Genomic DNA, 144,179 nt, shown 5'->3' with positions numbered 1-144,179 from the left:
TATATTATAATTTAAAGGGACATAAATCCTATATGCAAGTGGAAGTGTATGTGGATAAGTACAGTATCCACCTGCGTTCCCCTACTGGTCCCCCTGCTTTTGCCTTAAAATAGTTCTATGGCTATTTAGCCGTTTTTTAGTTATTGATATCTATAATAAAATTTAATTGTAATCGTTCATAAAGGCAGTGATATCCTCTTCTTTATTTAGAACCAATACTGCTCTTTGTTTTGTTGCAGTCTTGTGTTCCTGGATCGATATTACCACGTTGCTGTAGTTTTTTTGTGTTCTTTCTTTCCATTCATTGACCTACAAGATAAATATATTGTGAAAACCAGCACTACACAAATGTTCAAAGACAGCAATAAAAAACAAAGGTTACTTACTGTCATATTTTGGACCACCCTAGGTCGTTGCATTTTTTTTTAAGATAATGAGGGACTCCAAATAATTGACAACTGTTAATTTTTCGCTATCAAGGAGTTCATCGCCATTTTCAGCCATCTTCAACACCCTTTGGAAAGTGGGTCCAGCAACTTTCAACACCGTTCTCAAGTCGTCAGGCTTTGAAACGGTCTCCGATAAGCGCTTATGGCTGTTGAAAGAAAATAAATGAAATTTAAGAAATGAAAAGGCAGAAGAAAAAATTAATACATATTAAATTATGTTCTTGTCAATCTATTCTAAGACCTCATAAAACTATTCTTAGACTTACTTCTTTGCAACATTCTCCTTGGAACTTCCTTTGCTCAGACTCTTTTGAAAAACTGCAAGCTTGCCGAGGTAGATTTTGGCTGCATTGTAGGTCTTCTTGTCTTTATCACCTAGACATCTGGCATTCATCAGGTAAAAGACGAAACGCTTCAAATTCTTCAGATGATTGAAGACGGTCTGATGAGTGTTTCCGATTGCCAGTAACTTGGCAAAGTACTCGTTTGTCTTCTCAATGTCGTAGACAAATTTCACAGATGGCTTCTTGCTGTCCATGAAATACAGGAAGCGAGCAACGTTCTCTACCTATAATGATGAAATGGGATAAATTAAAAGGAACAGAATCTTACATAGATGTATGTTATTTACATGATGATTTGGTGCTTATCTCCTGCTTGTTTCTGACAACGCTTAAGGTTGTTGCAAGATAGTTATCAAAACCAACGATCAACTCTGAGTTCAGAGAATGCCTCTTGTACAATCAGCTTCTGACATTTTCTTCCTCAGTGGGTTGTTCCAGGATATCTTGGGATCGTCAGTCAGTGCTTCTTGGTCCATCGCATCATCCTCTTCTTTTAACTCATTTTCTTGCCGTTCATACTTCTCTTCCACAGTGCCGTCATCATTTTCCTTGTCAGAGTCGCTTATCATGATGACTTCTTCTTCTTCCTCCTTTATGACATCCTCTGACTGTTGACAGCTATTAAACAAAACATTATATATTAATATCACATGCAAGGAAAATGTTTCCACAACATGTATAAAGCTTGGAGACAAAACATTTCTCACCTTTTGTGTGGATATTTTTAGTTTTTTTCTTCGACCGCTGGCTGACATTCTTTCGTTTCCGGGGCTTTTGCCATCTCAACTTCAGAATTATCATTTCTGACTGGATTACACCTTAAAAGTGTAAATACAAAATGAATGATATTAGAAACATACATACAAAAATATAAAACAAATACAAATTTTTATAAAAGACCAATACTCTAGTTGTTGTAATAGTGCATACCTTGGCACAGGGGGAGTGTTGATGATTGTGAACCCACGACCACTGAGGAACCCAAGGAGGTTTTCCATTCATTATATTATTACCCAATGGAGCTCCCTTCTCCTCTCTGCCTCTGTGCCCGGAATGCAAATGCCACTGTATTGTTTCAGCCCAACCCCTGGCCCAGCTATGTGTGAGATTTTCTAATGCACATACCACAGTATTGTTTTAGCCCAATCCTATGCCCAGCCAGTTGTGATTTTTTTTCAATACACATGCCTCTGTTTTTTTTTCAGCCTAATTTCTGGCTGCAGCCAGCTGTAATGTTTTTACATAGATTCTCCAATCTGTTGTTACAGACAAATATCCGATTTCACTCAGCTACCATTAACCTTAAGCAGCCCACAGACCATTATCGGCCTCCAGGGCTCCCCCACACTACTAACAAGTATCTAACTGCAGCCATAAGGCCTTCAGGGCTCCCACACTTCTCTAAGAAGCACCCCACAGCCTAACCATAACACGCAAGGAAAACAAAATTATGCAGAAAAAATAGAGGGAGAGAAAGTTACTTACAGTCATATGTCTGACTACCCCTGGCCGTTGCAGATGCTTTAAAACAAGCAGGGCCTCAAGATAAAAAATAATTTTGAGTTGGGGGTGTGGCTTCATGCGTCTGTCTTTTGCAGCTTTGAGGCATTTCAGGAAGGTTGGCTTTGCCACAACTAAAAGCCTCTGACATTTCTGGGGTGTCTTCATATAAGTTGTCAATGACAACTCCTGTGGCATGTCGCCCCCATTGCCACTCCTCTTTTATGTAAGGAGTATTGATCCTTGAAAAGGAATAGATTATGATGTAACACAAATTTGAATAGGAGAATCAGACGTTCAATCAGATCAGGTTCCGGGTTAGTTCTGTTCATATAGAATTGAGTTGCTTCAATTCCATTCTTATGTTCAATTATGGTGTAAAGTGACTCTACATCACGTGTCACAAAATAATCATCTGGTCCCATGAACACTCCCTCCAATCTATTGAGGACTTCCGTAAAGTCCTGAATATATGATGGAAGTTCGGCCACCAAAGGTTTTAATTAAAAATCTGTAGGTCTTCCTGGGGGGATCTGCTATGTTTTTGTGGATTTTGGGGAGCAAATAGAGGGTAGATATTACTGGTTTGTCTTCAATAAGCCACATTTTGTAGTTCATCAGGGGACAACTATCACGTTTCTGATAGCATGATTTGTCATTAAGTTGCCGAAATACTTTCTTCTCATGTTTATCAATGGGTCATACCACCATGTTCCCACCCTTGTCGGCTGGTTTGATACCCACCGTTTTTAGATTTTTTAATTCCTGCAAGGCTTCTCTTTATACCTTGTGCAGATTGTCATGGGTGCGATGTGGGGAGACAACTTCCTCAACTCACTTGTAACAAGTTTAACCCCTTAAGGACGCAGCCTTGTTTTGGCCTTAAGGCTCAGAGCCCATTTTTCAAATCTGACGTATTTCACTGTATGTGGTAATAACGTCGAAATGCTTAAACCTATCCAAGTGATTCTGAGATTGTTTTCTCAAGACACATTGGGCTTTATGTTATTGGTAAAATTTGGACGATATATTCAGTGTTTATTGGTGAAAAATTGCAAGATTTAGAGAAAATTTAAAAAAAATAGTATTTTTCAGAATTTAAATGCATCTGCTTGTAAAACAGACGGTTATACCACCCAAAATAGTTACTAGTTCACATTTCCCATATGTCTACTTTAGATTGCCATCGTTTTTTGAACATTCTTTTATTTTTCTTGGACGTTACAAGGCTTAACCCCTTCAGGACTGAGCCTGTTTTGGCCTTGTGGACACAGCCTATTTTTTCAAATCTGACATGTGTCACTTTATGTGGTAATAACTCCGGAATGCTTTTACCTATCCAAGCGATTCTGAGATTGTTTTCTCGTGTCATATTGTACTTTGTTAGTGAAAAAATTTGGTCGATAAATTCAATATTTATTTGTGAAAAACTTCAAATTTTAGCCAAAATTTGCAAAAATTAGCATTTTTCTAAATTTAAATGTATTTGCTTGTGAAACAGATAGTAATACCACACAAAATAGTTACTAGTTAACATCCCCTATATGTCTACTGTATGTTTGCATCATTTTTTTTCACGTACTTTTATTTTTCTAGGACTTTACGAGGCTTAGAACTTTAGCAGCAATTTCTCATATTTTCCATAAAATTTCAAAAGGCTATTTTTTCAGGGACCAGTTCAGTTCTGAAGTGGCTTTTAGGGCCTTATATATTAGAAAGTCCCCATAAATCACCCCATTTTGAAAACTGCACCCCTCAAGGTATTCAAAACCACAGTCAGAAAATATTTTAACCCTTTAGGCGTTTCACAGGAATTAAGGCAAAGTAGAGGTGAAATCTACAAATTTCATTTTTTTTGCCGAAATTCATTTGTAATAAAAAAAAATCTGTAACACAGAAGGTTTTACCAGGGAAACGCAACTCAATATTTATTGCCCAGATTCTGCAGATTTTAGAAATATCCAACATGTGGCCCTAGTGTCCTAATGGACTGAAACACAGGCCTCAGAAGCAAAGGAGCACCTAGTGGATTTTGGGGCCTCCTTTTTTTAGGAATATATTTTAGGCACCATGTCAGGTTTGAGGAGGTCTTGTGGTACCTTAACAGCCGAAACCCCTCCAAAGTGACCCCATTTTGGAAACTACACCCCTCAAGGCATTTTTCTAGGGGTATAGATAGCATATTGACCCCACAGTTTTTTTGCAGAATTTAGTGGAATTAGTCTGTGAAGATGAAAATCACCTATTTTTCTGTGGAAACATAGAATTTTTTCATTTTTACAAGGAATAAAGGAGAAAAAGCACCCCAAAATTTGTAAAGCAATTTCTCCCGATTACGCCAATACCCCATATGTGGTCGTAAACTGATGTTTGGACCCACAGCAGGGCTCAGAAGGAAGGGAGCGCCTTTTGGATTTTGGAGTGCAGATTTTGCTGGATTGGTTTTCAGTGCCATGTCGGGTTTGCAACGCCCCGGAGGGACCAAAACAGTGGAAACCCGCCAAAAGTGACCCCATTTTGGAATCTACACCCCTCAAGGAATTTTTCTAGTGGTATAGTGAGCATTTTGGCCCCTCAGGATCTTTTTTAGAGCTAGGGTGACCAAAAAACAGCGATTTTGGCGCTTTAAATTCTTTATTTATTACAGCGTTCACCGTGCGCAATAAATTACGTTTTAATTTATTCTGCCGGTCGGTACGATTACGCCGATACCATATGTGTATAGTTTTTTTTAAGTTTTGCAGCGTTTGCACAATAAAATTAAGTTTCTATAAAATAATTTATTTTCTGGGACACGCTATTCTGAGCCGTAACTTTTTTATTTTTTCGTCAAAAAAGCTGTGGGGGGTCTTGTTTTTTGCGGGACGGGTTGTAGTTTTTATTGGTACCATTTTGGGGTAAATGCGACTTTTTGATCACTTTTTATTCTATATCTTGGGAGGGGTGGTGACCAAAAAATAGCGATGCTGACAGTTTTCCGTTTATTTTGTTTGCGGCGTTCACCGTGCGGAAAAATTAACATTATAGTTTCATAGATTGGGTCGTTACGAACGCGGCGATACCAAATATGTGTACTTTTTTTTTAACGTTTTCATTTTTTCCCTATAATAAATGACTTATTATAGGAAAACAAAACCTTTTATTTTTACACTTTTATAAAACATTTTTATTAACTTTTTACACTTTATATTTTTGTTTATTAACTTTTCTTTTACTTTTTACACTTTCTTTTTTTGACCTGCAGCTCTGATCGCTGCTAGAATACATTACACTACCTAGGTAGTGTAATGTATTCCAACTGTCAGTGTGACGTCACAGTCACTCTGACAGTTGGTCTACGAGGATCAGCAGAGGCTGATCCTCATAGGCTGACATACATGGCAGACCTGGGGGCCGTTGTCTGGCCCCCGGGTGCCATCACAAGCATCAGAAGCCCCCACGATTGCATGGGGGCTGCTGATGCGCTACAAACCCGCTACATGCGGAGATCGCAATCGAGCCCCGCATGTAACGGGTTAATTGCCGAAATCAGCGGCGATGAGCCGCTGATCGGCAACACTGGAGAGTTTCAGCTGTCGGGGACAGCTGATCTCCAAGTTCCCGATGCACACTGTCGCCGACAGTGTGCATCGGGAACGGCACAGTGACTTTCTGTCACTCTGACAGGAAGCCTATCAGGACCAGCCGAAGGTTGGTCCTGATGGGCTTCTGTCCATGGCAGACCCGGAAGCCATTGTTTGGCTTCCGTTTGCCATACTAACTATCGTCAGACCCCGCGATTTCGGACGGGGGTCTGCCGATATGTTAGAAACCCCTAAAATTCGGCGATTGCACCCGATCGCCGAATTTAAGGGGTTAATGCGCCGAAATCAGCGGCAAAGGACCGCTGGCCGGCAAGAGGGGAGTGTCAGCTGTCGGCGACAGGTGACCTCCTGGTTCCCGGTGCACACTGTCGCCGACAGTGTGCACCGGGATTAACTCAGTAACTGTACGTCCTCGTGCGGGAAGTAACTTCCCGCAACGACGGACAGTTACGTCCTGGTGCGGGTAGGGGTTAAAACTTAAACTACAATTTCTCATATTTTTAAGAAAATTTCAAAAGCCTTTTTTTTAAGGTACCTGTTCAGTTCCGAAGTGGCTTTGAGGGGCCTATGTATTAGAAACCCCCATAAAACACCCCATTTTGAAAACTAGACCCCTCAAAGTATTCAAAACAGCATTTAGAAAGTTTATTTAACCCTTCAGGCATTTCACAGAAATTAAAGCAAAGTAGAGGTGAAATTTGCATATTTATTTTTTCTTGCTGAATTTCAATTGTATTCAATTTTTTTCTGTAACACAGAAGGTTTTACCAGAGAAACACTACTATATATGTATTGTCCAGATTCTGCAGTTTTTAGAAATGTCCCACATGTGGCTCTAGTGTGCTCGTGGACCAAAACACAAGCCCTAGAAGCAAAGAAGCACCTAGTGCATTTTGAGGCCTCTTTTTTATTAGAATATATTTTAGGCAGCATGCCAGGTTTGAAGAGGTGTTGAGGTGCCAAAACAGTAGGAATCCCACAAAAGTGACCCCATTTCGGAAACTACACCAGTCAAGGAATTAATTAATTTTGACCACACAGGTTTTACACAGCACGCATTTGAATTGGGCTGTGAAATTAAAAAAATGAAATTTTTTCCAATAAGATGTCATTTTTGATAAAAATTTCTTCTTTTCACAGGGAACAAAATACCCCATTTTGTTGCCCAATTTCTCCTGAGTACAGCAATACCCCATTTGTGGCGATAAACTGCCGTTTGAGCTCATGGGAGGCCTCAGAAGGGAAGGAGCGCTGTGTGTTCTTTGGAGTGCAGATTTTGCTGGATTGGTTTTCGGGTGCCATGCCAGAGGTATCAAAGAAATGGAAACCCACCAGAAGTGACCCCATTTTGGAAACTACACCCCTCAAGGAATTAATTTATTGGTGTTGTGACCATTTTGACCCCATAGTTTTTTCACATAACTTATTTGAATTGGGCTGGGAATTCAAACAAAATCACTCCCAGTAAGAGGGGGCATTCTGGGGGCTGAATACTGGTGTCCTTCCCTTCATATATCCTAAATTTGTAGGTATGCCCTGATGCACTCTCGCACAGCTTATACATCTTCACACCATACCTTGCCCTCTTACTCGGCAGGTAATGGCGTAATTGAAGCCTCCCTTTAAAATGTACCAAGGACTCATCAATAGAAATACACGTCTCGGTGGTGTATGCTTGGGAAAACCAGGCACTGAAACGGTCTAATAGGGGTCTCCGTTTATACAAACGGTCAAAACTGGGGTCGTCTTGGAGTAGGCAATGCTCATTAGGAGAAGCGAAGTATTGCCTCATTTTTATTTTTTTTTAGGTTCCAGTTCAGTTCTGAAGTTGCTTTGAGGGACCTATATATTAGACACCCCTATGAAACACCCCATTTTAGAAACTAGACCCCTCAAAGTATTCACAACAGCATTTAGAAAGTTTATGAACTCTTTAGGTGTTTCACAGGAATTTAGAGCAAAGTAGAGGTGAAATTTACATATTTATTTTTGTCAGAAAATCCTTTTTATACCATTTTTTTTCTATAACACAAAAGGTTTTACCAGAGAAACGCAACTTAAAACTTAATGCCCAGATTCTGCAGTTTTGAGAAATATCCCACATGTGGCCCTAGTGCACTAATGGACTGAAGCACCGGCCTCAGAAGCAAAGGAGCACCTAGTGGATTTTGAGTCCTCTTTTTTATTAGGCACCATGTCCGGTTTGAAGAGGTCTTGTGGTGCCAAAACAGTGGAAACCACCCCAAAAGTGACCCCATTTTGGAAACTAGACCCCTTGAGGAATTTATTGTATTTTTCATGGGGTGCATGCGGCTTTTTGATCAGTTTTTATTCTATTTTTAGGTGGCGTGGTGACTAAAAAAACAGCAATTCTACTATTGTTTTTTATTCTATTTTTTTTTTACAGCGTTCACCGAGCGCTATAAATGACATATTCACTTTATTCTGCGGGGTGATACGATTACGGCGATATCAGATGTTTATAATTTTTTTTATGTCTTATGGCGTTTGCACAATAAAATACGTTTTGTAAAAAATTATTCACTTTTTGTGTTACCTTATTCTAAGAGCCATAACTTTTTTATTTTTCCATCAATAAAGCCGTGCGAGGACTTATTTTTGCGTAACGAACTGTAGTTTCAATCATTACCATTTTTAGGTACATGCGACTTTTTTGATCTCTTTTTATTCCATTTTTTGGGAGGTGAAGTGACCAAACAATTGTGATTGTGGTTCGGTTTATTATTATTTTCTTTTACGGCATTCACCACGCGGGATAAATAACAAAATAATTTTGTAGTTCAGGCCGTTACGGACACGGCGATACCAATTATATATAGTTTATTTATCTATTTTTATTAATAATAAAGGACTTATAAGGGAAAAAGGGTGATTTTTACTTTTAAAACTTTTATTTTCTTATTTTTACACATCTTTTTTTTACTTTTTTTAAAATTTATTACTTTGTCCCACTAAGGGACTTGAGGGCAGGAGGCCCTGATCGCTATTCTAATACACTGCACTACATGCGTAGTGCAGTGTATTAGAATGTCAGCTACTCACTGACAGCAAGCATAGTGGGTCGACTTTGTTAGGACCCACTAGGCTTCTGTCGATGGCATAGCCGGACACCATTGTTTGGTGTCCGGTTGCCATAGTTACAATCGCCGGCCGCTATCGTGTAGCAGGCCGGCGATTGTAGCTTAACCCCTAAAAAGCCGCGATCCCTATTTAACGCGGCTTTTAAGGGGTTAATCAGCGGGGACACAGCGATCAGTCCCCGGTGTAGGAGCTGCGGCAGCTGCTGTACGAGACAGCAGCTGTCACAGCTCCTGTATGTGTCGGGAGGACGGCAGAAATGGCCGTTGCTCCCGTGACGTACTATTAGGTCATGGAGCACGAACGATACAGCTACCATGACCTAATAGTACGTCCAGGAGCGGGAAGGGGTTAAAGAAGGCCTTCACGTCAGCCTCAATTCTTTATCATCCTGATGTGTCCCTATAGTTTTCGTTGGAGGTGGACGTCTCCTCTGTTGGTGCTGGCGCACTTCTGTTCCAGAGAGGTTCCAAAGGCAAGAGAGCGGTATGTGGCTACTTCTCTAAGCTGTTTTCTCCCGCAGAGCGCAACTACTCAATTGGGGATCGGGAGTTACTGGCCATCAAGCTGGCTCTGCAGGAGTGGAGACACCTACTAGAAGGCGCAGCTCATCCAATCCTGGTCTTCATGGACCACAAGAAACTCACCTATTTTCAGACGGCTCAACGGCTGAATCCTCGTCAAGCTAGGTGGTCGCTGTTCTTCACTCAGTTCCAGTTTGAGCTCCACTACCGACAAGAATGTGAGGGCCGATGCCTTGGGTAAGGTCATTTGAAACAGAGGACACTGTGGAGTACTCACAGAATATCATTGACCCTTCCTGCATCATCTCTGTCAACCCTCTGCAAGTTAGAGACATTCCTCTGGGAAGGACCTTTGTACGTCTGGCAGACAGAGGAAGAATTCTTCGCTGGGGACACAGTTCCAAGCTGGCAGGTCACACGGGTGCCCGTAAGACCCGAGACCTAATTGCCCGTCAGTTCTGGTGGCCCATGCTGCCCAAAGACGTCACCGACTTTGTCTCCTCCTGTACGGTGTGCGCAGCAACTAAAGTTGCCCACTCCAGACCAGCTGGTCTGCTCCAACCACTGCCTGTGCCCGATGCCCCCTGGTGACATATTGCAATGGACTTTATCACAGATCTGCCTCTCTCTGCTGGATGCAGTGTGGTCTGGGTGGTGGTGGATTGATTTTCCCAGATGGCTCATTTTGTTCCACTGACTGGTCTGCCTTCTGCTTCCCGACTGGCCGGCCTCTACGTCCAACACATCTTCTGTCTGCACGGCTTGCCTCTGCATAAAGATCTGGAGAGCACTCTGCGGTCTCCTCGGTGTAAAGTTGGCTCCTCCTCGGCCTACCATCCCCAGTCCAATGGTCAAGTCGAGAGGGTTAATCAGATTATGAAGAACTATCTGTGGCACTTTACCTCCAGGCAGCATGATGACTGGGAGCAGCTGCTTGATAGAAAAGTTTTACATTTATGATTACATTATCTAATGAAGACTAAAACTGTGTATCTGTCAAACCTTGACTAACAAAATGTCTAGTATGTTTTATTGTTAAGATAACTGATATTATATATGAGGAGGGGGTAGCGGAATTCCTAAAAAGGGAGATTAGAATTTCCGGACAAAGGTTTAACTTTTAATTAGTTGTCAATTGTGATATATGAAGTAAAATGTAAAAAGAACTAGTCCAGACATGTTATTCTTAGAATATGTATAAAAACTCTGTTATTCAGGATGGAGGCAGACATTTTGCTATAATGTCTCCTTATCGATAAGAATAAAGACGTGAATAATCTCTATTCAGGTGACTTCTTGACTCTTCCTTGATAATATAAAATTCCTCTAACATTTGGTCCTTCGAAGCCGGGAATCCAACATCTCCTGACCCCTCGTCTTCCAGAGGACTGCTTACCGTGCACGGGGTGAGTTATTCTATGAGCTCACTAAAAGAAAGACCTCCAGCTAATTGCTGTCAAATAGAGGCCAGTCTTATGGGACTTATGGGGGCTGGAGTGAAGGATTCTAAAAGAACGTATAGAGAGGAATTGAGGATTCGAGTTTTCATCTGAATAAAAGGTAATATAATTTTGTTTTTATTATTTTTCATATTTAGATGTTATAAGGTTATGTGATAAAAAAAACAAAAAAGAAAAGGAAACAAAAAAAACCTAAGTGGTCCTTAGGTACTAAGACTGGGTCTTCGTTATATTAAGCACAGGTCTTAATATAAAAACCTGGGAATAACGGTTCACGAGGTTAGTAGTCCATAGCCTGTGTGAGAAGGCTACAGGTAATAAATAACTCCGTGCAGCACGTAAAAGATAAAGTACTTGGAGATTTGGAGGATCTCCTATAGATTAAGGATTATAGAGTATTACGATTATTTGTTGTGTTAAGTTCAATATTGTGGTTAACAGTATTGAATGATTGAGATATGAGGGGAACAGCTGTTTGTCTTTGTAAGTGTCTGAATTGTGCTGTGTAAGGTAATGATGTATATATGTTTATGCTTCTGTGAATGTATGATATGAAACATATATGAGACTCCTTGACTGTGGAGAATGAATGTAATAGGGTTAAATAAATAAAACCCTGTGTGTATAAGGGAGTCCAATTAGGTGTGGTCCTAGGTAAAATTCTTACCAGGACAAATTCATAGAAAAGATACTGTCGAAACACCCAGGAACATTAAGTATATGACTGATCAGCATAATACTTGTAAATATTGCTGTGAGTGTGATAGAAAACATTAAGAAATTAAACTTTTTTTACTAATGTATTAACATGGAGAATGATGACATGTCTTGTGGGAGAACAGAAGTTACTGATTCTATTGTGTGAGTTACCAGACAGGGAGTCACAGGAATTCCATCTGTTCTACTAACCATTGTATATATAATAAATTAACCTTTATCTTTACCGCATTATATTATATAGACATGTGCCAGTGGTATTGTACACTCAGTCTCTCTATCTCCTGGTGTGCATACGTCGCATACGTCATATTGGCTATATAAACTGCTGTAATTATTGATTTGATGTTCAATCTTCATAGGAAAATTTGGGTTTATATTATAGATTGCAGAATATGTGTAATATTGTAAAATATGTAATATTGTTATATTAATTGTATGTTTGCTGTTTGAATGGATGGAAGTATATGGTATAGTCTCTCTGTGTTTTACAGACTTACCCACCAGAACGTGGATCTAAGTTGAGACATTTTATTATAAACTCAGTATAAACTCCCGTCCGCGAATCTGGACAGCACTCTTGCACGTCCACGTTGTGACTATTGTTGTGCTCGTAGTCAGGAGTGAGTTAGCGAATTAACAATTAAGAAAAGTAAGATAGAAGTGTATGTATGACTTGTTTTGTATACATAAGTTCTGCATCGTTTCTGTTGGGGTTATAAGTGTTTTCTACTGTACTTCTATGTTGTGTTCTCTTGTGATGTGGATGTATGGACTGTTCTGTCACTAACAATACTGTGAGTGGGTAATAGAAGGACCTTTGAAATGTGTGTGAATGTATAAGGCAAGTGAAGGGTTACCCCTGAACTGTCTGTCTGCTATGAGGGACGGTAAAAGTCTCTGAATCCCATAAAAGGTCCGCAGTCTAGTCTAATGCTCCGTGTTACACTCAGTAGCAGGAGTTAGTAGGGAGTGAAGCAGGGAATGTTTGTGTACTGACTGATACTTTGATTCTTAGTATCTATAAGTTTCTCTATTGTATATTTCTACACCTCCTTACTATATATAGATATATATATCTATAGATATATATATATGAGTGTTTCTCTGTTGTATATTTCTGTGCCTGTGCTTGAGTTACTAATCTCTGACTGATATGCTATAGAAGCAAAATGTGACGTGTATTAGTAAGGCTTAGTACAATGATATTGCCAATTAAAGGTGGTCTGACAAGATCCATATTGTGTCCCTGTAGTTTGGGACTTCTGTAGATGAGAGTGAATTTTGGGGTTATGGTAAAACCCCACTGCAGGGGACACGGTGTGTGGCAGATCCAGAAGGAAGCCGTATGATCATAATGATCTAGGCACAGGGTAAGAAAGTATACAAAATGTGGAACGGGTGGAGGACTGTGCTTCCAGCTCCACATTTGGGAGTACTCTAGATATTAAAGTGCTGAAAACTGTTGCTCTGTATTGTAAAAATGATGTAGAAAAGAAAATGTATTATAAATGGTTGGATTTAGTTAACACAGATATTAGAGTGATGTTCTTACAGCAATTATAACCCTGAATGCTTCACCAATGTATTGTATGTCACCTAACATGATGATGATGATGAACTAACAATGAGAAGCAGAATGCTAAAGCCTAGAACAGGGGAATATATCCAGTTAGTGAGTTACAGCAAGTAAAAGAAGTTTTGATTGATGGTTACACTAATGAAGATATCGCCAATGTGATTGGGTTTAGGTGATTATAGAAAGCCTTGAACTTGTACTAAATTGTTGGAGTTGAAGAAACAAAGAGAAATGTAATAATAATAATAATAATAAAAAATAAAATGTTGCCATTATATTCATCTTGTAGGCAACCTACGTGTTAAAGCTAGTCTAACAAAAATAGCTGAGATCAGAGAAAAGTAGCTACAAGAACAAAAGGTTAAACAAAGACTCCTGGCGGAATAATACCTTTTCTTTCTTAAATCCAGCTAATTGATTTAAAGGGGTTGTCCCAAGTTGATAAATGGAGCTATAAAGCTCCCCCATGTAAAAATAAGAAGAATTCTAATTACCTGTCCGTCGTCCAGCGATGTCGTTTTCTTGATATCCTTGATTGAAGTTGCGGTCGGTCCCTCTTTGTATCCTGCTCGTTGCCTAGGTTCCCGGCCACCGCTATTTACCTTTAGCGGTGGCCGCACATGCGTAATGACATCCTCTGCGCCCTGAGCAGAGGATGTCATTTGCTCGTGAACGCGCATCTCGGCGCATGCGCAGAAGATGCAGTGGAAGGCACCCGTCGCAAGGAGAAGTCTGCGCTCCGCTAAAGGTAAGTGTCTATATGTTTGTGTGTGTGTGTGTCGGTGTATATATGGGTGTGTTTGTGTATATGTGTTTGTGTGTGTGTTTATGTGTGAGTGTATATATGGGTGTATTTGTGTGTATGTGTATATGTTTGTGTATATGTTTGTGTGTGTGTGTATGGGTGTGTTTGTGTGTATATGTTTGTGTGTGTGTTTTTGTATGTGTGTGTTTGTGTATATATGGGTGTGTTTGTGTACATATGTTTGTGTGTATGTGTATATGTTTGTGTGTATATGTGTGTTTGTGTATATATGGGTGTGTTTGTGCATATGTGTATAGGTTTGTGTGTATGTTTGTGTGTTTTTGTATACGTGTGTGTTTGTGTATATATGGGTGTGTTTGTGTATATATGGGCGTGTTTGTGTATATATGGGTGTGTGTGTGTGTATGTGTGTGTGTGTATATATGGGTGTGTTTGTGTATATGTTTGTGTGTGTGTTTTTGTATATGTGTGGGTTTGTGTTTGTGTATATATGGGTGTGTTTGTCTACATATGTTTGTGTGTATATTTGTATGTTTGTGTGTATATGTGTGTGTTTGTGTATATATGGGTGTGTTTGTGCATATGTGTATAGGTTTGTGTGTATGATTGTGTGTGTTTTTGTATACGTGTTTGTGTATATATGTGTGTGTGTTTGTGTATATGTTTGTGTGTGTTTTTGTATATGTGTGGGTTTGTGTATATATGGGTGTGTTTGTGTACATGTTTGTATGTATATGTTTGTGTGTATATGTGTGTGTTTGTGTATATATGGGTGTGTTTGTGCATATGTGTATAGGTTTGTGTGTATGTTTGTGTGTTTTTGTATATGTGTGTGTTTGTGTATATGTGTGTTTGTGTATATATGTGTGTTTGTGTATATATGGGCGTGTTTGTGTATATTTGGGTGTGTTTGTGTACGTATGTTTGTGTGTATATGTGTGTGTGTATATATGGGTGTGTTTGTGCATATGTGTATATGTTTGTGTGTATATGTTTGTGTATTTTTGTATATGTATATTTGTGTGTTTGTGTACATGTGTTTGTGTATAGGTTTGTGTGTATATGTGTGTTTTTTGGAGTTTATGTGTGTGTTTTTGTATATGTGTGTGTTTGTGTATATGTGTGTGTTTGTGTATATATGGGTGTTTGTGTATATGTGTGTGTTTGTGTATATGTGTTTGTGTATATGTTTGTGTGTATATGTTTGTGTGTTTGTGTATATATGGGTGTTTGTGTACATGTGTTTGTGTGTATATGTGTGTGTTTATGTGTGTTTGTGTATATGTAATATATGGTTGTGTGTTTATGTGTTTGTGTATATGTTTGTGTGTGGTTGTTTGTGTGTGTGTAGGTGAGTATAAGTATCGGTATTGTTCACATTGATAACTTTTTTTTATGTTGTTGCAGATTTTGATGTACCAATTGGACTACGTCTTCGATTCGTTGGACTACTGCGTAGATCTACATTTTTTGAAAATTTTAATAAAATGGTTAACGAGGGTTTTGTTGGGGATTTCTTATTTCAATAAAAAAAAATTGTCTTTGTGTTTTTTTTTCAAACTTTATTAGTGCCTAGATAATGGTAGTTGGCTGATTGACAGCGTCCATTATTAAGGCGGTACTTAGTGTTAGCCGGTGCAGAGGCTAGCACTAACCACCCATTATTACCCCGGTACCCACCACCACCAGGGGTGCCGGGAAGAGCTTGGTACGATCCAGTACCCGACCATCTGTTGTGATGGTCGGGTACTGGGGCGGCCGTAGGCTGGTATTATGAGGCTGGGAAGGGCCAAAAACAGTGGACCTTCCCACCCTTGTAATGCTAGGCTGCTGCTGCTGTGTTGTATCGGGCTGGTTATAAAAATGTGGGGGACCCCCACGTCGTTTTTTTTTTACATTTTACAATAGACGTTGGGTCCCCCACATTTTTAATAACCAGCCATATACAAGGCCGCAGCAGCCTGGCATTACACGGGTGGGAGGGGCCACTGGTTTAGTACATTCCCAGGCTAATAACACTGTGCTTGTGGCTGGTTATGATAAATTGGGTGGAACCCCATGTCTTTTTAATAAAAATAATAAATAAATAATAAAAAAAAATGACGTGGGGTCCCGCCCATTTTTATAACCAGCCAGATACAACACAGAAGCAGCAGCAGCAGCAGCCGCCTAGCATTACAAGGGTGGGAAGGTCCACTGTTTTTGGCCCTTCCCAGCCTCATAATACCAGCCTGCGGCCGCCCCAGGGCCCGACCATCACAACAGATGGTCGGGTACTGGATCGTACCCAGCTCTTCCCGGCACCCCTGGTGGTGGTGGGTACCGGGGTAATAATGGTGTTTAGTGTTAGCCTCTGTACCGGCTAACACTAAGCCTCCCCTTAGTAATGGACCTTGTCACTCAGACAGCGGCCATTACTAAAGTGATAGTAATAAAACTTGAAAATAAAACACAAAGACATAGATAAAATATTTTATTGAAATAAAGCACCCCCAACACAACCCTCATTAACCATTTTATTGATGAAAAAAAAAGCGTCATCTAAGTAGTCCTCGAAACCGACGTAGTCCAAACACCAAACCTGTAAAAAATCCAAAATATAAGAAAAAAAATGAAATAAAACATGTCGTAGGCTTAGTTTCACTTTCATGTGTGATACTGACTGTTATACCATGTAAAGAAGCCTGCAGCAAAGTTGGCTTAGATACAGGGCACCAGCAGACAGTATCATACATGGCCATACAGACATTTATACAAACAAACATACATAAACATGCAAACAAACATGCACATATACACATACAAACATGACAACATACAAGACATACATACAAGCAAACATACATACATGCAAACATACATACATACATACAAGCAAACATACATACAAGCAAACATACATACAAGCAAACATACATACATACATGCAAACATACACACATGCACATATACACATACAAACATGACAACATACATACAAGAAAACATACATACAAACATACATGCAAGCAAACATACATACATGAAAACATACATACATGCAAACATACACATACAAACATGACAACATACATACATGAAAACATACATACAAGCAAACATACATACATACAAACATACATACAAACATACATGCACATATACACATACAAACATGACAACATACATACAAGAAAACATACATACATACATGCAAACATACATACATGCAAACATACATACATGCACATATACACATACAAACATGACAACATACATACATACAAGAAAACATACATACATGCAAACATACATGCACATATACACATACATGCACATATACACATACAAACATGACAACATACATACAAGCAAACATACATACATACAAACATACATACATACACATACAAACATGACAACATACATACAAGAAAACATACATATACATACATACATACATACATACATGCAAATATACACATACATGACAACATACATACAAAAAGAAACTCACCTAAGACGTTCCCACGAAGAGCTGAAAGGTCCCGTCACTTTTCTTCTAATGCTCCCATTCACAATAACATAGCGGTGGGCGCAGATGACGTAATCACGTGTGCCTGATATGATTATGTCATCAGTGCCACAACGCATTGTTACTATGAATGCGAGCGGCGCCAAGAAGAAGGAAGATGGCAAGTGACGGGACCGTTCAGAGCGCCGTTAGAACGTCTTAGGTGAGTTTATTTTTTTAATATATTTTTAGTTGTTCGCCGGGTGCTGATGCAGCACCGGTACGGCGGCTACAAACATTACATGTAGTGACAGGGTGGGGGGGGAGAAGTTGTTTGCCGAAACGGGGTGAATGTAGTGTAGTGTAATGTAGTGTAGTGTATTGTAGGGTTGATGACATTCACGGTAAGTTCGTCTCAATCGGGCTTACCATGCCCGCTTGAGACGAACATTCTCCCGATGTTGCTAGAACTACAGTATCTAGCAACATCGGGAGCGCGCACACTGCAGAGCGGAGCGGCTTGATTGACATCAAGCCGCTCACACCCCTTTTTAGAAAAGATAACCAGCACTTGCTGAGTTATCAAGTGTAAAAAAAAGGCACTTAGGAAATGAATTTTTTTTAACAGCAAATGTTTTAAAATTCATTTCCTGCTTAGAATGTTTAAAAAAAAAAAATTTTGAGTCAACTTGGGACAACCCCTTTAAGGGAATAGCCGGATGGCTGATGATTATACTCCAAACTGTGTTCCAAATTATCTTGTTCTCCATACTTGGCTATATCGGCTTTTATTTGTTAATACGGCTAATGAACTGAAGTATAAGTTTGTGTAAAAAGACTGTTTTGTTGTTGTTTTTATGTACCATATCTATAGGTTTTAGAGTTATAAATATAGCAGAAATGGAGTTTCATTACAGTATTTTGGCTCGCTAAAGCTTATAGAGCTAAAAGAATAGGTGGGGGCTGAGGGCAGCAGCTGAATGCAGTATATGAGCATGCTAGAAGGAAGGTAGAGAGCTGCTGCTGCTGCTGCTCTCTGTTGAAATATTTAACAAGCATGGTCTGCATAAATGATAGATTGATGTTATCAGGTAATAAACTGATAACTTCCATTGTATCTCCCTATAATATTTGGTTTTTCTCCTTTAGACAAACAGTATGTGTGACGATCGCCGATCTCAGGTCACGTCACAGGGGTGAACTACACTACTGAGTTTATTAATTTACCTCATAAATCCACGCCCACCTACTCTAGATGACAGGATTATGCTAAATTACTCCTGTAGTTTCCAACACCCCAATAATTTATACCACAGTATGCTACCACCACCTATACTTATCTAGGCAATAGGGGCCTACGTCTCTATGTTCCCTTAACACCAGTTCCTATAACACAGGTTATCTAAATTGAACATAAAATACAGGTAACGTTCCTCACCTTCGGAAGATTAAGTTCTGTAAGACTACAAGGAAGAGACTTATAAATATTTCAGATTTAATACACAATAGTGCAGTGCAATACATACAATAGTTGTCAGAATAAAAGATAAAAAATATACATACAGTTACAATGCAATCAAACAGTTTATGAAAATAAAAGGGATAAAAGAAACAGAACAAAACCTTACTGACGTACAGCGGCGATATCCTGGCTGTGGGGACAGCTGAAAATATGGGCAGTCACTCCAACCGAGATATGGATCCCCAACGACTGACACTGACCCTCACTTCTCATGGCATTTTAAACCCAGTTTTTTCCCTCCAGTTCACTGGCTGGTGATGTCACTGAGAGGAGGCTGTTCATATGATAATGAAGGGTACTCCTCCCTTTACACAGTTGTATTTCTATAGAGAAACATAAAAGTGATCATGTGTCCTTGCAGGAATCCCCTAGAAATATAATATTACCTGCATTCACCTGTGCAGACATTTACCAACCAGGGCATATCAAACACCACTATAATAGGCCCATGTTTTTAGCCAATAGCCAATCCCAGATAGTTCCTCTGAGTGTAGGGATCTGAATTTGACATATATATGAGGGCTATTTTCCCTGATCATAACTAGCTATGTGGGTCATTACAAATATAAATTATGACGGGGTTTGCCTTGATGTATCATACTTTCTTTGAACACCATGCCATTCTCCCATGTTTCTCCTGGTCCACAGACAGACACACCACAGGCATCCATTTGCATAGCTTTAGATGTTTGGTCAGGATGTTTGGTCAGCCCTAGTGACAAATCCTTAATCAGCACATCTCGCACCTTGGTGAGGAAAGAGCCAATTAAACATTTGTCAGACAGTGGACATCCTTTGATGGCCAAAGATCTGCATTTCCTATGCAAATCAGATGTATCTTCTGTGTCAGAGGGAGTTATGAAATTACCTCCTAGTAACTTACTTTTGATTCTCTTACCTATAACACCACACCTCCCCCCTTAAGACATGGCATGGGATCATTGATATAGCCATCAATATCCCAAGCCGATCTCCGCAGCTTCCCCCTGGCGCGATAACCCATCTGCGTTGCCATGCTCACTGCCCTTTTTGTGCTGGATAGTGAAATCATATTGTTGCAAGGCTAAACTCCATCTCAGCAGCTTCCCGTTATCACCTGCTACCCTGTGCAACCAACTAAGTGGGTTGTGGTCGGTCACTACGGTAAATCTGCGCCCATAGAGGTATGCCTGTAATTTCTGCAAGGCCCATACAATGGCCAAACATTCCTTCTCTACAGTGGCATACGCAACCTCCCTCGGTAGAAGCTTTCTGCTCAAATACATTATTGGATGTTCATGCCCTTCTGGATTTACCTGGCTGAGCACTGCGCCTAGCCCATAGGCGCTGGCGTCAGTCTGCACCACAAACTTACGAGTGAAATCCGGGCTTTGCAAGACTGGGGAGCTAGCAAGGGCAGCTTTTAAAGCTAACAGAGAACTCTCGCAGTCGGCAGTCCAATTAACTATTTGAGGCTGTTTCTTCTTTGTGAGGTCTGTCAAAGGTTTTGCTAGGGAACTATAGTTAGGAACAAACTTTCTATAGTATCCTGCGGTCCCCAAAAAGGACATAACCTGTTTTTTGGTCTTAGGAGTGGGCCAGGCAGAATTTGCATCAACCTTTCCTGGCTCTGGCTTTAGTGTCCTTCCACCCACCTTGTGCCCGAGGTACTGCACTTCGGTCATGCCGATTTGACACTTTCCAGGCTTGATGGTCAGTCCTGCATCCTGGATACGCCTGAGCACCTGTGACAGGTGGGTCAGGTGATCCTCCCAGGTCTGACTGAATACAGCAATGTCATCCAGGTAAGCGACAGCAAACCCTTCAAACTTCTCTAACAGCTTGTTCACCAAGCGCTGGAATGTGGCAGGAGCATTTTTCATACCAAAGGGCATTACCTTGGACTCATAGAGTCCAAAGGGGGTGATGAAAGCGGACCTCTCCTGCGCTTCCACGGACATAGGGATTTGCCAATACCCCCGACTTAAATCCATAATTGTTAGGTACCGGGCACCGGCTAGCTGATCCAAAAGCTCATCTATGCGGGGCATTGGATACGCATCAAACACAGTGATGGTATTCAACTTCCTGTAGTCCACGCAAAATCGTGTTGTCTTGTCCTTTTTGGGGACAAGCACTACAGGTGATGCCCAGGCACTTTGAGACTCCTGGATCACGCCCAGCCCTAACATTTCCTCTATTTCTTTCTTCATGTCAGCCCTCACTTCTAGGGAAACTCTATAAGCTGCTTGCCTAACAGGTTGGTGATGCCCCGTGTCTACATGGTGAGTTGCTAGCGGAGTTCTCCCAGGTCTCCCTGTAAAAGTGGCAAGGAAGGGGTTAAGTACCTCCTGTGCAGCAACCACGAGGAAGAGCTTCCCAGGAGGATGGGAGCAGTAGTGAAGTGCACGGTATATGGCCTGAGGTATCTGTAGGAATCTCTACCTCTCCTCCCTCGCTCCTTCTCGGGCTGGCACAGTGACAGGGGGGCTGCACTATGGATGATGGTGGTGATAGTCTTTTCCCCCGTAGCAACTCCCGTGATGGTGGTAGTAGTATGTGTGCGCCTGGCAAGGTGGTATGTGGGGTGCCCTTGATGTTATGCAGTGCAGGGACCAGACGACACAGGGGATTTGAATAACTCACGTTTACTGAAGAACTTTATACAGTCTTCCAAAATGGAGGCACGTTATCTTCTGTCCACTTCAACAGTTGAGGGGAAGAAGGGACCAGTGGGTGACCAATGAGGGTTTCAATTGTCCAGCTATATCTAGAAATCATTCACTTTTCCAGCAGCGTGTGTAATAAATGAACTCACTTTTCTCAGTGATGAGGGTTGTAGTTGAGTGACTTGATAGACACTTCTTATATTAATTGTGGCGTGCGGCAGAACCGGTAACAGCGCCAGCAGGAGTTCTGAGGCCCAATATTATATAGACTTCTCCTCAGAAACAGACAGACAGCTTTTCAGCTAAATAATACTTGCTGTGGTGATGATAGAGATGATATGCTGGTTACAATCTCCTTACTGTTCCTCCTCTTGCATTGGGCTGCAGGTGCTGAGACCTGTTGCCAGTTGAAAGGATTGTATTAATCTGCTGTGTCAGAGCAGCTAGCGGACATGTCTGTCTCCTCACAGACACGACCCGACTCCTCTGTGTAGACTGTGAGACAGAGTCAGAGTGAGGCTCTCGGGCTGTAGCCAGGCTCCACCCCCTTTTCAAACAATGCTAGATGTACAATGCACCCTCTAGTGGCTCCCCACTGATACCTTCATCCTACTCTTCAGCTGGTGAACAGCACACTGTGTGAAAAATAATAAAGACATGTAAAACACATACAATGCATGACATACAAATAACAGGGAACCAGAAGGGTATCTTCTGGGATGCTGCATACTCCCGGACTTAAGACAAGACGTCCTCGTCGTTTTCTTGGATATGAACAGCCTAAAAGATGTAAAAAGGGTTAACATGAAATGCAAACATCTTAATAACATTGTATTTCTGTATTCTTGACTCTCGAAGGGGGAATAGGGGCGAAGATTTCTTCTGTAACAGTTGGAAGATGAGGGGCAGAAGTCTCAAGTCAAGATGAGCGGCAGTGTCCAACAGTTTATGGCACTTAGGATATGAGGGGCTCTGGTACGTCAGAGTCTATGGGGATATTCCCTCTTGAACGTAACAAGGGTTGGTAGGCTTCGGCCTAACTTGGATAGGAATAAATGAAGAAATGAAGAAGGGGCTCTAGAACATAAGAGTCTTTCTTGTTCCCTACTTGCAATTATATTCAATCCCTATAGCGAACTGGTTTCACTCCTTTAGTGGTTCTCTCTGATCTCCTGACAGGTTCAGGTACAACAACAGCAGGTACATGATGTGATCTGTCCTCTGTGTGAGTTGTAGACACTGTAGGTGTAGGATCAGGTGCAAGGAATGACAAAATTGGGGTAAACCACCAACTCAGTGGGTTCTTTATGTCCAAGTGTGGCTCTTGAGTTGAGGACTCAGTAGTTGTTGCTTCAATAGCTTCAGTTACTTCTGGTAGATCAATTGCAACTGGTTCTTCAATTGATATTTCCTGTTCAATGGTAGGCAACTGTTGATCTTGTAGGCACAGTTTAAGCCTGTTACGGTGGACAATTTGCGGTTGTTTACCATCTCTTTGGATCTCATAGATATCTGTTCCTTGGTATGGGACAGCCTTGATGGTATAAGGGATTCTTTCCCACTTAGTGTCCAATTTGCTGGTTCTTTGAAAGTTTTTCAACCAGACAAGGTCTCCAACTTGAAAGGGTTTAGCATTAGCATGTTGGTCATAATCATGTTGTTGCTTCTTTCTCGCTTCTTCCATCCTAGCTTCAACAATTTCATTTGCATCAGCCATGCGTCTTTGGTGTTCACTCACCCACTCTGTGGTTGGTAGAGGGTTCAAGTCATCTGGAACGGACACATTCAATGAAATGTCTGAAGGCAGCTTTCCTTGTCTTCCGAACAATAGGAAGTATGGGGTGTAACCTGTGGAGGCTTGCATAGTGTTGTTGTAGATGTACACCAACTCAGGCAAATGATTTGGCCAGACAGCTCTCTGATGAGGCGGTAAAGTTCTGAGCATCTCAATCAGAATCTGGTTCATCTTCTCACACAACCCATTTCCTTGGGGATGGTAAGCGGTTGTTCTTAGTTTCTTACAGTTGTACAGCTGACAAAGTTCCTGAAATAGTTGGGATTCAAATGCAGAACCTCTATCTGTCAAGATCTTCTCAGGACAGCCATAGGGTAGAAGGAAAGTTTTTAGGAAGACTGCAGCGGTGGTCTTTGCTGTCAAGTCCTTTACTGGTACTGCGACTGTGAATTTGGTGTAATGGTCGATGATGGTCATGGCATAGGTGTATCCTGTTCTACTTGGCTCCATTTTCACATGGTCGATGGCCACGATCTCCAGCGGTCGATGACTCACGATAGGATGCAGAGGGGCCTTTTGGTTTGGCTTCTCTCCTCTTGCTAAGGCACAAGCAGTACATTCTTGACACCATTTCTCGACATCACCTCTAATTCCGATCCAATAGAATCTTCTGCGAATTGTAGCTTCTGTCTTTTGAACTCCAAAGTGTCCAGACTTGTTGTGGTATGCCTCAAGGACAACTTTGGCATCTCTCCTTGGGATGACAATTTGGTGCAGCCGATTACTGGTGATGGGATCCAGCACTCTCCTCAGCAGCAGACCATTCTCTTCAAAGAGACGTTTCCTTTGTCTCCAAAGGCGAAGTAGTTCTGGGTTTGTGTTGCCTCGGCGGATTCTAATGGGTATTTTTTTGGTATCCAGGTAGTCTAGGATATCTCCAATCACTCTGCTCTCAGCTTGCAAAAGGGCCCATTGTTCTCGTTCTGGTGACTGCTTCTTGGCCTGTTGGGAAGAACAATGTACCTGGGTTTTGTTATTGATAGCATCAGGATCTGCAAAGCGGTTGTAGAATGCAGGCATCTCTACTTCCTCTTTGTGGTTGTCATCATCAGGATTCTCCGGGTCTTCTCCTGTAGGCAGGCGGGACAAGGCATCCGCATTGATGTTGGACTTGCCTGTTCTGTATTTGACCACGAAGTTGTAATTTGCTAATCGTGAAGCCCATCTCTGTTCTAAGGCTCCCAGCCTTGCGGTGTTCAGGTGTGCTAGCGGGTTGTTATCTGTGAAGACAGTGAAGGAAGAAGCGGCAAGGTAGTCCTTAAACTTCTCTGTGACGGCCCAGACCAATGCAAGGAACTCCAGCTTGAAGGAACTATAGTTCTGATCGTTTCTTTCAGCTCCTTTGAGTGCTCTACTTGCATAGGCGATCACTCTTTCTTTGTCTCCTTGTTGTTGGGCCAGCACTGCACCAAGTCCTTGGTTGCTTGCATCTGTGTAAAGATGGAAGGGCAGGCTGTAATCTGGGTAGCCCAGAATGGGTGGTTCAGTCAATAATCTTTTCAGTAACTGGAAGGCAATTTCTTGTTCTTCTTTCCAGTTAATGGGAATTCTCCTCTTCAAGTGTTCTTTAGGGTGCCCCCTCAAGAGTTCTTGTAGCGGTTCAGCGATGCGGGCAAAATGAGGAATGAATCTCCGGTAGTACCCGGCAAATCCGAGAAAGCTTCTTACTTCCTTCACAGTGGTAGGTGTAGGCCAACTGTGGACAGCAGCGATCTTCTCAGGATCTGGCTTTATGCCTTCTGCGCTCACTATATGTCCCAAGTACTGGACTTGAGGTTGGAGGAGGTGACACTTGGAGGGTTTGATTTTTAAGCCATTTTTGGTTAGGACCTGGAACACTTCAGCTAGATGCTTGAGATGATCTTCATAGGACTTGGAGTAGACTATGACGTCATCCAGGTATAGGAGCACAGTCTCAAAGTTCCTGTGACCTAGGCATCTTTCCATCAGCCTTTAGAATGTTCCAGGAGCATTGCACAGTCCGAAGGGCATGCAATTGAACTCGAATAAGCCCATTGAGGTGGTGAAGGCTGTCTTCTCCCTATCAGCTGGAGACATTGGTACTTGCCAGTAACCACTTGTGAGATCCAGTGTAGAGAAGTAGGCAGCTGATCCCAGGGCTGTCAGAGATTCTTCAATCCTTGGAAGAGGATAGGCATCCTTGTGGGTAATATTATTAATTTTTCTGTAATCCACACAGAAGCGAAGGTTGCCATCTTTCTTCCTGACAAGAACTAGTGGTGCAGCCCAGGGGCTGTGACTTTCTTGGATGACTTTGGCCTCTTTCATGTCGTGGATCATTTGTTTCACGTCTTGGTATAGGGCAGGTGGTATAGGCCTGTGTCTTTCCTTAATGGGAGGATGAGTACCAGTGGGAATAGTGTGCTCAATGTCTTTTGCTCTCCCATGGTCCAGAGGATGCTTACTGAAGGCTTCATGGTTATCCTGAGCCACTTCAAGTACTCCTTGGATCTGGTAGGCAGGTGTTGTTGCAGTTCCCACATGGATTTCTCCCCACCAGGGTGTTACTGGTGCTTCTTCTGACGTCTTTAGTTGCTGTGCAGCCTGTTTAGCGGTGACAGTTGGAATGTCCACCAGGTCTTGCACACTGAGTTGGGACAGCTGTGCTACAGGGTAGTACTTCCTCAGGGTTACTGAATGGTCTCCTAAGTTGAGAAGACGGATGGGTACTTTCCCTTCGACCACAGTCACTAAACTTCGGGCAGCCATAACCATTGGATGTTCATCTAGTGGTATTGGTTCCACTAGGGCTTGGTAGTCAAGTCCTTGTAGGCCTGAACGGGCCCGACACCATAGCAGTGTTTCTGTGCCAGGTTTTAGGGTTACTGGATGGTGGTCCTTGATGCGAGCTCTGCAGATCTCTCCTCTGGCGTTGGTGAATCGCTGTTGGGCAGCCAGTACACGGATGGTCTTGTGTATTACCTTCTGGGCAGCCTGGGAAGCCTTGGGGACGGATTGTCGTAGGGCCTCTAGCATTTCTTCATAGCAGTGCTTTAGGATGTTCATTCCCAGAATTACTGTGGGTTGTCCTTGATCTTTAACTTTGATCACGAGGACTCCTTGCTGAGGTAAGTGCACTCCTCCCACTTGGACAGTAGGCTCCCAGTACCCGTGCAGAGGTAGGGACTGGCCGTTGGTAGCGATGACGTCTAACCAGGCTTCTGGAGGTTGCATCAGGATCTCGCTACTCCAGTGTTGTTCAAAGGCGGCCTGCTGGATGGTTGTCACTTGGGATCCCGTATCCAGGAGGGCAGCAAATGGTACTCCATTGATGCGGATGGTAACTTCTGGACGAGGTCCGACAAACCGTGGCAGCCATTTTGGATCTTTGGGACCTATTATTTCTCCTCCCGAGGAATGGTCCTCTGCCTCGGGAGACGTCCGTTTAACGCCCAGCATTGACGTTCTTGGTGACCTATCTTATGGCAGTGTCTGCAGGCAGGTCTCCCATGTTCATCAAAGCGATCTGTCGACGTTTTGTTGGGACTATTGCGGTAGCCCTTGCTAGGACTATTTGGATAACTGTCTCTAGATGTTGGCAGCTCACATTTTACTGGAGAGCTGGCTTCTAGATTCTCCAGTCGTTGGCAGACTTGCTCCAGGCTTTTGGCAATGAGTTTCAGTTGATCTTGGTACTGATCTCCTCCAGCTGTGATTTGAGCCTGTGTAGCCTGGTAGGTGATGGGCTTGCAAGGTGTTGGATGTGGTGCTACTGGGGCAGGTTCCTCTTCTGCCTCTTTAAGAGGGGTGGTAGCCCTGACTGTTCTTCTTCTGGGCCTTCTTTCTAGTACCTCTATGGCCAGTTCTTTAAACTCATGGAAGGTGCTGTCAGGGTTCTGGACGGACATCATTTGTAGTTGATGACTCATGGAATCTGAGGCGACTCCTTCAATGAACTGCTCCCTCAGGATTCTGTCTGCTTTTTCAGCCTCATGGGGGTCGGCTTGTATCATGGCCCTCATGGTCTCCTGTAAGGAAAGAGCAAAATTTCGGAGTGTCTCACCTGGTTGCTGAACTCTGTCCATGAACTTCATCCTGAGCTCAGAGATGGATTTGGGCTCAAAGGTGGTACGTAGCTGGACCAGGATCTGATCCACAGCCTTCTTTTGGATACATGGCCAGGACTCCACTTCTTTTAGGGCCACATCTTGTAGTTGTCCCATTAAAATCTCTACCTTCTGTTCTTCTGGAATGGGGTAGAGGCGGAACATGGCAAGCATCTTTTTTCTAAAGTCTTTTAAGGTGTGTGGTTCACCTTTGTAGTGGGGCAGCCATGGGGCCCCTGCATAGTAGGGCATGGACAGCGGCATGATGCAGGGTGCTGCAGCAGGTGTTGTTCTTTCTGTCATGGCCAGTGTAGTGACCGTGCTGAGACCGGGCTCTTCCGTGTCACTTGAGTCCGACATTGTTACTGTCCCTTTAAATTTTTCCAATGTCTATTATTGGCGCTCCCGGACTTTTAACTGAGTCGGGGGTCTTGTTAAAGGTGCTCCCGGACTTTTTATTGGGTCCGGAGTGATGTCCAGGATGCTCCCGGGGTTTTTTATTGGGCACCGGTGGTGGTACAGCAGGGGTTAACTTGATGGCCAATTGAATCGGGACTCACCGATGGTATGCTGTTGCTTCCCTCTGGGCTGTACTTTGTTACCGGGCTGTTCCGTTGCTCTCCTGTGATGTTTTTGGGAGAGTTGCTGGTTGCAGGGCATCCGCGGTGGAGGTGCCGTGCAGAGGCTTCACTCATCCAAGATGGCGGCGCCTAGCAGTTTTCGGCCGTTCCCTCTTGCCTGTGCTGGATATTGTGAGGTAAAATGGCGGATTAACCCCTTTTGGGCTGGAACTGCCGGGAAACAGTGATTTTAACCACTTTTGGGGCTGAAATAGTCTCTTGCAGCTGCGGTTGCAGCTTTGTACGGTGGGGACCAGGGCTTTGGGACAAAGTCTCTCTGGTTTGGGGCCCACATGAGATTTAAACGTATCCTGTTCGTGACGCCAAAGTTTATATGCAGCAACCACGAGGAAGAGCTTCCCAGGAGGATGGGAGCAGTAGTGAAGTGCACGGTATATGGCCTGAGGTATCTGTAGGAATCTCTACCTCTCCTCCCTCGCTCCTTCTCGGGCTGGCACAGTGACAGGGGGGCTGCACTATGGATGATGGTGGTGATAGTCTTTTCCCCCGTAGCAACTCCCGTGATGGTGGTAGTAGTATGTGTGCGCCTGGCAAGGTGGTATGTGGGGTGCCCTTGATGTTATGCAGTGCAGGGACCAGACGACACAGGGGATTTGAATAACTCACGTTTACTGAAGAACTTTATACAGTCTTCCAAAATGGAGGCACGTTATCTTCTGTCCACTTCAACAGTTGAGGGGAAGAAGGGACCATTGGGTGACCAATGAGGGTTTCAATTTCCAGCTATATCTAGAAATCATTCACTTTTCCAGCAGCGTGTGTAATAAATGAACTCACTTTTCTCAGTGATGAGGGTTGTAGTTGAGTGACTTGATAGACACTTCTTATATTAATTGTGGCGTGCGGCAGAACCGGTAACAGCGCCAGCAGGAGTTCTGAGGCCCAATATTATATAGACTTCTCCTCAGAAACAGACAGACAGCTTTTCAGCTAAATAATACTTGCTGTGGTGATGATAGAGATGATATGCTGGTTACAATCTCCTTACTGTTCCTCCTCTTGCATTGGGCTGCAGGTGCTGAGACCTGTTGCCAGTTGAAAGGATTGTATTAATCTGCTGTGTCAGAGCAGCTAGCAGACATGTCTGTCTCCTCACAGACACGACCCGACTCCTCTGTGTAGACTGTGAGACAGAGTCAGAGTGAGGCTCTCGGGCTGTAGCCAGGCTCCACCCCCTTTTCAAACAATGCTAGATGTACAATGCACCCTCTAGTGGCTCCCCACTGATACCTTCATCCTACTCTTCAGCTGGTGAACAGCACACTGTGTGAAAAATAATAAAGACATGTAAAACACATACAATGCATGACATACAAATAACAGGGAACCAGAAGGGTATCTTCTGGGATGCTGCACCTGCAGCTGGAACTTCTGACCCTCAGACAGCTGTGAATTGACTACGGCATCCTCAATGGATCCTATCTCCTTTGCGGAAGCCACTAAATGCAGCAGTGTTTCACTTTCTCCCTCCTCTGGAAAACTGCAGACTGGCAGAGCGCACATATCCCGGTCATAATGCGCCTTGATCATATTCACATGAAAAACTTTGTGTTTCTTGCGAACATGATCGATCGTGACTACGTAGTCCACATCGTTGAGGCGTTGATGAATTGGATATGGGCCTTCCCATGCCGCCTGGAGTTTGTTTTGGGCCATAGGGACCAGTACCCATACCTTCTGACCCACCGCATACACTCTCTCTCGGGCATTCCTATCATACCACCTCTTCTGACTTGCCTGTGCCTGCACCATGTTCTCATGTACTAGGCCTGTCAGTTCCTGCATCCTCTCTCTGAATTTCAAGACATAATCTATCACAGAGACCTCTGGTGTAACCAATTCTCCCTCCCATGCTTCTTTCATGAGATCTAGGGGTCCCCGTACCCTCCTTCCATACAGGAGCTTAAAGGGTGAGAAACCGGTTGATGCCTGCGGTACCTCTCTGTAAGCAAATAGCAGGTGCGGGAGATAACGCTCCCAGTCTCGCCCTTGGGACACCACAAGCATTCGTAGCATCTGCTTGAGGGTCCCGTTAAACCTTTCACACAGACCATTAGTCTGAGGATGGTAAGGGCTGGCCACCAGGTGTTGCACCTGTATTTTCTTACAGAGGCACTGCATCAAATTTGACATAAACTGGGTCCCCTGATCTGTGAGCATCTCCCTGGGAAATCCTACACGGGAAAATATGGTCAGAAGGGCGTCTGCTACCTTATCAGCCCTGATGGAGGATAATGCTATGGCTTCTGGGTAACGTGTGGCATAATCCACTACCGTCAGGATAAAGCGCTTTCCAGAACTGCTGGGTATGGCCAAGGGCCCTACCAGATCCACAGCAATCCGTCGAAAAGGCTCATCAATTATGGGCAAAGGAATAAGGGGGGCCCGGTGCACAGGTCCCGACTTCCCCATCCTTTGGCACACATTACAGGAACGGCAGTAATCTGTCACATCATTCCCCAGGCCAGGCCAGTAAAAGTTGTGTTTTAGGCGACTCTTAGTCTTACTTATCCCTAGGTGACCAGCTAGTGGTATTTCATGAGCCACCCGCAGGAGTTGTTCCCTGAACTGACGTGGCACCACTAGTTGCCTGTCTTTTAATACATCCTGCTGGGGGTCAGTGGAAATACTTTGTCTATACAGTCTCCCCTGGTCCCAGGTTATTTTTTCAGTGTCCCCCTCCTCTGGGGTCCGATCAGCCAGCTGTCGCAGCTTCTGCAGACTATCGTCAGTGCGTAGGGCCGTCTGAAACAACTGACATTCTGCGTCTGTACTGGCTGATAGCAACACATTCTGACTAACTTCTGCCGCTGGCTGCGGGCTGTCAGCTGTCCCCACTTCCTCTGCAGCAGACACAGTAGGGGGCCCAGAACCCAGGTTTGTGTTACAGGCACCCTGACTGCGCGTCACAGGAGAAATGGACACAACCTTCTCCCCGTCTTGGTGAACTGGTGTGTGTGTGCATGTGACAGGGATTTCATGCATGTTTATGACGTTTCCCGCTACTAAATCTACACACAAATCATTATCTGACGCTTTACAATCACCTACATCATTGCTAGTTATACAGTCTATATCCAATGCATTGTTAGATGAGTCTAGGCTATCACTAAGCACAGTAACATTATGTAATTCTATAACATTGCTGGACACAGGGTCATCACATTCCTTAGTATTGACAGTTTCATTATTATCATATACTACCTGCGGTGACACACATGGGGCAGCAAGTACGCTAGAGTCCTCCTCATGGTCTGAAGAAATATATCTGGAGACTAAACGTCCCAGATCGGTTCCTAGTAACACATTAGTGGGGATTTTATCCGTCACTCCCACATCCATCATCCCTCTTCCCGCCCCCCAATCCAGGTAAACTCGTGCCATGGGTAAGGCCGGGATCACACCACCAACTCCAGAAACAGTTAGAGTTTTTCCTGGGATAATGTCTTCTGAAGAAACAAGCTCTGGGTGGACAAGAGTCATTTCGGCACCAGTGTCCCTCAGTCCCATGGTAACCGTCTTGCCCACAGTGACCGCTTGTAAATTGTCACAAGATGCCCTCTCCCTCCCACCCACAAACAAAACTGCTGGGGACAAAATAGATGGTTTGGGCAAAGGGGTAGTTTTCCTCTTCTCTGGGCAAGCAGTGCTGATATGCCCCACTTGGTTGCATCCAAAACACCTGCGATTATCAACAGCAGGCCTGGGAAGTGGGGCAGGGGCAACACCTCCTGGTGATCTGCGAGTAGGGGCAAAAGTGTTAATAGGGGGCTTTCCCCCTTTCCAGCCTGGAACAGCAGGCTTTCGCGCCTCTGGCGCTCTGTTGGCGGCATATACATCCGCTATCTGGGCAGCTTTATCCAGGGTCTTGGGCTCACGGTCCAAAATAAACTGTCGTACTTCCATAGGACAGGTGTGGAGAAACTGGTCCAGGATCATCAGATCCTCCAAATCTTCAAAGGTGTTGACAGCTAATCCCTGCGTCCACTGCCTGAAGTGGATCTTTAGTCCATCGGCCAGGTCTGAGTAACTGTCAGTACCCGTGCGCTGCAAAGCCCGAAATCGTTTCCTGTATACCTCTGGGGTGAGGTTAAATCATTGGATTAAGGCCTTTTTAATAGCCTCATAATCTTGATCGATAGTTGTGGGCAGGGCTGCAAACACCTCCAGAGCTTTGCCTTTCAGCCCTGGAGTCAGATACTTAGCCCAGTCTGCAGGTGGCAGTTGGAATTGTCTGCAGACCTTTTCAAAACCTTTCAAATAAACATCCAGATCGCCGTCTTTCTCCATGACAGGGAAACGCTCTAGACGGGGTTTAAGGTTGATTGTGCCTGTGGACTCACTCTGAGGCGAGGAGGAAGCACTTGGCAGCTGCATTTGGGTCAACTTGAGCTGGTACTCCCGCTCTGCCTGGCGTTCTTCTCGCTCCGCTTGACGTTCTGCAAACTCTGCTTGGCGTTGTGCAAACTCTGCTTGGCGTTGTGCAGCTTCTCGCTCTGCTTGGCGCTCTTGCATCACCAGTTGCATCCGCATATTCGGATCACAGTTGCCAATCTGCTGGAGGATTAGAGAAAGAGAAGACTCCATACCGTTTTGAGACCTGGTACTGCTGGTACTGCCATGCCCAGCCAGTTCCTGACTGGAGTCTCCTGTCCGTTCCTCTGAGGCTGAAGTTTCCTGCTCTGGTCCCTCGGAATGGTGGAGCTGTGTATCATCTGCCACCAACGCTTGGATCAGATCCGCTTTACTTTTGTTCGTTCCGTCCAGCCTTCTCTCCTCACAGAGGACTAGCAGTTCATCTTTCCTCTTATTTCTATACACCTCTGCCATCTTATCAGCGGTTTTTTCAAAATAAAAGAAAGAAAAGAAAAAACAAGAAGGGGAAGGGAAACTGTTTTGCACGTATGTATGTTAGCTGACAAATAGTATGCACTGAGTTCTTCCTTGTGGACTGTTGTATTATTTTCAAAGATACTCCAGCCCTTAAGTGTAAAGGTTAATTTCTTAAACAAAACACTTAACGTCTTTAACAGTGTAAATGACAATAACACTATCCCACCGCTGCCACCAATCTGTGACGATCGCCGATCTCAGGTCACGTCACAGGGGTGAACTACACTACTGAGTTTATTAATTTACCTCATAAATCCACGCCCACCTACACTAGATGACAGGATTATGCTAAATTACTCCTGTAGTTTCCAACACCCCAATAATTTATACCACAGTATGCTACCACCACCTATACTTATCTAGGCAATAGGGGCCTACGTCTCTATGTTCCCTTTACACCAGTTCCTATAACACAGGTTATCTAAATTGAACATAAAATACAGGTAACGTTCCTCACCTTCGGAAGATTAAGTTCTGTAAGACTACAAGGAAGAGACTTATAAATATTTCAGATTTAATACACAATAGTGCAGTGCAATACATAAAATAGTTGTCAGAATAAAAGATAAAAAATATACATACAGTTACAATGCAATCAAACAGTTTATGAAAATAAAAGGGATAAAAGAAACAGAACAAAACCTTACTGATGTACAGCGGCGATATCCTGGCTGTGGGGACAACTGAAAATATGGGCAGTCACTCCAACCGAGATATGGATCCCCAACGACTGACACTGACCCTCACTTCTCATGGCATTTTAAACCCAGTTTTTTCCCTCCAGTTCACTGGCTGGTGATGTCACTGAGAGGAGGCTGTTCATATGATAATGAAGGGTACTCCTCCCATTACACAGTTGTATTTCTATAGAGAAACATAAAAGTGATCATGTGTCCTTGCAGGAATCCCCTAGAAATATAATATTACCTGCATTCACCTGTGCAGACATTTACCAACCAGGGCATATCAAACACCACTATAAGAGGCCCATGTTTTTAGCCAATAGCCAATCCCAGGTAGTTCCTCTGAGTGTAGGGATCTGAATTTGACATATATATGAGGGCTATTTTCCCTGATCATAACTAGCTATGTGGGTCATTACAAATATAAATTATGACGGGGTTTGCCTTGATGTATCATACTTTCTTTGAACACCATGCCATTCTCCCATGTTTCTCCTGGTCCACAGACAGACACACCACAGGCATCCATTTGCATAGCTTTAGATGTTTGGTCAGGATGTTTGGTCAGCCCTAGTGACAAATCCTTAATCAGCACATCTCGCACCTTGGTGAGGAAAGAGCCAATTAAACATTTGTCAGACAGTGGACATCCTTTGATGGCCAAAGATCTGCATATCCTATGCAAATCAGATGTATCTTCTGTGTCAGAGGGAGTTATGAAATTACCTCCTAGTAACCTACTTTTGATTCTCTTACCTATAACACCACAGTATGCCTGGCTGGTGTTTCCTCAGGGTACAGCACATTCCCCTGATATTGTCATCTGTGCAATGAAAGAGCTGTTGGATAAGTGGTCCCCCGAACACCACTTGTCTATTGCAATATGTTGATAATTTGCTTTTGTGTTGTATCTCTGTTGACATATGTGCTCAGTAAACAGTCTCATTATTGTTGTATTTTTCCCATAGGTTTCCCATAGGTTTACTGTTATCCAAAACCGCCCAGTCCCATACAGCCATTACTATGCCTATGGTTGTAGAGAAAGGAGGGGAAAGGGGGGGGGGTGCCAGACCCTTAAAGGGGTTGTCCGAGATTTTTTTTTTAAGTACAGTTAGAAATACATTACACATATTAAAAATGGCATAATATACTTACCCGTGCAATCTTGCTTCTGTTCTCCGCTCTGGCTGCTTCTTCCTTCTGGTCACTTGAGCTCTGACGTCACCTTTTCAGCCGCCTCCACTGTTGTGTCGTATCCCGATCACATGGTCTCGCACCAGCGAGACCTCGGATGGTACACGACACGTCACTTGTCACGTGGTGTAGATCGGCTTCTTCTGCTTCACATGCAGTAACGCGCATGCGCTGTCACTGCTGTTCTCGCAGTCCCTGCTGTTCTCGAGATAACAGCAGGGACCGCGCATGCGCGTTACACCAGAACAAGCCGATACACACCACGTCACAAGTGACGTGTCGTGTACCCGGCAAGAATTCAAGATCAACAAAGCAGCAGAGCCGGAGCAGAGAGAGACGTCAACAATCAAGTTCCCGACGGCAGGATCTGGAAACGGGGCCACTTTGGAAAACGTAAGTATATTACAAATGTATTTATTTTTTTAACTTAAATGATTTAATGGTGTTATTAAAAATATTCTGTTATCTCGGACAACCCCTTTAACATACGAACTTGCAAATTACAATGTCTTGTTTGATATGGAACATGAGCCTGATTGTCACAGTTTAATGCAACTTGAATCCCAAGGGTTACCAGGTGTCACTGATGTATTTTGTAGACGGATCCAGATACTGGAATGAGCAGACGGGACATTTCACCACCGGGTATGCAGTAGTGCAGGAAGGTAAGACAGTGCTACAAAAGTCACTGCCCTCCAGCAGCTCTGCCAAAGAGGCAGAACTCATGGCACTCACAGAAGCATGTAAGATGGACACAGGTAAAAGGGTGAATGTCTATACAGACTCGAGGAACACCTTTGGAGTCGCACATGGTTATGGTGAGCAAGAGGCTTTCTGACTGCAGCAGACAAATCAATACAACACTGGTTTGCCCCTGGATTTCAGAACACAGCTGCTCGACATGTAGAGGGTTGCCTGACATGCGTCAGACACAACCCTGGTAAAATGACAAGAACACCCAGTAAGCACACGCCTCGCCCTGATTACCCCTTCCAGCGACTGCAGGTGGACTACATACAGCTACCCGAGGTAGGTGTATATAAATATGTCCTGTGTATATAATTATGTCCTCATATGTACTGACGTGTTTTCAAACTGGCCTGAGGCATGGCCAGTAACCAAAAACATAGCTAAAAACACTGCTAGGGAAATAGTATGCCGATATGGGGTCCCTGAAGTAATTGAGAGTTACAGAGGAACTCACTTCACAGGAGAAGTACTAGGGCATATACTTACTAGCCTCGGCAACACACAGGCATTCCATACACCATATTACCCAAGACGTTAAACATCTGTATGAAGGAAGAAAGTCAGCAATACTCCAAGCACCGAAACCTCTGACAAAAAGGCAAATGATGTCCTTTTTGGGTATGACTAACTTCTGCAGGAGTTGGATAGCCAATTATGCTGCTATTACAGGACCATTGATGTGTTTGATTTATGAGGAACCACTTGCAGCCCAGGATTCCATTAAATGGACTCCTGAAGCTGAGGAGGCAATTTTTTTCCAGATAAAACAGGTTCTTGTGGGATCTTCAGTGCTTGGACTACCTGATTATTCAAAACCCTTTATTCAAACTGCAGATTATAAAAATGGATACATGACTTCAGTGCTAACACAGGAGTATGGGGGAAAGCATAGACCTCTAGCTTACTACTCATCAAAACTCGACCCAGTAGCTGGAGCCTTATTTTCCAGTGTTCAATCAGTTGCAGCCACTGCAGAAGCTATACGAGCTTCCGCCACCTTAGTGTTATTTATGATAGAAAAATTTACCACTTTAAATCCTTGATGCCTTCTGCGGAGAATGGTGAACCACATGATTGCCTATCCTCCATAGCAGAGAAGTGTTACCAAGATCAGATCTTAAAGATACTCCACTACCAAATAGTGATCTTATACGTTTTGTAGATGGATCTTGTAAGAACAAATACATCCTACCCAGAAACTTATTCAGATATGCAGTTATATTGAGCCATCGGACAAGGCATGTCTCAACAGGTGGGATGGTAGAAATTATATCTAAAGTGTTCACGGAATATGGCTTTACTAACTCCTCTAAAAATTTTGTTTAAAATTCGCCAAACATAATTTTTAGCTTCCTAAGATATTAGGTATGTATATAGGGGGTGTTAATTTGAATCTCAAAGTAGGTAAGAAAAATTTGGTTAAGAAAAAAATTGTCAGATAAACATATAGTATCTGTCAATATTTCTGTGGGTAGGAGCTATAACAGGTAAATCAGCTCAGATCAAGGTACAAATCCTCCTGAAGAGAGTAACAAGTGTGACATAAAATGTACCCAGTCTAGGTGCCCTGTCCAGAGGGACAGAAAAGTTTTTCTTATACAAAAAGTGTTTGTTTGTTTGTTTGTTTGATTGATGTACAGGACTTGTCAATGAACTGATGGGGCCCAAACCTGAGGGGTGATAGTATAAGATTGTTGATAGTATTATTTTCTTAGTTGAGACCCTATTGTCTGAGGTTTAGAATTATAATGTATGTAATATGCCATAATATTGTGAATAACAACTTGAGGTGTTTTATGTGGAGGTATGAGGTGAAGGTCACTGGTTGTTGTTACATAGTTACATAGTATGTACGGTTGAAAAAAGACACATGTCCATCAAGTTCAACCAAGGGATGGGAAAGGGGAAGTGGGATGGGAAAGGGGAAGTAAAAAATTTCTACACATAGGAGCTAATATTTTTTTGTTCTAGGAAATTATCTAAGCCTTTTTTAAAGCCATCTACTGTCCCTGCTGTGACCAGCTCCTGCGGTGTCTCCTGTCCCTGCTGTGACGGCTCCTGTGGTAGGCTATTCCATAGATTCACAGTTCTCACAGTAAAGAAGGCTTGTCGCCTCTGCAGGTTGAACCTTTTTTTCTCCAGACGGAGGGAGTGCCCCCTTGTTTTTTGAGGGGGTTTTACATGGAACAGGTTTTCACCATATTTTTTGTATGCGCCATTCATATATTTATATAAGTTAATCATGTCCCCCTTAGTCGTCTTTTCTCAAGGCTAAATAGGTTTAGTTCATTTAATCTTTCCTCATAACTTAGATTCTCCATGCCCCTTATTAGCTTCGTTGCTCTTCTTTGTATTTTTTCCAACTCCAGGGCATCCTTTCTATGAACTGGAGCCCAGAACTGGACTGCATATTCTAGATGAGGCCTCACTAATGCTTTGTAAAGTGGTAATATTACATCCCTGTCCCGCGAGTCCATGCCTCTTTTGATACACGACAATATTTTGCTGGCCTTTGAAGCAGCTGATTGACACTGCATGCTGAAATTTAGTTTATGATTTACAAGTACACCCAGATCCTTCTCAACAATTGACTCTCCCAGTGTAGCTCCCCCTAGGACATATGATGCTTGCAGGTTTTTCGTACCCAGATGCATAACTTTACATTTATCTACATTAAACTTCATTTGCCAAGTGGACGCCCAAACACTTAGTTTGTTTAAATCTGCCTGCAATTCACAAACATCTTCCATAGTCTGAACTATATTGCATAGCTTGGTGTCATCTGCAAAAATAGAAATAGTGCTATTAATCCCATCCTCTATATCATTAATAAATAAGTTGAATAATAGTGGTCCCAGCACTGAACCCTGGGGTACACCACTTATAACTGGGGACCATTCAGAGTAGGAATCATTGACCACAACTCTCTGGATTCGGTCCTTGAGCCAATTCTCAATCCAATTACAAACTATACTTTCTAAACCTATAGTCCTTAATTTACCCATTAGATGTCTATGAGGGACAGTGTCAAATGCCTTTGCAAAGTCCAAAAACACTATATCCACAGCGGCCCCTCTTTCTAGGCTTCTGCTTACCTCTTCATAAAAACAAATCAGGTTTGTTTGACAGCTTCTGTCCTTTGTAAAACCATGCTGGCTGTCACTTATAATACTATTTATTGTCACATAATTCTGTATATAGTCCCTCAATAGCCCCTCAAACATTTTCCCCACAATTGATGTTAAGCTTACTGGTCTAAAATTACCCGGCGAAGACCTAGAGCCCTTTTTGAAAATAGGCACCACATTTGCCCTGCGCCAGTCCCTTGGCACTATACCACTCATGAGAGATTCTCTAAATATTATGAAGAGGGGGACAGAAATAACTGAACTAAGCTCTTTAAGAACTCTAGGGTGTAACCCATCTGGTCCCGGGGCCTTGTGTACATTTATTTTATTTAATTTAGCTTGGACCATATCTACATTCATCCAATTCAGTATATCAACTGATATATTAACAGCACCGGCAGCGGCTACATCAGCTGCTCCTTCTTCTGTTGTATATACAGAGCGGAAGAACCCATTTAGTAACTCTGCCTTCTCTTGATCCCCTGTGACCAACTCCCCATTACCACTATCTAAGGGTCCTACATGTTCAGACCTGGGCTTTTTTGCATTTATATGCTTGAAGAATTTTTTAGGATTTGTTTTACTATCCTTGGCCACCTGCCTTTCATTTTGTATTTTTGCTGATTTTATTACATTTTTACAGATTTTATTAAGCTCTTTATATTTTACAAAGGCTGCAGATGTACCCTCATATTTGTATTTTTTAAATGCCCTTTTTTTGTCATGTATTGCCCCTTTCACAGAAGGTGTAAGCCATGTGGGGTTTAATTTGAGTCGTTTATACTTGTTACCTATAGGAATACATTTTGCACTATTACCCAAAGTAGATTTGAAAATCTCCCATTTATCATTTGTCCCATTATTTGACATTAGTTCTTCCCAGTCTATATCCTGAATTGCCGCCCTCATCCTGGGGAAATTGGCTTTCCTAAAATTAAATGTTTTTGCCCTCCCAGCCTGCGTTTGTTTTTTACAGTATAGGTAAAATGTAACTATATTGTGATCACTGTTACCGAGGTTTTCACGAACATTGACATTCCCAACAAGCTCTGCATTATTAGAAATGACCAGATCCAACAGAGCTTCACCTCTAGTCGGGTCTTCCACAAACTGGCACATAAAATTTTCCTGCAACAGGTTAAGGAAATGTCTCCCCTTTGCAGTTGAAGCCGAACCATGACACCAATTAATATCCCGATAATGAAAATCTCCCATTATCACAACAGTACCCGCCTGTGCAGCCCGCTCCATTTGTTTATATATTTGACCTTCTATCTCTTCAGTTATATTGGGGGGTCTATAGATTACACCAAAAGTAATTTTTTCAGTGTTTACTTCGCTTTGTAATTCCACCCACAAGGTTTCAACCTCCTCACGGTCTTCACCCTCTAATGTCTCATTTACACTCACCTTCATATCGCTTCTCACATACAGACATACACCACCACCTTTCCTATTTGCCCTGTTTCAGCAACACCAACTATATCTATATTTTCTTCCAGTATTAAGGCCTCCAGCTCCCCCATTTTGCTTGCTAGACTTCTGGCATTTGTGAACATACACTTTAACTTGCCTTTAAATGTTTCACTTTCACTATCAGAAATGTGATTATTTGACATTTGGGCCTTTTTATTTTTCACTGCTGTTTTGTAACGAAAGGATCTCCTTATCTTGTTGTCTAGTCCTCTCCCCACCGTCTGTTTCTCCCCCCACCAATATAGTCTGACCCCTCTCTAACCTAACTACCCCTTTATTTCCTACATTGGCCTCCCTCCTCAGCCCTATGTCACACATAAGTAAGAAGTACAAGGCAGTAATGAGAGCCCGGAAGTTATGTGACCTGGGTGTCTTTAGGTTTAAAAAAGATGCTGCCCACAATTTATTATATCTGCAGGGGTAAAAGTCCCATTAGGACAGTAAGTGACAGTGCAACAATTATGACCAATATGTACCAGGGAGAAGTTTGGATTATTGCCAATATTAGTATGTTTAGCAGTAAAAAATGTTCATAATATAGAGAAAGTGGCCGACAGATTGGAAACTGTTACAGATTATGTGTTTGATGTTTTGAATGCTGCCCAAGGGGGCATTTGACAAGTAGTTGGCCCAGCCTGTTGCCACTGTATAGACCTTTTTGGCATTATGCAAGACAAGTTTGACCGTAGAGCAAGCTAAGAAAATAAAGTCTGTAAGGGGGATAAGCCCTCTTTTAAGTACCTGGCTTGGGGAAATGTGAGAGTGATTGAAATAATGTTTAAATGAGTTTATTTTGTGCAGCAGCCATCTTGTCTGGAGACCCCGTCTTGTTCTTATGTAGTGAATAAGAAAGACATTGTTCCTTTAAAGAGGCTCTGTCACCAGATTTTGCAACCCCTATCTGCTATTGCAGCAGATAGGCCCTGCAATGTAGATTACAGTAACGTTTTTATTTTTAAAACAACGAGCATTTTTGGCCAAGTTATGACCATTTTTGTATTTATGCAAATGAGGCTTGCAAAAGTCCAACTGGGCGTGTTTAAAGTAAAAGTCCAACTGGGCGTGTATTATGTGCGTACATCGGGGCGTTTTTACTTCTTTTACTAGCTGGGCGTTCTGACAAGAAGTATCATCCACTTCTCTTCAGAACGCCCAGCTTCTGGCAGTGCAGACACACAGCGTGTTCTCGAGAGATCACGCTGTGACGTCACTCACTTCCTGCCCCAGGTCCTGCATCGTGTCGGCCACATCGGCACCAGAGGCTACAGTTGATTCTGCAGCAGCATCAGCGTTTGCAGGTAAGTAGCTACATCGACTTACCTGCTAACGCCGATGCTGCTGCAGAATCAACTGTAGCCTCTGGTGACGATGTGTCCTCGCTCGTCCGACACGATGCAGGACCTGTGAGTGACGACACAGCGTGATCTCTCGAGAACACGCTGTGTGTCTGCACTGCCAAAACCTGGGCGTTCTGAAGAGAAGTGGATGATACTTCTCGTCAGAACGCCCAGCTAGTAAAAGAAGTAAAAACGCCCCGATGTACGCACATAATACACGCCCAGTTGGACTTTTACTTTAAACACGCCCAGTTGGACTTTTGCAAGCCTCATTTGCATAAATACAAAAATGGTCATAACTTGGCCAAAAATGCTTGTTTTTTAAAAATAAAAACGTTACTGTAATCTACATTGCAGCGCCGATCTGCTGCAATAGCAGATAGGGGTTGCAAAATCTGGTGACAGAGCCTCTTTAAGACAAGTATATTAATGCTGATTTTGTATGTTATTAAAGTTAGTTATCCTTGACCTTGGTTCTCATGCGAAACTCAAAGGGAAGAAATATTGTTTAGTGATTATTAATGTATTTACCAAATGAGTAAAAGTATTCCCCACAGCAAGCCCAGATGCTATCACAGTCGATAAGCATTGGTAAAGGAGATAATACCTAGGTTTGGGATACCTGAGAAAATATACAGTGACAATAGGATGCTAAAAAACAAACTCAAGAAAACAATGGAATAGACTGGGAAGAATTGGGTAGATTGTTTACCATCAGTAGTCCTAAATATGCATGTGACTCCGACAGCATCAGGTTTGTCACCTTTTAAAATGATGTATGGTAGACCATTTGTAATACCACATTTAAATCCATTCTCTAGGATGGATAAGAAATCAGATTTTACACTTGTTGAATATATGGCAAAAATGTTAACTAACAGGGAAGTTTCTATCTCTAATTGTATTCCAGGTGACCCTGTACCTGAACCTACGGCCGTAAAGATAATCGAACGTACCTCTTGGATACACTTATCACACTGTAAGGTAGTTAGGGAATTGCCACTATCCTCCTAGGCTATAAAAGACTGATTACAAAGGGTAGTCATTTATTAGAAGTGACTGGTCTCAAACTTCAGTGAAGAAAACATCCAGAGCCTGGGAGGAGACAGGGCAAAATGTTATTAGTTATTTTAGGTATCCTATGGGGGTCCAAGGTGTGTCAACCTAAAGTATGGGATTTCTTATAAACCAGCATATTCAGACAAATACATTTGGATTATCGATGTAAATACCCTAGGGAAAAGGTGATGGTCTTCTGCCCAATGGATCACAGCCCATAATGATTATGGATATTCCATGATGTCTGCCATTTTTTTTTTAAAAGAAAAGTTAATTATTATGAAGAAATTTACCTCTCCCTGTACAAGTTTCACCAACTGTAACTAGTTATTTTTGACCTTCTGAAATCCTAATGAAAGGATAAGGAACTATATGCTATAGGAGCTGATGTATCAGGTACTGATCCTATAGGGCATTTCTTTATTGAAGTTAAGAAAAAAGATTTAACTGAAAGTCCTTTAGCCCCGAGAGATAGACCTACCCTCTATATTTTATCTGGCCAACTTCATTTATGAAGATAAATTGGCATTAGAAACAGGTTACAGTGATAAAAACGACCGGTTAGCCTGGATGAGATACACTGTAATCCAAGATAATAGAACTAACTGTATCGCTAGCGTGAAAGCTAGACCACATCTGGGTACAATACCTTTCAGGCTATCAGATAACAAGAACCCACAAGGTCTGCAGTGCGTGTTATTTTTATATAATGCATCATATAATCCAGGTGATCAATTAGTAAGACATTCTCTTTATTGTACCCACCTGTGGGGAGAAATTAAATCCCTCCCTTAGTAGTGGCTTACCCAGGCAACTGCACTTGCTTTCTGAGGAATGGGCAAGGTAAGAAAGTCGGGAACCTCACTGAGGAGTTTTGTGAAACCACCATAGATATTGGTATCGATAATGGTAATTAGTTTACCAACCAGACAAGGGCAAGGACTGTTCTCTGGTGGCTATGTGGAGGCTACTGGCCAAGTGGCAGGGAAGCTGTACTCTGATTCAACTTCTGATGCCATTCCACTTGTTTTCAGCCCCTGAGTTTCAGAGTAGGAGAAAATGCCCTAGAGACTATCTGAATCGCTATAAACGGTCTATCCCTGGAGGTTCCTTTGACCATAGAATATACATAAATTAAATAGGAGTACCCCGAGGGGTGCCAAATGAGCTTAAGGCCCGAAATCAGATTGTATCAGACTCGAGTCTGTACTTTTCTGGTGGTCTACGATAAATAAGAATGTCGACTGGATTAATTATATTTATTACAATCAACAGAGATTTGTTAATTATGCCAGAGATGCAATAAAGGACATTGCAGATCAGTTGGGACCTATATCTTTAATGACATAGCAAAATAGAGTGGCCCTGGATATGTTAGTAGCAGTAAAAGGGGGTGTCTGCAAAATGTTTGGTATTTTCTGTTGTACTTTTATTCCCAAAAATACAGCTCCTGATGGCAGTATTACCAAGGCATTGGAAGGACTCAATTCCCTGTCCGAAGAACTTGTGGAAAACTCTGGAATAAATGACATCTTCACTATTTGGCTTGAAGGATGGTTTGGAAAATGGAGTAACCACATATCCAGTCTATGGACTTCCTTAGCAGCAGTGGCAGCCATACTTGTAACTCGTGGGTGTTGTTGCATTTCCTGCATAAGGGGACTAATTCAGAGACGTATTGACACTTTAATTACTAAGATAATGTACCAAGAGATTCCAAATGAGGACTTAATAGGATGGCTTGGAAATACCTCATGACAAAATTCTGATGTATGAAAAAATAGGTGGAAACTTAAAGAAGAAAATCTGTTTTGGATGTGTCACATGACATTCCTTCATAAATTTACAACAGGGAGGAATGATAGAAAAGTTTTACATTTATGATTACCTTATCTAATGAAGACTAAAACTGTGTATCTGTAAAACCTTGACTAACAAAATGTCTAGTATGTTTTATTGTTAAGATAACTGATATTATATATGAGGAGGGGGTAGCGGAATTCCTAAAAAGGGAGATTAGAATTTCCGGACAAAGGTTTAACTTTTAATTAGTTGCCAATTGTGATATATGAAGTAAAATGTAACAAGAACTAGTCCGGACATGTTATTCTCAGAATATGTATAAAAACTCTGTCATTCAGGATGGAGGCAGACATTCTGCCATAATGTCTCCTTATCGATAAGAATAAAGACGCGCATCATCTCTATTCAGGTGACTTCTTGACTCTTCCTTGATAAGAATATAAAATTCCTCTAACATATATTTCCGGTGATTGCGCGGTGTGAGGGGTTTTATATTTCCGGTGATTGCGCGGTGTGAGGGGTTTTATATTTCCGGTGATTGCGCGGTGTGAGGGGGTTTATATTTCCGGTGATTGCGCGGTGTGAGAGGTTTTATATTTCCGGTGATTGCGTGGTGTGAAGGGTTTTATATTTCCGGTGATTGCGCGGTGTGAGGGGTTTTATATTTCCGGTGATTGCGCGGTGTGAGGGGTTTATATTTCCGGTGATTGCGCGGTGTGAGGGGTTTTATATTTCAGGTGATTGCGCGGTGTGGGGGGGTTTTATATTTCCGGTGATTGCGCGGTGTGAGAGGTTTTATATTTCCGGTGATTGCGTGGTGTGAAGGGTTTTATATTTCCGGTGATTGCGCGGTGTGAGGGGTTTTATATTTCCGGTGATTGCGCGGTGTGAGGGGTTTATATTTCCGGTGATTGCGTGGTGTGAAGGGTTTTATATTTCCGGTGATTGCGCGGTGTGAGGGATTTTATATTTCCGGTGATTGCGCGGTGTGGGGGGTTTTATATTTCCGGTGATTGCGCGGTGTGGGGGGTTTATATCTCCGGTGATTGCGCGGTGTGGGGGGTTTTAGATTTCCGGTGATTGCGCAATGTGAGGGGTTTTATATTTACAGTGTGAGGGGTTTTATATTTCCGGTGATTGCGCGGTGTGAGGGGTTTTATATTTCCGGTGATTGCGCGGTGTGGGGGGTTTTATATTTCCGGTGATTGCGCGGTGTGGGGGGTTTTATATTTCCGGTGATTGCGCGGTGTGGGGGGTTTTATATTTCCGGTGATTGCGCGGTGTGAGGGGGTTTTATATTTCCGGTGATTGCGCAGTGTGAAGGGTTTATATTTCCGGTAATTGCGCAGTGTGAGGGGTTTTATATTTCCGGTAATTGGAGGTGTGAGGGGTTTTATATTTCCGGTAATTGCGCGGTGTGAGGGGTTTTATATTTCCGGTAATTGCGCGGTGTGAGGGGTTTTATATTTCCGGTAATTGCGCGGTGTGAGGGGTTTTATATTTCCGGTAATTGCGCGGTGTGAGGGGTTTATATTTCCGGTGATTGCGCGGTGTGAGAGGTTTTATATTTCCGGTGATTGCGCGGTGTAAGAGGTTTTATATTTCCGGTGATTGCGCAGTGTGAGGGGTTTTATATTTCTGGTGATTGCGCGGTGTGAGGGGGTTTTATATTTCCGGTGATTGCACGGTGTGAGGGGTTTTATATTTCCGGTGATTGCGCGGTGTGAGGGGTTTTATATTTCCGGTGATTGCGCGGTGTGAGGGGTTTTATATTTCCGGTTATTGCGCGATGTGAGGGGTTTTATATTTCCGGTGATTGCGTGGTGTGAGGGGTTTTATATTTCCGGTAATTGCGCGGTGTGAGGGGTTTTATATTTCCGGTGATTGCGCGGTGTAAGGAGTTTTATATATCCGTGATTGCGCAGTGTGAGGGGTTTATATTTCCGGTGATTGCGTGGTGTGAGAGGTTTTATATTTCCGGTGATTGCGCGGTGTGAGGGGGTTTTATATTTCCGGTGATTGCGCAGTGTGAGGGGTTTATATTTCCGGTGATTGCGCGGTGTGGGGGGTTTTATATTTCTGGTGATTGCGCGGTGTGAGGGGTTTTATATTTCCGGTAATTGCACGGTGTGGGGGGTTTTATATTTCTGGTGATTGCGTGGTGTGGGGGGTTTTAGATTTCCGGGGATTGCGCGGTGTGACGGGTTTTATATTTCCGGTGATTGCGCGGTGTGAGGGGTTTTCTATTTCCGGTGATTGCGCGGTGTGAGGGGTTTTATATTTCCGGTGATTGCGCGGTGTGAGGGGTTTTATATTTCCGGTGATTGCGCGGTGTGAGTGGTTTTACATTTCCGGTGATTGCGCGGTGTGAGGGGTTTTATATTTCCGGTGATTGCGCGGTGTGAGGGGTTTTACATTTTCGGTGATTGCGCGGTGTGAAGGGGTTTATATTTCCGGTGACTGCGCGGTGTGAGGGGTTTTATATTTCCGGTGACTGCGCGGTGTGAAGGGTTTTATATTTCCGGTGATTGCGCGGTGTGAGGGGTTTTATATTTCTGGTGATTGCGCGGTTTGAGGGGTTTTATCTTTCCGGTGATTGCGCGGTGTGGGGGGTTTTATATTTCCGGTGATTGCGCGGTGTGAGGGGTTTTATATTTCCGGAGATTGCGCGGTGTGGGGGGATTTATAATTCCGGTGATTGCGCGGTGAGAGGTTTTATATTTCCGGTGATTGCGCGGTGTGAGGGGGTTTTATATTTCCGGTGATTGCGCGGTGTGAGGGGTTTTATATTTCCGGTGATTGCGTGGTGTGAGAGGTTTTATATTTCCGGTGATTGCGCAGTGTGAGGGGGTTTTATATTTCCGGTGATTGCGCGGTGTGAGGGGTTTTATATTTCCGGTGATTGCGCAGTGTGAGGGGGTTTTATATTTCCGGTGATTGCGCGGTGTGAGGGGTTTTATATTTCCGGTGATTACGCGGTGTGGGGGGGGGGGGGTTATATTTCCGGTGATTGCGCGGTGTGAGGGGTTTATATTTCCGGTGATTGCGCGGTGTGGGTGGTTTATATTTCCGGTGATTGCGTGGTGTGAGGGGTTTATATTTCCGGTGATTGCGCGGTGTGGGGGGTTTTATATTTCTGGTGATTGCGCGGTGTGAGGGGTTTTATATCTCCGGTGATTGCGCGGTGTGGGGGGTTTTATATTTCCGGTGATTGCGCGGTGTGAAGGGTTTATATTTCCGGTGATTGCGTGGTGTGAGGGGTTTTATATTTCCGGTAATTGCACGGTGTGGGGGGTTTTATATTTCTGGTGATTGCGTGGTGTGGGGGGTTTTAGATTTCCGGGGATTGCGCGGTGTGACGGGTTTTATATTTCCGGTGATTGCGCGGTGTGAGGGGTTTTATATTTCCAGTGATTGCGCGGTGTGAGGAGTTTTCTATTTCCGGTGATTGCGCGGTGTGAGGGGTTTTATATTTCCGGTGATTGCGCGGTGTGAGGGGTTTTATATTTCCGGTGATTGCGCGGTGTGAGTGGTTTTACATTTCCGGTGATTGCGCGGTGTGAAGGGGTTTATATTTCCGGTGAATGCGCAGTGTGAGGGGTTTTATATTTCCGGTGATTGCGCGGTGTGAGGGGTTTATATTTCCGGTGATTGCGCGGTGTGGGGGGTTTTATATTTCCGGTGAATGCGTGGTGTGAGGGGTTTTATATTTCCGGTGATTGCGCGGTGTGAGGGGTTTTACATTTTCGGTGATTGCGCGGTGTGAAGGGGTTTATATTTCCGGTGACTGCGTGGTGTGAGGGGTTTTATATTTCCGGTGATTGCGTGGTGTGAAGGGTTTTATATTTCCGGTGATTGCGCGGTGTGAGGGGTTTTATATTTCTGGTGATTGCGCGGTTTGAGGGGTTTTATCTTTCCGGTGATTGCGCGGTGTGGGGGGTTTTATATTTCCGGTGATTGCGCGGTGTGAGGGGTTTTATATTTCCGGTGATTGCGCGGTGTGGGGGGATTTATAATTCCGGTGATTGCGCGGTGAGAGGTTTTATATTTCCGGTGATTGCGCGGTGTGAGGGGGTTTATATTTCCGGTGATTGCGCGGTGTGAGGGGGTTTATATTTCCGGCGATTGCGCAGTGTGAGGGGTTTTACATTTCCGGTGATTGCGCTGTGTGAGGGGTTTTATATTTCCAGTGATTGCGCGGTGTGGGGGGGGGTTTATATTTCCGGTGATTGCTCGGTGTGGGGGCTTTTATATTTCCGGTTATTGCGCGGTGTGAGGGGTTTTATATTTCCGGCGATTGCGCGGTGTGGGGGGGGGTTTATATTTCCGGTGATTGCGCGGTGTCGGGGGGGTTTATATTTCCGGTGATTGCGCGGTGTGAGGGCTTTTATATTTCCGGTGATTGTGCGGTGTTATATTTCCGGTGAATGCGCGGTGTGGGGGGTTTTATATTTCCGGCGATTGCGCGGTGTGGGGGGTTTTATATTTCCGGTGACTGCGCGGTGTGAGGGGGTTTTATATTTCCGGTGATTGCGCGGTGTGGGGGGTTTTATATTTCCGGTGATTGCGCGGTGTGAGGGGTTTATATTTCCGGTGATTGCGCGGTGTGAGGGGTTTTATATTTCCGGTGATTGCGCGGTGTGAGGGGTTTTATATTTCCGGTGATTGCTCGGTGTGAGAGGTTTTATATTTCCGGTGATTGCGCGGTGTGAGGGGTTTTATATTTCCGGTGATTGCGCGGTGTGAGGGGTTTTATATTTCCGGTGATTGCGCGGTGTGAGGGGTTTATATTTCCGGTGATTGCGCGGTGTGAGGGGTTTTATATTTCCGGTGATTGCGCGGTGTGAGGGGTTTTATATTTCCGGTGATTGCTCGGTGTGAGAGGTTTTATATTTCCGGTGATTGCGCGGTGTGAGGGGTTTTATATTTCCGGTGATTGCGCGGTGTGGGGGGATTTATATTTCCGGTGATTGCGCGGTGTGGGGGGGTTTATATTTCCGGTGATTGCGCGGTGTGAGGGGTTTTATATATCCGGTGATTGCGCGGTGTGAGGTGTTTTATATTTCCGGTGATTGCGCGGTGTGGGGGGGTTTATATTTCCGGTGATTGCGCGGTGTGGGGGGTTTATATTTCCGGTGATTGCGCGGTGTGAGGGGTTTTATATTTCCGGTGATTGTGCGGTGTGGGGGGTTTATATTTCCGGTGATTGCGCGGTGTGAGGGGTTTATATTTCCGGTGATTGCGCGGTGTGAGAGGTTTTATATTTCCGGTGATTGCGCAGTGTGGGGGGATTTATATTTCCGGTGATTGCGCGGTGTTATATTTCCGGTGAATGCGCTGTGTGGGGGGTTTTATATTTCCGGTGACTGCGCGGTGTGAGGGGGTTTTATATTTCCGGTGACTGCGCGGTGTGAGGGGGTTTTATATTTCCGGTGATTGCGCGGTGTGGGGGGTTTTATATTTCCGGTGATTGCGCGGTGTGAGAGGTTTTATATTTCCGGTGATTGCGCGGTGTGAAGGGTTTATATCTCCGGTGATTGCGCGGTGTGTGAGGGGTTTTATATTTCCGGTGATTGCGCGGTGTGAGGGGTTTTATATTTCCGGTGATTGCGCGGTGTGGGGGGTTTATATTTCAGGTGATTGCGCGGTGTGAGGTGTTTTATATTTCCGGTGATTGCGTGGTGTGGGGGGTTTTATATTTCCGGTGATTGCACGGTGTGGGGGGTTTTATATTTCCGGTGATTGCGCAGTGTGAGGGGTTTTATATTTCCAGTGATTGCGCGGTGTGAGGGGTTTATATTTCCGGTGATTGCGCGGTGTGAGGGGTTTATATTTCCGGTGATTGCGCGGTGTGAGGGGGTTTATATTTCCGGTGATTGCACGGTGTGGGGGGGTTTATATTTCCGGTGATTGCGCGGTGTGTGGGGGTTTATATTCCCGGTGATTGCGCGGTGTGAGGGGTTTATATTTCCGGTGATTGCGCGGTGTGGGGGGTTTTATATTTCCGGTGATTGCGCGGTGTGGGGGGTTTTATATTTCCGGTGATTGCGCGGTGTGGGGGGTTTTATATTTCCGGTGATTGCACGGTGTGAGGGGTTTTATATTTCCAGTGATTGCGCGGTGTGAGGGGGTTTATATTTCCGGTGATTGCGCGGTGTGGGGGGTTTTATATTTCCGGTGATTGCGCGGTGTGGGGGGTTTATATTTCCGGTGATTGCGCGGTGTGAGGGGTTTTATATTTCCGGTGATTGCGCGGTGTGAGAGGTTTTATATTTCCGGTGATTGCGCGGTGTGAGGGGTTTTATATTTCCGGTGATTGTGCGGTGTGAGGGCTTTATATTTCCGGTGATTGCGCGGTGTGAGGGTTTTATATTTCCGGTGATTGCGCGGTGTGGGGGGTTTTATATTTCCAGTGATTGCGCGGTGTGAGGGGGTTATATCTCCGGTGATTGCGCGGTGTGGGGGGGGGTTATATTTCCGGTGATTGCGCGGTGTGAGGGGTTTTATATTTCCGGTGATTGCGCGGTGTGGGGGGTTTTATATTTCCAGTGATTGCGCGGTGTGGGGGGTTTTATATTTCCGGTGATTGCGCGGTGTGAGGGGGTTTATATTTCCGGTGATTGCGCGGTGTGAGGGGGTTTATATTTCCGGTGATTGCGCGGTGTGAGGGGTTTTATATTTCCGGTGATTGCGCGGTGTGAGGGGTTTATATTTCCGGTGATTGCGCGGTGTGAGGGGGTTTATATTTCCGGTGATTGCGCGGTGTGAGGGGTTTTATATTTCCGGTGATTGCGCGGTGTGAGAGGTTTATATTTCCGGTGATTGCGCGGTGTGAGGGGTTTTATATTTCCGGTGATTGCGCGGTGTGAGGGGTTTATATTTCCGGTGATTGCGCGGTGTGAGGGGGTTTATATTTCCGGTGATTGCGCGGTGTGAGGGGTTTTATATTTCCGGTGATTGCGCGGTGTGAGGGGGTTTATATTTCCGGTGATTGCGCGGTGTGAGGGGTTTATATTTCCGGTGATTGCGCGGTGTGGGTTTTATATTTCCGGTGATTGCGCGGTGTGAGGGGGTTTATATTTCCGGTGATTGCGCGGTGTGGGGGGTTTTATATTTCCGGTGATTGCGCGGTGTGAGGGGTTTATATTTCCGGTGATTGCGCGGTGTGGGTTTTATATTTCCGGTGATTGCGCGGTGTGAGGGGGTTTATATTTCCGGTGATTGCGCGGTGTGAGGGGGTTTATATTTCCGGTGATTGCGCGGTGTGGGGGGTTTTATATTTCCGGTGATTGCGCGGTGTGAGGGGTTTATATTTCCGGTTATTGCGCGGTGTGGGGGGTTTTATATTTCCGGTGATTGCGCGGTGTGAGGGGTTTTATATTTCCGGTGATTGCGCGGTGTGAGGGGGTTTATATTTCCGGTGATTGCGCGGTGTGAGGGGTTTATATTTCCGGTGATTGCGCGGTGTGAGGTGTTTTATATTTCCGGTGATTGCGCGGTGTGAGGGGTTTTATATCTCCGGTGATTGCGCAGTGTGAGGGGTTTATATTTCCGGTGATTGCACGGTGTGAGGGGTTTATATTTCAGGTGATTGCGCGGTGTGAGGTGTTTTATATTTCCGGTGATTGCGCGGTGTGAGGGGTTTTATATTTCCGGTGATTGCGCGGTGTGGGGAGGTTTATATTTCCGGTGATTGCGCGGTGTGGGGGGTTTATATTTCCGGTGATTGCGCGGTGTGGGGGTTTTATATTTCCGGTGATTGCGCGGTGTGAGAGGGTTTATATTTCCGGTGATTGCGCGGTGTGGGGGGTTTTGTGAGTGACATTTTGGGGACTTTTTATTCCATATGTTGGAGAATCGCGGCGACCATAAACAGCGACGTTCACATGTGAATTATTTCTGCGGTTATAACTTGATCTATTAATAATTTGGACACAACGGATGCAGCGATTACGTTACTTATTTTTAATTCTTACATCATTTTTTTGTACAAAAAAAACGTCTTACAATGTATTACACTGGTAACCGGTCGGCATCGCGCTGTTTCTTCGGAGGACAGAGGAAGCCGCTATCTCTAACTGATCAGATGCCGCGGTCGCTATTCATCACGGCATCTGAGGGGTTAAACGGCCGGGATTGCGCTGTCTCTGATCTTGGCGGTTGCAGGCGGCTGTGAGAAGCCGTGTACGGTGCAGGCTCCGCTCCTTCTAGTGTGACGGCGCACGTCCAACATAATACTGAAGATCTGATGGTCATCAAGGGGTTAAACCCTCCTGTATTTCATATTTACAGCACTAATAATAAATAATAATAATCACCAGCACTGTGCCAGACAAAAACGCACCAAAACCGGACACAAATGACCTCATGTAACCTTGCCTTACTACTGCATTATGGGAAATTTCCTGACTGATAACAGAGAGAACACTAAGAAAACAGCGGTCATGTACACCCTACAAGTGCTGCTCCACCTCATACACGGCAACAGCTGGAGGACCTGTGATGACGTCACCACCAATGTGACCGGGGAGGGAGGGAATAGAACTCCGCCCCTCATGTCACGTGATCATCCGCTTTCCATTGCGCTTGAGTACCGCTCCCTCAGAGATCTGCGCCTGATGTCACGTGATCATCATCACATGTCATCCGTCCATCGCTCATTAGTCACATCATGCCGCGGTCACGTGATTTTAATATCACAGGTCCTTCATCCACCACGCCTCCTCTCCTCTGATAAGGTCCGCCCCTCCTTGGTCACGTGGTAGTGACGTCATCTCAGGTTCTTTCGCTATTTCGGTGTATGAGAAAGAGAGCAGCGCAGGTCGGGTGTTCTCTCTGTTATCAGTCACCCCTGTATGACTGTGTATACAGAGAGCTGTCAATCATTGAGTGACCCCGCCCACTGGACTCCTAGCCGGGATTTAACCCCTCCAGTGCCGGCCTCTTTGGGGTAAATTGTTATTTCGGATGTTTTGTGGGACGAGTCGTGTTTTGTAATGACATAATATTCGCTACATACAACTTATTCACTGACTTTTATACATTTCTTGTTAATGACGTTCACCGTGCGGTTTAAGGGAATGTTCACACGTAGCGAATACGACCCACAACACGCAAGGAAATCACCCCGAATATTCACCCCAAATGGTGGACGTATAATCCCCCCGAATATCTACTACAGAAATACAACAAGGCCGATCCTCACCTCTCCGAGCGTTACCATAGCAACACGTCCCTGCTCTTCCGGCTGTGTCCAGGTGACCCCTATAATGATATGTGACCTCTCCGGCCTGTGATTGGCTGCAGGGGTCACATGACGCCTTCTTTTTTTATATGTGTAACCTGCAGCGTTGCTGTGAACACGCGGTGGAGCCGCAGAGGATTCTGGGAACAATGGCGGTTGTTGCGGAACTTGACTTTCCCATTGAACTTAATGGGGAAATTCTGCAACAAATGCGCCGCGAATCCGCGGTATAAATCCGATATCCTGCGTGTTTATAATCCGCACCGCAGGTTAACCCCTTAACCACCAGGCCAGGTTCTGTTGTCGTTTTTCCCTCTTCGTCTTCTCGGATCTATAACTTCTGTGTATTTCTGTCGGTGCCGCGGTGCGAGGATTAGATTCTGCGGGACGAGTTGTAGATTTTCAGGGCGTCGTATAAAGTATCACATAATGTCACTGCAACTGCAAAACTTCTATGTGGGGGAAATGGGGAAAATCTGTGATTCCTCCAATGTTTTTCGGTCTTATTCTTACGGCGATCACTGTGTTGTAAAAGCGTCCACGTAACATTATTCTGCGGGACCGTGCGGTTACCGTGATAACAAATTTCTAGAGTTTTTCATGATGTGCGACATTTACAAAAAAACATTTTGGTTTCAATTTTTATTTTCTGTCGCCAGATTCTCATAGTTGCCAACAGTCCTGGATTTACAGAGACAGTCCCGGCAAATTACTGTACTGGACGTGTACCGGCCATATACAATTGTATCTGCATCCTCAGGACACCGATACAGTTAAATACTATGGTGGAGCAGGAAACTATCCGCTTCCTGCTCTGCCATTCACTCCTTCTGGGGTGGAATCCCCGGCCAGAATGTCGGCAACACGCTGGCTGGGCATTCTACTCTTATAGGGAGGGCTGTGTGTGTCACTATCTACAGGGGGTCTGTGTGTGTCACTATCTACAGGGGGCTGTGTGTGTCACTATCTACAGGGGGCAGTGTGTGTCACTATCTACAGGGGGCTGTGTGTGTGGTATTATCTACAGGGGGCTGTGTGTGTCACTATCTACAGGGGGCAGTGTGTGTCACTATCTACAGGGGGCAGTGTGTGTCACTATCTACAGGGGGCTGTGTGTGTCACTATCTACAGGGGGCAGTGTGTGTCACTATCTACAGGGGGCAGTGTGTGTCACTATCTACAGGGGGCAGTGTGTGTCACTATCTACAGGGGGCAGTGTGTGTCACTATCTACAGGGGGCTGTGTGTGTCACTATCTACAGGGGGCAGTGTGTGTGTGTGTCACTATCTACAGGGGGCAGTGTGTGTCACTATCTACAGGGGGTCTGTGTGTGTCACTATCTACAGGGGGCTGTGTGTGGCACTATCTACAAGGGGCAGTGTGTGTCACTATCTACAGGGGGCAGTGTGTGTCACTATCTACAGGGGGCTGTGTGTGGCACTATCTACAGGGGGCAGTGTGTGTCACTATCTACAGGGGGCAGTGTGTGTGTGTGTGTCACTATCTACAGGGGGCAGTGTGTGTCACTATCTACAGGGGGCAGTGTGTCACTATCTACAGGGGGTCTGTGTGTGTCACTATCTACAGGGGGCTGTGTGTGTCACTATCTACAGGGAGCAGTGTGTGTGTGTGTGTCACTATCTACAGGGGGCAGTGTGTGTCACTATCTACAGGGGGCTGTGTGTGTCACTATCTACAGGGGGCAGTGTGTGTCACTATCTACAGGGGGCTGTGTGTGTGGTATTATCTACAGGGGGCTGTGTGTGTCACTATCTACAGGGGGCAGTGTGTGTCACTATCTACAGGGGGCAGTGTGTGTCACTATCTACAGGGGGCTGTGTGTGTCACTATCTACAGGGGGCAGTGTGTGTCACTATCTACAGGGGGCAGTGTGTGTCACTATCTACAGGGGGCAGTGTGTGTCACTATCTACAGGGGGCAGTGTGTGTCACTATCTACAGGGGGCTGTGTGTGTCACTATCTACAGGGGGCAGTGTGTGTGTGTGTCACTATCTACAGGGGGCAGTGTGTGTCACTATCTACAGGGGGTCTGTGTGTGTCACTATCTACAGGGGGCTGTGTGTGGCACTATCTACAAGGGGCAGTGTGTGTCACTATCTACAGGGGGCAGTGTGTGTCACTATCTACAGGGGGCTGTGTGTGGCACTATCTACAGGGGGCAGTGTGTGTCACTATCTACAGGGGGCAGTGTGTGTGTGTGTGTCACTATCTACAGGGGGCAGTGTGTGTCACTATCTACAGGGGGCAGTGTGTCACTATCTACAGGGGGTCTGTGTGTGTCACTATCTACAGGGGGCTGTGTGTGTCACTATCTACAGGGAGCAGTGTGTGTGTGTGTGTCACTATCTACAGGGGGCAGTGTGTGTCACTATCTACAGGGGGCAGTGTGTCACTATCTACAGGGGGTCTGTGTGTGTCACTATCTACAGGGGGCTGTGTGTGTCACTATCTACAGGGGGCAGTGTGTGTGTGTGTGTCACTATCTACAGGGGGCAGTGTGTGTCACTATCTACAGGGGGCAGTGTGTCACTATCTACAGGGGGTCTGTGTGTGTCACTATCTACAGGGGGCTGTGTGTGTCACTATCTACAGGGAGCAGTGTGTGTCACTATCTACAGGGGGCAGTGTGTGTCACTATCTACAGGGGGCAGTGTGTGTCACTATCTACAGGGGGCTGTGTGTGGCACTATCTACAGGGGGGGGCTGTGTGTGTCACTATCTACAGGGGGCAGTGTGTGTCACTATCTACAGGGGGCAGTGTGTGTCACTATCTACAGGGGGCAGTGTGTGTCACTATCTACAGGGGGCAGTGTGTGTCACTATCTACAGGGGGCAGTGTGTGTCACTATCTACAGGGGGCTGTGTGTGTCACTATCTACAGGGGGCAGTGTGTGTGTGTGTCACTATCTACAGGGGGCAGTGTGTGTCACTATCTACAGGGGGCAGTGTGTCACTATCTACAGGGGGTCTGTGTGTGTCACTATCTACAGGGGGCAGTGTGTGGCACTATCTACAGGGGGCAGTGTGTGTCACTATCTACAGGGGGCAGTGTGTGTCACTATCTACAGGGGGCAGTGTGTGTCACTATCTACAGGGGGCTGTGTGTGGCACTATCTACAGGGGGCAGTGTGTGTCACTATCTACAGGGGGCAGTGTGTGTGTGTGTGTGTCACTATCTACAGGGGGCAGTGTGTGTCACTATCTACAGGGGGCAGTGTGTCACTATCTACAGGGGGTCTGTGTGTGTCACTATCTACAGGGGGCTGTGTGTGTCACTATCTACAGGGAGCAGTGTGTGTGTGTGTGTCACTATCTACAGGGGGCAGTGTGTGTCACTATCTACAGGGGGCAGTGTGTCACTATCTACAGGGGGTCTGTGTGTGTCACTATCTACAGGGGGCTGTGTGTGTCACTATCTACAGGGGGCAGTGTGTGTGTGTGTGTCACTATCTACAGGGGGCAGTGTGTGTCACTATCTACAGGGGGCAGTGTGTCACTATCTACAGGGGGTCTGTGTGTGTCACTATCTACAGGGGGCTGTGTGTGTCACTATCTACAGGGAGCAGTGTGTGTGTCACTATCTACAGGGGGCAGTGTGTCACTATCTACAGGGGGCAGTGTGTCACTATCTACAGGGGGCAGTGTGTCACTATCTACAGGGGGCAGTGTGTGTCACTATCTACAGGGGGCAGTGTGTCACTATCTACAGGGGGCAGTGTGTGGTAATATCTACAGGGAGCAGTGTGTGTGGTAATATCTACAGGGAGCAGTGTGTGTGGTAATATCTACAGGGAGCAGCGTGTGTGGTAATATATACAGGGGGCAGTGTGTGTGGTAATATATACAGGGGGCAGTGTGTGTGGTAATATATACAGGGAGCAGTGTGTGTGGTAATATCTACAGGGAGCAGCGTGTGTGGTAATATCTACAGGGAGCAGTGTGTGTGGTAATATATACAGGGGGCAATGTGTGTGGTAATATATACAGGGGGCAGTGTGTGTGGTAATATCTACAGGGAGCAGTGTGTGGTAATATATACAGGGAGCAGTGTGTGTGGTAATATCTACAGGGAGCAGTGTGTGTGGTAATATCTACAGGGAGCAGTGTGTGTGGTAATATCTACAGGGAGCAGTGTGTGTGGTAATATCTACAGGGAGCAGCGTGTGTGGTAATATCTACAGGGAGCAGCGTGTGTGGTAATATCTACAGGGAGCAGCGTGTGTGGTAATATCTACAGGGAGCCACGTGTGTGGTAATATATACAGGGAGCAGCGTGTGTGGTAATATCTACAGGGAGCAGTGTGTGTGGTAATATCTACAGGGAGCAGTGTGTGTGGTAATATCTACAGGGAGCAGTGTGTGTGGTAATATCTACAGGGGGCTGTGTGTGTCACTATCTACAGGGGGCTGTGTGTGTCACTATCTACAGGGGGCAGTGTGTGTCACTATCTACAGGGGGCAGTGTGTGTCACTATCTACAGGGGGCAGTGTGTCACTATCTACAGGGGGCTGTGTGTGTCACTATCTACAGGGGGCTGTGTGTGTCACTATCTACAGGGGGCAGTGTGTGTCACTATCTACAGGGGGCAGTGTGTCACTATACAGGGGGCTGTGTGTGTCACTATCTACAGGGGGCTGTGTGTGTCACTATCTACAGGGGGCTGTGTGTGTCACTATCTACAGGGGGCAGTGTGTGTCACTATCTACAGGGAGCAGCGTGTGTGGTAATATCTACAGGGAGCAGTGTGTGGTAATATCTACAGGGAGCAGTGTGTGTGGTAATATCTACAGGGAGCAGCGTGTGTGGTAATATATACAGGGAGCAGCGTGTGTGGTAATATCTACAGGGAGTAGTGTGTGTGGTAATATCTACAGGGAGCAGTGTGTGGTAATATCTACAGGGAGCAGTGTGTGGTAATATCTACAGGGAGCAGTGTGTGTGGTAATATATACAGGGAGCAGTGTGTGGTAATATCTACAGGGAGCAGTGTGTGGTAATATCTACAGGGGGCAGTGTGTGTGGTAATATCTACAGGGAGCAGCGTGTGTGGTAATATATACAGGGAGCAGTGTGTGTGGTAATATCTACAGGGAGCAGCGTGTGGTAATATCTACAGGGAGCAGCGTGTGTGGTAATATCTACAGGGAGTAGCGTGTGTGGTAATATCTACAGGGAGCAGTGTGTGTGGTAATATCTACAGGGAGCAGTGTGTGTGGTAATATCTACAGGGAGCAGTGTGTGTGTGGTAATATCTACAGGGAGCAGTGTGTGTGGTAATATCTACAGGGAGCAGTGTGTGTGGTAATATCTACAGGGAGCAGCGTGTGTGGTAATATCTACAGGGAGCAGTGTGTGTGGTAATATCTACAGGGAGCAGTGTGTGTGGTAATATCTACAGGGGGGCTGTGTGTGTGGTAATATCTACAGGGAGCAGTGTGTGGTAATATCTACAGGGAGCAGCGTGTGTGGTAATATCTACAGGGAGCAGTGTGTGTGGTAATATCTACAGGGAGCAGTGTGTGTGGTAATATATACAGGGAGCAGTGTGTGGTAATATCTACAGGGAGCAGTGTGTGTGGTAATATCTACAGGGAGCAGTGTGTGTGGTAATATCTACAGGTTGCAGTGTGTGTGGTAATATCTACAGGGAGCAGTGTGTGTGGTAATATCTACAGGGAGCAGCGTGTGGTAATATATACAGGGAGCAGTGTGTGTGGTAATATCTACAGGGAGCAGCGTGTGTGGTAATATCTACAGGGAGCAGTGTGTGTGGTAATATCTACAGGGAGCAGTGTGTGTGGTAATATCTACAGGGAGCAGTGTGTGTGGTAATATCTACAGGGAGCAGTGTGTGTGGTAATATCTACAGAGAGCAGCGTGTGTGGTAATATCTACAGGGAGCAGTGTGTGTGGTAATATCTACAGGGAGCAGTGTGTGTGGTAATATCTACAGGGAGCAGTGTGTGTGGTAATATATACAGGGAGCAGTGTGTGGTAATATCTACAGGGAGCAGTGTGTGTGGTAATATCTACAGGGAGCAGTGTGTGTGGTAATATCTACAGGGAGCAGTGTGTGTGGTAATATCTACAGGGAGCAGTGTGTGTGGTAATATCTACAGGGAGCAGTGTGTGTGGTAATATCTACAGGGAGCAGTGTGTGTGGTAATATATACAGGGAGCAGTGTGTGTGGTAATATATACAGGGAGCAGCGTGTGTGGTAATATGTACAGGGAGCAGTGTGTGTGGTAATATCTACAGGGAGCAGTGTGTGTGGTAATATCTACAGGGAGTAGTGTGTGTGGTAATATCTACAGGGAGCAGCGTGTGTGGTAATATCTACAGGGAGCAGCGTGTGTGGTAATATCTACAGGGAGCAGTGTGTGTGGTAATATCTACAGGGAGCAGTGTGTGTGGTAATATCTACAGGGAGCAGCGTGTGTGGTAATATCTACAGGGAGCAGTGTGTGTGGTAATATCTACAGGGAGCAGTGTGTGTGGTAATATCTACAGGGAGCAGTGTGTGTGGTAATATGTACAGGGAGCAGTGTGTGTGGTAATATCTACAGGGAGCAGCGTGTGGTAATATCTACAGGGAGCAGTGTGTATGGTTATACAGGGAGCAGTGTGTGTGGTAATATCTACAGGGAGCAGTGTGTGTGGTAATATCTACAGGGAGCAGTGTGTGTGGTAATATCTACAGGGAGCAGTGTGTGTGGTAATATGTACAGGGAGCAGTGTGTATGGTTATAAAGGGAGCAGTGTGTGTGGTAATATCTACAGGGAGCAGTGTGTGTGGTAATATCTACAGGGAGCAGCGTGTGTGTGGTAATATCTACAGGGAGCAGTGTGTGTGGTAATATCTACAGGGAGCAGTGTGTGTGGTAATATCTACAGGGAGCAGCGTGTGGTAATATCTACAGGGAGCAGTGTGTGTGGTAATATCTACAGGGAGCAGTGTGTGTGGTAATATATACAGGGAGCAGTGTGTGTGTGGTAATATCTACAGGGGGCAGTGTGTGTGGTAATATCTACAGGGAGCAGTGTGTGTGGTAATATCTACAGGGGGCTGTGTGTATGGTTATACAGGGAGCAGTGTGTGTGGTAATATCTACAGGGAGCAGTGTGTGTGGTAATATCTACAGGGAGCAGCGTGTGTGGTAATATCTACAGGGAGCAGCGTGTGTGGTAATATATACAGGGAGCAGTGTGTGTGGTAATATCTACAGGGAGCAGTGTGTGTGGTAATATCTACAGGGAGCAGTGTATGTGGTAATATCTACAGGGAGCAGTGTGTGTGGTAATATCTACAGGGAGCAGTGTGTGGTAATATATACAGGGAGCAGTGTGTGTGGTAATATCTACAGGGAGCAGTGTGTGTGGTAATATCTACAGGGAGCAGCGTGTGTGGTAATATCTACAGGGAGCAGTGTGTGTGGTAATATCTACAGGGAGCAGTGTGTGTGGTAATATCTACAGGGAGCAGCGTGTGTGGCAATATCTACAGGGAGCAGTGTGTGTGTGGTAATATCTACAGGGAGCAGTGTGTGTGGTGCTATCTACAGGGAGCAGTGTGTGTGGTAATATCTACAGGGAGCAGTGTGTGTGGTAATATCTACAGGGAGCAGCGTGTGTGGTAATATATACAGGGAGCAGCGTGTGTGGTAATATCTACAGGGAGCAGCGTGTGTGGTAATATCTACAGGGAGCAGCGTGTGTGGTAATATCTACAGGGAGCAGCGTGTGTGGTAATATCTACAGGGAGCAGCGTGTGTGGTAATATCTACAGGGAGCAGCGTGTGTGGTAATATCTACAGGGAGCAGCGTGTGTGGTAATATCTACAGGGAGCAGCGTGTGTGGTAATATCTACAGGGGGCAGTGTGTGTGGTAATATATACAGGGAGCAGTGTGTGTGGTGCTATCTACAGGGAGCAGTGTGTGTGGTAATATCTACAGGGAGCAGTGTGTGTGGTAATATATACAGGGAGCAGTGTGTGTGGTAATATCTACAGTGAGCAGTGTGTGGTAATATCTACAGGGAGCAGCGTGTGTGGTAATATCTACAGGGAGCAGCGTGTGTGGTAATATCTACAGGGAGCAGCGTGTGTGGTAATATCTACAGGGGGCAGCGTGTGTGGTAATATATACAGGGAGCAGTGTGTGTGGTGCTATCTACAGGGAGCAGTGTGTGTGGTAATATCTACAGGGAGCAGTGTGTGTGGTAATATATACAGGGAGCAGTGTGTGTGGTAATATCTACAGTGAGCAGTGTGTGGTAATATCTACAGGGAGCAGCGTGTGTGGTAATATCTACAGGGAGCAGCGTGTGTGGTAATATCTACAGGGAGCAGTGTGTGTGGTAATATCTACAGGGAGCAGCGTGTGTGGTAATATATACAGGGAGCAGCGTGTGTGGTAATATCTACAGGGAGCAGCGTGTGTGGTAATATCTACAGGGGGCAGTGTGTGTGGTAATATATACAGGGAGCAGCGTGTGTGGTAATATATACAGGGAGCAGCGTGTGTGGTAATATATACAGGGAGCAGCGTGTGTGGTAATATCTACAGGGAGCAGCGTGTGTGGTAATATATACAGGGAGCAGCGTGTGTGGTAATATCTACAGGGAGCAGCGTGTGTGGTAATATCTACAGGGGGCAGTGTGTGTGGTAATATATACAGGGAGCAGTGTGTGTGGTAATATATACAGGGAGCAGTGTGTGTGGTAATATCTACAGGGAGCAGCGTGTGTGGTAATATCTACAGGGAGCAGCGTGTGTGGTAATATCTACAGGGAGCAGTGTGTGTGGTAATATCTACAGGGAGCAGTGTGTGTGGTAATATCTACAGGGAGCAGTGTGTGTGGTAATATCTACAGGGAGCAGTGTGTGTGGTAATATCTACAGGGGGCAGTGTGTGTGGTAATATCTACAGGGAGCAGTGTGTGTGGTAATATCTACAGGGAGCAGTGTGTGTGGTAATATCTACAGGGAGCAGTGTGTGTGGTAATATATACAGGGGTCAGTGTGTGTGGTAATATATACAGGGAGCAGTGTGTGTGGTAATATATACAGGGAGCAGTGTGTGTGGTAATATCTACAGGGAGCAGTGTGTGTGGTAATATATACAGGGAGCAGTGTGTGTGTGGTAATATCTACAGGGAGCAGCGTGTGTGGTAATATCTACAGGGGGCAGCGTGTGTGGTAATATCTACAGGGAGCAGCGTGTGTGGTAATATCTACAGGGAGCAGTGTGTGGTAATATCTACAGGGAGCAGCGTGTGTGGTAATATCTACAGGGAGCAGTGTGTGTGGTAATATCTACAGGGGGCAGTGTGTGTGGTAATATCTACAGGGAGCAGTGTGTGTGGTAATATCTACAGGGAGCAGTGTGTGTGGTAATATATACAGGGAGCAGTGTGTGTGGTAATATCTACAGGGGGCAGTGTGTGTGGTAATATCTACAGGGAGCAGTGTGTGTGGTAATATCTACAGGGAGCAGTGTGTGGTAATATATACAGGGAGCAGTGTGTGTGGTAATATATACAGGGGGCAGCGTGTGTGGTAATATATACAGGGAGCAGCGTGTGTGGTAATATCTACAGGGAGCAGCGTGTGTGGTAATATCTACAGGGAGCAGCGTGTGTGGTAATATCTACAGGGAGCAGTGTGTGTGGTAATATATACAGGGAGCAGTGTGTGTGGTAATATCTACAGGGAGCAGTGTGTGGTAATATATACAGGGAGCAGCGTGTGTGGTAATATCTACAGGGAGCAGTGTGTGTGGTAATATATACAGGGAGCAGTGTGTGTGGTAATATCTACAGGGAGCAGTGTGTGTGGTAATATCTACAGGGAGCAGTGTGTGGTAATATCTACAGGGAGCAGTGTGTGTGGTAATATATACAGGGAGCAGTGTGTGTGGTAATATCTACAGGGAGCAGTGTGTGGTAATATCTACAGGGAGCAGTGTGTGTGGTAATATATACAGGGAGCAGTGTGTGTGGTAATATCTACAGGGAGCAGTGTGTGTGGTAATATCTACAGGGAGCAGTGTGTGGTAATATCTACAGGGAGCAGTGTGTGTGGTAATATATACAGGGAGCAGTGTGTGTGGTAATATATACAGGGAGCAGTGTGTGTGTGTGGTAATATCTACAGGGAGCAGCGTGTGTGGTAATATCTACAGGGAGCAGTGTGTGTGGTAATATCTACAGGGAGCAGTGTGTGTGGTAATATCTACAGGGAGCAGTGTGTGGTAATATCTACAGGGAGCAGTGTGTGGTAATATCTACAGGGAGCAGTGTGTGTGGTAATATCTACAGGGAGCAGTGTGTGTGGTAATATCTACAGGGAGCAGTGTGTGTGGTAATATCTACAGGGAGCAGTGTGTGTGGTAATATATACAGGGAGCAGTGTGTGTGGTAATATCTACAGGGAGCAGTGTGTGTGGTAATATCTACAGGGAGCAGTGTGTGGTAATATCTACAGGGAGCAGTGTGTGCGGTAATATATACAGGGAGCAGTGTGTGTGGTAATATATACAGGGAGCAGTGTGTGTGTGTGGTAATATCTACAGGGAGCAGCGTGTGTGGTAATATCTACAGGGAGCAGTGTGTGTGGTAATATCTACAGGGAGCAGTGTGTGTGGTAATATCTACAGGGAGCAGTGTGTGGTAATATCTACAGGGAGCAGCGTGTGTGGTAATATCTACAGGGAGCAGTGTGTGTGGTAATATCTACAGGGAGCAGTGTGTGTGGTAATATCTACAGGGAGCAGTGTGTGTGGTAATATCTACAGGGAGCAGTGTGTGTGGTAATATATACAGGGAGCAGTGTGTGTGGTAATATCTACAGGGAGCAGTGTGTGTGGTAATATCTACAGGGAGCAGTGTGTGGTAATATCTACAGGGAGCAGTGTGTGTGGTAATATATACAGGGAGCAGTGTGTGGGGTAATATCTACAGGGAGCAGTGTGTGTGGTAATATATACAGGGAGCAGTGTGTGTGGTAATATATACAGGGGGCAGTGTGTGTGGTAATATCTACAGGGAGCAGTGTGTGTGGTAATATCTACAGGGAGCAGTGTGTGTGGTAATATCTACAGGGAGCAGTGTGTGTGGTAATATCTACATGGAGCAGCGTGTGTGGTAATATCTACAGGGAGCAGCGTGTGTGGTAATATCTACAGGGAGCAGCGTGTGTGGTAATATCTACAGGGAGCAGCGTGTGTGGTAATATATACAGGGAGCAGTGTGTGTGGTAATATATACAGGGAGCAGTGTGTGGGGTAATATCTACAGGGAGCAGTGTGTGTGGTAATATATACAGGGAGCAGCGTGTGTGGTAATATATACAGGGTGCAGTGTGTGTGGTAATATCTACAGGGAGCAGTGTGTGTGGTAATATCTACAGGGAGCAGTGTGTGTGGTAATATCTACAGGAAGCAGTGTGTGTGGTAATATCTACAGGGAGCAGTGTGTGTGGTAATATCTACAGGGAGCAGTGTGTGTGGTAATATATACAGGGAGCAGTGTGTGTGGTAATATCTACAGGGAGCAGCGTGTGTGGTAATATATACAGGGAGCAGCGTGTGTGGTAATATCTACAGGCAGCAGTGTGTGGTAATATCTACAGGGAGCAGTGTGTGTGGTAATATCTACAGGGAGCAGTGTGTGTGGTAATATCTACAGGGAGCAGTGTGTGTGGTAATATCTACAGGAAGCAGTGTGTGTGGTAATATCTACAGGGGGCAGTGTGTGTGGTAATGTCTACAGGGAGCAGTGTGTGTGGTAATATCTACAGGGAGCAGTGTGTGTGGTAATATCTACAGGGAGCAGCGTGTGTGGTAATATCTACAGGGAGCAGCGTGTGTGGTAATATCTACAGGGAGCAGCGTGTGTGGTAATATCTACAGTGAGCAGCGTGTGTGGTAATATCTACAGTGAGCAGCGTGTGTGGTAATATCTACAGTGAGCAGCGTGTGTGGTAATATCTACAGGGAGCAGCGTGTGTGGTAATATCTACAGGGAGCAGCCTGTGTGGTAATATCTACAGGGAGCAGCGTGTGTGGTAATATATACAGGGGGCAGTGTGTGTGGTAATATATACAGGGGGCAGTGTGTGTGGTAATATATACAGGGAGCAGTGTGTGTGCTAATATCTACAGGGAGCAGCGTGTGGTAATATCTACAGGGGGCAGCGTGTGTGGTAATATATACAGGGAGCAGTGTGTGTGGTAATATATACAGGGAGCAGTGTGTGTGGTAATATATACAGGGAACAGTGTGTGGTAATATCTACAGGGAGCAGTGTGTGTGGTAATATATACAGGGGGCAGTGTGTGTGGTAATATCTACAGGGAGCAGTGTGTGGTAATATCTACAGGGAGCAGTGTGTGTGGTAATATATACAGGGAGCAGTGTGTGTGGTAATATATACAGGGAACAGTGTGTGTGGTAATATCTACAGGGAGCAGTGTGTGTGGTAATATCTACAGGGAGCAGTGTGTGTGGTAATATCTACAGGGAGCAGTGTGTGTGGTAATATCTACAGGGAACAGTGTGTGTGGTAATATCTACAGGGAGCAGTGTGTGTGGTAATATCTACAGGGAGCAGTGTGTGTGGTAATATATACAGGGAGCAGTGTGTGTGGTAATATCTACAGGGGGCAGTGTGGTAATATCTACAGGGGGCAGTGTGTGTGGTAATATCTACAGGGAGCAGTGTGTGTGGTAATATCTACAGGGAGCAGTGTGTGTGGTAATATCTACAGGGAGCAGTGTGTGTGGTAATATATACAGGGAGCAGTGTGTGTGGTAATATCTACAGGGAGCAGTGTGTGTGGTAATATCTACAGGGGGCAGTGTGTGTGGTAATATCTACAGGGAGCAGTGTGTGTGGTAATATCTACAGAGAGCAGCGTGTGTGGTAATATCTACAGGGAGCAGCGTGTGTGGTAATATCTACAGGGAGCAGTGTGTGTGGTAATATCTACAGGGAGCAGTGTGTGGTAATATCTACAGGGAGCAGTGTGTGTGGTAATATCTACAGGGGGCAGTGTGTGGTAATATCTACAGGGGGCAGTGTGTGTGGTAATATCTACAGGGAGCAGTGTGTGTGGTAATATCTACAGGGAGCAGCGTGTGTGGTAATATCTACAGGGAGCAGTGTGTGTGTGGTAATATCTACAGGGAGCAGCGTGTGTGGTAATATCTACAGGGAGCAGTGTGTGTGGTAATATATACAGGGAGCAGCGTGTGTGGTAATATCTACAGGGAGCAGTGTGTGTGTGGTAATATCTACAGGGAGCAGCGTGTGTGGTAATATCTACAGGGAGCAGTGTGTGTGGTAATATCTACAGGGAGCAGTGTGTGTGGTGCTATCTACAGGGAGCAGTGTGTGTGGTAATATCTACAGGGAACAGTGTGTGTGGTAATATATACAGGGAGCAGTGTGTGTGGTAATATCTACAGGGAGCAGTGTGTGTGGTAATATCTACAGGGAGCAGTGTGTGTGGTAATATCTACAGGTAGCAGTGTGTGTGGTAATATCTACAGGGAGCAGTGTGTGTGGTAATATCTACAGGGAGCAGTGTGTGTGGTAATATATACAGGGAGCAGTGTGTGTGGTAATATCTACAGGGGGCAGTGTGTGTGGTAATATCTACAGGGAGCAGTGTGTGTGGTAATATCTACAGAGAGCAGCGTGTGTGGTAATATCTACAGGGAGCAGCGTGTGTGGTAATATCTACAGGGAGCAGTGTGTGTGGTAATATCTACAGGGAGCAGTGTGTGTGTGGTAATATCTACAGGGAGCAGCGTGTGTGGTAATATCTACAGGGAGCAGCGTGTGTGGTAATATCTACAGGGAGCAGCGTGTGTGGTAATATCTACAGGGAGCAGCGTGTGTGGTAATATCTACAGGGAGCAGCGTGTGTGGTAATATCTACAGGGAGCAGCGTGTGTGGTAATATCTACAGGGAGCAGCGTGTGTGGTAATATCTACAGGCAGCAGCGTGTGTGGTAATATCTACAGGGAGCAGTGTGTGTGGTAATATCTACAGGGAGCAGTGTGTGTGGTAATATCTACAGGGAGCAGTGTGTGTGGTAATATCTACAGGGAGCAGTGTGTGTGGTAATATCTACAGGGAGCAGTGTGTGTGGTAATATCTACAGGGAGCAGTGTGTGGTAATATCTACAGGGAGCAGCGTGTGTGGTAATATCTACAGGGAGCAGCGTGTGTGGTAATATCTACAGGGAGCAGTGTGTGTGGTAATATCTACAGGGAACAGTGTGTGTGGTAATATCTACAGGGAGCAGTGTGTGTGGTATTATCTACAGGGAGCAGCGTGTGTGGTAATATCTACAGGGAGCAGCGTGTGTGGTAATATCTACAGGGAGCAGCGTGTGTGGTAATATCTACAGGGAGCAGTGTGTGTGGTAATATCTACAGGGAGCAGTGTGTGTGGTAATATCTACAGGGAGCAGTGTGTGTGGTAATATCTACAGGGAGCAGTGTGTGTGGTAATATATACAGGGAGCAGTGTGTGTGGTAATATCTACAGGGAGCAGTGTGTGTGTGGTAATATCTACAGGGAGCAGTGTGTGTGGTAATATCTACAGGGAGCAGTGTGTGTGGTAATATATACAGGGAGCAGTGTGTGGTAATATCTACAGGGAGCAGTGTGTGTGGTAATATCTACAGGGAGCAGTGTGTGGTAATATCTACAGGGAGCAGTGTGTGTGGTAATATCTACAGGGAGCAGTGTGTGTGGTAATATCTACAGGGGGCAGTGTGTGTGGTAATATCTACAGGGAGCAGTGTGTGTGGTAATATATACAGGTAGCAGTGTGTGGTAATATCTACAGGGAGCAGTGTGTGTGTCACTATCTACAGGGGGCAGTGTGTGTCACTATCTACAGGGGGAGTGTGTGGCACTATCTACAGGGGGCAGTGTGTGGCACTATCTACAGGGGGCAGTGTGTGGCACTATCTAAAGTGTGTGTGGCACTCTCTACAGGGGGGCTGTGTGTGGCACTCTCTACAGGGGGGCTGTGTGTGGCACTCTCTACAGGGGGGCTGTTTAAGGCACTGTCTACATGGGACTGTGTGTGTGTGGTACTTTCTTCAGGGGACTGTGTGTGTGTGTGGTGCTATCTACAGAGGACTATGTGTGGGGCTACCTGCAGGGGGGTGTGTGTATGTGGCTATCTGCATGGGGGCTGTGTGTGGCACTCTCTACAGGGGTGTGTGTGTGGAGCTATGTACAAGGGGTGTGTGTGTGGCGATATCTACAGGGCACTATTTGTGGCACTATGTTCAGGGGGTGTGTGTGGTGCTATCTACAAGGGTGTGTTTGTGTGTTGCACTCTGCAGGGGGGGTGGCATTATCTACAGGGGTGTGTGTCACTATCTACAGGGGGTTGTGTGTGGTGCTCTGCAGGGGGGGGGGGAGCTCTCTAAAGGGGGTGGTGTGGCGTTATCTACAGTGGGGTGTTCGGCGCTATCTACAGGGTGTGTATGTGTGTGTGGCGCTATCTACAGGGGGAGTGTGTGGCGCTATCTACAGGGGGAGTGTGTGGCGCTATCTACAGGGGGCTGTGTGATGGCTCTATCTAAAGAGTGTATGTGTGGCATTATCTACAGTGGGGTGTGTGTCACTATCTGCAGGGCTGTGTGTGTCGCTGTCTAGAGGGGTGTTTGCGTGGCACTATCTATGGAGGGCTGTGTGTGTGACACTATTTACAGGGGGGGGGAGTGTGTGGCACTATGTACAGGTGGTTGTGTGTGCGGCACTATCTACGGGGGTTTTGTGTGGCGCTAACTACAGGGGTGTGTGTGGCACTCTGCAGGGGTGTGTGTGTGGCACTATCTACAGGGGATTTTGTGTGTGGCGCTATCTAAAGGGGGTGGTGTGGCGTTATCTACAGTGGGTTGTTCGGCGCTATCTACAGGGTGTGTATGTGTTTGGCACTATCTTCAGGGGGAGTGTGTGGCACCATCTACAGTGGGGTGTGCGACACTATCTGCAGGGGTGTGTGTGTCGCTATCTACAGGGTGTGTATGTGTGTTTGGCACTATCTTCAGGGGGAGTGTGTGGCACCATCTACAGTGGGGTGTGTGGCACTATCTATGGAGGTCTGTGTGTGTGGCACTATTTACAGGGGAGTGTGTGGCACTATCTACAGGGGTGTGTGTGTGTGTGTGTGTGTGTATCTACAGTGGGGTGTTCGGCGCTATCTACAGTGGGGTGTGTGTGTGTGTGTGTGTGTGTTTGTTTGGCACTATCTACAGGAGGGTGTGTGTGGCCCTATCTCTAAAAGGCGGTGTGTGTGGCATTATCTACAGTGGGGTGTGCGGCGCTATCTACGGAGGGCTGTCTATCTACAGGGGGGGTGTGAGGCACTATCTACAGGGTGTGAGTTTGGCACTATCTACAGGGGTGAGTGTATGTGTTTGGCACTATCTACAGTGGGGTGTGTGTGGCACCATGGACAGGGGGTTGTGTGTGGCACTATGTACAGGGGGTTGTGTGTGGCACTATGTACAGGGGGTTGTGTGTGGCACTATGTACAGGGGGTTGTGTGTGGCACTATGTACAGGGGGTTGTGTGTGGCACTATGTACAGGGGGTTGTGTGTGGTAATATCTACAGGGGGTTGTGGCGCTATCTACAAGAAACAGTGAGTGGCGCAATTTACAAGGGGCACTGAGTATGGCACTATCTACGCTGGTTTTTACGCTGCCAGTAGCGGTCAGCACATATCTTCTCGCCCTAGTGATAAAGTGAGACATCACCTGCCTGTAAACAACCACATACCCAGAGAGAGATACCGGCCACCATAATGGTTGTCAGCCAAACTAGTGCAGAATATTTGGTCTGTTTATTAATATGGAGAAATTCTGGGAAGCCACGCCCCATAACCCACATCCACCAGATAAGTCACGCCCCATAACCCACACCCACTGTATAAGTCACGCCCACAAGACACACCCACCAAAGAAGCCACATCCTAAGTGTCCCTGGGGAAAGAAATGTTGGCAACTATGTATCCAGAGCCAGAACTTTTTAATTTTCTGTCGATGGAGCGGAGTGAGGGCTTATTTTTTGTAGGACGAGTTGCAATTTTTTGATCACTTTTTAATATTTATTTTTTTTGGAGCTTCTAGTGTTTTTTTGGGGGTTTTTTTTTCTTGCATCGTTCACCGTGCGGGTAAATAACCTTTTATTATAATCCTTCTGTTCACGGATGCCGTGATACCAGTTATGTTTATTGTTTGTGTTCTTTACGTTCCTTTAAAGACAAATTGTGAAAAGGTTTTATTTTATATTTAATATTTTGTAGAGAACTAAACGCTTTATTTGAATATTTTTAGCAAATTGTATTACTCCCCTGGGGGACGTGAACTAGTGACGATTAGATCGCTGGTACAATACACTGTAATACTAATATCGCAGTATATCGTGATTAAGATTAAGGGGTTAATAGGAGCAGAAAGATGGCAGAATTTCATTACCCCCCAGGCTGCGATGACAACCATCTATACCCCGTGATCGTGTTGTGAGGGGCTGATGATCTGTCAGAGAGGACCCCCCCCCCTCTTTCTTACAGCTTAGATTCTGCAGTCGATATTGACCACGCCATCTAAGTAGTTAAATGCCCGGGGTCGGCGTTCCCTCAGGTCTCCAGCCTTTGCAGCAGGTGTCAGGTCTTCCCTATGTCATGTGAACAAGTCCTGAGCGGTAAATGTCCTGTGCAGGAAGGGGTTAAATGAGTAAAATACAAGTTTATACTGAATCTTATCCCACAAAACAATGTATCACTCTGCTCCGCTCCACCTGCGCTGTAACATAAGAGATCACACTGCATGTTCCCTCTATATAATGTCACCTCAGCTGCTGCAGAACCTCACAGTTCATATCAAACACTGACTGCATAGTGTGCACCACGTCTTGTGAGATGTCAGCAATGTCTCCGCAGTATCCGCCATGTGTCCGGATGTCAGGAGTCAGGTCTTCATTGTCTGGGGGGGAATTTCTTCATTTTACTCTTCTCACCTGAGAGATATGCCATAAATGTCTGATATATGGGGGTCCCAACTCTATGCGGAGAACGGGGTCCACCGACCCGCCTGGTGAGGTGATGACTACATCCAGGTGGAGAATGAATGGAGAGGTGACCACACATGTACACGACTCTCTCCATTCACTTGTATAGGAGGTCCAGAAACAGCCGAGCACGGCCACCCAGAGGTGGAGCCGCATCTATCAGACATTTCTGGCATATCCTGGGGAGAAAAGTCCGTGTTGGGAATACCCCTTTATTCCATGTGGTGACGGCTCTGAGAAGATGTTTCTCTCAATGATGAATAAGTGAGGTTCTGTATGTCACACATGATGTTGTCCCCTGTATGATCTCCATCTTCTCCTTTCTTCATAAAGACGTCTGCAGTACTAGATCCTCCAGTTCCTCCAGTTTTCTCATCTTCTCCACAACGTTCCTTCTCCTGAATGACCCACCAAGGATGGACAAGGACAGGAATGAGATGAGCAGAAGAATATTAGACTTCACCTTGGAGATCATCTACCTGTTGAGCGGAGAGGTAAACTTTTCTACATTATAGAACAAGGCACACATAGGGAAGGGACAATACATAATAGGAAGGAATAGGAAGAATCCAGTGTCCTGTATAACAGCGTCCAGACCTTCCAAGTGACATCAAGAAGCCACCAGCAGAAAAGCTGAAGATCTGCCACCAATATGGTCAGTTATGTGTCATGTCACCAATGCAGCAATAGTGATGTTGTAGAGCAATGAGAATGAAAAGGAGCCAGGAGGATCAGGATGACATCTATAGAAACATAGGAGATGACGGCAGGAGGAGAGCACATGGTCCATCTAGTCCGCCCAATATTATTACTTTTTAGTTTTGGCCTCGTTCTATTTTCTCAATGTCTTTTTGTAGGTGAGGTCTCCAGTATTACAGATGTGGGGTCACTAGAGCTCTATACAGCGGGGTCACAATCTCTCTCTCTCTACTGAGGGGGGAATACTGTGTTCAGTTCTCTAAGTGTCTCTCTCCATACACAGGAGTACACAATAGTGAAGAAGACATCGGGTGACTGTACGACTCCCATCATCCATGAGTCAGGAGGATGGAGCAGTAGTCAGAGCCCCATCACAGAGCCTCCCCCTCACTCCCGGATACATGAGAAGAAGATCTTAGAACTGATCTACAAGATGACGGAGCTGCTGACTGGAGAGGTGACACTGCTGGGAATGCTGGGAAATTCTACAGTAACGGCACTGGAGGTGTCTGGGTGATGACTGTATCATTGTGTGTGTCAGGTTCCTATAAGGTGTCAGGATGTCACTGTCTATTTCTCCATGGAGGAGTGGGAGTATCTAGAAGGACACAAGGATCTGTACGAGGAGGTCATGATGGAGGACTACCGGCCGCGCACATCACAAGGTAAGAAGATATAGATATTATATTTTGTTTGTTTATTTTTTGAAGTATTAATTTCGTCATGTGCAGTATATACAGACATGTGATTCCTGATCTCTGATCACACGTTCCTCGCTTTGCGGCAGTGCTGCACTAGGTTATGTTCACACGCAGAAGTTTCCATATTTCTGAATGCGGTTCTTTCTGCAGTAGGTACATGAATTTGTAGTAACCACGTTCAGATGAGTTGGACAATCACAGAAATTTCTGCCACCATTTCTCCATTTGGGAATAATACGAGGTCTGGAAGTTCTCAGTTATGAAGAAAGGCCATCAAAACTAAATGTATTTCCTGTTGAGAAGAGAAGGTTGAGGGGGAGGGGATATCTTTATATAAAAATGGAAACGTCCCTATAAAACAATGTAATAAATGATTATTTTCATGGACCCGCAGAGAACACGGGGTCACTGCTTACAATTAAAGGAAATGCAATTTCATCACAAAGTCCTAAAGCCGCACATCACTGTCCGAACCGTAAAGTCATGGAACCTGCTCCCACAGGATTTGGTAATGGTAAAGTGTGGCGAGAGATATAAGAAAGGGTTAAAGATCTTCCTTGTAAGACACAATACACAGGGTTACTGGTAGTAATGAGGAATGTGGATCCAGGGATCTGTCCGATTGTAAGTAACACAGGTTGAACAATGTGTGTGTGGAGATATAATTCTTTATTTATTTTACACTCCGTTACATTTTATTTTAAACATTTTATTGGAATGGAGTTTCAGGGGAATCGAACTCAAGAACAAGAGGAATCCAGCAGCAGGACGCTAGAAATGCAGAAGACCTGGTCAGGGTGGTCATGGACCGTTAAACTTTACTGTTAGGGTATGTTCACACGGCAGCGTCCGTTACGGCTGAAATTACAGTTCTGTTTTCAGGAGAAAACAGCACCGTAATTTCAGCCGTAATGGCATGTGCAGGCGTCTTTCGCTGCGTCCATTACGGACGTAATTGGAGCTGTTTTTCTATGGAGTCCATGGAAAACGGCTCCATTTACGTCTGAAGAAGTGACAGACACTTCTTTGACGCGGGCGTCTTTTTTACGTGCCGCCTTTTGACAGCGGCGAGTAAAAAAAATGACCGTCGGCACAGAAAATCGTAAGACCCATTCAAATGAATGGGCAGATGTTTGCCGACGCTTTTGAGCCGCATTTTCGGACGTAATTCGGGGCTAAAACGCCCGAGTTACGTCCGTATATAGTGTGTGTGAACTCAGCCTTACTGTGCAGGGAGAAGCTGCCGCTCATTACAAGCCGTTCTCCCTGCAGTAACACTACTGTCCGAGCTGTGCGCAGTACTTTTCCCCCTGCATGAGCACAGCTCCGGACAAGCAGTGAGAGGGTTAAAGAGCAACTTCCCTTGTATTATATTGTTGGGGTTCATGTGATTGTGAGTTGTGTAATATTACATACATATTAATTATGTGACCGCCCGCAGTGTTGTCCGGTGATATGAGCTGATTGTTGGATCTTTCAGCAGCAGGACCCATGGCGTACGGCTACTCTCTGGACCAGCCTCCTTTTTGAGAAGATTTGTCCAGTTAGAAGGATCCATTTAGTGTGGATGTGTCCGGTCTCTTATGTTCCTCTATCAGAGGGCAGTATAGGATCGGGGGGTAGACGCTGAGATCTGGGATATAATGTTTTCAATGACATCATTCAGTATTTTCATCTAAAGAACGGTATAAATACTGCAGGACTCATAGAAAGGCTGTGAGTCCTGCTTCCCCCGCCCACACAGGATGATTTTTCTTTGTCATCCTGCTCATAAAATCCGAGAGTTTGTCAGACGTTCCTGATGGGGTCAATGCCTGAGCTCCAAACAGACGTTCCTTACTTTACCTCCTGTCTGTGCTGAACATGTAAGGAGCGATGCTGGAAGGGTAAATATCAGCCCCCTGTCATTTGCGGTATGAGCTTCTAACCTTGTGTAAGGAGACCAGACGCCCTTAACCCCTTCAAGACACAGCCTGTTTTGGCCTTCAGGACACAGCCAATTTTTTCAAATCTGACATGTTTCACTTTATGTGGTAATAACTTCGGAATGCTTTTACCTATCCAAGCGATTCTGAGATTTTATTCTCGTGACACATTGGACTTTATGTTACTTGCAAAATTTGCTTGATACATTAAGTATTTAATTGTGAAAAACACCAAAATTTAGCGAAAAATTGCAAAAATTAGCATTTTTCTAAATTTATATGTATCTGCTTGTAAGACAGATAGTTATAACCCACAAAATTGTTGCTAATTAACATCCCCCATATGTCTACTTTAGATTGGCATCGTTTTTGGACATCCTTTTATTTTTCTATGACATCACAAGGCTTAGAACTTTAGCAGCAATTTCTCACATTTTCAAGAAAATTTCAAAAGGCTATTTTTACAGGGGCCAGTTCAGTTGTGAAGTGGATTTTAGGGCCTTATATATATTAGAAACCCTCTAAGTCACCCCATTTTAAAAACTTCACCCCTCAAAGTATTCAAAACAGCATTTAGAACGTTTCTTAACCCTTTAGATGTTTCACAGGAATTAAGGCAAAATAGATGTGAAATGTTCAAATTTCTTTATTTTTTTTTGCAGAAATTCATTTTTTATCTATTTTTTTTGTAACACAGAAAGTTTTACCCAAGAAACGCAACTCCATATCTATTGCCCAGATTCTGCAGTTTTTAGAAATACCCCACATGTGGCCCTAGTGCACTTATTGACTGAAGCACAGGCCTCAGAAACAAAGGAACACCTAGTGGATTTTGGGGCCTCCTTTTTATTAGAAAATATTTTAGGCTCCATGTCGGGTTTGAAAGGCTCTTGCGGCACCAAAACAGTGGAAATCCCCCAAAAGTGACCCCATTTTGGAAACTATACCCCTTGAGGAAATTATCTAGGGGTATAGTGAGCATTTTGACCCCGCAGGTTTTTTGCAGAAATTATTGGAAGTAGGCCGTGAAAATGAAAATCTACATTCTTTCAAAGAAAATGTAGGTTTAGCTAATTTTTTCTAAAGGACTAAGAGGAGAAAATGCACCACTACTTTTGTAAAGCAATTTCTCCCGAGTAAAACAATACCCCGCATGTGGTCATAAACGGCTGTTTGGACACACGGCGGAGCTTAGAAGGGAAAGACCGCCATTTGGCTTTTGGAGCTCAAATTTAGCAGGAATGGTTTGCGGAGACCACGTCGCATTTGCAAAGCCCCTAAGGGACCAAAACAGTGAAAACACCAAAAAAGTGACTCCATTTAGGAGACCACTCCTTGAAGAATCCATCTAGGGGTGTAGTGAGCATTTTGAACCCACAGGGGTTTCATAGATTTTATTAGAATTGGGCAGTGAAGATAAAAAAAATCCTTTTTTTACAATAAGACGTAGCTTTAGCTCAACATTTTTCATTTTCTCAACAAATAAAGGAATAAAAGAACCCCAACAGTTGTAAAGCAACTTCTCTGGAGTACGGCAATACCCCACTTGTGGTCATAAACTGCTGTTTGGGCATACGGCAAGGATCAGAAGAGAAGGAGTGCCATTTGGCTTTTGGAGCACAGATTTTGCTGGATTGGTTTCTTGACACCATGCCACTTTTGCAAAGCTCCTAAGGTACCAGTACAGTGGAAACTCCCCAAAAGTGACTCGATTCACGAAACTACACCCCTTGAGGAATTCATCTAGGGGTGTAGTGAGTATTTTGACCCCACAGGTGTTTCATAGATTTTATTAGAATTGGGTAGTGAAAATAAAAAAAAATCCTTTTTCTTCAATCAGACATAGTTTTAGCTGAAAATGTTTCATATTCTCAACAAATAAATGAAAAAAAGCACCCCAACACTTGTAAAGCAACTTCTCCTGTGTACGGCAATACAACATATGTGGTCATAAACTGATGTTTAGGCACAGAGTAGGGCTCAGAAGGGAAGGAGCGCCATTTGGCTTTTGGAGTACAGATTTTGCTGGATTGGTTTCTGGTCGCTATGTCGCATTTGCAAAGTCCCTGTGGGACCAAAACAGTGGATCCCCCGCCAGAAGTGACCCCATTTTGGAAACTACACCCCTCAAGGTATTCACATAGGGGTGTAGTGAGCATATTAACCCCACAGGTGATTGGCAGAAATTGGTGTGCACGCGATGTTGCAGAGTGAAAATGGTTTTTCAATAGATATGCCAATATGTGGCGCCCAGCTTGTGCCACTGGAGACACACACCCCAAAAATTGTTAAAAGGGTTTTCCCGGGTATGGCGATGCCATATATGTGGAAGTAAACTGCTGTTTGGGCACACTGTAGGGTTCAGAAGGGAGGTAGCGCCATTTGGCTTTTGGAGCGTGGATTTTGCTTGTAGTAGTTTTGTTTGGAGTCTTACTGGTGTTTCCGTTTATAATGTGGGGGTACATGTAAGGCGGGCTGGAGTATATAAGGGGCATAGTCAGGTGGTATAGTGGGGTAAAAAAACCCAATAAAATAATCCATAGATGTGTTACGCTGTGACACAATCCTTTCTGCACAGGCTGGTGTCGCACTAATAAATGGTCTTTACTTATTCCCCTTTTGGTCCACACTCCGCACCTTTGAAGTTTGGGGAATTTTGCTGGGTAGTGTTGTCCTGGTATAATACGGGCGCCCTCACTTCCAGCAGATATGTTTGGGCCCTCCCCTTCCTGGTTCCCTAATTTTAGGGGCCTTGATAATTCGCCACTTGAAACAGAAGAAATGTTCCCCTCAGGCCGGCACAACTGCATATTTTTTATTTCCTAACTTATTGGTGCCTTGACTAATTTTATTTTTTCATAGACGTAGTGGTATGACGGCTGGTTTTTTTTGTGTGACGAGCTGTAGTTTTTATTGGTACCATTTTGGGGTACATGCGACTTTTTGATCACTTGTTATCCTTTTTTTTTTTTGGGAGGCAAGGTGACCAAAAAACAGCAATTCTGGCATATTTTTTTAGTTATTTTTATACAGCATTCACCATGCGTTATAAATTACATGTTAGCTTTATTCTGCGGGTCAGTCCGATTCCGGTGATTCCTAATTTATAGCACTTTTTATGTTTTACAACTTTTTGCACAATAAAATAACTTTTGGAAAGAGAATGTATTTTTTCTGTCGCCATGTTGTGAGAGCCATAACGGTTTTAAATTTTTCGTTGATGGAGCTGTATGAGGGCTTGTTTTTAGCGAGACGAGATATCGTTTTTATAGACACCATTTTTGGGTACATGCGACTTTTTGATCACTTTTTATTTCAATTTTTGGAAGACAAAGTGACCAAAAAATAGCAATTATGTCAGTATTTTTTTTACGGCGTTCACTGTGCAGAATAAATAACATAATATTTTTATAGTTAAGGTCGTTACGGTCGCAGCGATACCAAATATGTATGGCTTTATTATTTTTTTCAATAATAAATGACTTGATAAGGGAAAAAGGGCGATTTGTGTTATTATTTGAAACTTTTATTGTATTTTTTACAACTTTTATTTTTTTTCACTTTGTTTTTACACTTTTCTTTAGTCCCACTAGGGGACTTGAAGGTCCAACTGTTTTTTTGATGTTCCAATACATTGCACTACCTATGTAGTGCAATGTATTAGAACTGTCAGTTGTTCACTGACAGCAAGCCGATCAGGCTCCGCCTCCGGGCGGGGCCTAATCGGCTAACGTAATGGCAGATAGGAAGCCATTGTTAGGCAACCTGTTGCCATAGTAGCAGTCGCCAGCCTTGCCATCGCATGGCAAGGCTGCCGATTGCATACAAACCGCTTAGATGCAGCGATTGCATTGAATCGCTGCATTGAAGGGGTTAATGGCAGGAATCGGAGCTAGCTCCGGTTCCTACCGATTAGATCGGGGTGTCCGCTGTAACATACAGCGGACACCCACTGCTGATGTCGCCGGCTCAGCTTCTGAGCCGGAAGCTGAGCCGGCGCCATCTTGCCGATGGTACCGGAAGCCTCCTGGGCCCCGCCGACGACTGGGCATAGGAGGATTCCGTTACTGGCGGACCGGGAGGTAAGTATCAGCCCTCCGATCGCCTTTGCAGCCACCAGCAACCCAGCGATCACGTTGCTGGGGTGCCGGTGGCTATAAACTCCTCACATGCTGCCATCTCTATTGAACGCAGCATGTGAGGGGTTAATCGGTCGGATCGGAGGCTAGCTCCGGTCCTGGCCGATACCTCAGGGTGCCAGCTGTAACATACAGCTGTCACCCGGCGGTGATGTCGCTGGCTCAGCTCCTGAGCCAGCTTCATCTCCATGACGTACAGTTACGTTGAGATGCGGGAAAAGGCCATCTCCCATGACGTAACTGTACGTGAAATGGCGGGAAGGGGTTAAGATTCTGTTCTGATTTAACTGTATTCTGTTAGGAAGTGTCTGTGTCTTTAAGATCGCCATGACTACTGATCTAGCTACTGGGCGGTTCTGTTTACTTCCTGAGCCTATCCCACTTCTCTGTCTTGTTCCTGTCAGGTGTAGGGTGGGGTATTTATACCTTGCCTCCTCCCTCTTTCTTTGCTTGTGAATTTTCTCCTTTCTTAGGTGTTGTGATCAAGCTCTCACTTACCCTGGTCACTAGAGTTTTGGACTTCTTGGAAACTAACCTCGGCTTGTCTCTCGTTAACCCCTTGTTTTACCGGTTTTGATTATCTGCTCCCAGCTGGTTCTGACCTCTGGTGTACCTGATTTCCACTAGCTCTGTTTTGGACTTTCTGTTTACCCTCTGGCTGTCTGGTTACCTGTTCAGGTGTAGCCTGCATTGCACTCCTTATCCAACACTGAACTCTGTTAGAACAACCTGGGTTCTGCACATCAAAAACCATCCAGCCTTGCGGTGGGCTCTGCCGAATACCTCAGAGTAGCCTTAGATTCTGTCGATCAGTGTTGTGACGGATTTGGGGTTGCGGTTTTATTTGCATGCTTACTGCCGACGGTCTCCAGCAGACTTTTTGGAATTGTGCAACCAGTGATTCTATAACATATTCGGGACGTGCAGTTGATTTTATACCATAATTAATAACATAGAAATACATTGATATCGAAACAGTAGAGGTTCACACCTTCTAAGAAACCTTGATCAACCAATAATAACTAAGGGAACCTGTCAGTAAGTTTGGAGCCACTAAACCACCAGCATACCGTTATACAACCGAGTCTAGTTTTCAATACCTGCCTACCTCATAAATGGACGTTAGGGAACAGTTAGTAAAGTAATTTACAACTTACTGAAAGGAGCTCGGGAGCGGCATCAGGCGCATAGGAAGCAGAGGACAGTTCATTGCGCATGCACAGTAAAGTGAGGTGTAGTGTCCTCTGCTTCATATGTGCATGCACCCGATGCTGCTGGACTTCTTCCGGTAAGTTGTAATTTACTTTACTAACCATTCCCTAAATGTCCTTTTTTTAGGTACTAAGGGAGAGGAGAAAGAGATACACGGCGCCACATAGTGCAATAAACGCGAGGGAGTACAAAGAGCAATCTAATGTAAGAAAATCGCTCACCTTAGGTAGTGGATACCGTTAAGTATCTCAAGAGCCAGAAAGCTGCTGCCAGATCCGTACACACGCAAAAAAAAATTTTTTTTGCTGTCAAAGCGGATCAATAATTGAGGAAAAAAGAGGACCAACGGCGCTGCTATAAAAGATGTCAGGGCAAGAGATAATAATTACTGTTTATTGAAAGAGGTAACGCGTTTCGATGCCGGACCGGCGTCTTCATCAGGCCTGATGAAGACGCCGGTCCGGCGTCGAAACGCGTAGCCTCTTTCAATAAACGGTAATTATTATCTCTTGCCCTGACATCTTTTATAGCAGCGCCGTTGGTCCTCTTTTTTTCCTCCATTATTGATTTTTCTTTTAGGTAGGCAGGTTTAGAACGCTAAACTCCAGCTTCATGATGGCATATTGGTGTTTTAGTGACTTCAAACCTACTAACCGGTTCCTTTTAAATGCTATGTACAGCTTTTTGAAGTAATTAATTTTTTTTATTGTTAATTTTCTTTCTCAATGCAAAATTAAGCAACTTTCTAAATAGTTCTTTTTAAAATTTCCTGCCATTTGGCTGCTGTAGTGTTTGTATAACTCCTGTAGACAGTTAATCTGCTGCAAATTCTAACTTTAATCCGTCAGTGCACTGCTCCTGGTGGCTGACTCAAGTGCTCTTCCACCTCCATTCTTTCAGTGTTAGAGATGGCAGCGGAGGATTGTACAGACAAGATCACACAAGCTGTTAGTATCGTAGTGAATATAAGGAGGAGAGCTCACAGGCTATCAAGGTGCTTTCTCTATACTCGGACCTGCTATGTACCACCCCCCCCCCCCCCAACAAACACTCCTATCTCTAACACTAAAAATAAGAAAGGAGGAGGGAGAGTGGTTGAGTCAGCCGCCAGCAGCAGTGGAGTGAGGGATTTGAGTTAGAATTTGCAGGAGACCAGCTGTCCACAGGAGTTACACAGACTCTACAGCAGCCAAGTGGTAGGAACTTTTTAATGAAGACTATTTAGAAAGCTGATTCATTTTACATTTAGGAACCAAATAAACAATAAACATAATTAGGTTGAAAGGTGTACATAGCCTGTAAGTAGTACAACATTAAATGACACCCGCTCATGATTAAAAGCCAGTAAATCATATGATCCTTCATTACTTCTTTTTTATTTTCAATCTCTGAAACTAAAGATAACAAGAAGTTGTGGCCCCATATCCTCAGTGCATTAGATCCAAACACGGATATTATCCAACAAAAGCTCCACCCAAAATGAAATGTGTTGAGAAAGCAAAATATTCTAATCCAAAAATGCAATAATAATTCTGAAGTTAATTTAATTATTCAAAATTCAGGCAAAATGGACCAAGTGGCTATTCCATAGTGAAGTTCTCCTACATTTCCCTCCTCTCATGATTCTATCACTCTTCATAAAAAAAGGTTTAGTAAACAACAAGGAGAAATTCTTCTCTTCTACTAACATTATTGCTTGATAAACAAAAAAAAGAGGGAGAGAGACGGCGCTCCTCTAAGGTGATAAAGTACAGATATGGTGGGTAAAAAGGTCAGGGGGTGATTTGGTAGGACTTACCTGATTAAGTTGTGCAAGATTGTCAGCACAACTTTACTTTGTTGCTTGTCAGGTGCTTTTCCACCTTTTGATCTCGTTCACACTGTGCTAGCCTCTGGAGCTGAACCACGATGGATGTCTCCGACACTGGAGCCTCTTTCTCGTGGTCTTTTTGAATGAAGAAACGTTGGAAGAAAAATGCTCCTTTCACCGGGCGCTCTAGTGTGAGTAGTTTGCTGATTCCACTGAGTCATTAGTATGGACTAAAAGGATTATTGGAGAACAAGTTATAAATATAGTAAAAGAATTTGCTGCAACTCGTTTCAACCTCGTACCGAGGTCTTCGTCAGGCATCTAAAATTTAAAGCAAGCATCATCTTAAATAACCATGTCATGTGGTTCACGTCCAGATCAACCTGTCAAGGTTAGAGTTCGTTGTGGGAGTTTCATTACAGGTATATTGTTTTTTTTTTCTTTTTTGTATTATGAAGTTTCTATGTTTAATACTTCATTTTATTTCGTTTAGTTTAGTTTTAAACCTGTGCTGATGCCGATGATAGTGTTCAATTAGCAGTATTTGTTTAGATAAATAATAATGCTTTTTTTTTTTTTAAATAAAAATGTATGTAAATACGGAAATGGCTAGATGTCTGCAAAAATGTACGTATTTCTTCTCAGTTGGTATCTCATTTCTATCATGTGATTTTATATTGTGTAATCTCTGTATTTTATGTTGCGATAGATTACATTTTTATGTCGCTATTGGGATCGCAACTGTCATTTAATCTTGCTGGTTCACCTTCATAGGTTTTAAATCGCCGGAAATATAGCTCCGGCATTTGACTTCACGTCGGAAAAGGTATCTAAACAAATACTGCTAATTGAACACCATCATCGGCATCAGCACAGGTTTAAAACGAAACTAAACGAAATAAAATGAAGTATTAAACATAGAAACTTCATAATACAAAAAAGAAAGAAAAACAATGCATACGTACCTGTAATGAAACTCCCACAACGAACTCTAACCTTGACAGGTTCACCTTCATAGGTTTTAAATCGCCGGAAATATAGCTCCGGCATTTGACTGCACGTCGGAAAAGGTATTTTTGATTAGAGATTCTGTATCTGGTTTCATAATTTGTCTCTAGTGGTTAGTTTAGTTAGATTTACCCTCCATTGGGGATATATTAGATGAATATTATTACATTGTTTTCTTTAAGAGACGGTACTTGTGTCACTGGTAATTTGTGTATCAGTCTATAATTTTTGCTTTATTTTGAACAATTCGTAGGTTCAGATTGTTTTTGTTCAGATCTTCCATTTTTTAGTTAATTTTCTTTATTTTACTATATTAATTTAGACTGAATCTATTTTCTCGTTGAGTCCATTTGGACTCAGAGATTCAAATTTGAAGATCCAAAAGGATTCACGTTTGTTCAAAGTAGAAATTCTATTATTTATTTTTGAATTTATTTGTTCGACTCGAGAAATTTTTATGATATTGAACTTTGATTTATGGTTTTGTAGCAAATGTCTCGATAGGCTGTGTTTCAGAAATCCGTTTTTGGTATTAAAACGGTGACCATTCAATCTACTTCTCAGTGTCTGTTTAGTTCTGACAATATATTGTAGTCCACATTCACATTCAATCATATATATATTACATGATCGGTTACACAGTTCATAAAAGTATCAGTTTGGAATGTTTTTCTTTTGTTACATTAGACATAACTTCTTTTTTTCCTGCATTTATACTTAAACAACATAAGCCGTTTCTTTTTCCACATTTGAAAATACCTGTGGGTTTCGGAAGATGGCTAGAGATGGAGTTGGAGGTTTTTGTCCTCAATCTACTCGGTGCCAATATATTTTTGATCGTTCTCCCTCGACGAAATGTTATGCCTGCATTTGAAGGAATGATCTTATTCAAAATTAGGTCACTTTGGAGGATACCCCAGTGTTTTTGTAAAGAACCTCGAATGATGTTGTGATCATAATTATAAATTGTTATGAAATTGCTGGAATAGTCCTTCATCGGGGCTCCTTTATTGTGTTATTAAATGATCTTTTTCTATGAGACATGTTTCTGGGGAGGTAACTAAATTTTTCTGAAATGCGTGTTTGAGGTTTGAAGGATAACCTTTCTCTTCAAATCTTTCTTTGAGAATTTTTGATTGATCTTTATATGCTTCTGTCGATGAACAATTCTTTCTTATCCTTCTGTACTGGCTATGTGGAATGTTTGTTGTCCATCTTAAATAGTGTGCACTTTTGAAATTCAAGAAACTGTTTTTGTATACATCCTTGAAATGTGTTTTTGTTGTAAATTTGTTAATAAAATGACTCATTTCTAGATCTAAAAATACAATATTTTCTTTAGATATGCTCGGGGTGAATTGAATTCCCCATGTGTTGTTATTTAAAGTGTTTACAAAGCAGTTGGCTTCTTCATGCGTACCAGACCATATAAAAAAAGAGATCGTCAATATATCTACGATAGTAGACTATGTTGTTTCTATACAAGTGCTCGTTCTCTATATTTTGGGATTCAAAATGCCGCATAAACAAATTGGTGTAGCTTGGGGCTACTCGTGTCCCCATTGCCGTGCCCCTTATATGCTTGTACAGTTTTGAGTTGTGTTTGAAGATATTGTGGGTGAGAATAAAATGTAGTCCTTTCAGTAGAAAGGCATTTTGTTTCTTTGGTAGCATGCCGTTATTTTCTAAAAAGAATTGAGTCGCCTTTATTCCAAGGGTATGATCTATATTGGAATACAGAGAAGTTACGTCTAGGGTCATCAGGATGTAGTTTTCTTTTCAATTGTACTTTTGAAGATCTCTAATTAAACTCGTGGAGTCTTTGAGATAGGATGGTAATTTGATAACAAGGTTTTGCAGGTGTAAATCAATATAATGTGAAAGTTGGCTAGTAAGTGAATTTATGCCCGATATTATAATTTTGGGCAAGTGATAGAAGAATAGTATTTCCGGATTTGTTGTTGTTAGAAATGATTTTTCTGTTTTATTTATAATACCTTCTTCGAAATGTATTTTTATTAGATTTAGGAATTCCTTCTCGTATCGATCTGTAGGATCAGACTTTAATGTTTCATAATATTTTGTGTCAGATAGTATTCTATCTGCTTCTTGAACATAAACCTCTCGGTCTTGTATCACAATTCCTCCTCCCTTATCTGCTGATTTTATTACTATGTTTTTGTTGTTTTGCAAATCTTTCAGTGATTTTTTTTTTTTTCCTCCACTTTGTTGAGATTACTTTGACTGGGTACTATTTTCCTATTAATGTTTTTCATATCATTTGAAACTAATGTATAGAATGTTTCGAGGAAATTGCCTCTGTGGTGTAATGGATAAAAACTTGATTTGCCCTTTACTGCGTGGTGTGTGTAGGGATCTTCTGAATTGATTCTATTTTCCATCTGTTTAGGCTTCCCAGCTTCGATGGCAAAATGACGTTGTAATGTGACTTTTCTAATAAAAATTATTGAGGTCTAAAAATAATTGGAATTCATCTGCTTGTTGCGTTGGGCAGAATGATAATCCTTTGGCAAAGAGGTTTGTCTCTTCCTCTTTGAGGGTGTATTTGGATAAATAAACATTATTGTATTATCTGCCATATACATTGGCACCGTACTATTCATAGTTGATACACATATTTTACTGGCCCATAGGATTATTTTAATACTTTTGTATATCAGAAATCTTATGGCCAAACCGTGAACCATTACCTGAGGAGTCTCACTGAACCATCTTTTTATCCTTCGTATAGTATAGCGTAGTACACTACACTATTCCTTCCAGCGGGGTCCAGTAAAAAACATGTACCCTAAACATTTACTTTTTTTGCAATGGGAGCCTATAGCTGGCAGATGGCACTATATGCCATCCGTCACAGGACTCTGTTAAACGGATAAGGTGAGAAGATCCAGTGATTTTACTGAACAGTTCTCACTGCAGCTTCCCTGGGAGAACTCAATCCTTGCAATACTGTGTATCTCTGCCTCCAAGGATCGGAAGAGGGATAGGCTTGACCTGAGCTTGCTCCTTGAATAACCTTCTCTAGAACAGAGGCAATAGAGCCTGCAGTGTGCATGGTGGATGTGATCCCTTTCTCCTCGCCACACCAGCACAGCAGCATATATCGTGCCCCCGGCTCATGCTTAGTCATGTCCACCTAGCTGTGCTCATGCTGCAGACAAGAACACTCCCCACTTCCGGCCTGTACCTCATAGCTGGGCACAATACATACTCCCCGAATGAGGTGGCTGCAAGAGGGGAACAAACGACAATACATACAGCATAACAGGCATTGTTTCTATGAACTATACATAGTATATGGGGAACAAGGAGGTGTATGGAAGAGGTGAAGGCGAGGTGCGGTGATCACTGTTTACCTCTGTTACACTGACTGCATCTTCCGCATGGGAGTAGTAAAAATCACCCTTTTTCCCCTATACCGTGTATTGTTCAGTGAAGCTCTGCCTGCGGGGGGAAAGGGGCTGCATAGGCAACGTGTCTCATTGTAAGTCTATACAGTGAGATACGTTGCAGCCTTCCGTGGAAGGTATATGTTGGGAGTCCTACTGACGTGTAACTCTGACAGAAGGCTCAAAACTAGTTTTGAACAGAGCCTAAGATATACACCCATCAGCCATGACATTAAAACCACCTTCCTAATATTGTGTATTTCCCCTTCGTGCCAACAAAACAGCTCTGATTCATCGAGGCATAGAACTCCACAAGACCTCTGAAGATTTCTGTTGTATCTGGCACCAAGACGTTAGCAGCAGATCCTTTAAGTCCTGTAAATTGTGAGTCCTCCAAGGATTGGACTTGTTTTACCAGCGCGTCCTACAGAGGATCGATCGGATTGAAATCTGGGGAATTTGTCAACACCTTGAGCACTGAACACTATGAAGTTCGTGAACTCTTTGTCATGTTCTTCAAACCGTTGTCATGTCCTCAGGTGGGTGCATACGTAGGGGCCCAACCCAGTATGCTATAAAGAAGGTACAATACACACCAACGGGAGTAATTTTCAAGGTAGATCAGTCATATCCTTGACCTTCCTCAGGCACTGTAGTATGCTGGTTCCTGTGAAATGGTGCTTGTGTAGATGCTCTGGACGCAATGAGAGGCGCTTTTGCAAAATGGTGCTTGTGTAGACGCGGCTGGCCACAATGAGAGCCGCTCTGTGTGTTCCGACACCTTTCCATCCTAGCCAGCATTATGTTTTTGAACAGTTTGTTCTGCAGTAGTTCTCCTGTGGGACCGGACCAGCCGGGCTGGCCTTTCTTCCCCACGCAGATCAATGACCGTGTCACCAGTTGTCCTTTCTTGGACCACTTTTGATAGGTACTAACCACTGCATACTAGGAACACCCCACAAGACCTTCCATTTTGGAGATGCTCTGACCCAGTCGTCTAGCCATCACAATTTGGCTCTTGTCAAAGTCGCCCAGATTCTTTTGCCTCCCCATGTTTCCAACACATTAACTTTTAAAACTGTTAATTTTCTGCCAAATATCTCCTCCCTTGTCAGGCGCCATTGTCACAAGATCATCAATGTGCTTCACTTTACCTGTCAGTGGTTTTAATGTTATGGCTGATTATTGTATATATTGAGGAGAACAGTGTGAATCGTCTTCATTTAACCCGTTGGTGACCGCCAATACGCCTTTTCACGGCGGCCACTAACGGGCTTTATTCTGATGCATATTCCTTTTTACGGCACTGCATCAGAATAAAGTAAAAAGAGCAGGGAGCTGTCATATCTCCCTGCTCTCAGCTGCCAGAGGCAGCTGAGGGTTGGGGGCGTCCCTGCTCTGTTGGGTGAGATCGATATTAGTATCGATCTCACCCGTTTAACCCTTCAGAAGCGGTGCGCAATAGCGTGCACCGCATCTGAGTGGTTTTTGGAGAGAGGGAGGGAGCTCCCTCTCAACCCACTGACACCCGGCGATAAGATCGCCGAGTGTCTGTCTCCAACGGCAGCCGGGGGCCTAATAAAGGCCCCCAGGTCTGCCTGTAGCGAATGCCTGCTAGATCATGAAAAGTATTGCAGTGTATTATAATAGCGATCGGATGATCGCATATTAAAGTCCCGTAGTGAGACTAGTAAAAAAGTTTCAAAAAAGTTTAATAAAGTTACTGAAAAAAAAAAAATGAAAAACCCACTTTTTCCTCTTACAAAAAACAAAATAAAGTAAAAAAGTTACGCATATTTGGTATCGCCGCGTCCATAACGACCCCGACTATAAAGCTATTACATTACTTAATCCGCACGGTGAACGCCGTAAAAAATGTAATAAAAAACGATTTTTTCTGTGAATCCCGACTTTAAAAAAATGTGATTAAAAAGTGATCAAAAAGTCGCATCTACTCCAAAATGTTACCAATAAAAACTACAAGTCTTCCCGCAAAAAAAGCCCTCATACAACTGCATCGGCGAAAAAATAAAAACGTTACAGCTCTTCAAATATGGAGACACAAAACCAAATAATTTTGAAAAAAAAGCGTTTTTACTGTGTAAAAGTAGTAAAACATACAAAATCTACGGTAAACGGCGTAGATTTAGGACGCAAAAAAGAGTGGCAAAATTTCCGTTTTTGTTTTTTTTTCTATTCCCACCCAAAAAAAAGTTAAATAATGTTAATCAATAAATAATATGTACCTCAAAATGGTGCTATTAAAAAATACAACTTGTCCCGCAAAAAACAAGACCTTATACAGCTATGTAGACGCAAAAATAAAAAAGTTATAGCTCTTGGAATGCGACGATGGAAAAACATAAAAAATAGCTTGGTCATTAAAGAGGCTCTGTCACCAGATTTTGCAACTTCTATCTGCTATTGCAGCAGATCGGCGCTGCAATGTAGATTACAGTAACGTTTTCATTTTTAAAAAACGAGCATTTTTGGCCAAGTTATGACCATTTTTGTAGTTATGCAAATGAGGCTTGCAAAAGTCCAAGTGGGTGTGTTTAAAAATAAAAGTCCAAGTGGGCGTGTATTATGTGCGTACATCGGGGCGTTTTTAATACTTTTACTAGCTGGGCGTTCTGATGAGAAGTATCATCCACTTCTCTTCAGAACGCCCAGATTCTGGCAGTGCAGACACAGCGTGTTCTCGAGAGATCACGCTGTGACGTCACTCACAGGTCCTGCATTGTGTCGGACGAGCGAGGACACATCGGCACCAGAGGCTACAGTTGATTCTGCAGCAGCATCAGCGTTTGCAGGTAAGTCGATGTAGCTATTTACCTGCAAACGCTGATGCTGCTGCAGAATCAACTGTAGCCTCTGGTGCTGATGTGGCCGACACGATGCAGGACCTGGGGCAGGAAGTGAGTGACGTCACAGATCTGCACTGCCAGAAGCTGGGCGTTCTGAAGAGAAGTGGATGATACTTCTCGTCAGAATGCCCAGCTAGTAAAAGAAGTAAAAACGCCCCGATGTACGCACATAATACACGCCCAGTTGGACTTTTGCAAGCCTCATTTGCTAAAATACAAAAATGGTCATAACTTGGCCAAAAATGCTCGTTTTAAAAAAATAAAAACGTTACTGTAATCTACATTGCAGCGCCGATCTGCTGCAATAGCAGATAGGGGTTGCAAATTCTGGTGACAGAGCCTCTTTAACTAAATGTAATCATATATTTTTATTTTCTCATTCTTCATAACCGCACCAGGTAAAAGGAAACTTGGTGTTATAAAACCGTAGAGCTTCCTCCAACACCTCAGTGGTTTCCCATCCCTTGTGGAGAGAAAACTTGGAGTAGTTGTTTTCCTTAATACAGGTACTTTGTATGACTAATAAAAGATAAGTGTCTTCACTGTGGGTTCCCTCTCTTGAAATATAGAATTCCCTAATAAGCAGAGGTGTCATTGTTCCATGGCGTACCAGGGCACTTTTTTCTTTGGTTGGCAGGGAGCTCTTAATAAATATCCTCTGCAAATATCCTTTAAACTGTATCTGCAATTCTCAGGACGCGACCTTTTAGACTTTGATTATTTAAACATGGAATTGCAGATGTAGAGGGAAGTGTGTGATATATAGACAGATATACAGTAGTCATGTATTCAGTCACTGTGTGTTTCCAACAGATGAATCCAGTAGAAGAAATCCACCAGAGAGATGTCCCTGTCCTCTGTATTCCCAGGACTGTCCAGAGGAAAGTCACAATGCCCCAGAGAATCATCAGGTAGATGGCGCTAAGCTTTCTTTAAAATATATCTATAAAGCTGCGGGGGGGGGCATGTGCCCTGGGCACAAATAGGAAAGAAGGTAGGGGGGCGCCGGGCTGGGCAGCACGGGCATAGTTGCCATCAATCCTGAATTTGCCGGGAGAGTCCCAGATTTACCGAGACGTGTCCCGGCAACTGCCATGTTCAATTGTATCTGCGTCCTCAGGGCGCAGATACAATTGAATATTATGGCAGAGCAGGAATCTATCCCTGCTCTGCCATTCACTACTCCTGGAGCGGAATTCCTGGCCAGAGAGTTGCCGATGCTTTGGCCAGGTATTCCGCTCCTAAAGGGAGCCCCTGACACCCCTGTCCATATATGGACAGTGACATTAGGGACTCCTCCTGGAGTAAAAACCCCGGCCAGATCGTTGAAAACACTCTGGCCAAGGATTCCGCTCTTGGAGAAGCCCCTGACGTCACTATCCATATATGGACAGTGACGTCAGGGGCTCCTCCAGACAGAGCAGGGATTCCACTACTAAAGGGAGCCCCAATGGCGCTATCTACAGGGAGGGAGTATAGCACTATCTACAAGGGAGGTGTTTGGCACTATCTACAGTGGGGAGTGTGGCATTATCTACAGAGGAGCTGTGTGGCATTATCTACAGAGGAGCTGTGTGGCATTATCTACAGAGGAGCTGTGTGGCAGTATCTACAGAGGAGCTGTGTGGCAGTATCTACAAGGGAGGCTGTGTGGCAGTATCTACAACGGGGGTGTGGCATTATCTACAGGGGGGGTGTTTGGCACTATCTACAAGGGGGGTGTAGTACTATCTACTAGGGGTGTCTGGCAGTATCTACAAGGGGAGCGGTGTGGTAGGATCTGCAAGTAGGGGCTGTTTTTATAGCAGTATCTACAAGGGGGGGTGTGGCAGTATCTACAGGGGGGGGTAGAAATAAAGTACTATGCACACCAATATGGAGTTATTTATCCAAACAAATTATTTATTTATAGCCAGTGACAGTGCGACACTTTGGTCAATACCATGACCTTCCTCAGGAACTATAGAATTAACAACATTTATATAAGTATAGATTCCGTAATAAGTGGTACCGAATGTCCTCAGTAACAATAAAATTAATTATGTACAGATCACAGATGTATATAAATCTTCATATGAAGCAATATCAGTAGTAAGTGAGTACTCTAAGATCTATGTGACACAGGTTACTGTAGTTCAAACAAATAATGAAAACAAGAAAGAAAGAAAGAAAGAAAGAAAAAGTTTTCACTGAGTAAAACACACATTGTAGATGTGTATAGTAATCATCTGAAAAGGTGGTAAAGGAAAATACAGGCAAACTAAGAGATATATAGACCAGTATATATAGTTGACAAGTAACAGTGGATGGATCTAGGTATAGAAAGTCTGGTTGATAGTATAGAGATGTAGAGATGTGTTATCAAATGAACCACATAATTATTTTTAAGTCTGCAAAAAAATTGGTAGTAGTTAGTATAGATGATATAGCTAGAATTTTTTTGCAGACTTAAAATCATTGTTCAAGGTTTCTCTGGAAGAAAAATACACTACATACCCATGTATCCTTTCAACCTGACATGGTTCCTCCTAGATGACGTACGGTCCGATTCTATATCCCTCCAATCATCTCTGAATAGATCTAATACTTCCATGCACTCACTCCTGCACTATTATCTCTCTACTACACAAACAAACATTTAGCAACAACATGTTTGAACTGACATTAATTTGTCTTACCTTCTAGTCAGCTGGTACTCCCAGCACTGTGGTTTTCTTCTCCCCGTTCTAACTTAGGCAATATGCAAATTAGCCATGTGTACACACACAGGCTACGAGCAGCACGTTGCATATAGCTATGACAACTTCCGGTCTGAAAGACAACATCCGGTCATGGTGCGTTTCACATGTGCGTTCCAAGCACGCCATGTGACTGCACAGCTGGATACATAACAGAGGGGTTTTCTGACATTCCTGTAGCGCCACACTATAGCGGTTACCCGCCAAGCTTACAGCGCCATCCACGCAGGATAAAGCATTGACGAAAGGTAAATTCCCTATACATAATTATGTGGTTCATTTGATAACACATCTCTATACTATGGATCAGACTTTCTATACCTAGATCCATCCACTGTTACTTGTCAACTATATATACTGGTCTATATATCTCTTGGTCTGCCTGTATTTTCCTTTTCCACCTTTTCAGATGATTACTATACATTGCTAATTATTACACATTTACCACCAGCATTTTGTTATTGAACATTTATGTCTTGTCTGATGACCGGCAACCTCTCCTTGCAATGTAAGATTTTTTTTCTGTACAAAACGCACTGTTCTATGCATAGCTGAATATCTACAATGTGTGTTTTACTCAGTGAAAACTTTACTTTTTTCTTTCTTGTTTTCATTATTTGTTTGAACTACAGTAACCTGTGTCACATAGATCTTACAGTACTCACTTACTACTGATATTGCTTCATATGAAGATTTATATACATCTGTGATCTGTACATAATTGATTTTATTGTTACTGATGACATTCTGTACCACTTATTACGGAATCTATACTTCTATAAATTTTGTTAATTCTATAGTGCCTGAGGAAGGTCATGGTATTGACCGAAACGTCGCACTGTCACTGGCTATAAATAAATAAATTATTTGTTTGGATAAATAACTCCATATTGGTGTGCATAGTACTTTTTCTCTATTGGATCGGGTTAGCCCCCTACTAATGCACCCACACCATTACCTAAGTCTGTCCGAACCTTGTAACTACAGGGGTGGGTGACACTATCTACGAGAGAAGGCTGTTCATTATGTCACCATGTAGTCTCGTTAGCCTCCGTTATACAATCTGTTGTAGTCCGGCACTGACCTCTTTAAATTATTCTATTTTCATTTATTGTTCTGGTAACTCCCTTCTAGAATTTATATCGCTTGTAAAATGTACGATGTAAAATACTCGAGTTACTTATAAAAATGACACCTCATTGATTGGTAGAGAAAGCAATGATGGCGAGGTAGAAAGAGATGTTGGGGGCGGGGGGGGCAAACTGAATCTTTGCCCCGTGTGCTGGAGAACCAAACTACAACTCTGCTATAAAGTCATTGAACCCAGTTTCATTTTACATTTTTTTCTTTTTTGTCTGTTTAGGGTGAAGATCTGATTCATATTAAGGTTGAAGTTAAAGATGAAGCACAAGAGGAGACGGATGTAATGGCTGATCAGCAGTGTAAGAGGGGGGGGGACTTTCATTCGTTGTAAAGACAAACCTGTTTTGAGGGTCACCTAGATACTATTCACTGCCTGATAGAACGATTAAAAATAAATTTTATTATTAAATTGATAAAAGATATGGCTCAACCAGCCATTATTCCAGAAACAGGCAAAAGCAAGTGATTGGCGACAGTAGAGGTGTACCAGAGTGAACGAAGTTTCTCAAACACTCCAGGACCACCCTCCCTGCTTATTGTATAGTATTTCGCTACACCCTTGCCAATAGATAACAATCTATCCAGATCCAACGCGTTTCAGCAACACATCAAGAGTGATGCCTCATCAGGGATTACTAGATAGCAAGTTCAATTAGAATTGTTAGATTTCAAAAAGCTGGATAGCACTGTATATGTGCAGATTTTAGCCTCCAGACGCGTGAACGGCTCTGATACAATGACCGCACACGCGCCCGGGAAGCTGCAGGCTTATACGATTGAGAGCCCGCCCTCATTCCAATCGTCACCGGGGCACCCGCCAATCCGCATGTAACACGCACATTGTGACGTGCCGGAGGCGGCGCCTCACGATACAGACGACCAATGAGGGTATCTGGACGACAAGCGTCCATAGTTACTTAGGGGACGCTAGACGCGGCTCCTAAACTGCTGTCAACATCAAAAAACAAGGAATGGATCAAGAACGAATGTCCCTCCTATCACACATAGCACCGTCCCCAAACAAGCGGGGCAGTGTGAGGTGGAAGAGATATGTATCACGGGAGTCGTCAAGAGGAGACTGACCCCCAGTAATTCCATAGTTGCCTAGCAACTTATCGTTACCCTACTAGCCAGGGATCAGACTCAGATAGAGGATGGATATAGCCCATTATCCCAAGGATTCTGCATAGCAGTCCTATACGAGCATCCTCCCAAAAACGGAGGATGCCCGGCAGAGGAGAAACTCCCATACATGGTCGCTCCCTTGATCTCAAGGCGCATACAAAGTGAATAGAAAGGAAAAAAGTCAGCAAGTGGGGAACAATGCAGCCACAAATCGCAATAGAAACCGCATAGTGTGAACAGGGACTGAAATACCATTTATCAGTCAAAATATAATATATTGATATATTCACAGAGACATCCCAAATTCTCAGAGATGCCATTGTCAGTCAAAATACTATATGTTGGTATATTCTCAGGGAAAACTGGGAGTAACCAAAATCACAACTTGTCACAACCAGGCACACATAGCTCGACAGAGAGGAATGAGAAATAAGAGGCACAAAGTAACTAGAGAAAACAAGAATAGGAGATTTGTTCATTCAGTCCATGGGGATTAATGGTCTGTATCCTAAAAATCTATTCAGCCTCCTTTTGTAGAATTTTCTTGTCCAGATCCCCCCCTCTCGCGAGCGGTCTGACATATTCAATTCCCTGAAAGCCAAGAGCAGTAGCATCCCCATCGTGACAGGACCATACGTGTCTTGATACCGGGGTGTCCACCTTCCTTCTGACATCCCCAATGTGGTCACGGATCCTTCTCCTAAACTCCCTTTTTGTTTTACCCACGTACTGTAGACCACATCTACAAGTAATCATGTATACAATGCCTTTCGTTTTACAGTTGATGTATGATCTGTTGTCAAATGTTTTACCAGTTTTCGTGCTTTTGAAACTACTGCTACATATAATGGACACACATGCTTTGCATGTTCCACATCTATAGGTACCTTTTAGACTGTTCTCCAACCAAGTACTGCATTGTGCCTGTGGTAGTAGATGACTATGAACCAATCGGTCCCTAAGGTTCCGTCCCCTCCTGTATGTAATAAGCGGGGAGTCTCCTACCAGGTCCCCCACATCGGGGTCTGCCTTAAGGATGCCCCAGAACCGCTTAAGGACTTCCCTCACCTCTCTACTGGCAGAGTCAAAAGTACCGATCACTCTGATCGACTCTTCCTCCACTATCTTTGGTTTAGGGTTCAGGAGATCGTTCCTGTTGCAACCCAAGGCATTTTGATATGCCCCTTTCAGTACATCCCTGGGGTACCCCCTATGTCTGAATCTATTCTCGAGGTCACGTGCAGATACCCTAAAGTCTGAAATGGTGGAACAATTTCTCCGTGCCCTGAGATACTGGCCCTTCGGTATTCCTCTCTTCAGGCTAATTGGGTGACAGCTTTCCCAGCGCAGTAAGCTATTGGTCGCAGTCTCTTTGCGGTACATATTCGTCTGTAACATCCCTGTGTCAGTTTTGGAGATCAGAATATCCAAAAATGTAATTTTGGTGTCTTGGATTTCAGATGTAAAAAATAGACCCAATTCATTGGCGTTCAGTATCTCCACAAACTCCTGAAAATCCCGCCTGGTCCCTGTCCACAAAATCAGAATGTCATCTATAAATCTAATCCAAAGTAAGATAGATGATGACCATTTATCCATAAGGTCACTGAACACAACCTCTTTTTCCCACCACCCCAGGTAAAGATTGGCAAAGGTAGGTGCACAGGGACTACCCATGGCCACTCCTCTGAGCTGGTGGTAAATCTTCTGATCAAATAAAAAGAAGTTGTGTTCTAGACCAAATCTCAACTGTTCAATGGTAAATTTATTATGGGCCTGATATTGTATCCCTTTATCCATTAGGAAATATTCAATGGCTCTACAACCCTGATTATGTGGGATGGAGCTATACAGGGACTCAACATCTAAAGATGCCAACAAAACATCGCCATCGCAGCGTATACCCTCCAGTCTTCTCAGTACATCCATGGTGTCCCTCACGTATGATGGCAGGGACACCACGAACGGCCTGAGGACCTGGTCCAGGTACAAACTCGCATTCTGCGTAAGGCTGTCAATCCCCGATACAATGGGGCGACCTTTCAAGGGATTCACCCCCTTGTGTATCTTGGGCAGGCTATAAAATGTTGCCATTTGAGGGTGCTCCTTAAGTATAAAATGCATCTCTCTGTCATTAATGAGATTGGCTGATTTCGCTGGACCAAGGATGTTCAAAAGTTTACCTTTAAAGTTTGCAGTAGGATTGCTTGTAAGTACCCCATAACAATTGCGATCATCAAGGATGTCATGGCACATCTTTCTATATTGTGGTCGATTCATCACCACAATATTCCCCCCTTTGTCAGAGGGTTTTATAATGATATTATCATCTCTTTCTAGAGATAGTAGGCCAGCCATCTCATTGCTAGAAATGTTAGAACAGTGTTCTCTTTGGTTGATCAATTTTAGCTGCTCCTCAACCACCTTCACAAAGACATCAATCGGTGTGTTGTCACTTAGGGGTGCATATTTTGTAGATGGAACCCGTAATTCGGTAAATGGGCCCTTGCCCTCCTCCCTGTGACCCTCCTCCCACAAACCCTCCAATAGTCTAAAATGTGGGAGATCTTCCTCCATGATGCCCAGCTCAAGACATTGTCGTTTATTATGCATTTTAAAAAACTTTTTCCATTTCAATTTTCTAGCAAAAAGATTCAAGTCCTTGACCCAAGTAAAGGGAGCGACCATGTATGGGAGTTTCTCCTCTGCCGGGCATCCTCCGTTTTTGGGAGGATGCTCGTATAGGACTGCTATGCAGAATCCTTGGGATAATGGGCTATATCCATCCTCTATCTGAGTCTGATCCCTGGCTAGGAGGGTAACGATAAGTTGCTAGGCAACTATGGAATTACTGGGGGTCAGTCTCCTCTTGACGACTCCCGTGATACATATCTCTTCCACCTCACACTGCCCCGCTTGTTTGGGGACGGTGCTATGTGTGATAGGAGGGACATTCGTTCTTGATCCATTCCTTGTTTTTTGATGTTGACAGCAGTTTAGGAGCCGTGTCTAGCGTCCCCTAAGTAACTATGGACGCTTGTCGTCCAGATACCCTCATTGGTCGTCTGTATCGTGAGGCGCCGCCTCCGGCACGTCACAATGTGCGTGTTACATGCGGATTGGCGGGTGCCCCGGTGACGATTGGAATGAGGGCGGGCTCTCAATCGTATAAGCCTGCAGCTTCCCGGGCGCGTGTGCGGTCATTGTATCAGAGCCGTTCACGCGTCTGGAGGCTAAAATCTGCACATATACAGTGCTATCCAGCTTTTTGAAGGATGCAGTACTTGGTTGGAGAACAGTCTAAAAGGTACCTATAGATGTGGAACATGCAAAGCATGTGTGTCCATTATATGTAGCAGTAGTTTCAAAAGCACGAAAACTGGTAAAACATTTGACAACAGATCATACATCAACTGTAAAACGAAAGGCATTGTATACATGATTACTTGTAGATGTGGTCTACAGTACGTGGGTAAAACAAAAAGGGAGTTTAGGAGAAGGATCCGTGACCACATTGGGGATGTCAGAAGGAAGGTGGACACCCCGGTATCAAGACACGTATGGTCCTGTCACGATGGGGATGCTACTGCTCTTGGCTTTCAGGGAATTGAATATGTCAGACCGCTCGCGAGAGGGGGGGATCTGGACAAGAAAATTCTACAAAAGGAGGCTGAATGGATTTTTAGGATTTTCTGATTTTTAGGATTTTTAGGATGCAGACCATTAATCCCCATGGACTGAATGAACAAATCTCCTATTCTTGTTTTCTCTAGTTACTTTGTGCCTCTTATTTCTCATTCCTCTCTGTCGAGCTATGTGTGCCTAGTTGTGACAAGTTGTGATTTTGGTTACTCCCAGTTTTCCCTGAGAATATACCAACTTATAGTATTTTGACTGACAATGGCATCTCTGAGAATTTGGGATGTCTCTGTGAATATATCAATATATTATATTTTGACTGATAAATGGTATTTCAGTCCCTGTTCACACTATGCGGTTTCTATTGCGATTTGTGGCTGCATTGTTCTCCACTTGCTGACTTTTTTCCTTTCTATTCACTTTGTATGCGCCTTGAGATCAAGGGAGCAACCATGTATGGGAGTTTCTCCTCTGCCGGGCATCCTCCGTTTTTGGGAGGATGCTCGTATAGGACTGCTATGCAGAATCCTTGGGATAATGGGCTATATCCATCCTCTATCTGAGTCTGATCCCTGGCTAGGAGGGTAACGATAAGTTGCTAGGCAACTATGGAATTACTGGGGGTCAGTCTCCTCTTGACGACTCCCGTGATACATATCTCTTCCACCTCACACTGCCCCGCTTGTTTGGGGACAGTGCTATGTGTGATAGGAGGGACATTCGTTCTTGATCCATTCCTTGTTTTTTGATGTTGACAGCAGTTTAGGAGCCGCGTCTAGCGTCCCCTAAGTAACTATGGACGCTTGTCGTCCAGATACCCTCATTGGTCGTCTGTATCGTGAGGCGCCGCCTCCGGCACGTCACAATGTGCGTGTTACATGCGGATTGGCGGGTGCCCCGGTGACGATTGGAATGAGGGCGGGCTCTCAATCGTATAAGCCTGCAGCTTCCCGGGCGCGTGTGCGGTCATTGTATCAGAGCCGTTCACGCGTCTGGAGGCTAAAATCTGCACATATACAGTGCTATCCAGCTTTTTGAAATCTAACAATTCTAATTGAACTTGCTATCTAGTAATCCCTGATGAGGCATCACTCTTGATGTGTTGCTGAAACGCGTTGGATCTGGATAGATTGTTATCTATTGGCAAGGGTGTAGCGAAATACTATACAATAAGCAGGGAGGGTGGTCCTGGAGTGTTTGAGAAACTTCGTTCACTCTGGTACACCTCTACTGTCGCCAATCACTTGCTTTTGCCTGCTTCTGGAAATAATGGCTGGTTGAGCCATATCTTTTATCAATTTAATAATAAAATTTATTTTTAATCGTTCTATCAGGCGGTGAATATATATTTACATTTTTGAACTACATTTGCTATCTTATACACAGTGAATCACCTAGATACTACTCTCATATCATCCCATGTAAATAATCTATTCCGCCACTGCGTGTTTCCTACAGATGGATCCAGTAGGAGAAATCCACCAGAGAAATGTCCCAGTCCTCTGTATTCCCAGGACTGTCCAGAGGAAAATCACAATGTGCCAGAGAATCATCAGGTAGATGAAGCTGAGCCCTATACCAGATCTATATAGGGGGGTGTGGAGCTTTTTGGTCATGGGGTCATAGATTTTGGTGGTTTCTTATGTTGATCTGTTAGATTCTTCGCACTCTCTGCTGTATTGTACTGAATTGTTCCATATGTGAAATCAGGGGGAAGATCTGACTAATAGTAAAGCCGAGCATGAAGCAGAAGAAGAGCGGGTGAGGGGCGATCAACCATGTAAGAGTGAAGTGGAGGAGGAAATTCCAGGAGGTGTTACCACAGGTCAGTAATAATGATATTAGAAAGTGAATTGGGAGGTTTGTTAAGGTGGGGTTCCTCCTTAGTTCTACATTACAGTAACACGTCAGACAATGTGTTATACATAGTGCAGGACCTGAGGGAGCTGTGACTGCACATAGAAGTTCTCTACAAGGTGATGTATGAATTTGGTCATACACTAGACTTAGAGCCTGTAAAAATGACAATAATTCAATACATTAGTATGTCTGACGATCGCTGGTCCAAACCCCATGCAGGGACTAATAAAAAGTGTTAAAAATAGTAAATTTTTTTTAGTGGTGTACAAAAATAAAAAAAAACCTTTTCCCACTTTTCCTCTTAAAGTATTGTAAAAAATAAACAAAATTGGTATCACCGCATCCGTAAAAAGTCTGAATTATTACAATATAACATTATTTAAATCACATGGTGAACACCGTAAAAAAAATGAATGAAACCGCCAGAATCGCTGTTTATTTGGTCACTTTAGCGCTAAAAAATAATGTAATAAAAAGTGATCAAAAAGTCGTATGTGCCAATAAAAACTACAGCTCGCCCACGAAAAATAAGCCTTTACTCTGCGCAATCAACAAAATAAAATAAAAATAACCCGCAGGATAAAGATAACGTGATTTATACAGAACAGTGAACACACATTTAAAACAAAATTGCTGTTTTTTGATCAGTTTGCCTAAAACAAATGGAATAAAATGTGTTTAAAAAGTTGCATGTTCCTCACAATGGTATTAATAAAAAGCCCCCAAACCACTACGTCCTATGAAAAAATATATGGCTCCCATTAGTCGAGGATGAAAAAATATGCAGATGAACCGGTCCGATGGGAACTTTCCTTCTGTATCAGGAGGAGATTATCAGGGCTCTAATATTTGGGAACCACAAAGAGAAGGGCCCAAACATATCTGCTGGAAGCGAGGGCGCCCGTATTATACCAGGACAACACTTTCCCAGCAAAATTCCCCAAACTACGCAGAGGGGGATAAGTAAGGACACCATTTATCAGTGCGACACCGGCCTGTGCATAAAGGATTGCATCACAGCGTAACCCACATCTATGGATAATTGTATTATTTACCCCATTATTATACCCTCTTATTATACCCTGATGTACTCCACACAGTTTATATATACCCTGATGTACTCTGCACAGATTATATATATATATATCCTGATGTACTCCTCACATATTACATATACCCTGATGTACTCCTCACATATTACATATACCCTGATGTACTCCTCACATATTACATATATCCTGATGTACTCCTCACATATTACATATACCCTGATGTACTCCTCACATATTACATATACAGTACCCTGATGTACTCCTCACATATTACATATACCCTGATGTACTCCTCACATATTACATATACCCTGATGTACTCCTCACATATTACATATACCCTGATGTACTCCTCACATATTACATATACCCTGATGTACTCCTCACATATTACATATACCCTGATGTACTCCTCACAGATTACATATACCCTGATGTACTCCTCACAGCTTACATATATCCTGATGTACTCCTCACATATTACATATACCCTGATGTACTCCTCACATATTACATATATCCTGATGTACTCCTCACAGATTACATATACCCTGATGTACTCCTCACATATTACATATATCCTGATGTACTCCTCACAGATTACATATATCCTGATGTACTCCTCACATATTACATATACCCTGATGTACTCCTCACATATTACATATACCCTGATGTACTCCTCACATATTACATATACCCTGATGTACTCCTCACAGATTACATATACCCTGATGTACTCCTCACATATTACATATACCCTGATGTACTCCTCACATATTACATATATCCTGATGTACTCCTCACATATTACATATACCCTGATGTACTCCTCACATATTACATATACCCTGATGTACTCCGCACAGATTATATATATCCTGATGTACTCCTCACATATTACATATATCCTGATGTACTCCTCACATATTACATATATCCTGATGTACTCCTCACATATTACATATATCCTGATGTACTCCTCACATATTACATATATCCTGATGTACTCCTCACATATTACATATACCCTGATGTACTCCTCACATATTACATATATCCTGATGTACTCCTCACATATTACATATATCCTGATGTACTCCTCACATATTACATAAATCCTGATGTACTCCGCACATATTACATATATCCTGATGTGCTCCTCACATATTACATATATCCTGATGTACTCCTCACATATTACATATATCCTGATGTACTCCTCACATATTACATATACCCTGATGTACTCCTCACAGATTACATATACCCTGATGTACTCCTCACATATTACATATACCCTGATGTACTCCTCACATATTACATATACCCTGATGTACTCCTCACAGATTACATATACCCTGATGTACTCCTCACATATTACATATATCCTGATGTACTCCTCACATATTACATATATCCTGATGTACTCCTCACATATTACATATATCCTGATGTACTCCTCACATATTACACATAACCTGATGTACTCTGCACAGATTACATATACCCTGATGTACTCCTCACATATTACATATACCCTGATGTACTCCTCACATATTACATATACCCTGATGTACTCTGCACAGATTACATATACCCTGATGTACTCCTCACATATTACATATACCCTGATGTACTCCTCACATATTACATATACCCTGATGTACTCCTCACAGATTACATATACCCTGATGTACTCCTCACAGCTTACATATATCCTGATGTACTCCTCACATATTACATATACCCTGATGTACTCCTCACATATTACATATACCCTGATGTACTCATCACATATTACATATACCCTGATGTATTCCTCACATATTACATATACCCTGATGTACTCCTCACACATTACATATACTCTGATGTACTCCTCACATATTACATATACTCTGATGTACTCCTCACATATTACATATACCCTGATGTACTCCTCACATATTACATATACCCTGATGTACTCCTCACATATTACATATACCCTGATGTACTCCTCACAGATTACATATACCCTGATGTACTCCTCACAGATTACATATACCCTGATGTACTCCTCACATATTACATATACCCTGATGTACTCCACCCATATTACATATACCCTGATGTACTCCTCACATCTTACATATACCCTGATGTACTCCTCACATATTACATATATCCTGATGTACTCCTCACATATTACATATATCCTGATGTACTCCTCACATATTACATATATCCTGATGTACTCCTCACATATTACATATACCCTGATGTACTCCTCACATATTACATATACCCTGATGTACTCCTCACAGATTACATATACCCTGATGTACTCCTCACATATTACATATACCCTGATGTACTCCACCCATATTACATATACCCTGATGTACTCCTCACATCTTACATATACCCTGATGTACTCCTCACATATTACATATATCCTGATGTACTCCTCACATATTACATATACCCTGATGTACTCCTCACAGATTACATATACCCTGATGTACTCCTCACAGATTACATATATCCTGATGTACTCCTCACATATTACATATACCCTGATGTACTCCTCACATATTACATATACCCTGATGTACTCCTCACATATTACATATACCCTGATGTACTCCTCACATATCACATATACCCTGATGTACTCCTCACAGATTACATATACCCTGATGTACTCCTCACATATTACATATACCCTGATGTACTCCTCACAGATTACATATACCCTGATGTACTCCTCACATATTACATATATCCTGATGTACTCCTCACAGATTACATATACCCTGATGTACTCCTCACATATTACATATACCCTGATGTACTCCTCACATATTACATATACCCTGATGTACTCCTCACATATTACATATACCCTGATGTACTCCTCACATATTACATATACCCTGATGTACTCCTCACATATTACATATATCCTGATGTACTCCTCACATATTACATATACCCTCATGTACTGCTCACAGATTACATATATCCTGATGTACTCCTGACATTACATATACCCTGATGTACTCCGCACAGCTTACATATATCCTGATGTACTCCTCACATATTACATATACCCTGATGTACTCCTCACATATTACATATACCCTGATGTACTCCTCACATATTACATATACCCTGATGTACTCCTCACATATTACATATACCCTGATGTACTCCTCACAGATTACATATACCCTGATGTACTCCTCACAGATTACATATACCCTGATGTACTCCTCACAGATTACATATACCCTGATGTACTCCTCACATATTACATATACCCTGATGTACTCCACCCATATTACATATACCCTGATGTACTCCTCACATCTTACATATACCCTGATGTACTCCTCACATATTACATATATCCTGATGTACTCCTCACATATTACATATATCCTGATGTACTCCTCACATATTACATATATCCTGATGTACTCCTCACATATTACATATACCCTGATGTACTCCTCACATATTACATATACCCTGATGTACTCCTCACAGATTACATATACCCTGATGTACTCCTCACATATTACATATACCCTGATGTACTCCACCCATATTACATATACCCTGATGTACTCCTCACATCTTACATATACCCTGATGTACTCCTCACATATTACATATATCCTGATGTACTCCTCACATATTACATATACCCTGATGTACTCCTCACAGATTACATATACCCTGATGTACTCCTCACAGATTACATATATCCTGATGTACTCCTCACATATTACATATACCCTGATGTACTCCTCACATATTACATATACCCTGATGTACTCCTCACATATTACATATACCCTGATGTACTCCTCACATATCACATATACCCTGATGTACTCCTCACAGATTACATATACCCTGATGTACTCCTCACATATTACATATACCCTGATGTACTCCTCACAGATTACATATACCCTGATGTACTCCTCACATATTACATATATCCTGATGTACTCCTCACAGATTACATATACCCTGATGTACTCCTCACATATTACATATACCCTGATGTACTCCTCACATATTACATATACCCTGATGTACTCCTCACATATTACATATACCCTGATGTACTCCTCACATATTACATATACCCTGATGTACTCCTCACATATTACATATATCCTGATGTACTCCTCACATATTACATATACCCTGATGTACTGCTCACAGATTACATATATCCTGATGTACTCCTGACATTACATATACCCTGATGTACTCCGCACATATTACATATACCCTGATGTACTCCTCACATATTACATATACCCTGATGTACTCCTCACAGATTACATATATCCTGATGTACTCCTCACGTATTACATATATCCTGATGTACTCCTCACGTATTACATATACCCTGATGTACTCCTCACGTATTACATATACCCTGATGTACTCCTCACAGATTACATATACCCTGATGTACTCCTCACATAGTACATATACCCTGATGTACTCCTCACATATTACATATACCCTGATGTTCTCCTCACATATTACATATACCCTGATGTACTCCTCACATATTACATATACCCTGATGTACTCCTCACAGTTTACATATATCCTGATGTACTCCTCAGATTACATATACCCTGATGTACTCCTCACATATTACATATACCCTGATGTACTCCACCCATATTACATATACCCTGATGTACTCCTCACATCTTACATATACCCTGATGTACTCCTCACATATTACATATATCCTGATGTACTCCTCACATATTACATATATCCTGATGTGCTCCTCACATATTACATATATCCTGATGTACTCCTCACATATTACATATACCCTGATGTACTCCTCACATATTACATATACCCTGATGTACTCCTCACAGATTACATATACCCTGATGTACTCCTCACAGATTACATATACCCTGATGTACTCCTCACATATTACATATACCCTGATGTACTCCACCCATATTACATATACCCTGATGTACTCCTCACATCTTACATATACCCTGATGTACTCCTCACATATTACATATATCCTGATGTACTCCTCACATATTACATATATCCTGATGTACTCCTCACATATTACATATATCCTGATGTACTCCTCACATATTACATATACCCTGATGTACTCCTCACAGATTACATATACCCTGATGTACTCCTCACATATTACATATACCCTGATGTACTCCTCACAGATTACATATACCCTGATGTACTCCTCACATATTACATATATCCTGATGTACTCCTCACAGATTACATATACCCTGATGTACTCCTCACATATTACATATACCCTGATGTACTCCTCACATATTACATATATCCTGATGTACTCCTCACATATTACATATACCCTGATGTACTCCTCACATATTACATATACCCTGATGTACTCCTCACATATTACATATATCCTGATGTACTCCTCACATATTACATATACCCTGATGTACTGCTCACAGATTACATATACCCTGATGTACTCCGCACATATTACATATACCCTGATGTACTCCTCACAGATTACATATATCCTGATGCACTCCTCACATATTACATACACCCTGATGTACTCCTCACATATTACATATACCTGATGTACTCCTCACATATTACATATACCTGATGTACTCCTCACATATTACATATATCCTGATGTACTCCTCACATATTACATATACCCTGATGTACTGCTCACAGTTTACATATATCCTGATGTACTCCTCACAGTTTACATATATCCTGATGTACTCCTCACATATTACATATACCCTGATGTACTCCTCACATATTACATATACCCTGATGTACTCCTCACATATTACATATATCCTGATGTACTCCTCACATATTACATATACCCTGATGTACTGCTCACAGATTACATATATCCTGATGTACTCCTGACATTACATATACCCTGATGTACTCCGCACATATTACATATACCCTGATGTACTCCTCACATATTACATATACCCTGATGTACTCCTCACAGATTACATATATCCTGATGCACTCCTCACATATTACATACACCCTGATGTACTCCTCACATATTACATATACCTGATGTACTCCTCACATATTACATATACCTGATGTACTCCTCACATATTACATATATCCTGATGTACTCCTCACATATTACATATACCCTGATGTACTGCTCACAGTTTACATATATCCTGATGTACTCCTGACATTACATATACCCTGATGTACTCCGCACATATTACATATACCCTGATGTACTCCTCACATATTACATATACCCTGATGTACTCCTCACAGATTACATATATCCTGATGCACTCCTCACATATTACATACACCCTGATGTACTCCTCACATATTACATATACCTGATGTACTCCTCACATATTACATATATCCTGATGTACTCCTCACATATTACATATACCCTGATGTACTCCTCACAGATTACATATATCCTGATGTACTCCTCACAGATTTCATATATCCTGATGTACTCCTCACATATTACATATACCTGATGTACTCCGCACGTATTACATATGCCCTGATGTACTCCTCACGTATTACATATGCCCTGATGTACTCCTCACGTATTACATATACCCTGATGTACTCCTCACAGATTACATATACCCTGATGTACTCCTCACATATTACATATACCCTGATGTACTCCTCACGTATTACATATATCCTGATGTACTCCTCACGTATTACATATACCCTGATGTACTCCTCACGTATTACATATACCCTGATGTACTCCTCACGTATTACATATACCCTGATGTACTCCTCACAGATTACATATACCCTGATGTACTCCTCACATAGTACATATACCCTGATGTACTCCTCACATATTACATATACCCTGATGTTCTCCTCACATATTACATATACCCTGATGTACTCCTCACATATTACATATACCCTGATGTACTCCTCACAGTTTACATATATCCTGATGTACTCCTCAGATTACATATACCCTGATGTACTCCTCACAGATTACATATACCCTGATGTACTCCTCACAGTTTACATATATCCTGATGTACTCCTCAGATTACATATACCCTGATGTACTCCTCACAGATTACATATATCCTGATGTACTCCTCACAGATTACATATATCCTGATGTACTCCTCACATATTACATATACCTGATGTACTCCGCACATATTACATATACCCTGATGTACTCCTCTCAATTTACATATACCCTGATGTACTCCTCACAGATTACATATACCCTGATGTGCTCCTCAAATATTACATATACCTGATGTACTCCTCACATATTACATATACCTGATGTACTCCTCACATATTACATATACCCTGATGTACTCCTCACAGATTACATATACCCTGATGTACTCCTCACATATTACATATACCCTGATGTACTCCTCACATATTACATATATCCTGATGTACTCCGCACATATTACATATATCCTGATGTACTCCTCACATATTACATATACCCTTATGTACTCCTCACATATTACATATATCCTGATGTACTTCACACAGATTACATATACCCTGATGTACTCCTCACAGATTACATATATCCTGATGTACTCCTCACAGATTACATATACCCTGATGTACTCCACACGGTTTACATATGCCCTTATGTACTGCACAGATTACATATACCCTGATGTAATCCTCACATATTACATATACCATACTACTACCAAGCCAAATCCAGGCGCCAAAAGACGCTGCCTCAATACTGAGCCCTACAGTGTGCCCAAACAGCAGTTTACTACCACATATATGGTATTGCTATAACCAGGAGAACCTTTTAACAATTTTTGGGGTGTGTTTCTCTAGTGGCACAAGCTGGGCACAACATATTGGACTCTGAAATGGCATATCTGTGGAACAATTGCAATTTTCACTTTTTACCATCCGGAGCACATTCATTTCAGGAAAACACCTGTGGGGTCAAAATGCTCTACACTCCTAATAGGGATGCACGATGCATAGAAACTTCGATACTGTTCATCCCCAAACGGTTCGATACCGTTATTTCGTGTATTTCGATACTAAGCTCTGCGGCCGCACAGCTCAGTATAGTAATACATGAATGTATGAGAGCGGGGCTGCGGCTGTGTAATACAGCCATCGCCCCGCTTTGAGTCCTGACAACAAGTGCGCGCCGTCAGGATGATGTGATGCTGCCGGCGCTGTACTAATGATTGCCGTCAATGAAGACCGAACATGGCGGGCGCACTGCAAAACACCCCTATGTTCTATCTTGAGTGCCTGCACCGTCGCTCATTAGTGCAGCGCCTGCCGCATCACTTCATGCTGACCGCAGATGCTTTTAATGTCAGGAGCGGGTCAATGCTGTATTACACATCCCCGCCGGCGGAGATCAGGGAAACCTCTTATCTGCACCGTTATTCACCTGAATGCTGCAATCAAAGCTGACTGCAGCATTCAGGGAAAAATGAGCAGGGGGGATGCACTTTGGATCGCGTCACAGGGAATTCCTGTGACGAGATTGAGGGACATACCATATATAGGCAGACAGCCCAGGGTCCATTGAAGGACCCCAGGGCTATCTTACCATATTTCCTGTTGTTAGGACATACCTCAGTATGCCCTAACAACTGCCTGTGTACTATCCGTACACAGGCTAATGTACTGGCATATAGATATATGCCAGTACATTAAAGTTTAAAAAATAAAGTAAAAACATAAAGTAATATTAAATAAAAAAAAATACATACATTATTTTTACAATAAACATTCAACTAAGTCTCAATACATAAAATACACATATTTGGTATTAGCGCGGCCGTAATAACCTCCTCAAAAAAAAATTCCGTCATTTATTATGTGTACGCTGTAAAAAAATAAAATAAAAACTGCTTTCTTTCACTTATTGTGGGGCACGAGGTGTGATGAATTTAACCTCCATGTTCCTCACATTACTAGTAATTAACCCCATCATGTACCTCACATATTAACCAATTATGACTGCGAAACATGATGGGGTTAATTACTATTAATGTGAGGCACATTCAAAATTCAATAACACCTCATGCCTCACAACAGAAAATGGAAGAATTTTTTATTTTTTTAATTACTGTTGGCAAAGTATCGTTTTGGTATCGGTATCGAAGTCCAAATTCAGGTATCGTGACATCCCTAACCTCTGATAAATGTCTTAAGCGGTGTCGTTTCCAAAATGGGGTCACTTTTAGGGTGTTTCCACTGTTTTGGTCCCAAAGGTGTTTTGCAAATGCAACATGGGGCTAGGAAACTAATCCATCAAAATCTGTGCTCCTTCCCTTCTGAGCAGTTTATGAGCACATATTGGGTATTTCCGTACTCTGGAGAATTTTCCTTACAAATGTTGGGGTGCTTTTTCTCCTTTATTTGTTAAGAAAATGAACAATTTCGAGATAAAACTACATCTTATTGGAAAAAATGTGCTTGATTGGGTGGTGTGATTGCTTATTTTTTGTGGGGCGATAGTTTTTATTAATACCTTTCTGGGATACATGTGTATTTTTTTTCACTTTCTATTAGATTTCTTGGGGTGACAAAAAGACAACAATTATGGCGTCTTTAATTACAATTTTTTATTCTTCGTACTGCGTTCACCGTGCGGGTTAAATAACATTAGATTGTAATAGATTACATTTTTACGGATGTGGTAATACCAGTTATGTTCATTTTCATTTTTGTTAACATTACTTTAGAGAACAGGTGGGAAAAGGTTTTGGTTTTTTGTAACTTTTAGTTTTATTTTTTACAGTTTATTTATTTTTTATTTTTTTTCATTAGCCCCCCCGCCCCCCTCCAGGGAACTTGAACTAGCGATCACTTGCTGTGTATACTGCAACGATAATGTATAGCAGTATATCATTTATTCTTACAGGCATCTGGCAGGACTTCGTGGGAGTACAGAAATGGCAGACCTGGGCGCCTTCATTAGGCCCCCAGGCTGCCATGACAACCATCAGCTTCGTGCAATCGCGTTTCGGGAAGACCGATGAGGTTTTTGAGCTGGCCAGACCCTTTTTCTAATGCCTTAGATGCTGCAGTCGCAATTGACTGCGGCATCTAAGGGGCTAAACGGGCGGAATCAACTGATCTTGGATTCTACCCGTTGCAGTAAGGTGTCGGCTGTATTACACAGCCGACACCCGTTGAGTATGGAGCGTGCTCTGCCCGTGAGCGCGCTCCATACTTCCCCTTAACGCTTTTTACGTACATGTAGGTGACCATGCGTTAGGGTAGGGGTTTATGTGTCATTTTTTCTTCATTTTTGTTTATTTTTTAACTTTTATTTTTATGGCCTTTCCATCAGAAAAGACATTTGGGGAACTTTTATTATTTCATTTTATTTTTTTTACACTATACTTTTCCTCTGTAACTGGCGCTTTACAGCAGGGGAGATCAACCCTGTTATCGTGACTATTGTCACTGATAGGGCTGTGCTGGGTCTAGTTAGATACAGCAGCAGCCTCCTACTACCGGCATCTCGGCGCTCATGTGACTAGTCACATGACCACCGGCATCAAAAGAGGCCGCAGCGCTCATTGAGCGTTGTGTACATGAGTGCAGAGAAGACAAGTGGTAAAAAACAATTTTTGTCTTCTTTTCAGGGTCCCTGGCTGTCTCTGACGACCGGGCACGCGACATTTAGCTGCTCAATCACTCAGGCAGCAAACTTAAACCTGCAGCATACGTACACAGTGGGCAGTCCTCAACTGGTTAAACATCATTTTAAGAGTCAATCGAAATGAAAAAACACATACATTTTGGTCATTTCCTTTATACTTTTGTTATTTATTTGGTTCTTCCATTACAAATCTTGTAATAATAACCGCTGAGAAGAAAGATCCTCATTATAGTTCTATATTTAATATGAGCCTGGGACAATAATTGAGGAGCTATTAGAAAACACACAAGGTCCCCATGACAAATCTGCACACATGTCACAAGGGGGCATGTTATCTTCAGGATATTTCCGTAGTACAACCTTAGGCTGCAATATCAAGCAATCAGATCTCCACTGTAATCTACTATACACTTTTTGGAACATGTTTTCTTTAAATGGACCCTAACTTTTCAAACAACTTGTGGTATCTAATAGTATTCCTGATATATATCAACTTTGTAATTCACTTACTGTTATAGTTTAGCTGTTTTATCCATGAAAATTTTATGTGAAGTTAGTGCCACTAGGTGAGAGACACACAGACGCTGCTGCTTATAGAAGTCTATGGGAAAGGAAGGGGAAGCAGAATGAGGGAGCAGGAGCACATAGACACAGATGCTGTTGTCAATAAAGGACTTTGAACAGGAGAGGGGGAGCAGAAGCAGAGAGAGTTGACATAGGCCTCTGGTAAGAGTTATATGTCACCTCTGTGCTGGATTTTCCACTACACTGCTCCTTACTGCTTGCTGTATGATGTGCTCCATGCTGCTGCAGCTTCTAAGGGTGTGCTACAGAGAGATAGTAGACCAGGGTGGCTCTCTGCTCTGTGTGCAGTGTATAGAAGACATGATGGCAGTTAAGCTACACCCACTACCTCAGGGAAAACTGAGAATTATAGATCGAGCCTGCAGAGGGAAAACTGCTAAAAGAATGCCATATACAAGTCATGTAATGGCCAGAAATAGTGTTATTCCTCCTGTACACACATATAACAGATTATTCTGAAAAGTCGTCTTAAAATTAGGTACGCTTTAAAGGTCTTTAAGAAGTTTTCAAAGTGGGTTTAAAGATGTGGTTTTTATATTGGATTAAAAAATATATCCATGATTATTAGAAAGCACCTATTTTAACCAGTTGCTGACTGCCCATAGATTATAAATGTCCTGGTGGTCCACACCTATCTCTGCAAGGACATTTTAAAACATCCTTCTGAGTTTTCTCCTCTCCGACTCTCCCACTCCATCACAGTTAAATATATCACTTATTGTATTACACAACGTCGAAGCCCTATATGTTTTGAGAAAAACAAGACCAAATACATATAGGTTGGAGAGAAATAGAACGACAATTTGCTATTAAGTTGTCACATGACTAAAACTTGAATGAGGCCACTTCATTTCATTAGGTTCACATTATCAGTACTTGATAGGACACTCTTTCCCCTTACAACAGCCTGAATTCTTAGTGGAATGATATTACTATGTACTGGAAACCTGTATTACAGATTCTGATTATTAACTTCACTCTGTCTATTCCACTACATCCCAAAGATGATCTATAAAATTGAGATCCGGTGACTGTTCAGCCATTTGGATATGCAGACCTCATTATCATGTCCATGAATTCATCCTTTGATTTGTCTCATGACACATTATCTTGTTAAATGTAGACTGTGGGCAATATTAGACTGTAACAATATTAAGTTAAGATTGTGTATGCCTTATTAGTATTTAAAAGTCCAAATGTGTTAGCAGAGAACAGGCTTCATTACCAGACAAGGTTCTGCTTTTTCCCAAAAATTATTTTATTATGTCGAGCTTTATGTAATAAATTAATAGTGGAGAACTGAGTGTAGACCAGAATCCTGGACTGTCATGTATTGTTATACAAAGCGTTATAAGGCTGGAATGGAGTCAAAAGGCTTGGCTTAAACTTCTTCCTGCTTGATACACTTCTGACTTTGGCTCAAAACACGGCATGTGTGTTTCCAGCCTAACACAAATGTTATAAATTTGTCAACTTTTCTATTGTGAAACAAAATCACAGTTTGTTTTTTTAATCCTAACAGAAAATCCCAGTAAGAACTCTGAGGGAAACTTCACGTTATTGCTAAATTATAAAGTAGACGATGAAGATATCATCCAGCGCTCTTCAGGAGAAAACCTCATTACCCTTAATATACATCCAGGACTTCACAGTAAAGACCTATCATATAATTTCACTAATAATGAGGAACCTTCTACCCAATCACAGATTGTTACCACAAGTACAGCCCAGAAAGGGGGTAAAAGGTTTCAATGTGGTAAACCGTTCAAAAAAATCTCAGGTCTTTTAACAAACAGAAGAATTCACACAGGAGAGAATCCGTATTCATGTGCAGAATGTGGGAAATGTTTTACAGATAAATCAAATCTTGTTATACATGAGAGAAGTCACACAGGAGAGAAGCCGTATTCATGTTCAGAATGTGGGAAATGTTTTAAATTTAAATCAAATCTTGTTAGACATGAGAGAATTCACACAGTAGAGAAGCCGTATTCATGTCCAGAATGTGCGAAATGTTTTACAGATAAATCAGGTCTTGTTATACATGAGAGACTTCATACAGGAGAGAAGCCATATTCATGTTCAGAAAGTGGGAAATGTTTTACACATAAATCACATCTTGTTATACATGAGAGAAGTCACACAGGTGAGAAGCCGTATTCATGTGCAGAATGTGGGAAAAGTTTTAAATTGAAAACAAATCTTGTTAGACATGAGAGAATTCACACAGGGGAGAAGCCATATTCATGTTCAGAATGTGGGAAATGTTTTACAAATAAATCACATCTTGTTATACATGAGAGAAGTCACACAGGAGAGAAGCCGTATTCATGTTCAGAATGTGGGAAATGTTTTACAAATAAATCACATCTTGTTAGACATGAGAGAAGTCACACAGGAGAGAAGCCATATTCATGTTCAGAATGTGGGAAATGTTTTACAAATAAATCAGCTCTTGTTACACATGAGAAAATTCACAGAGGTGAGAAGCTGTATTCATGTTCAGAATGTGGGAAATGTTTTATAACAAAATCCTATGTTGTTAAACATAAGAGAATTCACACAGGAGAGAAGCCATATTCATGTTCAGAATGTGGGAAATGTTTTACAGATAAATCAGGTCTTATTGTACATAAGAGAAGTCACACAGGAGAGAAGCCATATTCATGTCCAGAATGTGGGAAATGTTTTACAGATATATCAGGTCTTATTGTACATAAGAGAAGTCACACAGGAGAGAAGCCATATTCATGTTCAGAATGTGGGAAATGTTTTACATATAAATCCCATCTTGTTATACATGAGAGAAGTCACACAGGAGAGAAGCCATATTCATGTCCAGAATGTGGGAAATGTTTTACAGATATATCAGGTCTTATTGTACATAAGAGAAGTCACACAGGAGAGAAGCCATATTCATGTTCAGAATGTGGGAAATGTTTTACAGATAAATCAGGTCTTGTTAGACATGAGAGAAGTCACACAGGAGAGAAGCCATATTCATGTCCAGAATGTGGGAAATGTCTTACAGATAAATCAAGTCTTGTTGTACATAAGAGAAGTCACACAGGAGAGAAATTATAGTAGTGTTCAGAATGTGGGAAATGTTTTACTACTAAAGCAAAGCTGAGGGCTCATCGGAGAAACCATACAGGGGAGAAGCCATTTTGATGATCTATATGTGGAAGATATTTGTTTTTTAAAATAAATTTACATTTTGGAACTTTGCAGAGAATTCACATGAAGTAGAAACCATAATCTCGTTTAGAATGTGGGAAATGCTATAAGATAAAAAAAAAATATTTGAAACACATCAAATTATTCACAGACTTTAACCCCTTAGTGACCCGCCTATTTTAGGCCTTAATGACCAAGCTATTTATTACGTTTTTTCCATCGTCTCATTCAAACAGCTATAACTTTTTTGTTTTAGTCGACATAGCTGTATTAGATCTTGTCTTTTGTAAGGACAAGTTGTATTTTGTAACAGCGCCATTTTGTGGTACATGGAATTTTATTGAATAACTTTTCTAAAAAAGCATTTTTGGGGGGAATCAAAAAAAACAATTCCGCCACACTTTTTTGCATCCTAAATTTACGCCATTTATCGTGTGGTATAAATAACACAATAACTTTATTCAGCGGGTTGTTATGATGGCAACAATACCAAATTTATATTGATTTTGTAGGTTTTACTATGGTTACACAGTAAAAAACAATGTATTTTTTTTTTTTTTTTAATTATTTGTGCTTGTGTCTCCATATTTGAAGAGCGATGTCTTTTTTTTTTTTTTTTTTTTCCGCCGATGCAGTTGTATGAGGGCTTTTTTTTGCGGGAAGACTTGTAGTTTTTATCGGCACCATTTTGGAGTACATGCGACTTTTTGATCACTTTTTATCAAATTTTTTTTAAGGCAGGATTCATAGAAAACGGATTTTTGCATGTTTTTTTTATTTTATTTTTTTATGACGTTCACTGTGTGGGTTAAATAATGTAATAACTTTATAGTTGGGGTCGTTATGGACGTGGCAATACCAAATATATGTAGCTTTTGAACTTTTTTTGTTTTGTCCTTTTAATAATAAAACATTTTGTATGGGGAAAAGGTGTTTTTTTAATTTTTTTCAGGTATACGCTACAGGCAGACCTCGGGGCCTTTATTGGGCCCCCCGGCTGATATAGAAGACACCGGCACTCTGCTATCATGCGCAGGGTGCTGGTGGGGTGGGAGAGGGAGCTCCCTCCCTCTCTCCAAAAACACTCAGATACGGTGCTCGCTTTTTGGGTGACGTATCTGAGGGGGTTAAACTGATATCGATCTGACCCGTTCGAGCAGGGATCGTGAAAAGGCGTATTGGCGTTCAGTAACGGGTTAAACAGCCAATAAGAGTGTTTGTTTATTTTTTGGCTGGAATTAGCCTGGATCTGCCAAACACCCAAATTATATTTACCTGTGCTCAACTGTGACCGGAATCTATGAAGAAAAAGTACTGTGGATATAAAGAAGAAAAGAAGTGCCTGGTTTACTTACAAAGCAGAGAAGCTGAATTGCCACCATGAATCTCGCTTCTTATTACTGTATTCATAAATTCCCCCACACTGAAGGAGAATCCAGAGTGACCGTAAGGACAATGTAAACGTTTTTGTTTTTAACATATATGGACATTTTATATTTGACTTTCATTAAAACAGCATAAAAAGATGAAGGTGATGGAATAGAAGAAAAAAACACTAACAAAGTAACTATCTAATTGAATAATTTACCGGCTAAATCGCGTGTCCATTCGCCACCTATGTGGCTATGTTGTGGTTGCCTTTCCGTCTGTTCTTACCCTCAGGGTAGATTCACTTGTGGCAGATTTCTAGTATAAATTTCTGAAACTGTAAATAGTTCCATACATCTAAGTGGGTTGTTTCTGTAGCATCCAACTGCATCTCAAAGCCAGAAGTGGATCCAGCCGGAAAGAAAAGTCCTTCATTTATATTTCCCAATTCTTTTCATACACTTTTTAATTTGCCTAAAAAAAACCTGTGTGATTCCAGCCTTAGACAGGATCCAGGAGGAACGTGTCTCATTTAACCCCTTAATTACCAGGCCATTTTGCATGTTAATGACCAAGGATTATTTTTTGTTTTTTCACCGTCGCATTCCAAGAGTCGTAACTTTTTTTTTTATTCCGTCGACACAGTTTTTAGATGCTTATAACATATTGATTAACTTTTATTAACTTTATTTTAGGAGAGAATTGAAAATAAGCAGCTATTCCAGCATTGATTTTCACGTTATAAATTTACGCCGTTTACTATGCAGCGTAAATAACATGTTAACTTTATTCTATGGGTCGGCACGATTACGGGGATACCAAATATGTAAAGGTTTTATATGTTTTCCTACGTTTGCACAATAAGCCTTTTAGAAAAAAATAACTTGTTTTTGCATCGCCGAATTCCAAGAGACGTAATTCTTTTTTATTTTTCCGTCAATGTGGTCGTATGTGGGCTTTATTTTTGCGGACCAATGTGTAGTTTTCATTAGTACTATTTTGGGGTACATAGGACTTATAGATTAATTTTTATTTAATTTTTTATGGGGGGAATGGGAGAAAAGAGTTTTTTTTTTACGCCGTTCATCCGGCGGTTTAATTAATGTGTTCATTTTATTGTTCAAGTTGTTACGATCGCGGGGATACCATATATGTGTATGTGTTATTTGTTTTGACACTTTTGATTTTCACTAATTTAATTTTTTTTTTCACGAACTTTATTTAACTGATTTTACATATTTTTTTTTTTTTAATCCCACTAGGGGACTTCACTATGCGATCTGCCGATCGCATATATAATGCTTTGGTATACTTTAGTACACCAAAGCATTATTGCCTGTCCGTGTAAAACTGACAGGCAATCTATTAGGGCATGCCTCCGGCATCGCCTCACAGGCATTTGCTGAAGGCAGACCTGGGGGTCTTTGTTAGACCCCGGCTGCCATGGTAACCCGACGGTGACCCGTGATTTCTTTGCCGGGGCAACGATGGGGTGACAGAGGGTGCTCCCTCTGTCAAACACATTAGATGTCGCTGTCACTATTGACAGCGGCATTTAATGGGTTAAACTGCCGGAATCGGAGCGTGCTTCGATTCCGGCAGTTGCAGCAGGAGCCAGGCTGTGTATAACAGCCGTGCTCCTGCCGCTGATCGCGTGGGTACACTGTCAGCACCCGCACCATCACAGGACGGATATATCCGTTCTCCTGCGCGAACTAGCATCTGCTGAGGATGGATATATTCGGCGTTAAGGGGTTAATCCCCTGATGTTTGGTTTCCCTTTGTTATTGAAATGTCTGGTATCACTATGCCGAGAACCGTAGCGCTCTGAGGCCTTCAGAAAGGTTATGGATGTCTATGATTCAGGAAAGGGAAAATGGCAAAACTATTAGATGTCAATCATTCCACTGTCCAGAAAACAATCTGCATGTGGAAATTTCAGACAACTGCCAATTTGTCCAGGCCAGTCTGTCTCAGTAAGATCAGCCTGAGAGCAGAACACAAGATTCTGAGAGAAGTTTCTGAGAACCCCAGAATTTCTTTAAAGATCTACTGCAGATTTTGATTCTCTTGATGTCTACCATTCCAAAAATGCGGCAAAAATTAAAGCTACATGGGGTGCTCCAAAGCAAAACCTTAGTTATCCAGAAAAAAAACATCAGATCTAGACTTTAGTTTGCTCGTGAACAGCTAGGCAAATAACATGACTTCTGGAACAGTCTGCTATGGAAAGAAGAATCAAAAAGTAATTTGTCCCCCAGTATCAGAAGACATGTTAAATTATGAATATTATAAATTATAGACTGGGTTTCACGAGAAAGAAACCTGTAAATTCCTTGAGATCATGGTGGAGGAAATGTTATGGTTTGAGACTGCTAAACTGCATCAGGACCTGGGCAGCTCATCCTCCTCGAGTCCACTAGTAAAGTGCGATTTTGCTGATTATTATGGTTTGGTCAATTTTCTTTGTGCATTGTTTTGTGTTCTGTATAAAACAGAAGTTAATTATTTGTGTTACTATACTGTTTATGCCATTTAAAATTGTGCTCCATGGACAATGCTACCAGGTGTGTCTTGTGCATGTATGTGTGCCTTGAACAGCCGTTTGAGGGTGAATATCTGTGCACTAGATGCGGCATGTTGTGTATTTGGCAGCCCAGGTATTGGATCTAAATATTCAACGTGCAGCAGTTAGGAGCATTGTAAACCTGGAGAGGAGTTTAGAGCTCACTGAGCAAGCACTGGCTGGGGATTATGGTTTGTATCTGATCGTTGTAGTATAGTTAGTTTATATACATGTAGGAATTTGAGTCTTATATTGACTTTTTTCCAGGTGTATTTTTATGGTATATCCCGTATGTAATTCATCCATACATTTTGTGGATTAATCACTGGTCTTTTTTATCTATTTTTCCACAGATATTCACTTACTGTGAAGCAAATTGGACGTTAGTTGCAAGGGAGCAGAGGCCGTTGATTTCTTTGTATGGTATTCTCCAAAAAGTGGGGTATTATGTCAATATCCATTTCTTTTCACTTCCCCTTCCCTAAATTTTGAGGACACATGTTTATTTATCATTAGGAAATATGATTGCTGTGCATAGAGAGGTTTATTTCCTTGAACAAGTATATGTGGCAACCAATGAGGTTATGATACATACCAGCGGAATTGACTTTACGTTTAAACCTTAAATTCTTTAGGATTTTGTACTATTGAAATCTCTAGGTTTAGAGCTGATATTGTTCCTAGTTGTTGTCACACCACCGTATTTGACAGTTTGGATGGACAACCTGGTTTGGGACATAGTTTCTGTTATGTATCTTTATCTTCATTGGTTTTGCCTTTTGGGATTATCCCCACTGTGTTTTGTAATTTTTACAAACACTTTGGTCCTAGCTGTGATATATATGTCATGCTCCACCGATTTCAATGGAGTATGACATTTCTTTGCAGTGATTTGTCCTCTCTCAATTATGTATGTAGAATTAGGGAATTAGCGTCATATTTAGTGCTGGAACGCAAGCGCCGTCGTGCACATGCGCGGTGGTTCTCCTATGACCTGATGCGGTCCATTCAGTCGACCTTCCGGTTTGGGCGCCATCTTGGAGAATGCGCGGTGGATGCGCACAGACGCCACGAATTTGGAGCATTGCAACTCGGTACTGTACTATTCTGAAATTATTTATGTATATTAATTGGCCTCTGCCCCTTTCCAATTATGTCCTGATAGCTGATTATACACTTTTACAGTTGTTGACAGTATATATATATATATATATATATATATATATATATATATATATATATGATTCAATTGTCATATGGTGTTTTATTGTGTATTTTGTACACTTCATCTCACTGACTCTGTGGATGGGTTAAAAATGTAAAGATTTTGTATTTTTATTCACTAATTATACATATAATAAGTATTGATCAATTAGTGTACGGAACAAACAAGTTATAGGAGCTGCACTTTTTGGATTTTTCTACTACATTTGAGTGCTGCCTCTTCTCTTGGATTGTGATTAATTATTGTATATACTTCCCATATAAACTTGACACTTTGCATTATGTGGTAGCTTGAGAAAGGTTCTGTCTTGAACCGAAACGTCTCTCACTTGAGGTGAATAAAGCAACCGTTTTTCATCTTCATTGAAGTCCTGGTGCCGTTCCTTTGTCCTATGTCTCTCTCTCTATCTATTTATTTATCTATCTACCTATATATATATATATATATATATATATATATACATATATATATATAAAAATTATTTATCTTTATTAAAGCTCCACTGGTATTGGGGGTGGGGTGTTAGGGCATTTTATATGTCTGATTTGATATGTAATGTCTTTTATTGAAAAATACAGAAAAACTTAATGAAGCAAAACCCATGTGGGTTTTGATAATAAAAACAAAGTTTGATAAATGCCTGAAGTTGAGGAACTGACACAAACATTGTAGCTACATATGACTTTCATTAGAAAAATAGAAGTGGAAAAACAGACAATTAAGACTCCCGGGCTCTTAGGGTATGTGCACACGACCTATTTTCAGACGTAATGGAGGCGTTTTACGCCTCGAATTACGCCTGAAAAGACGGCTCCAATACATCTGCCCATTGCCTGCAATGGGTTTTACGATGTTCTGTGCAGACGAGGTGTAATTTTACGAGTCACTGTCAAAAGACGGCGCGTAAAATTACGCCCGCGTCAAAGAAGTGCAGGACACTTCTTGGGACGTATTTGGAGCCGTTTTTTCATTGACTCCACTGAAGAACAGCTCCAATTACGTCCGTAAGAGACGCTGCGAAAAACGCGAGTACATGCAAAAACGTCTGAAATTCAGGAGCTGTTTTCTCCAGAATACAGCTCCGTAATTTCAGACGTATTTTGCACTGTCATGTGAACATACCCTTATATTGGAACTGTGACCTGGATATAGCGCCGGTCTAGTACACAGGATCCTGAGTTCATGTCTCAGCAGTGCCTTGTCCTTTCCATATGGTGAAGATGTTCTAGTAAATAGATTTATATTGGTGTCAGGTGACATTTGTCAGATCAATGTTTACATGTGACAGGTTCATTGTCTGCCAAAAAATCATGTAACGGGGAAAACCCTACTGGAATTGTATTAGAAATCATAAAGACGTTTCACTACTTATTCAGGTGACGTCTTCAGTTCTACTAAATTGTAGTAAAGATTTATCTGCACACGTGTAATATAAACCCTTATTTAACCCGTTAGTGACCGCCAATACACCTTTTCACGGCGGCCACTAACGGGCTTTATACTGATGCATACGCCTTTTCACGGCGCTGCATCAGAATAAATCTGCAACACCGGGAGCTGTTAAAACTCCCTGTTCTCAGCTTCCTCCGGTAGCTGAGAACTTGGGGCATCGCTGCTCAAGCAGGCGGATAGAAATCCGCCCGTCTAACACCTTAGATGCGGCGCTCAATAGTGTGCTCCGCATCTAAGTGGTTATGCAGAGTTGGAGGGAGCTCCCTCTCTCACCCCACCGGCACCCTACATGTGATCGCAGGCTGCTGGTGTCTTCTATGGCAGCCGGGGGCCTAATAAAGGCCCCCAGGTCTGCCTGTAGTGGATGCCTCTGTCATGGTCTAGCAGATGCCTGTTTGTTGTAAACGGACAGGCGGTAATACACTGCAATACAGAAGTATTGCACCGTATTATAAAATCGATCGGACGATCGCATAGTAAAGTCCCCTAGTGGGACTAGTAAAAAAAAGTTTAATAAAGTTATTAATAAATAAGTGGAAAAAAAAAATGAAAAAACACTTTTTCCCCTTCCAAAATGCTTTATTATGAAAAAATAAATAAAAGTTACACTTATTTGGTATCGCCGCTTCCATAACACTGTAAAAAATAAAAAAACAAATAATGCCGGAATTACTGTTTTCCAGTACATCCCTCATGACCGCACCACAGGAGGTTGCCCTATTGACCTCTGTAGGGACAGGAAGACAGAGAGGTTAAGAGGCCCCTGCCACCACCCACTTGCCAGTATTCTTCCTGTCCCTACAGGGTCAGTAGCAGAGAGACGTCGCTCCTGTGTTACTGCAGGAAAAAACTCGGGCAGGGGGCAAGATCGGGGTGTCCGTGCACTCCCCCTTCTCTTCCGCCTAAAGCCTAGGCTAACACCCCTGGAACAAGAGGTCCCTTAGCTCCCAACCTAAGACACCTACCGGAGGAATCCTAGGCAGGGTTCCGGTAGTGTGTAGGGTTCGGGATTCCCAAGCAGGCTTCGGCCTGGCCGCGTGACCAGGCGGGGACCGGCAGCTTCATAGGTTTGGACGCACCGGCAGGGATCCTCGCTGCGTCGCATAGCAAGCCTCAGTCGCCGGCTATGAGCGGCTGCACCTCATCGAATAGCCGACCGCAAATGACGTCGGGCTACTTCCAGTCCGCGGCCATCTTGGAAGGCGGGAAATTCAAAACGCCCGCATTTAAAGGGACACGCACAGGTATGTAGTTAGAGCTGATACCTCTAACTTGGATTGATTTTGTGGATTGCATATTGCATTGCCTGTTACCTGTCGCGGTATGGAACTTCCTCGTCCTGAAGGAACTCCAGATATGTCCCAGGGTCACGTGAGTCTCACCCTTGGGGTAAGGGTTATGACTCCTTATGTATGCACACCATACTTTACCTACCTTCTGTTTTCTCTAGGATAAAGATTCCTCTCAGAGACGAACTGATAAAAAGAAGGTTAAAAAATGTGTGACTTGTGCAAAAAAATTGGCAGAGTCACATAGGAAACAATTGTGTCAGGATTGTATTGCAAAAATACTAAAAGAGGAACAACCAACGTTTATGTCTGAACTTAGGGCTATGATTCGTGAAGAAGTGAGTCAGTCAGTAGCCTCCCTCGCCCCTCCTCAAGAAACTCCCTCACACTCCCGGGCAAAAAGACTACGGATGGAAGTGGATCAAAAATATTGTTCTCCCTCTCAGGGGTCTGACTCGGAGCAGGAGTGTTATTACCTATCAGAGGGTGAGTTAGAAGAAAGAGAGGAACTCTTGCCTTCAACTTCTTCCACTCAAGAGAAAAAAAAATTCTTCTCTTCCGAGATGTCTGATACCTTAATTCAGGCAATACGGGAAACCATGGATATTCCCGAAGAAGACCAACCACATACCATCCAGGATGAGATGTTTGGAGTTCTAACGGAAAAGAAAACGAAGGTTTTTCCGTTAAACGAAAAACTCAAAAGAATGGTGACAACTGAATGGGAAGATTCAGAAAAAAGGCTCTTCATTTCAAGAGATTTTAAAAACAGACTTCTCTTTGATCCAGAAGACACTAAACCTTGGGATGAGATCCCAAAAGTAGATGTCCCAGTAGCCAGGGTTGCTAAAAAAAAAACGCAATCCCATTTGAAGATTCCTCGCAGTTGAAGGACGCCATGGACCGAAAGGCAGACGGGCTACTGAAAATAGCGTGGGAATCTTCCTCTGCTTTGATCTCGACTAATATCGCAGCCACATCAGTAGCAAGAGCAATGTTTATATGGTTAAACCAGCTGGAGACCCATTTGATGATGAAGACATCACGACAAGACCTATTAGAATCTCTACCCTTACTAAAGACTGCAACCGGACTCTTGATAGACGTTTCAGCGGAATCTATTAGATTTGCTGCCAGGAATGGGGCTCTCTCAAATGCTTCTAGAAGAGCATTATGGCTCAAAATGTGGTCAGTAGATACGAAGTCCAAGAACAAATTATGTTCTATCCCGTTCACAGGGTCTCTGATGTTCGGTCCTCTCCTGGATAACATGCTGGAGAATGCAGCAGATAGGAAAAAGGGGTTTCCTGAAGAGAAACCAAAAAAAAAACCCTCAGTTTGGGAGGTTTCGCCAACAGAGGGAACCTACCTTACAGAACTACAGCGGGAAAGTGAAGTCCGGTCGCTGGAGTTACCCCAAAGGAAGAAGGGGTCGAGGATATCTCCTTAACCTCAATAATTCATTTCAGCCCTCAAAGCAATGACGCCAAGAGCGTGGGAGGAAGACTCCTACAATTTTATCCCAAATGGTCGGGAATAACCCAGAACCCCTGGGTTCTAAAGATCATAGAAGAAGGGTACAAAATAGAATTTTCCTCCATTCCTCCAGAGAAATTTCTAATAACCCAATACCAAGCAAAAGACCTTCATCAGATCCTTATCCGGGACGTCCAGAAACTACTCAAATTGAGAGCCATTACTCCAGTTCCCCACAACGAAAAATTCAAAGGCGACTATTCAAAAATCTTCTTAGTCAAAAAACCAAACGGTTCCTACAGGACAATAATCAACCTGAAGGTCCTAAACAAGTGGGTGAAATATCGAAAATTCAAGATGGAGTCTATCAGATCGACTATTCCTCTAATAAGGGAAGAGGCATCAATGTGTACGATCGATTTTAAAGGATGCGTATTATCACGTTCCTATCCACCCCACTTACCAGAGATTCCTCAGATTCGCGATTCAGAACGGTCCTTCCATTCTCCACTTCCAGTTTGTCTGCCTCCCTTTCGGCATTTCCTCCGCCCCCAGAATTTTTACAAAAATTATGGCAGAGATCATAGCATTCGTAAGAAGTCAGGGCATAGTAATTATCCCATATCTAGACGACTTCTTGTTGACGGCAGATACTCAGGCAATGAGTGAAGGGGCAGGGCCCTTCTTATAGTCCAGGGTGATCATGGTCAGCCGGGACTGATCTCTCGCACGCTCCCTAGTGGTCACAGCAGGCCAGGACGGGCGCAAATGCTGGCATCTCCGTAGAGGAAGGCGTCAGCAGGTTGAGAGGAGTCTGCGACCGCGGACTTTACAGTATCCCCCCTCTTACACCCTTCTTCTTCTTGGGACCATAGCGAGAGAGGAACTTCTTAATGAGGGTAGGTGCATTGAGGTTCTCCTCTGGCTCCCAGGACCTCTCCTCTGGACCAAATCCCTTCCAATCCACTAGATGGAAGGTTCTTCCTCCTACATTTTTGGTGTCCAGGATCTCCTTAACTTCAAATGTATCTGATGAACCGCAGGAGGTAACTGAAGGACCAGCAGTCCTGGAGTAGCGGTTCAAGACCACAGGCTTCAGGAGGGAAAAATGAGAGGAGTTGGGGATCTTGAGGCTAGGAGGCAGCCAAAGCTTGTAGGAGACAGGGTTGATCTGTTGCAGGATCTCGAAGGGTCCAAGGAACCTGGGAGCAAACTTGTGTGACGGCACCTTCAGCCGGATATTCCTAGAGGACAGCCAGACCTTGGTACCTGGAAGAAACTGAGGTGGCTCTCTTCTCTTTGTGTCCAACTTACGCTTCATGCGGTCGACCGCCAGCAGAATAGAGTATCTGGTTTGCTGCCAGATCTGCAGAGTCAGCTGCGGGCACCTGGGATGTAACTGACACCGGGTGAGAAATTCGTGGGTGTTGGCCGTAAACTATGAAGAACGGTGTGGCAGCAGTGGACTCGCTTGTGTGGTTGTTATAAGAGAACTTGGCCCAAGGAAGAAGCTGCACCCAGTCATCATGCTGCCTGGAGATGAAGTGTCGTAGGTAGTTTTCCATGATCTGATTGATCCTCTCAGCTTGACCATTGGACTGGGGGTCGTAGGCTGAGGAGAAGTCCAACTTTACATCAAAGAGTTTACAGAGGGCTCTCCAGAACTTTGAGGTGAACTGAACCTCCCGATCAGACACGATATGCAGGGGTAAGCCGTGCAGGCGGAAGATGTGTTGGATGAAGAGGTTGGCCAGTCAAGAAGCAGAAGGTAGGCCAGTCAGCAGAACAAAATGAGCCATTTTTGAGAATCAATCCACCACCACCCAGACCGTACTGCATCCAGCAGAGGGCGGCAGGTCTGTGACAAAGTCCATTTCTATATGCTGCCAGGGGGCATTGGGCACAGGCAGCGGCTGGAGCAGACCAGCAGGCCTGGAGTGAGCAACCTTGTTAGATGCGCACACCGTGCAGGACGAGACAAAGTCCATGATGTCTTTGGGCAGCATGGGTCACCAGAACTGATGGGCAATCAGATCTCGGGTTTTACGGGCAGGCACGTGCCCTGCCAGTTTGGAGCTGTGTCCGCAGCGAAGGATTCTCCTCCTGTCTACCAGGCTTACAAAAGTCCTCCCCGGAAGGGTTGTCTCTAACTTGCAGGGGATTAACAGAGATGGTGCAGGACGGATCAATGATATTTTGCGGAGACTCCACGGTGTCCTCTGTTCGAACGACTTGGACAAGGCATCAGCCCTCACATTTTTGTTGGCTGGGCAGTAGTGGAGCACAAGCTAGAAGCGAGCAAAGAACAGTGACCACCTGGCTTGACGGGGGTTCAGCCGTTGGGCCGACTGGAGATAGGTGAGGTTCTTGTGGTCATTATATATCAGGATGGGGTGAACTGCACACTCTAGTAGATGTTTCCACTTCTCCAGAGCCAATTTGATGGCTCATAACTCCTAATCCCCAATAAAGTAATTGTGCTCTGCGGAAAAAAAAAGGTTAGAATAATAGCCATATACCACTGCCTTCCCTTTAGAACCTCTCTGGAACAGAAGTGTGCCTGCACCAACAGAGGAGGCGTCCACCTCCAAAGAAAAGTGTAGAGATACATCTGGTTGAGGGAGGGTTGAGGCTGACGTGAAGGCACTCTTAAGGCTATTAAATACAGATTCTGCCTCTGGAGTCCACACCTTGGCGTTCATACCTTTCTTGGTGAGGGTGGAGATGGGAGCCATTAGTGAAAGGAAGTGTGGCGAATTCCAAAAAGCGCTGTATGGACCTCAAGCCTTGAGGACATGGCAATTTCAAGACGGGCTTTTCCTTGATCCGAGATGATGTAGGGTAGAGTATTTTTCTCAAACACGCACTTCTTCAGCTTGGCATAGAGGCAATTCTCCCTTAGTCGCAGCAGAACTTGACGGACATGTCTCCAATGAGTCGTCTGATCTGGAGAAAAAATTAAAATGTCATATAGATACACCCTAACACAAACATAGAGAAGGTCTCGGAAGGTATCATTGATGAATTCCTGGAAGACCGCTGAAGTATTACACAGACGGAAGGGCATCACCAGGTATTCTTAGTGCCCATCTTGAGTGTTAAACGCCATCTTCCACTTATCACCTTGACGGATTTGAATCAAGTTGTAAACCCCACGCAAGTCTAGAGAAGATCTTGGCTCCTCGTATGCAGTCAAATAGTTCAGAGATTAGGTGTAACGGATATTTGTTTTTGACCGTGACTTGATTGAGACCACAATAGTCAATGCAGAAGAACCCGGCTCCAGCCGGGGAGGAAGACTTCCGTATGAAACCCCTCTCCAGATTCTCCTTGATGTAGATCGACATGGACTGAGTCTCTGGCAAGGAGAGAGGGTATACCCAGCCACGGGGAGGGGACGCTTCATGAACCAGTTCAATGGGGCAGTCATAAGCCGGGTCTGGAGGTAAAGTCTCAGCCTCCTTCTTGCTGAAGACATCCGCAAATTCAGAGTACTGAGGAGGCAATCCTGCCGACGACTGAGGCAAAGGAAACTGGGCCAGATGGATCTGCAACAGACAGCGATTGCGACACTTGGGACCCCATTGGAGAACCTCTCCGGAACTCCAGTCCAGAACTGGGGCATGTAGTCGAAGTCAAGGTAGAGCCGGCTTTGGGCAGAACAAGAAATGAGATTAGCTCCGAATGAAGGGCTCCAACTTGGAGTTTCAGCAGTTTAGTATCCGCTATGATTGAGTCGGGCAGAGGCAGTTCCTTGACCGAGGCAACAGCCAAAGATGTCGCCAGGGGGACTGTGGGCAACTAAAGAAGATCCACTAGGTCTTTCCGTATGAAGTTTGCTGCAAACCCTGAGTCCAGATACGCAGAGAGCGGTGCATCTTTTCAAAAGACACTATGGTCACAGGAATGAATAGTCTCGAGGATAAATTTCTCTCTAGCACCGTTCCACCTAGGGTTGTCTCTTCAACCAATCCTAGGCACGGGAATTTCGTTTGCTTCTGCGGTCACCAATGCACAACATGGCCTCAAAGGCCGCAATACAGACAAAGTCCTGAAGTCTGTCTGCGGTGTCTCTCCTGGGCTTACAGTTTAAACAGGTCCACCTGCATAGGCTCCTCTGGTGGGAATCTTGCCTCCCGGCGAACTACTTGGGATCGCTCCCGGATCCTCATGTCAATCCGGGTGGCTAGAAGTATGAGGTCATCCAGGGTAGGTGACAGATCATGAGCGGCAAGCTCATCTTTAATTTTAGGAGACAGTCCCTGCAAGAATGTAGCCACCAAGGCCTCATTGTTTCAGGACAGCTCTGAAGGGTCAGCAGAGATGCAGCTGCTGAGGAGACTCGTCCAGGTTCCTCAAAGACCCTGCTAAAAATCTATAGGAAACACTGGAAGTCCTGGGTCTCTGGTCCCTGATGTTCCCAGATAGGATTCGCCCATGCTAGGGCCTTGCCTGTAAGGAGAGAGACGATGAAAGCGATCCTTGCGCCGTCAGTAGAAAATGCTGTGGCATGTAGGCTGAAGTGGATCTGGCACAGAAATCACCTGCAGGTCCTTACATCTCCATCATTTGATGAGGTAGTGGCAGAGAAAATCGTGGGCTAGCGCTGCCAGGAGGTGTAGTTGCGGGGTCAGCACTGCCAGGAGGTGTAGCAGGAGGAACAGCCGGGGTAATCGGAACAGGTTCCTTGATGGCTGCAGCTTGCGCATCCAATTGCTGTGTAATGGAGTTCACCGCCTAGAGGTGCTGGTCCTGTTGTAATTGGCAGACTAGCATATCCGCCTGCATGGCTTGTGATGTCGTCACGGTCTTGGGTTGACCAGCGGGGTCCATGGCCTGAGCGTACTGTCACGAGCTGTGGGTATGTGGACCCACTGGGCCGTACCTCCATAGTGAGATAGCAGCTGGCCAAACAGTGTACCAAGTAAAGTCTATAGTCCGAGCAAAGGTACCTGTGGTAGTACAGAGAGTAGTGATGACTAGGCTCAGATGGGACCTTGGCAGCAGACACCAGGCGTTGTGTAACACAACATGACTCCAACTCTTTTAAGGCACAGGAACAAGGTAGCACAGGATACAGGTAGCAGGAAGGGAAACCCTGGGAACAGGAAAACACTAAGGGACCATTTGCTAGACTGACACGGGAAAACACAACAACGCTCAGGCAATGGATGAAGGGGCAGGTCCCTTATTATAGTCCAGAGTGATTATGGGTTGATTGGACAATTCTAAACATGTGTGCACGCTGGCCCTTTAAGTCCGGGACTGAGCTCGCGTGCGCACCCTAGTGGTCACTACAGGCCAGGACGGCCGCATTTGCTGGCATTTCTGGGGAGGAAGGCGTCGGCAGGATGAGAGGAGTCTGCGGTCTGCGACAGCGGACGTTACAGTACCCAGATGCATAACTTTACATTTATCTACATTAAACCTCATTTGACAAGTGGACGCTCAAACACTCAGTGTGTCCAAATCCGCTTGCAATTCACGAACGTATTCCATAGACTGAACGTTACTACATAGCTTGGTCTCATCTTCAAAAATAGAAATAGTGTTATTAATCCCATCCTCTATATCAGGGGTCTCAGTCAAGCGGGCCGCATGCGGCCCCTGAGGCAGTCATCTGCAGCCTGCAACCCACGGGGAGAGAGTGTTTGGAAGGAGGAGCGCTCCTTCATGACGTCAGTCCTCCGGCAATGCGAACGCATTGGTGAGCTCGCGGGGAGAGGATAGAGCGGTCGGAAGGATGAGCGCTCCTTCATGACATCAGTCCTCCCGCACTGCGAACTCATTGGTGAGCAGTGGCCAGTGGCGAAACTACCGCGGTAGCAGCCGTAGCGGGGGGCCCGCAGCTTGACGGGGCCCGTGCCGCCAGCCGACACGCCCCCCCATATGCTCGGTGGCGCCGCCAGCAGCCGTTATGACTGCTACAGCGGAAGCGCCGCTACTATGGGGCCCGCGCCGCCGACCCTCCAACAAGTATGGGCCGGGCGACAAAGGCCCTCTCATGCCTGTAGGTGTCGCTAGCACCGGAGGGGGCCCCTGTGGTAGCAACAGCCAAATACATGCATCAGCACCTTACATTGACTCTGATTGGCTAACGGCGCGATGACATCATCGCGCCGCTTCCACGCTTGAAAGGCTCTGATTGTCGGGGCAAGTCATTCTGCCCCGCCAATCAGCGCCATTGGACGACGCTCATTCAGCTCCTGCAGACCCGCTCAGAAGAGAGCATGTCTACATTGCCAGCCAACAGCGTTGGAGCGGGATCATGTGAGTATTTAAAGTTTTTTGGTTTTTTTTCTCATAAAACTGTTAATGGCATTATCTATAGTGGGGGCTCTATCTACAGGGGGGTCTTCTATATGTGGGCCACTATATACAGGGGGGTCTATATGTGGGGCACTAGATACAGTAGTGGTCTGTATGTGGGAATGTGGAGCACAATCTACAGGGGGGCTCCATATGTGGGGATGTGGGCCACTATATACAGGGGGGTCTATATGTGGGGATGTAGGGCACTATCTACAGGGTGGTCTATATGTGGGGCACTATATACAGGGGAGCTATATGTGAGGCACTATACAGGGGTGGGCTATATGTAGAGCACTATAGGGGAGCTATTTTTTAGGGCACTTTCTATAATGGTGGGCTATATGTGGGACACTATATACAGGGGTGGGTTACTTGTGGGGCACTAGCAATAGGGTGGCTATATGTAGGGCACTGTCTACAGAGGTGAGCTATACGTGGAGCACTATCTATAGGGGAAGCTATATGTAGGGCAGCACGGTGGCTCAGCAGTTAGCACTATTGCCTTGCAGCTCTGGAGTGCATATATGGGCACTATCTACAGGGGCTGTATGTGGGACACTATCTACAGGGGCTTCTATGTATGCCACTATCTACAGAGGCTCTATGGGGGTCACTAGCTACAGGGGGCTATGGGGGCACTACATACAGGGGGCACGGTGTGTGTGTGTGTGTGTGTGTGTGTGTGTGTGTGTGTGTGTGTGTGTGTGTGTGACAGTGTATGGTACTATTATAATCAGGGACACAGTGTATGGCGCTATTATAGTTAGAGGTGCAAGAGGTGTTGAGAATTTTAACTTTTGTTTATAGGTGCAGAAAAGTTTTAAAAGTGAGAAGCTGAAGACATCTGAGCGGAAAAATGCAGAAATGGGTCATGGCCGGTAGAAATCCATCATAGATGTCTGGACCGGAGGGAGAAGAAAAGAACTAGAATCTGAGACGTCACCGGTGAGTCACTTAATGTAAATGTTTATTCTGCCTCTAATCAGCACTGTAGTCACTGTAAGATCTGCAACGAGATGATTATGATATGATTTGTTTTTGTTAAAGCATCTCCCAGCATATCCTCACCGTTGTTCGGGCCATGCTGGGAGCTGTGGTTTTACGCCGTACAAGCCTATACGGCAGAGGTTGCACTAAATTGAGCTGTATTTTTTCTGGTGTTGTATATATGTACTGATCTTGGTTCTGATGCTGTATGTAAGTACTGAGCTTGGTTCTGGTGCTGCATATACGTATGAGATTGGTTTTGGTGCTGTGTATATTTGTAATAAGTTTTGTTCTGGTGCTGTATATATGTACTGATCTTGGTTCTGGTGCTGTATATATGTACTGAGCTTTGTTCTGGTGCTGTATATATGTACTGAGCTTTGTTCTGGTGCTGTATTTATGTACTGAGCTTTGTTCTGGTGCTGTATTTATGTACTGAGCTTGGTTGTGGTACTGTATATATGTCAGAGGTTGGTTCTGGATCTGTGGTTATATAGGATATATTTATAATAACAAAATTGCAGGGCAGATGGAATTGTTCTCGATTCATTGTATATTTAATGGGAATCTGTCAGGTAGTTTTAACCCCTTGGACCACCACCATGCGGTAATACATGACCTGACAATATTTCCAAACATTCCTGTAATGATGGGGGTAGGGAAACGGACAAGTGAGCCCTAATCTACCCGCCACTCTGTCCCTGCCTACTTGCAACGACACGCCCTAGGCGACGGCGTACAACTGGGCGGCGGTCCCTACGCTCAGTAAGTGCACGAGACAAACAGACAAGGGTACACAAAGCTAAGGGAAATGGGGCAGTTGCCCACGGCAACACCGTGAGCAACAAGAGTGGTGAACGAGCCGAGTCAAACCAGGAGTGTACGAGGTACCAAACGCAGAGCAGGAGAGTAGTCAGTAAGCCAGGGTCAGTATGGAGCAGGATCAAATACTTAGAAGCTGTAGCTGGGCCAGGAAACCACACGAGAAAAATCACAAGCAAAGGAGGAACAGGAAAGGCAGGTTTAAATAGACAGAGGGCGGGAGCTAGCTCCGTCTGGCCAGGCTGCGATAGGCTCTCCCACTCCTAAGCCTGCCATCCTGAGTGGTGGAAGATGGAGTCAGTCTCAGAGACATAGACTCAGGTGCAGACTTATTACCTATGGGCGTATACACAGAAGTTGTGCCTGGCAGATCCTTTACAGTACCCCCCTTTTATGAGGGGCCACCGGACCCTTTCTAAGTGGACCTGGTTTACTGGGGAAACAAAGGTGGAACTTCCTGACCAATACCCCAGCGGGAACATCCCGGGCGGGTACCCAAGTCCTCTCCTCAGGCCCGTATCCTCTCCAATGGACCAGGTACTGGAGGGAGCCTTGGACCATCTTGCTGTCCACAATCTTGGCCACCTCGAATTCCACCCCCTCGTGGGTGAGAATGGGAACAGGAGGTTTCCTCGAGGGAGCCAAGGACGGGGAGCAGCGTTTAAGGAGGGAGGCATGAAACACGTCGTGTATTTGAAAAGATGGGGGCAACTCCAGTAGGAAGGAGACAGGATTGAGGACTTCAATGACCTTATACGGCCCAATAAACCGGGGCGCAAACTTCTTGGACGGGACCTTAAGGCGCAAGTTCCTAGACGATAACCACACCAGATCCCCGACCATAAACAAGGGGTTAGCAGAGAACGTCTTCTATCAGCCTGAGTTTTTTGTATGCTCTGGGATGCCTCTAGGTTCTTCTGAACCTGGGCCCAGACTGTGCACAGTTCCCGATGAACGACCTCTACCTCGGGATTGTTGGAACTACCAGGTGAAACGGAGGAGAACCGTGGATTAAACCCAAAATTACAGAAAAAGGGGGAGACCCCTGACGAGTTACTGACCCGGTTATTAAGGGAAAATTCGGCGAGGGGAATGAATGAGACCCAATCATATTGACAGTCAGAGATAAAACACCTTAAATATTGTTCTAGAGATTGATTAGTCCTCTCAGTTTGGCCATTAGTTTCAGGATGGAAGGCAGAGGAGAAGGACAGATCAATCTCCAACTTCATACAGAAGGCTCTCCAAAACAATGAAACAAATTGTACCCCTCTGTCCGAAACAATATTGACAGGGACCCCATGGAGACGCAGGATGTGTTTGACAAACAAGGTAGCTAACGTCTTGGCATTGGGTAGTTTCTTGAGGGGCACAAAGTGGCACATCTTACTGAAGCGGTCTACTACAACCCACACCACCGACTTGCCTTGAGATGGAGGCAAATCGGTGATAAAATCCATGGAGATATGGGTCCAAGGTCTCTGGGGAATGGGCAAAGAACATAGTAAGCCCGCTGGTCGGGACCTGGGAGTCTTTGACCTAGCACAAACCTCACAAGCGGCGACGTAGGCCTTAACGTCTTTAGGCAACCCAGGCCACCAATAGTTCCTGGCAATGAGGTGTTTGGTACCCAGGACGCCTGGATGACCAGATAGTGCGGAGTTATGATTTTCCCTAAGTACCCTTAGCCGGAATTGCAGGGGAACAAACAGCTTGTCCTCAGGAAGGTTCCCGAGAGCTGAACCTTGATCAGCCGCAATTTCAGAGACTAAATCAGTATCAATAGAAGAAATGATTATACCAGGAGGCAAAATACAAGCAGGATCTTCCTCCGAAGGAGGGCTGGCCATGAAGCTACGCGACAGTGCATCGGCCTTAATATTTTTAGACCCAGCCCTATAGGTAACCAAAAAGTTGAATCTGGTAAAAAATAGCGCCCATCGAGCTTGTCTCGGGTTTAGCCTCCGGGCAGATTCTAGGAAAACCAGATTCTTGTGGTCGGTAAGGACCGTTACCTGGTGCCTAGCCCCCTCCAGGAAGTGGCGCCACTATTCAAATGCCCATTTAATGGATAAGAGTTCGCGGTTGCCAATATCATAGTTACTCTCAGTGGGCGAAAACTTCCTGGAGAAGTAGGCACAGGGACGGAGATGGGTGAGGGACCTGTTACCCTGGGACAAGACAGCCCCCACTCCCACCTCGAATGCGTCAACTTCCACGATAAATGGCTCCATTTGGTTGGGCTGAACCAGCACCGGGGCCGAGATAAAGCACTTCTTAAGGACCTCAAAAGCCTGGACAGCCTCAGGAGGCCAGTGGAGGAGATCAGCACCTTTGCGAGTGAGGTCCGTAAGAGGCTTAGTGATGACCGAGAAGTTAGCAATAAATCTCCTGTAATAATTAGCGAACCCCAAGAAACACTGTAACACCTTCAGGGAGGCAGGTTGGACCCATTCCGCCACAGCCTGGACCTTGGCGGGGTCCATGCGGAATTCATGAGGAGTGAGGATTTGACCCAAAAATGGTATCTCCTGTACCCCAAACACACATTTTTCGGTTTTCGCAAACCGTTTGTTTTCCCGAAGGACCTGGAGCACCTTCCTGACATGCTCAATGTGGGAGGACAAGTCCTTGGAAAACACCAGTATGTCATCAAGGTACACTACAAGAAATACCCCCAGGTAATCTCTTAAAATCTCATTTATGAAATTCTGGAAGACCGCATGAGCATTACACAACCCAAAGGGCATGACGAGGTATTCGAAATGACCTTCGGGCGTGTTAAACGCAGTCTTCCACTCATCCCCCTCTTTGATGCGGATAAGGTTATACGCCCCCCGTAGATCAAACTTAGAGAACCATTGGGCCCCCTGAACCTGATTAAAGAGATCAGGAATCAAAGGAAGGGGATACTGGTTCCTTACAGTGACCTTATTCAAGTTACGGTAGTCAATGCATGGCCTAAGACCACCATCCTTGTTCCCTACGAAGAGGAAGCCAGCACCTACCGGAGAAGTAGAGGGGCGAATGTAACCCTTGGCCAGGCATTCCTGGATATACTCTCTCATGGCTTCACGTTCGGGACAAGAAAGATTAAATATCCTACCCTTAGGGAGCTTAGCTCCTGGTACCAATTCGATAGCGCAATCGTATTCTCTATGAGGAGGTAACGCTTCGGAGGCCTCCTTAGAGAAAACATCAGCGAAGTCCTGAACAAACTCAGGTAGCGTGTTCACCTCCTCAGGGGGAGAAATAGAATTAACAGAAAAACATGACGTCAAGCATTCATTACCCCATTTGGTAAGCTCCCCAGTATTCCAGTCAAATGTGGGATTATGCAACTGCAACCAGGGAAGGCCTAAAACCAAATCGGACGATAATCCCTGCATCAACAGTACAGAGCACTGCTCCAAATGCATGGAGCCAACAAGGAGTTCAAAAACAGGGGTATGCTGAGTAAAATAACCATTAGCAAGAGGAGTGGAGTCGATACCCACTACCGGGACAGTTTAGGCAAATCAATCAAAGGCATAGCTAGAGACATAGCAAATTCCACAGACATGATATTAGCAGAAGACCCTGAATCCACGAAGGCACTGCCGGTAGCAGACCTACCACCAAAAGAGACCGGAAGGGAAGCAAGATTTTATTACGTTTCATATTTACGGGAAATACCTGTGCGCCCAAGTGACCTCCCCAATGATCACTTAGGCGCGGAAGTTTTCCGGCTGCTTATTCTTACGCCTAGGACAGGTGTTCACTTGATGCTTGTCATCCCCACAATAGAAGCAGAGACCATTCTCTACGTTGTCGGGGGGACACGGATGCCCCGAGTTGCATAGGTACCTCCGAGTCTTCCATGGAAGTGTGAAGCAACGGGACCTCGGGAGGCATCATGGGGGAGTCAGAGGGGAAAACACAAAAACTTTCAAGTTGTCGTTCCCTGAGACGTCGGTCAAGTTGTACCGCTAAAGCCATAACCTGGTCTAGGGAGTCAGAAGAGGGATAGCTAACTAGCAGGTCTTTCAGGGCGTTCGACAGACCCAACCTAAACTGGCACCTTAAGGCAGGGTCATTCCACCGAGAAGCTACGCACCACTTCCTAAAGTCAGAACAATACTCCTCAACAGGTCTCTTACCCTGACGTAAGGTCACCAGCTGACTCTCGGCAAAGGCAGTCCTGTCAGTCTCGTCATAAATGAGTCCGAGAGCAGAAAAGAAAAGATCAACGGAGGAAAGTTCAGGGGCGTCAGGAGCCAAGGAGAAGGCCCATTCTTGGGGCCCTTCCTGGAGCCGGGACATAATTATACCCACCCGCTGGCTCTCAGAACCTGAGGAGTGAGGCTTTAAGCGAAAGGAGCACCTACAACTCTCCCGAAAGGAGAGAAAAGTCCTCCGGTCCCCTGAGAACTGATCAGGCAACTTGAGGTGGGGTTCAAGAGGTGAGGTGAGGGGCACTACCAAGGTAGCATCAGGCTGGTTGACCCTCTGAGCCAGGGCCTGGACCTGTAGGGAGAGACCCTGCATTTGCTGGGCCAGGGTCTAAAGGGGGTCCATAGTAGTGTCAGGGACCAGGGTAGACTAGGTATATGGGCTTGTGATTATGTAATGATGGGGGTAGGGAAACGGACAAGTGAGCCCTAATCTACCCGCCACTCTGTCCCTGCCTACTTGCAACGACCCGCCCTAGGCGACGGGGTACAACTGGGCGGCGGTCCCTACACTCCGTAAGTGCACGAGACAAACAGACAAGGGTAAACAAAGCTAAGGGAAATGGGGCAGTTGCCCACGGCAACACCGTGAGCAACAAGAGTGGTGAACGAGCCGAGTCAAACCAGGAGTGTACGAGGTACCAAACGCAGAGCAGGAGAGTAGTCAGTAAGCCAGGGTCAGTATAGAGCAGGATCAAATACTTAGAAGCTGTAGCTGGGCCAGGAAACCACACGAGAAGAATCACAAGCAAAGGAGGAACAGGAAAGGCAGGTATAAATAGACAGAGGGCGGGAGCTAGCTCCGTCTGGCCAGGCTGCGATAGGCTCTCCCACTCCTAAGCCTGCCATCCTGAGTGGTGGAAGATGGAGTCAGTCTCAGAGACATAGACTCAGGTGCAGACTGATTACCTATGGGCGTATACACAGAAGTTGTGCCTGGCAGATCCTTTACAATTCCCTTGTATTTTTTTTTCAGATGCAGCAAAATTCTTAAAATCAACTTTTAAAACGGCGCACACTATATGCTAATTACTCATTAGAGGGTCATGGGGTGGTGCCGCTATCCTGAGGAGTTACATAGTCCTGCCTCCAAACCCACTTTTCCATGTTTTAGTGACATCTCCCTGGCCGAAACAACTTTCTCGGATGCGCCATTGTCTTGTGGGGGCTGTGCTGCACTTTCTACTAAGGGGGGGGGGCTGTCTGGCACTATATACAAGGGAGGGTGGCTGTGTGTCACTATATACAGTGGGAGCTGTATAGCGCTATATACAGTGGGGGCTTTATGGTGTTATCCACCGTGGGGCTGTATGGCACTATCTAGAGGGGGGGGGCGCTATCTACAAATGGGGTGTGACACTGTCTATAGGCGGGGCTATATAGGACTGTCTACAGGGGGGCTGTATGGCACATTCTACAGGGGGCACTATTTATAAGGGGGGCTGCTTGTGGCACCCGGGTGGGGGGGGCCCTGGTCAAGAGTTTGCTATGGGACCCAGTCTTTCCTAGTTACGCCCCTGGCAGTGGCCCAAATGTCCCATGTAGTGGAAACCCCCTGTAGTAGCGCCCCACACACCCCACTTTTGACAGTTCTACACACCCCAGTCGAGGAGGGCGTCTTAATGGAGCTACCTACATGGAGGTGGCGTGTGGCGCTGTCAGCAGGGTGGGGTGTGTTGGGCCCATTCTACAGAAAAGGAATCCCAGGCCAGTGCATCGGCATGCTCTGACTTGGGATTCCACTCCTATAGGGGGGATGTGGTACTATCTATAGGGTGTGTGTGTGTGTGTGTGTGTGTGTGTGTGTGTGTGTGTGTGATGATCTACAGTGGTTTGTGACACTATCTACAGAGGGCAGTATGGCACTACAGAGGGCACTGTGGCACTATCTACACAGGGCACTGTGACACTATCTACAGAGGGCAGTGTGTGGCATTGTAGATAGTACCACACTGCCCTCTGTAGATAGTGCCACACTGCCCTCTGTAGATAATGCCATACACTTCCCTGTGTAGATACAGCCCTCTGTAGATAGTGTCACAGTGCCCTCTGTAGATAGAGGGCAGTGTGTGGCATTATCTACACAGGGCAGTGTGTGGCATTATCTACAGAGTGCAGGGTGTGGCATTATCTACAGAGGGCAGTGTGTGGCATTATCTACAGAGTTCAGTGTGTGGCATTATCTACAGAGGGCACTGTGACATTATCTACAGAGTGCAGTGTTTGGCATTATCTACAGAGGGCAGTGTGGCCATATCTATAGAGGGCAGTGTGGCCATATCTATGGAGGGCACTGGCAACATCTACAGAGGGCACTGTGGCAGCATCTACAGTGGGCACTGTGGCAGCATCTGCAGAGGGCACTGTGGCATTATCTACAGAGGGCATTGTGGCATTATCTACAGAGGGCATTGTGGCATTATCTACAGAGGGTACTGTGGCAGTATCTACAGAGGACCCTGTGGCACTATCTGCAGAGGACTCTGTGGCACTATCAAAAAAAGGGCTGCCCAATGTTGTAATTTGTGTGTCTGCCAAACGCTGCCAACTGAGCTGCCGGACTGCATTTAGCGACACTTAAACTGGAAAACTGGATTGTTGAAATAAGCACGTGGAGAAATCTCTCAAATTTTAAACCTAGCGGTATTATTATAGTAATGTAATATTGTTTATAGTAGTTCAAATAACTAATTGATTAACAATAATTTTGTATTGTATCAAATTTGAAAGTAATGTGGCCCATCAACTTCCCATTTTTTCTATATGTGGCCCAATTAACCGGCCGAGTTTGAGACCCCTGCTCTATATCATTAATAAATAAGTTAAATAGTAGTGGTCCTAGCACGGAACCGTGGGGTACAACACTTATAACTGTGGACCATTCAGAGTAGGAATCATTGACCACAACTCCCTGGATACGGTCCTTGAGCCAATTCTCAATCCAATTTCAAACTATACTTTCTAAACCTATAGTCCTTAATTTACCCATTAGATGTCTATGCAGTGTCAAATGCCTTTGCAAAGTCCAAAAACACTATATCCACAGTGGGCCCCTCTGTCTAGGCTTCTGCTCACCTCTTCATAAAAACATATCAGGTTAGTTTGACAGCTTCTGTCCTTAGTAAAACCGTGCTGGCTGTCACTTATAATACTGTTTTTTTTCCACATAATCTTGTATATAGTCCCTCAATAGCCCCTCAAACATTTTCCCGATGATGGATGTTAAGTTAACTGGTCTTTAATTACCAGGGGAAAACCTAGAGCCCTTTTTGAAAATAGGCACCACATTCGCCCTGCGCCATTCCCTTGGCACTATATCACTAGAGAATCTCTAAATATTATGAAGAGGGGGACAGAAATAACTGAACTAAGCTCTCTAAGAAATATGATATCATACATTATATGCCTCTTATTTCCACTGCTTCCTGCTCTCCCCACCTCTTCCTATCTCTGGCAGGATTGTGTTTCAAATGCTGGGATGCAAATAGATGGTACCATTGTGCCATTGACCTGGTTGCCAATTCTACTCCTCCTTGGGGCAGGGTATATACATTGTCTGTGCCTTACACAGAAGCTATGTCTCAATACATTAACCCCTTCCCGCATTTTCACGTACAGTTACGTGATTGGAGCTGGTGTTTTCAGGCAATTCCACGTAACTGTACGTGAAGGAGATGGAGCTGGCTCAGGAGCTGAGCCAGCGACATAACCGCCGGATGACAGCTATATGTTACAGCTGGCACCCTAAGGTATCGTCCAAGACCGGAGCTAGCCTCCGATCCGACCGATTAACCCCTCATATGCTGCGTTCAATAGTAATCGCAGCATGTGAGGAGTTTATAGCCACCGGCACCCGAGCAACGTGATCGCTGGGTTGCTGGTGTCTGCAAAGGCGATCGGAGGCCTAATACTTACCTCCCGGTCTGCCAGCAACTAAATCCTCCTATGCCCCGTCGTTGGCGGGGCCCAAAAGGCTTCCGGTACCATCGGCAAGATGGCGCCGGCTCAGAAGCTGAGCCGGCATCATCAGAAGTGGGTGTCCGCTGTATGTTACAGTGTACATCCGACTGTAAAGGCAGGAACCGGAGCTAGCTCCGATTCCTGCCATTAACCCCTTCAATGCAGCGATCCAATCCGATCGCTGCATCAAAGTGGTTTGTATCAAATCGGCAGCCTGCCATGCGATGGTAAGGCTGGTGACTGCTACTATGGCAACAGGAGGCCTAACAATTGCTTCGTATCTGCCATTACGGAAGCCGATTAGGCCCCGTGAACAACTGACAGTTTTAATACATTGAACTACATAGGTAGTGCAATATATTCGAACATAAAACAAAAAGTTGGACCTTCAAGTCCCCAAGTGGGACTAAAGAAAAGTGTAAAAAAAGTAAAAATAAAAGTTGTAAAAAATACGATAAAAGTTTCAAGTATTAAAATAAAACACAATCGCCCTTTTTCCCTTATCAAGTCATTTATTATTGAAAAAAATAATAAAGCCATACATATTTGGTATCGCTGCGACCGTAACGACCTGAAATATAAAAATATTATGTTATTTATTCCGCAAAGTTAACGCTGTAAAAAAAAAACTAAAAAATACTGACATAATTGCTATTTTTGGTCACTTTCTCTTCCAAAAATTGAAACAAAAAGTGATCAAAAAAGTCGCATGTACCCAAAAATGGTACCTATAAAAACTATAGCTCGTCTCACAAAAAACAAGCCCTCATACAGCTCCGTCGACGGAAAAATAAAAAAGTTATGCCTCTCACAACTTGGCAACAGAAAAAATCCATTCTCTTTACAAAAGTTATTTTATTGTGCAAAAAGTTGGAAGACATAAAGTTCTATAAATTAGGAATCGCCAGAATCGGACTGACCTGCAGAATAAAGGTAACATGTAATTTATAACGCGTGGTGAACGCTGTATAAAAACAACTAAAAAAATATGCAAGAATTGCATTATTTTTGGTCACCTTGCCTCCCAAATAAAAAAGGATAACAAGTGATCAAAAAGTCGCATGTTTCCCAAAATGGTACCAATAAAAACTACAGCTCGTCCCGCAAAAAAACAGCCCACATACCAATACGTCTATGAAAAAATAAAATTAGTTAAGGCTCCAATTACTCTGGAAAGAAATAATATGCAGTTGTGCCGAGCCGAGGGAAACATTTCTTCTGTTTCAAGTGGTGAATTATCAAGGCCCCTAACATTAGGGAACCAGTAAGGGGAGGGCCCAAACATATCTGCTGGAAGCGAGGGCGTCCGTTTTATACCGGGACAACACTTTCCCAGCAAAATTCCCCAAACTGCAAAGATGCTGAGAGTGGACCAAAAGGAAAAGAAGTAAGAACCATTTATTAGTGCGACACCGGCCTATGCAGAAAGGATTGTGTCACAGCGTAACAAATATCTATGCATTATTTTATTGGTTTTTTTTACCCCATTATTATACCACCTGACTATGCCCCTTATATACTCCGCCCAGCTTACATGTACCCCCACATTATAAACTGAAACACCAGTAAGACTCCAAACAAAACTACTACCAAGCAAAATCCACGCTCCAAACGCCAAATGGTGCTACCTACCTTCTGAACCCTACAGTGTGCCAAAACAGCAGTTTACTTCCACATAAATGGCATTGCCATACCCGGGAGAACCCTTTTACCAATTTTTGGGGTGGGTGTCTCCAGTGGCACAAGCTGGGCACGACATATTTGCCACTGAAATAGCATATCTAGGGAAAAATTAAAATTTTTACTTTGCACCTTCCGCAGCGCAATCATTCATGGAAAAGGCCTGTGGGGTGAAAATGCGGACTACACCCCTTAATAAATGCCTTGAGCGGTGCAGTTTCCAAAATGGGGTCACTTCTCAGCCGTTTCTTTTATTATTTCACATCAGAGCCTCTGCAATTGTGATCCAATACTTTGTAAATTGCCAAATTAGGCCTTAATTTTACATGGTACTCTTTCACTCCTGAGCCTTGTCGAATGTCCAGGCAAAAGATTAGGGCCACATGTAGGGTCATTCTAAAACCGAGAAACACAGCATAATAATAAGAGAGCGGTCTTGTTATGGTGGCACAAGCCGGGCACCACATATTGGCATGTCTATGGAAATAAACCCATTTTCACTCTGCAACATCGAGTGCACACCAATTTCTGCCAATCACCTGCGGGGTTAATATGCTCACTAGACCCCTAGAGGGGTGTAGTTTCCAAAATGGGGTCACTTCTGGGGGGAATCCACTGTTTTGGTCCCACAGGGACTTTGCAAATGCGACATAGCGCCTTGAAACCAATCCAGCAAAATCTGTACTCCAAAAGCAAATGGCGCTCCTTCCCTTCTGAGCCCTACTCTGTGCCCAAACAGCCGTTTATGACCACATATGGGGTATTGCCGTACACAGGAAAAGTTGCTTTACAAGTGTTGGAGTGCTTTTTTTCATTTATTTATTAAGAAAATGAAAAATGTTCAGCTGAAACTACGTCTTATTGAAGAAAAAGGATTTTTTTTATTTTCACTGCCCAATTCTAATAAAATCTATGAAACACCTGTGTGGTCAAAATGCTCACTACACCCCTAGATTAATTCCTCAAGGGGTGTAGTTTTGTGAATCGAGTCACTTTTGGGGAGTTTCCACTGTACTGGTACCTTAGGAGCTTTGCAAAAGTGACATGGTGTCAAGAAACCAATCCAGCAAAATGTGTGCTCCAAAAGCCAAATGGCGCTCCTTTCCTTCTGATCCTTGCCGTGTGCCCAAACAGCAGTTTAT

General features: G+C 43.8%; 1 protein-coding gene and 2 long non-coding RNA genes across 3 annotated transcripts; 2 read left to right on the top strand and 1 right to left on the bottom strand.

Annotated features, from left to right (window-relative positions):
* Positions 1-155: 155 nt before the first annotated feature.
* On the bottom strand, positions 156-899 carry LOC142670926 (uncharacterized). Its single transcript, XR_012851782.1, has 3 exons — positions 716-899; positions 387-595; positions 156-309 (listed from the first exon to the last, which is right to left on the bottom strand). It is a non-coding gene; the product is annotated as an uncharacterized LOC142670926 (long non-coding RNA).
* A 52,420-nt stretch (positions 900-53,319) lies between these two features.
* LOC142670916 (uncharacterized) lies at positions 53,320-72,945 on the top strand. The gene is made up of 3 exons (XR_012851776.1): positions 53,320-53,461; positions 72,219-72,379; positions 72,868-72,945. It is a non-coding gene; the product is annotated as an uncharacterized LOC142670916 (long non-coding RNA).
* A 203-nt stretch (positions 72,946-73,148) lies between these two features.
* On the top strand, positions 73,149-116,223 carry LOC142670918 (uncharacterized). The gene is made up of 6 exons (XM_075847131.1): positions 73,149-73,249; positions 90,470-90,567; positions 93,758-93,836; positions 99,760-99,857; positions 100,012-100,126; positions 114,035-116,223. The coding sequence occupies exons 1-6, from the start codon at positions 73,165-73,167 to the stop codon at positions 115,594-115,596; spliced, it is 2,037 nt and encodes a 678-aa protein (XP_075703246.1). The 5' UTR covers positions 73,149-73,164; the 3' UTR covers positions 115,597-116,223.
* The last annotated feature ends 27,956 nt before the right edge of the window (positions 116,224-144,179 follow it).

Source organism: Rhinoderma darwinii, assembly GCF_050947455.1.
Source record: "Rhinoderma darwinii isolate aRhiDar2 chromosome 1 unlocalized genomic scaffold, aRhiDar2.hap1 SUPER_1_unloc_21, whole genome shotgun sequence".
NCBI classification, from domain to species: Eukaryota; Metazoa; Chordata; class Amphibia; order Anura; family Rhinodermatidae; genus Rhinoderma; species Rhinoderma darwinii.
Note: the sequence above shows the minus strand (reverse complement) of the source record. Positions and strands in the feature narration are given on the sequence as shown.

Excerpts from the sequence above, each read along its gene's own strand:
- LOC142670918 (XM_075847131.1), top strand. The coding sequence starts at position 73,165 with ATGGAGGAGTGGGAGTATCTAGAAGGACACAAGGATCTGTACGAGGAG. Across the intron at positions 99,858-100,011 it reads ATGTGCCAGAGAATCATCAG|GGGGAAGATCTGACTAATAG; the intron begins GTAGATGAAGCT and ends ATGTGAAATCAG. Across the intron at positions 100,127-114,034 it reads TCCAGGAGGTGTTACCACAG|AAAATCCCAGTAAGAACTCT; the intron begins GTCAGTAATAAT and ends TAATCCTAACAG.